Genomic DNA, 139,998 nt, shown 5'->3' with positions numbered 1-139,998 from the left:
GAAAAGTTTAATTATTTTTTATATTTTGTTTAAAAGTTTGGTAAAATTGTAATAATTAGGAAATGATTAAATGAAAATATTAAAAATTTTAAAATTCAAAATTGAGAAATGTTTATATTTATAAATGGTGTTTGGATACTGAAATGTGATGAATTGAGACTTCCTCAACATTCAAATGAAGCCTAATTCTAGGTTAAAGGGTAGGCAGATAAAATAGATGTTTTATTATTATTATTATTATTATTATTATTATTAGGGTGAGTTTCTCAAACATTATTAAATATTATAATATTCATTATATATATATAACTCTATTTAGTCTTAAAATTCAGATAGTAACTCTGAAAACTTTTTAAAGGATATGTTTGATAATGATAAAATTATCATGTATTGTCAAATAATTTCTTCAAATAAATTGAAAATTAAACTATGAAAAGTTTTTTATTTTTCATGAAATTTTCAAATTTAAATCTTGAAATTTTACATGACAATATGAAGATTCATATCAAATTTCTTATTTCGAGAATGATATATGGGATACACTTTTGTCGTTACTGTTGGCAAATAATACTTGTGGAAGAATGATAATCGTGCATGGTAATTTAATTAGTTTGGTTATCACTAACAACAATATATTTTGCAAGTTGGTACATGAGCATATATATATATATATATATATATTGCTTATTGTAAAAATATATTAATCATAAAAATTAAAATTAAAAGAAAAAACAAATGTTTTTAACGCTAGTTTATTTAGTATGGTAGTAAGTAAATTTGTAAATATAATTTTCTATTTTTTATTCTTCTAAAAGAAGTCCTCTCTTAAGATTTAAGAATTCCCTTATGGCATAACCGATATGAATGCTCACCCAAAGGTTATGATGCCGACATATTATAGAACAAACCATTAATCAAATGCAACTTATGATATGGAAATCTTCCTTTTGATTTACCTAAATTCGTCGCTTCTTGATCATCTTTCTAAAGGGACTCAACCTTTTTTGCTTTATTAGGCAGATAATTTGACGAGACTCCTCCATCTTCTATTTCTTTGAGTGCTATGTAACAAAATCTCTCTCTCTCTCTCTCCTATGCCTATTTTGTTTCTAAAGATGAGATGAGTTGAGATAAAAATTGAAAATTGAATAAAATATTATTAGAATATATTTTTTTAATATTATTTTTATTTTGAGATTTGAAAAAATTGAATTGTTTATTTTATTTTGTGTGAAAATTTGAGAAAGTTGTAATATTTAGATGAGATGAGATGGGATGAGTTGATAAGTTTTGTGAAAACAAACGAGGCCTGTTTAGATATAGAAATGATTTCATCTCATCTTATCATTACAACTTTCCTAAATTCTCACACAAAATATAATGGAAAAGTCTTCTTGCAAGCAAGTTCGCGCACCAAATCTAGCACCGATGCTGACATGTAGGGCATCCATTTAATGAAACGATGCGAATTGAAGACGGAAATGATTTTCGTAAGATAGATGACCTTTTTCTTCTTTGAAATTTTTCTTCTTTTATTTTTATTTTTAATTAAAAAAATCATGTCAACATAGGTATGCAGTTTGATGCACCAAACCGCTTGTACCTAGCAAGACTCAAATATAATAAACAATTCAATTTTTACAAATCTCAAAACAATAATTGGAAAAGCAGAAAAGAGGAGGGCTAATTCATGAGGTGCCAGTGGCCAAAGGTCATATGAGGGTCTCCCACATTTTCTTTACATATGATAGTCTCATTTTCTGTAAGGCAAATGCTATTGAGTGGGGTAGTCTCTTTGGATTACTTAAAGTATATGAAGATGCTTCTAGTCAAAGACTCAACATTGAGAAAACCTCTATCATATTCAACAAGAACACTTCAAGGATGACTCAATCATATATCCTCTATAGTGCTGGCATGAAATCAACTATGCCTTATGAAAACTCTCTTGGGTTACCATCAGTTGTTGGCAAAGCAAAACATAAGGCTTTCAAGGGTATATTAGATAAAATTCGACTAAGATTGAGTAGTCATTCAGTGAAATTTTTATCCCAAGTAGGAAGAGAGATCTTTATCAATGTAGTTATCCAAGCCCTATCTACTTATACTATGAGTGCCTTTAAGCTTCCTAATTCACTCTTGAAAGACATTAATAGTGTTATACAAAATTTTTGGTGGGGACAACAGCAAAAGGAAAACAAAATTCACTGGGTTTCTTGGAGCAGAATGGGAAAGGCTAAAGATGCAGGTGGTATGGGTTTTAGGGATCTTGAATGCTTCAACAAAGCTATGCTTTCTAAGCAATGTTGGACATTAATTCAGAATCCTCACTCTCTAGCAGCCAAGGTGTTGAAAGCAAAATATTTCAAACATTTTGATTTCCAATCAGCAAAGTTGGGAGCTAATCCTTCTTCTTTTATTTGGAGGAGTTTCATTGCAGTAAGACCAACTATATTTGAGGGGTCAGTTTGGAGAGTAGGCACAAGTAAAGACATTCACATTTGGTAAGATGAACGGTTGAATGTTTCCCATCACAACAAGATTCTTAGTACTGTCAAAGTCTTGGACAGAAAGCCCAAAGTAGCAAAACTAATTGACACTAGGGGTGTAATCGGTCCGGTCCGATCTGGTTTTTCGATTTTTTTAAAATGTAAGTTTCACAATTTGTTATTAAAAATGTTTATTAAAAAAAAATTGATTTAAAAAAAAATCTGTTTTATACTTTTATTAAAAAAATATGTTTTAACTTTTACTAAAAAAATCTATTAGATTATATAATAGTATTAATATTAGACTATTAGTATAGCTAAATAATATATTAGACTATTGGTATAGTTATAAGTTATATATTAGTGTTAGTTATAAACTATATATTTAATATTAGTATTAGTCATAAACTTTTAGTAAATGTAGTATTAATTATAAGTATAACTATAGTCATTAGTCTATATTAAACTATTAGTATTAGTTATAAATTTTTAGTGATTTAGTATTAACATTTTATGTAATAATTTATAAATTATAATCAGAAATTATTTCATATATGAATATATATAATTATATATAAAAATTTCACATAAAAATTTATAATTATACATAATATATAAAACTTATATATATAATATATTAATAAATATATAATATTTTGTATAAAACTTATATATATAATAATACAAATATTATTTTTTTATATATATTTTTATCAACCGGTCTGGTCCGGGCCGAAAAATATTAAAATCGAAACCGGCCGGTTTTCACATTCCAAGAACTGGTCCTGGACCGGACCGGTTCAAAACAGGTCCTACACTGGACCGGTTCAAAACCGGTAAAATCGGTTCGGTCCGGACCGGTTTTCCAGTTTGAATTTACACCCTTAATTGACACAGACACTAAAACTTGGAAGAGAGATCTTGTGCAGCAGATTTTTAATAGTGTTAAGCAATCCTACAAACCCTAATTAGCTTTTTGAGTAGCAAGGACAGATTAATTTGGAAGGGCACTCATAATGGTTGTTTTTCTGTGTAAAGTGCTTATCATATGGTGAATGAGAGGGAATTTACAGATCAAGGTCAATCATCTTCCTGTGGTCAGTTTAAAAGGGTCTGGCGTCAGATTTGGCACTCCAATGTACCCCTAGGTGAAAAAGTCTTTATGTGGTGAGCTTGTCTTGAAGCACTTCCCACTCAATCTAGTTTATCCAAGAGGAAAACTGTTGAACATCCTTTATGCCCCATTTGCAATTTGGAAGAGGAAATTGTAGTTCATGTTCTTTGGGGGTGTGGAGCTGCAAGGGATGCTTGGAGTCAGTGCTCAAAAAAGCTTTAAAAGTATTATCTGCCTCAACTTTCGATGCTGCAACTTGTTGAAGCCATTACTATCTCTATGGATCATTGTGTGTTACAAGAGTTCATGGTAGTTGTTGCTAAAAGAATCTGGTGGAGAAGAAACAACTTTATCTCTAACAAAGAATTTACTCATCTTAATTCTTTGGTTAAGGAGGCCAAGCTTACACTAGAGTTGATTAGAGAGGAAGAGCAGATAACAGACTATAGAGTCAATCTTGTGTGCACATCAACAGAGGCCTGGTCACCTCCTCCTTCCAACTGATATAAAATCAACTAGGATGGGGCTATAGACAAAATTAAAGGTTTGATTGGCATTAGTATATGCATTAGGGATTGTGAGGGACTGATTGTTGCTACTTTGAGGATTAATAAACAAATGTTCCCTAATCCATTGCTAGTTGAGTCTTATGGTGCATTGCAGGCAATTAAATTTGGTCTTGAACTAGGCCTTGGGCAGGTGGTCATCGAAGGGGACTCACTGCAGGTTATTAATGATCTAAAGGCCACTGCAAAGGTTTGGTCCAGTGCAAGCATGTTTGTGAGTAAGGCTAGAGACTTAGTCAATTGTTTTGTTTAGTGTGAAATTTCTTATGTCAGGAGAAACGGTAATATAGTACACTTGTTAGCAAAAAATGTTATTTTCATTTCAGATTTCATTGTAACTATGGAGGAGGGAGGCTCTTCCATGTGTTTCTTCTTTGATTTAATGAAGTGTGAATTTTTTTTTTTTCGCATAACCTAATACTTTTGCACACTTATATTTAATAATTAAAATTTTCATCTTTGAACCTCATGTATATATCCATACATCTTGACAATAACCTACAATTACTTGTATTTTCAAGGCTTTTTAATGTTGATAGGGACGAGTTATTGGTGCGGAGGAATTAGTAGGAATTGAGGGAAGTTGTGGGAGGTAGGTCAACACGAGTGGTGGTACCATTGGTAGAGTCACTCATTAAGTAGTATATTAAAATGTGCTGCTCTTTTAACTATGATCAGGTTTCCAAAAATGAAAATCGAATTAGACATTAATAACTAATTATTTAAATTAGAGTAATACTACATACAATCGTGGCGTGCACAACAGCCGTGCAGTCGCTTTTAGTGTTTTGATTTTAGAAGATAAATGCACTAGATTATAAGGTATGGTAATTATATTATTTTGTGCAATCACAAATTTAATACAAAATACTAATTTATCTCCTATTTGTAATTTTTTTTCTCTTCAATTAAATAAAGCAAATACATATTTGTATCCTTTTAATTTTCCATCCATTTTACTAATTACTAGCATGAAAAATGAATGTATATAGTTTTCTCTTATTTTCATATGAAAAATAATGAATCACATTTAAAACATGCGAAATGATATTTGTTGTTCTAAGATATGCAAGTCTCGCATACTTCTGTTAAAAAAAAGTATATAAATATATTACCTGTATGAAAAAAAAAAAAAAATTAATGGTAGGTCTCACTTTTTTCAAAACGAATAGCTTGTAAATATTATAACTGTATCTAGCATTATTTTTAAAATATAATTCAATTAAGACACATAATACTAAATCTATTGGAATCGCTCTAAATTGGGTAGATCAATTTGAATCTAACCAATTTGAATTGGTTAATTAGTTTCTAACTAGATCGATTTAAATTGATGTAAAATTATAAATCAATCGACTCCCATAATTTTCTAGAGCCATGCCTTCCACCAATATAAGTACTAAAATATAAATGAAAGCTTGACTCACAAGCACCTGCCTAGCTACTTGATCTACCGAGAACCTAACTTTGCTGCGCATTTATTTACGAAAAGATCAAAACGTCCATAAATTGTCATGCTTAAAGAGAATACAGATTATAAATTTTAATTTATGAATATTAAATAGAAGAGTGCCTATTTTTTTTCATTTCCCACTTGGTTTCTAGGTACTTGGAAGGACATATCGCAAACAAGCTACTTATCTACTAAGGCAAGAACCAAATCGATATTTAAAAAAAAAATAATAATGCTACAAAAATTAATATTAAATAATATAGATTCTACTAAAGAAATAACACAAATTTTTTATTTGATAAAAAATTTTACTATATATCAGTCACTATTCACCCTCACATCCCATACCTGATAGTTTTTTTTCATAGAATGTAAGATGTTTTTATAGGGCGTGGAGTGTGGGGTAGTGAATAATAATTGATGAGAAGAATTATTCCTTGATAAAAAAAAAACATGGAGAAGCATAGTGTAGAGAGAGAAAAAAAATTCATAATTTAAGATTATAATTTATTTATTTTTTTAGCCCAATTTCTTAGATTCCTCCCCCCATTTTGTTCCGTTGGAATAAAAAGACACAGCAATAGTAGCAGCTTTTAGGCTACTTTATGCACCCTTTCTAACATATATTATGTAAAGATCATAATGTCATAATTTGCATCAATTGTGTACAGTTTCCAATTTGTGGGCTATGGTATGGTATGATTCTTTAGCCAACCTTTCCCCAAATCCAAAAACAGGGAAAAGAGAAAAATACAAAAGTAAGTCAAAAATGAAGAACTTTACTCATCACGAAGAAAAGAGACATGCACTGCTTTTCTTCACCACCTTTTTTTTTTCTTTCTATTTGGGTAACTTTTTAGTTTTCACTTTGCTATCTCCACTTTTGGAGTTTGAAATAGATATATCTTTTTTTAGTTTGAAACATCGTGCAAAGAGAGATTCATAAATTTTATAATATTGATTGAATATTAAATTTATAAATTTTTCTTTTTTAATTTGAAACTTTGGCTATAATTATTGAAAAAACAAACAAAAACAAATTCGGGGCGACATACGGTAGCATGCAGTGGGCTAGCTGATGTAGCCAGTCAACTTTATTTTGTTATGCCAAACAAGTAACTTGAATTTCCTCGAATCACGGATTCTTCGAGGCTAAGCTTCAATAATAGTACAAAACTCTTATGACAATAATATTACATGCAGTCGTAGAATACGTAACTATCGTATAATTATTTTAAAAAAGTGTAAGATTTTAAAAATCACAACTTATCTCAAAAGTTTAAACTAATATGAAGAGATATATTTTATTATTTATTTTATATCTTAACACTTCTCTCATGTGTGAGTCAGACTCTCATTCAATGTATGACCTAATATGTGAAATTTTTAATTAAATGAGATAGAGTGTAGAGTCAAGATTCGAACTCAGGATTTCTATTCCAATAACATGTAAAAATCACTACTTATACCAAAAACTTAAATTAATGAGAATAGATATATTTTATTATTTATTTTATATCTTAACAGAAGTTCACTTACTCATTTACTCATTTTTTCAACTACTAGAAAATTATATAGCACTTATACATTTCATGACTGTAAATATTATTTCTCCAACCATATATATCATATTCACTGGACACTTGTATTTTTCTAAGATTTTTTAAATATATTTTTTAAATTTGTTTATATGCTCTTTACCATTTCTTTAAATCTCAAATTTCTGGTTTCATCTTTAATTTGCTAACTCAGAAGTGATAAATGCTGATATGACAAAAAAGTTTTTGATGAGATTAGAACAAATCTACTCTTAAAGGATATTCATGTGTCATGTTTGTTTAATTATTGCACTAAAAAATACTAATTAAATTTATGATAATTAAAAAACTAAAAATACAATCTATATAGAAAAATCTTAAATTTCACTTAATAAACATAAATGTGGACCGTGAAATTCTTTTTATTTTATTTTATTTATAATTATAATGTAAATTTGATAAGCCATTTAAATGACGTTAATTCATAATATTTTGTTTTTGTTTTTCAAAAAAAAAAAAAACAATTCTTAGAAGACGTTGGATTTGAAATTATTTCCGTGAATGCAAAGGAAAACGGAACGTAGCGGCCTAGCGGGTACAACCGCTCAGAAAAGAGCCATCCCCCACGTAACCAACGCCACCATCTCCCTATACGCACCATTTCCACTCCTACTTTCTTTGCTTTTACTGCTCTCTCTCTCTCTCTCTCTCTCTCTCTCTCTACTTTCCTTCGTATACAGTTTTTCAGATCACCAACTAGGCAACTATAAACATCTCTCTCTGTGCAACTCCAATTTCGATTTCAAAGTGAAGAACTATCGCAACACGTCGGATTCGTCTCTTTCTGGTGTGAACTTTGAACTTCGATCCCCGTTTAAAGAAACGAAATCGGTGTGTTTTCTGTATGCATTCTCTGCACAACAAGCACAATTTTCCTCTGTATTAAGTGTATTCGAGTGTTTAGTGGTTGTTCAGGCGGTTTTTTTTTTTTTTTTTGTTTTTGTTTTTTAGGACTTTGGCCTACCATCACTTTGGCCTACCTCGAAAGTTAGGGTTTTGGGACGTATGGGTTTGGATAATTTGGATGAGTTCTATTTTTTTTTCTTTTTTTTTAAGAGTTAGAAAGAGTTTCGACATTAATGGTGTGTTTGTACTTTACATGAGACGCCGAGAACCAGAATGGCCGTGTATTAAGCAGTGCGACTGCAATATCTGTACCGGATTTATGTGTTTTAATGAAATGCGGCATTTTAATTCATTTTGGGATGTCCAAACAGGCCGCAATCAGTGGTTTGTAGACCTTTAATTACATGCCGAGTATAATTAGTTGGCTGTTTAGGTTATAGACCCGTACCTACAAAAAAAAGGTTATAGACCTGTAACTATATGATGGGTGCACCTTCTAGAAAAAGGCTGCTCCCCTTGTATGTTTTATCATATGGCGAAATCAGTATCATCAGGCTATTCTTTTTGATAAGTCATCAGGCTATTCCCTCTTCTTAAGCGTTTGATACTGCATTCAATCCATTTTAAAAGACTAATTGGCTTGTTTTCTGCTGATTTATAGTCATGGCTACGGAACTTTTGGAGATCCAGCCCCAAGTACTTAAATTTACTTGTAAGTAAATAGGATAAATGTATTTTATTTATTTATTTATTTTTTCTGTTGGATTTAAACATATTTCATGTCTCAAATATTGTTGATGATCATCATTTAAACATGTTAAAGGATTGATATCGTATGAGCTGTATACTAAGGTTGTATGGTTTAAGGTATTAGCTTCCACGGCATCCTTGTAGTTGTTACTACTGCATATAGTTTGTGTCATTTAGATTTCATACTTCTGCAAGTTAATGAACAGAGAATAAACTGATATTATGTTTGCATAAAACTTCATTACTCCTTGAAAGTCAATAGTAATTTTTAGTTGCAAGTACGGTGAACATTGCCTCAGATTAGCATGTGGAGTTGGGTTTGTTCTGTCAAATTTCCGAGATCAATCCATATTTTTTTGTTCACACCTTGTCATGCTGTCCTTGTTACGAAAAGAGATATCCTTCATATTTTAATATATCACCTCCACTTTCCTACCATTGCTAGCTCATTGTCAGTGTGGATTTATCTGAAAGGGTGTGATACTGACAAAGCTCTCTCTCTCTCTCTTGTGAGGAAAAGTTCAAAGTTCATGCTCAATTCAACTTGGGAATAACTCCAATCAGTATGTTGCTTTCAAGGTGCCATGACCAGATGCGGCTCATGCAGTATTATTTATCTTTTCAGAATATAGTCATAATTTTTTTATCGACAAAAATCAGCCCCAGTTTTTAATGTGCTATTTATAATCCTTGTGAAAAGAATCCAAGAAATGAAAGTTCATTTCGATGGAAGTGATTGATGGATAGTTATTAAACTAACATAATTTGTTGGCAGGTGAAAACTACTTCTCCAAAGAAGTATTGTGTGCGACCGAATACTGGTATTATTAAGCCCAAAGCAACATATGATTTCACAGGTACACTCGTTTCCTTGTGTTCTTAGATACTGCATTCTGCGGGTTTTTGCTGCTGATATCTTTGGCTGATGTTCTCAGTTAATGTATAGATAGTTATGTATTATTATGTTATATGTATGAAATAGAAAATCACTTTATGGATGTTAGTGGAAAGTTAGTTTGAATAAAGAAGCAGACAATCCAACTGAAAGATACCAATCTGAAACTAGAAAAATAAAATTTAAAATAAGCTTCTGAAAAGGTTGTTATCAGTGTATGAATAACATTTTCTTGTGTCATACCTTAAAATATCTGCTACCATTTACAGTAGATTTTTCACTCTTCACATCTTGGTCAATGCAGTTACTATGCAAGCTCAGCGTGTCGCTCCACCTGATATGCAATGCAAAGACAAGTTCCTGATTCAAAGTACAGTTGTCCCCTTTGGGACAACTGAGGAGGATCTTACCTCTGACATGGTAAAATTTAAGGTTTCCATTTAATTAGGTTCGCTCAGTTTTATTAACTAATTTCTTCTTTTGACAGTTTTCAAAAGATAGTAGCAAATATATTGAGGAGAAGAAACTAAGGGTGATCCTGATTAGTCCACCTCCTTCTCCAGTACTTTTACCATGTAATGGAGCCTTGAAGCAAGATCCTTCTAGTGAAACTCTGGTGCAAAGACTGCTCAGTGGAGTTGAAAACATTCCTCCGCCTCGAAAGGTAATGCATATTATATTGTCAGTTTAAGCTACTTATAAAAAAAAATATTGTCAGTTTAAGCTATCTTGAAGAAGCTTTCTCTTTTGTTTTACTCTCTCTTCTCTCTCTCTCTGTGCAATTCATCATTATCATGTTACAGGGAATCTTTTATAGAGCTGTTACTTGTGTACAGTGTCCTATGGCTCGTATCCATGCCAGCCTTTTTGCACTTTTTCATCTGTGTCTGTAGAAAACAATTATTTTGGAAGGATAGAGTATTTGATGTGATCCCTAGCTTATAATGGAAATAATTATAGAATTCTGCCTATACCGATGATGATTTTCACAAACCATTTCTCATGTAATTGTGCCAGGTTGCTGAGGATGCCAAGTTGATTGAAACTGCTGAGGAATTGGATGAGTTAAGAGAAGCCAAATGTGTGGACTCAAGACCTTCTGACGATGTGGAGGGGTTGAAATCAGTGAAGAATGTTGTTGAGTTGAATATTGCCGAGGATTTTGAGGATATGAAATCAAAGCTAAATACTATGGATTCAAAACTCAGAGAGGTCAGTTTCCCATGCTATACATTTAGGTGCCGTTTGAATAGTGAGTTGAGTTGAGATGAGATGAGATGGTTTTAGATGAGTTGAATAAAATATTGTTAGAATATTTTTTTTAATATTATTATTGTTTTGAGATTTGAAAAAGTTGAATTGTTTATTATATTTTGTGTGAGAATTTGGAAAAGTTATAATGATGAGATGAGATGAGATGAGTTTAGATCACTTCTCAATCCAAATAGGACCTTAACTTCTTAGTAGGGAACCTCAAAGACATACTATGCTTGTACTTGTTTTGTAGTCCATGTGTTTGGGCTAGAAATTTTTCTTTTTTTTTTAGTGGAGGGGAGGGATGCATGAAGGGTGGAAAGGTGTATCATGTGTCAATTTGAATCTTATTTTAGGTAGCAAGAAGACCCTCCATTATATGGCCCAATACCAAATTGAGTTCCTCAATTTTTTGTATGGCAGGAAGTTCCAACTTCATTATATTATTTTTAAAATCCACTTTTCTTGAATTTTCTCATTGAAGCACCTCAAGAAGAAGGAAGTAGTTAAGATTTTTGGAACTATTTGCAGGCTGAACTTACAATCACAAAGCTGACAGAAGAGAGGAATATGACCACTGTAGAGAAGGATACGCTTAAGGATGAATTGGTGAGTAATTCACTTGAGTAGATTTAATCACTTTTGCTGTAAGTTATGCATCAATTTCTCTGCCGCCACTTCATTTTTTGAGCCTACGAAAAATGGGTGAGACAAGCAGATGAGCGAATTGAAACAAATAGCAATGGTCCTAGGTTCAAGTGACAACTCTTTCATACATAGATTAAATGAATGGAAAGGTAAATAGAAGAGGAAAAAAATGGATGGTTGATTGTTGATACCACTGAAAACGCTGGTTGATTATACAATTACAGAGCATTCCCTATTTAGAGACAGCAATCTTTAATTTGAGCTTTTGTCCATTTTTGGCAAAGGTTACTTATAAAAGTTCAATTTTTTGAAAAGCATCTTAGTGCTATAATTATTTTTAACTACGAGAGTTTAACTTCTTGAAGTTTCATCTAAAACTTCCCTCCTTGATGATTTAAGTAAACTACAATCTCTTTAGTGCAATCTTCTTTTTCATACTAATCTGATTGATGAGCAATTGATGTTGTGATGCTCGCAAGATGCATATAATCTCGTCTTAGTATTTAAATTGTGGCACTACTATTGAAAATCTGAAATGACAAATAGTTTGGCACTATGTTATTTAACATGTTGAAGTTTATACATCCCAATCCTTTGTTTTTTATCTTGTCGATGACCGTGCTTTCTTTGCCCCTCCAATATTCAGCACGACTCCCATAAATGAATCTCCTACATATTTTTTTTTTTTTGTCAAAACTAATAAATAGCATTATTTTCAGGATTTGTCATGAAATTATTGACATTCAATACGTGTATGAATAATTAAGAAACACCCACATGCCACAAAAATGAATTATGCACTACTTATACAATCATAAAACGTGCAAGCCCCATGCACTCCATTTGAAAAAAAGTGAATTTTTTCTTATGAGTTCCAGATTTGCCCACTTTTTTCAAAGGGAGCGTGTGAGGCTTATATACACTATGACTGTAACTTTCATTACTGTTTATTTCACTTTTATCATCATTGTAATTAAACTTCACTTACTCCACAATCTGAGTCTTGCTGCTTTTCATGTCATTGCTAACTAACTGTAATATGTCATTTCTCTTTTACCATTGTAATATTAAACTGAAAGATTTATTCTAGTTGCCGTCTTTGTCATAATTAGAAGTTTAAAGACTTATTCTAGTTGCTATCGTTGTCATAATTAAAGTTTATTTTCCCCCGAGTCTAAGCGACTTCACATTGGCTTTTTGGCTCTGCAGGAAGTGTTGAGGAAGAACAATGTGAGAAGAATTCAGATGGGCTTCCCCTTATTTTACGTGTGTATGGTTGCTCTTATCAGTGTGGCAGTCGGATACCTTATTCATCCATAAGAGAGAGCACTTTTGTGGCCCTATCACCGAGCATTTTAGAACAATAGATGATCTGAGTTTTTTTTTTTTTTTAATTGTTTTGGTTTATTATTAGAATGGTCTAACACCGCAAATACCCCCTTTTTTTTTGTACGTGATATGTGATATAGTAACTTCTATTAATTGTGCATATAGAAATAACCAATTCGTTTGGTGTTTACCAAAAAGAAGCCCATGTAATGGCATAATGAGGGTTGATTTTTGCCACAGTGAATGTTGGTCATCTACTTTTGTGGGATATTTCTGGAGTGTTGGTGTTAGAACTTAATGTAAGTTTATTAACCTGAATAGATCTGAATTTGCAATTTCTTCTGCAGTGCCAACTTTTTATTATTATTATTTTTAATGAATTGTTAGACAGAAAAAACTTAAATGTTAAATTTCTATCGACAAGAGGACTAATGTCTTGATGGTATCCTTTTTCTCATTCTGGACATGGCTATTGATCCACAGTCTAGCTACAACAGGGGGGAACGCCCCTCCTTCTCCTTCCCCTTCCCCTTTCTCTCTGTTGTCTGATTTAAATTGATTCATGATGTTACTTTGTAATATCTGACTAGAATTTGTCCCAAGGAAGTACCTGTATCCACCTTCTTCCTCTTGTTCACATACGACTTCAATTCCATGGTTTGCTCACCAACCTGTTTGCTACTTTGAGACTCCTCTTTCAAATTCATATTACTTCACTTTAGAAATAACTTTTTAATTGACCCAAAAACCATTCTTTTGATGATGCGTGTTCCTGAGTTCCGTTGCATACAGTCATTTTTACGTATTTTTTACACAATTCATTAATATAATTGGCTAAATCAATTATTTTATATTAAAAAAAAGTAATGCAGTCAATCACTTTAATAGAGTACGTAAAGAGTATGTAAAAATGACTGCACATAATTTTTGTTTAAATATACAAATCTAATCGTAAATTTCTATTTAAACTTCTTTTACAACTCAAATCCTATCATGCCAACCGTACGAAAGGTGTTTTGCACACAACTCTTCTTCACATAGCTTGAGGAAGTGGTTCATTTTGTTTCTATATTCAGTTTAGATTTCGTTTGCAATCGTATTGGCGATATCTGATTTCGACATGCCGCTTGTGAGGATTACACTTAGGGATTCTTTTCTTCCTTAATCTAGACAAGGGGAAGGGGTTTGATTGTCAAAACTTGCCTCGTTTGTTTTTACAAATGAGATGAGTTAGGATTAAAGTTAAAAAGTTAAAAAAAATATTGTTAGAAGATATTTTTTTAATATTATTTTTATTTTAAAATTTAAAAAAGTTTAATTACTTATTTTATTTTATGTAAAAATTTGAAAAAATTATAATAATTAGATGAGATGAATTGATATGAACTGAAAAAACAAACGGCGCCTTAGAATACAATCATAAATATTATCTGTAAATCAAATTAAACAATAAGTCAAAAACTTGCAGAGCTACATATCGTCAAGGCCACAATCTCTCTCTCTCTCTTTTTAAGCAAATCAAGGACACAAAATCATTGACAACCAATGTTGACTTGAAAATTTGAATCACCTCACGAAAATAAAATTACTAGCAGCCCAGGCTGTATGAAAACGCTGTTACCACCCACTGTAAAAATCTCTTTTAGTATTAATAAATCACACAAAGCCCCCTTTAATGCCCCCTGCCTTTCTTTTTATTATTTTTCTTTTTTGCCTGTATTTCATGCCATGCCTACGAGTTTCAGAAATTAGTGCTTTTAGTATCTTTCAGCTGGATATCCTTCTCAATGCCATTGAACATCTTCTTGTTCAGTTGGTGAGCCGGGAACAAAAGGTACAAAACCCCTCCCACCAAAGACAGGCCGCATGAAGGCATTATCGAACTTCCGCCAATAATGGTGGACTGTGTGAGAAGGGCTCAGAAGCATCCGTAGGCTGGTTGGGCGTGGCACATGCTGGCTGCCCTTGTCAGTCTCTGAATCATGTTCATTGCTTAGAAGTGGCAAAGTGAAGGATTTAGGAGAAGACGGCTCGGATGCAATCATGCTGGTGTTCTGTTTTGATTGAGGAAGCAAGATCCTCACAAGTGGTTTAGTCATCAACCCAAACACCTGCACAGATCAATTGATAGGAGATTAGTAAAAACTGATTCTGCGTGCGTGTGAGAAGAAAATAAATCTATAATGCACTTCAGTTTTCCATGGATTTCCCCAGAATACAAGTACAACTACATTGTCAAAGTTAGACCATAGAGTCAACAAAAAGTTTTTTCCTGTGCTATATCAGTGTTCAGTCCAAGCTGTTAAAATAAGATCTATTGCTGGGAAAAACAAAAGTAAGTTTTGATTCTGATCAAACCAAGTGTGTCTTGCTCACTCTATAAATAATTCTTGTCATGAAGAGCATGAGCAAGATAATGTCCGAGAAGCCCAGTCCAAACCTCAAAAGTGTTTGTTTAATAGAATATGAGAGTTCTAACTTAAAAGACTCTTGGACTTGTGAACTACCAAATGGCAGTCAGACGGTCTGGGCATGATTTAAAGTCTGGATACGTGGGCTTGATTGCAGTTTTCCCACTGGTTTCTCTAGAGAAATGAGGTGATGTCTTACCACTGTGCTGAAAAGAACAACTGTAATAGTACTGGTGATCATAAGTGCATTCCCATGCAATTGAGTATGGCCTGACCTGGTAAACTGCATACAAAAAAAAAAAGAGCCCATTGTCATCTTTATCATAAACTGATTCATAATTGTAGTTCCTTGTCTACAATCCAGACATCCACGAAGTATGAAGGAAGAGCATAAAATCCTCCCCATTATTCTACCATTGAGACAAGGCAAAGACCGGGAACTACAGGAGCAGCATAAACTGAAGTTGGTGACTGTTATTGTTTTCTAGGAGAAGCTCATCACCCAGTAGATTACATCTAATGCAATGCCACTTCCCATATAAAATGGAGAATGTTGATCTTTTACCTGATTGTAAGCAAGTGCCATAGAAACAGCTCCACGCATAAGACCAGCCCACCAAATTGTAACCTGCAAAACAAAGATTCATCATCCATGGAGACATGCAATACATCAATTTCTCTAAAAGCATTGAGACTGTAAGAGCATGGTTGTGAAAATCTCATACTTGTTGATTGAAGTTGATTTTTTCATGAGGAGAATTCTTAGCCAGATTCGATAAGAAGGATAACGGGAAAACAAAGGCCGCTCTTCCAGCCAAAACCAGTCCCATCAGAATTGAGCTCACCCCAACTGATTTTCCAGGGCTGAGGGGAAACATAAACAAAAACAAAGCAAAGTTACCCCCACACAAAACAAAAGTTAAACACTCTTGTGACATTCCACTTATATTCTACAACCAAGGAAAAGGTGTTTCATGGCACTAATTGCCTTCATACGTATTAAAATTTTACCTATCACTTATAAATCTCCACTTCTCAATATCCAAGGCATCCATGCCAACGTAAAGGAATAGAAAGATCTCAGCACCAAATGACAATGTGGCAAAAGCATGCCTGCAATGATCGACAAAGAGTACTGAAACATCAGTAACAGCACATAAGGTCGGATTTTCCTAAATGAAAACAGAATGAAAAAGAATGTGCCAGCTGCTCATGATAGTATTTTTTAAAAACTAACATACTTTGTAGTCACTCTTGAACTTTCAGTCACATTATGCCATGTGTAGTGAGACATGACAATTCCACAAAAGAATACAGTGAGAATAGCACTTAAATAAAATAGCTGCAAGACAAAAAAAAAAAAGAAAAGAGTTTTGGGGTTAGACTGTTAGATTCCTTCTTACGAGAAAAAGAGAGAGAGAGAGAGAGAGAGAGAGAGAGAGAGAAGCAATTATAGGTTTAAGTGGTGGAAAATCTTACTTCAGCTAGCATATATGAAAGGTAAGCCATAAGTATCAGAAGAGCAACTTCACGATCTGTAGAGTGCCTGTTTGTGTTATTAGAAAACAAAAAACATATGAAAGCACGACCTAGAAATGCTAGGAATACTCCCCCATCACATTTATTATAACAGCAGACCAGGTGACACTTCCAGCTCTGATTAAAGAATAATTAGGTATTTCCAATATATGACATTACCAACCTGCCAAAATAGAGCCTTTTAATCATATATGCACTAAGCAGTCCAGTCTGCAAGAGATCAACAAAAGTTTATTAAATAATATATAATCACAAGCAAGCACATGCAACAAGAGAGAGACTTACAAAAACTCCGAGCAAGGTGCTTGTGATAAATAGATACAAAAAGTTTCCAACAAACTGCAAAGCAATGCTTGAGCTAAAGTGAGACAGGTCAAAGCTCTGGATTGCATTGAAGAGCACCACTGATGTTGCATCATTTACTACGCTTTCCCCAAAGACTAGGCTGTATAGCAAAGGTGTCTCATCCTGATTAAGCACCTGCACAAAAGGAATGGATTGTTTTGAAGCATCTTTTTTGTGAATTGTGATAGGACCACAGCTTCATTGCCATTTGTACCTGCAAGGTGCAAACAGAATCGGTTGCAGAAAATATCGCTCCAATTGCTGCAATCAAGGGAATGAATAAGTAAACAGGAAGGAAATTGTCCCCAATATAAAGCAGAATGAAGAATGATATATATACACAAAGTGTAATAATGATTGTACCAAGAAAATCTCCTATCTTGAGGGAACCGATATTCATTTTCTGGAAGAAGTGTATAGCACCTAGGTCAAGGAAAAAGGGACATGAATATACAGTATAAACCCAATTAAAATCTAGCACTTATCAACCGAAATTAGTATATACATTCTTCATCTTCTTCATCATTAGAAATACAAGTGATGACGCAGGCGTAGTCTTTGCTTTTGTTAATTGAACTCCAATTTTGTGAATGGTAACAACTGCATTGTGAGTGGTCACTTGATGACCCCACAAAAGAATGTTTCCATCGGCTGTGACTTCCATAACTTCAAAACAAGTTTGATTGTCTCCATTCAATTGGTCTTTATTCTAGTGTATTAAAAAATGAGCTAGATAACTGAACATGGAACAAACGTTTCATATCATCTGCATGACTGGAATCCCATCCCACTCCCAGGATATGCATACAGCGGGCATACGCTTGGATCAAGATAGATATCTCCCAACTATGAGCGTAATCACAGTCATTATGGGGCAAATTTAATGACAGCATGCACATTTGATTGAAACAATTATTTTCACTGCATGGGCAGTCCCGCCCTAGTAAGCTTTTGTGATGGAATATCCCAGTAATATGATATATCCATGAACCTAAGCTAAGACAATTAAGGATATCGTGTTCTTGAGGATACCTAATGATATGATGGCGAAGGAAATCAGAGTACCAATTGCACCAAACAGCATTATGGTCATGAAATTGCGGAAAAATTGTTTCTTCTTCACTTGGAACCTGATTAGGGAAAGGAAGAAAAAGATCAATCACAAGAATGGGTCTATGTATCCAAACAATTGAGAAGATTTTCTATTATGTGTTCTTCTTTCTTCAATGCTTTTCTTGCGAAGTTAACAGTGTAGCCTACATCTAGGAAGCATTCCACAATTACGACCTTTATGAAACTGAGGAAAGCATAACTCCTAGTGTCACATCAAGAATCAATGCAAATCCTAACCCTTAATTATACTGGCTGCAAAATTCTATATATTAACAAGAAACTAGAAATGACACTGATCAAACAGCAAAAACCCAGCATCAATAACAATGATGTGTTCCAATGTAAACGACCTTATAGAAAATGCAAAATATGACCAAAAATACCAAACTCACCCGGCATTGAAAATAATCGGCGGAAGAAGATAAATAAAGAAAAGATCTTCACTAAATACTAATAAATGCGAGCTTTTTCCTCCTGTGGTGAGCAGTATAACAATTCCGGTACACAAACCCTGCCACCAAAGTCAATTCTCTTATCCACACATTACATACATCCACACATTACATACAAACATATATGCGTAATGTTTACACATGAACTTACAATAGCGAGTGCAGTAATGGATTCGTTCATCCAACGGTTCTCCTCCAGCAAGTGGCCCACGACGATACAAGCGCAAATAAGGGCGACAAAAAGGTTCATCGAGACCACTGAGGAGTGATCAGAGGTCGTCACCATCCCCAATCTCGTGACGAAAGCGCCTGCGTCCACTGCCATAACAGCAGCAGCAGTAGCAATGGTAGAAGCTATTAAGTGTTCCAACTAATTATGAGAGTTTTGGAGAGGGGGAAGAAGAAGAGCGACGAAGAAAACGAAAGTATTCTCTGTTTAAAATGAATTCCAGTTCAAAAGCTTAGACTTCGGATCTCTTAGCCGGCAGTTCAGAAGCTAACTGCTTTCAAATTCCCAGCAAAGTATACCTAATGAAACGAGATATCAGGAACTAAATAAATAAATTCTCTTCTCCTTTTCTGCGGTCTGTCACTAACCAAACAGAGTTTTTTCAGCTCGCGAAAAAGGAAGAAAGCTGGGAACTTTAGGAGCTGAGACTCGCTCAGTCGCTACTGTCTGGAGCTTTTTGTGTCAAGAACACCGAATATGCTGGCTTAGACAAATGGAAGAAAATCGATCAATCCTCTGGGTTTTAGGAAACAAAAATGCTGGTTTAAAAGCACATCTGGGTTGAAATGAGAAGCCGCGGAAGTTATTTATATAACAATTTTGAGCTTGAAGGTGTATTGACCGTTTGACTGACGGCATTGAGTGTGATGATGGGAGATCGAACGGCTATAATTATCTAGGATTATAGAATTCAATGTAGGAGATATTTGCAGTATGCTGACTTGTAGAGATGTTTTTAATAGAATATAAAGATATTTTTTATAAAATATAAAATATTTTTTATAAAATATGAGGATATTTTTTTATAAAATGTGAAATATGAGATGATAAATAATAATTATGAGAATAATTTTTCTTTAAAATAAACGGAAGGCGCGAGGCTTTTGAGAGTGTGTGGAAAGGAAATGAAGAGGTCGTCCGGTATCATTTTGTCGTCTACAGAAGTATACATTTGTGGGAACTTTTTGGCTTTAATTTAAAAAAAAATAAAATAAAATTGGCAAACTAAAAAAAATAGTCAGATTATAAATTAAAATTAATGAAAGCTGTAGTCATTTCAGACAAATTCAATACTACGCTCACCAACAAAGACATTATCTTAATTTTATTGATTAGTTTTTAATTATGATAGAGGAAAAGTTATATATTACATACAAAAATTGAGTAACATATTGTATAGTTATTACTGATTATTTTTTTCAGATGAGTGCAGTGAAATGATATCTATTAAGATGGGACTAATATTTGTCAAATAAAATTTCTATAGAAATTTTACAAAAGTAAACTCATAAATTGACGTGATTTTGTGTTATATATAAGATTTATCTTATAAAAAAATTAACTTTACAATCTGATACATCATTTTAAATTACGTCAAATTATGAATTTATTTTTATGAAATTTTTTTTATAATTAAAATATTTATTTTTGTCAAAGTCTAAACATGAACCCATGATTTATGTTTGTAAGTTATTCATCAAGGAAAAAAACCTTATAGCTGGTAACCATGCATGGTGCGCAGTTTTGGCCATCTCAAGCGGCCATCTTTTTTTCTCTCTCCCTTTAGTCGTCAAAGGAAAATATAGTAATGCACGAGGGGAACATCTTTCAACTGGAGTTCCATTTAAAACAGTGCAATTCAATGATCTGTCTGCATATACTTATCACTGCCCATACAATCACAGGCACGTGGGGGCACAAAGTTGGCAACGACTGTAGTTGAAGTTGCCATGTCATTGGCCCAATAAGAGTACATTGGGGGCATCCCAAATAGAAAATGTTGCCCTATAAGAGTTGAGAAAAAAAAAAAAAAAAAAAAGCAAATAGAGATAATGATATTTAAGTCTGATTTGAATGTTGAAATGAATTGAATTGAATTATAAATAACAATATTGTATAATTTTGTTTATTTTTATAACTCTTATTAACTTATATTATCTAATTATTATAATTTTATCAAATTTTTATATAAAATAAATTAGACAATTTAATATTTTTAAATTATAAATAAAAATAATATTAAAAAATATTTTATTTAATTTTTAACTCATTTCTTCTATAAAAATAAATAAATAAATATTAATTTAGTTTAATAATCAAACACAGACTAGGTCTCGTTTGTATTCGTAACTCATCTCAACTCATCTTATCTCATCATTACAACTTTCTCAAATTTCTACACAAAATATAATAAACAATTCAAATTTTTTAAATTTTAAAATAATTTTTTCAAATTTCTACATAAAATATAATAAATAATTTAATTTTTATTCTATTATTCACAAATCATCTCAATCCACTTTAACTCATCTCTAAATCCAGACCACTTTTAGAGCATTGGTAATAGACTAGCCAAATGCCAATATAAGTCTAAACTTTAGCTAGATGTGAGAAAAAGCCTCTACATTGAACTAGCCAATGGTCCAAAGCTTAAGACTTGATGAATAGTAAATCTTAAGTCTTCTCCAAATATGGCTAACTATTATTCACAATGGAAAGTAATATTTAATTATTTCATCACTTCTCTCTCTCTTTGAATGGTAAAACATGCATGGCATGCACATTATTTCTACTGATTGACAGAGTAGACACATTATTTCTACAAAGTATGAAAATCTAAAAAATATATAAATTGTATTTGTAAAAAAAAAAAAATTTAAAAAAAGCAAAAAATATAATATTATATTATTATTTTAACTTTATAATGACTAGTCTAATGTAGACTCACCTAGTCAAAAATTAATATATATTATAGTTAAAAATTAAGATTCTAACTAAATTTTAGACTTGATAATGACTAGACCATTACTAATACTCTTAATGCTATCTCCTAGTGGTTGTCAAATCGTTGCCCTCCGTTATATACAAAAGCAGCCCGTGAAGAGTAATGCTACATACAGTCGTGGAATGCGCAAACGCCGTGCAGTCGCTTTGAAAAAGAGTGGGGTCCACTATTAAAAAATTAATTTCTTTTCAGGTGGGTCCCTTATTTATTCACTTTTTTCAAAACGACTGCACGGCGACTGTACGCTCACGACTGCAAGTATCATTTCTCATGTAGATATACATTCGCGTGGGAATGAATAACTTTTTTTTTATATGGGTCGTTAGTGCTGTGCAAAGCTGACTAAGAATATTATGGCAAATTGCTGTTGCACGTAATTATCAGCAACAGAGAATATTGCGAACTACTGTTTTTTATTTTGGGAACAGAGTTAGTGGTATGCTATAATACATCATCTTACACATTGATGATCAGTTGATCGAATGAAATTTGATTTTTCAACCTTTTATGCTTGATTATTAATTGTTGCCTTTAAATTGCTTTGAGAGACATGCTAGCTACTACGTAAGTGTTAAATCAGTACTATTTCTGTCTGTTCTATAAGTTTAAACTAATGAAAATAAATAAATCTCAATATGAGTTAAACGGATTGAAATGTAAAGTCAGTACTCGAATTCAAATATTTTAATTTGATATCATATTGAATAACCACTTGTCTCCACTTTATATTATATAAAAAAAACTTTAAAAAATAGAGAAATTGCTAGTTATATAGCCTCGTTTTGATAGTCAAGTGAGTTGAGATGATTTGTGAATAACAACGAAGTTATCTGAGTTAAAATATTTTATCGAGTTAGGAAATAAAAGAGAAAAAGTTGAAGAAAAATATTATAAAATTAAAATATTATTAGAATATAATTTTTTTAATATAATTTTTATTTTAAGATTTAAAAAAATTGAATTATTTTTTATATTTTGTTTAGAAGTTTGAAAAAGTCATAATAATTAAATAATAATTAGATGAAAAAGTTTAAGATTTAAATTTAAAAAATATTTATATTTATAATATTAAAATATTAAAATAGCTAATAGAATTTTTGATTAATTACATTTATTTTATAAAGTTGTCCATTTTTTGGTCTACCGACTCTCGTGTGGAGAGAGAGGCATGTAGACGACTCCGAATAGCCGTTGAAAGATGATTTTTGTCTTCCATTTTCCAAATATCTAGGCGCAATGGGTCCCTTGGTCTGAGGCTTTGAAATATCAATTTATTTGGCCGCATCAAGTTAATGACATACAGGCTTACCTCATCGCCTGGAGGCTAACGTGCCATTCCATGCTTTATGCTTATAAAAGAAGATGGTATCAAATTTTTATTCGAATTTAAAGATTTTAGTTTTATAATATTTATTATAAAATTTACTTTACGCATTTATTTTTCTCCCAAATAAGATTGAGCTTTGCTGTTTTAGTAGGATTGAAATATATGAATTTATCTATTTTCATTCACATAAATTTAAAAAATAAAATAAAGGTCATTAATTCGAATCACAAATTTAGGCCCGTTTGGAACTTGGATTGAAAGTTCAATATAATTTTACGCTGAGTTTAACATCCAAACACTCAACTATCAAATTACTAAACTTATCTCAACTCAAAACTTCTTTATACGTGAGACTCATAACTTTTTTCAATTCATCACATTTTTACTAGGCTTGCACACCGAACTGTCTAAGCCAGGTTTGGGTCCGGTTCGGCCCATCTCGACCCACCCCACAAGGAAGATCAAACCATCTTGACCTGACCTGTAAAATTCAGGTCAGTTCGAAACCCGTTCTTTTCTCATTTGTTCCGCCATACACATTGGAAGGCAAAAAGACTCATTCTAGACCTTCAGGTTGTTTCTAACCCATTATGGATCTCATGCCCTAGCTTTAGCGAGAGGAAGAAAAAGATGGATCCTGCTATAGTCGTTGTTGATTAACCTTTTGGTTTGTAATGCCTTCAGTACAAGATAAATAGATGAATCCAGGTTCTTTGATCTTTGGGGATCACAACTTTTATGTTATAGAAAAAAGTAAAGCATACCCAGAACAAGATCAAAGTGGTCCCAAAAAACACAGAGACGAATTGAAAACTAGCCACAAAGTAAGTAAAGGAAAAGAAAAAAAAAAGGCCATTTCTTGAACAGAAAGAGGCATGGCGTCACGAACAAAAAAACTAACTAGTGTTTGAATTCTTTAGCAGAGAGACAGAGAGATCAGAAAGAGAGAGGCTTTTCTTAGCTTTCGAGTAGGCTACTGGTTAGGGAACATGAGAGAAGGAATGTAGGTTTGGTTAGAGGTTGAGGAAGAGAAGTGAATGAAGCTGTTCCAAACTCCAAAAACCATCACTGTCTGAAAAAAAAAGCCGTTCTTTATTCTCCTTTTGCTCCAACCAACCCCGATGGACGAACTTGCCCTCTTACATCTCCAATCTCTCCCTTGAATCGCTTCTACCAGTTCGGAGATTCAAAGTCTAAACTGAAAAAATAATAAAAGCTACGAAAGAAATAAGAGTAAGTAGAAAAAGAAGACGACCTGCAGGATATGAGTTTTGGTGGGTGGTGGTATAGCAGCGAAGAAGAAGAAGAGGAAGAACGGTGGCTAGGGTTTTGGAGAAAGAAAAATGTTATGGTCGGGTGATCGGTTTCGATCGTATTAAAGCCCGACTTGTTATTTAATCCAATCAACCCGATTTTGTTCCGGCGGGCCCACTCGGGTCTTTCTATTGGATTGGATCTAGCCCCCTTTTGCACATGCTTACTCTTTACACACGAGACTTACAACTTTTTTCAATTTTTCATAAATACATCTAAACTTATTTTAACATTTAAATACATCTAAATTTATCTTAGGTGGACTCTACAAAACTGACTCTACCATCTCAACTCACTATTATTCATAAAGAACTTAACTTATCTCAATTCAACTCAACATTCTAACATGACTTTAATTACACGATTCAGAGCATAAAGAGTATGCATACAGTCCCAATTAACTTACTACAAAGCACTCAAACAAATCAACTTGACCATATGTACGTAAAAGTCAGCAATAGTCGAGCAAAAGTAGAATCTTGAGGCGTCTATCTTAATATATATTGTACGTGGAAATAAGGGGACCCTTTCTCATGACCACCCCAACCCATTGCTGAAAGCAAGCAATGAATTGGTTTCCATCACTCTGGATGGATGGCTGTTGGTGGAATTATAAGGGCCCGTTCTTACTCTATTTTTATTTACAAAAGTACTCTTTGTTTATGTGAAATATATGTTTAACGTGTAGAAATGGTACGGACTGTTGGTGGCTTTGCAGTACAAAGAAGGAGCACTCCTTGGTGCTTATGTTTTTTGGCCCAGCAAACCCATGATTACTCACCTGCTTAATCCCGACAACTTTTCTTTCTAATTTTATGCATATTTACAGGATCGTATGATGATGAATCCAAGGGTCCATATGATCAGAAAATCTCATGCCACGTGGCTAACTGGGTCGGTGGGGTCCTCCATTTTTTTTTTTTTTACCACTGTTCGCATCTTTTTGAGTAGAACAAGTCCGGTCCCACCCATAGGACAGTAGTAGTAATAGTAACATGCTGGGTGCCTGCCTAGGTTAAACCGTGCTGACCCCTTTCTCAATTGATTTTGTTTTTTGAGCCCCTCGCGTGGATCTTTCCGTGATGATAGTGTCGATTACGGCTTCAGCTTTGGTATGTTTCGTGTCTGGTTGCGTTGTCGCGAGCAGACGGTTGCACAGAGGTTCTGTTGTAGCCTTTTCAAAGTTAAATGACTAATGTCTGATAATTGATATCACAAATAATCCGACCAAAAATCTATGAGGAATACGTGCAAAACAAAAAGATATCAATTATCTTGTTAGTTCAAAAACAAAAATACTATCTTATAAAATGAATGATTATTAAGAGTAATGCTATATACAATTTTATAATATTCATATTACGTATAATACATACCTTTTTCAAAAAAAGTAAAATTTATTATTAAAAAATATATTTTTTATATAAATTTTAAATTTATCTATTTTTTAAAAAAAATATACGAGACTTGTACATGCTAAGATGACAAACTGATGTGTGCATAATAAATTATTAAATTGCAATGGCCGACGGTTAAAGACAATATGTAATTTATGTTAAATTTTCTTCAATTATATCTATTCATGTTGATATATATTCTAAAATGTTTGATATGCATGTTGCCTAAATGGACACTTACTTATTCAAATGCGGACTGAAAATGACGAAATTTAGAATAAAAAACAACATTTTTCTATATTTAATACATGATTTTTAACTTTCATTTTTTCTTTTTTGAAAAATAATGTTTTCTTGGCGAGGATCAAATTATCAATCATAGCAAGCAAAAAGGTTAATGTTGATGTCGTGTTTCACGGGCCTGGGCAACTTCACAACTCCGGTATTCGAGCGTTTATCTGCACAGTAACTACGGGGGGAGGGGGGACCTCAGGGTTTGTTGATCCTCCGATATTTAAGTCAGTATGATGAAGAAGATGATGAAACAAAAGTAAAATAATAACGCGTAACGATAGTGATAGATTTTTTTGATTTTTTTATTTGTTGCTAGTTGGCCCTTATTTATAGTTATCGACCAGGCCCCCACCATAGTGGGGTGTTGCATAGCAGGGGATAATACGCTCCGCGCAATTGATTCACCAAGCAGCCTTTATGTCGTCATCTTGCCGAGCAGCGAAGGTCTCAAGCTTACTGTACACTGCTCAGGTCTTGGGTCACATTGAATGCAGCACACCCTCTGCTCTGGGCCGCATTGAATGCATCATGGTCTTCGTTCTGGGCCGCATTGAATGCAGCGAGACCTCTGTTCTGGGTTGCATTAAATGCGGCGTGGCCTCTATTCTGGATCGCATTAAATGCGGCATGCTTTTCGTCCTGTGTCCCTTCCATCTGGTGACATACGTCATGTCGTTCCCTCCCCAGTCTTTATCAGTATCTTCTGTCCCATTAGCATAGCCCGACCCGAGCCTCCTAGCTGCGTCCTGATCTGGGCCTTTACCTCACCGGCCTAGACTATTTGATACGATTGGGCCTAATTCTCGGCCCGACTCCTCCCACATACCCTTACTGCAACTCGGGCCCAATATAAAGGATTTTCTCCCTTCACAGTTAATAGCAATATCAATGTTCATCTTAAACTTTGTTCTCCCCAATCATAGCAAGTAATATGACCCAAGTGAGCTGATTTATTAATAAAATTTGCAACTTACTGTTGTTTCCTAACAAAAGAAAGCTTTTGTCCTCATGCTTTGTCCTTGAATGGTAAATAGGATTGGCAGCCAAATAGGTAGCTTTAATATTGTCACACCATAATATTGGAGCTTGAGAAAGAGGCAAATCGAGTTCACATATGAGAGTTTGAAGCCAAATAAGTTTTGCTACAAATGAAGCTACTAATTTATACTCGGCTTCTGTATTTGGTCGTGCCACTGTCCGTTGCTTCTTTGAGCTCCATGAAATTAGATATTTACCTAGGAAGATAAAAAAAAATCCACCAGTGGATCTACAATCATTGGGGCATCTAGCCCAATCGACGTCTGAGTAAACTTGCAACTGGAAAGATGACTTGGATGAGAAGAAGAGACCATGATTGATGGTAGTTTTTAGATAGCACATAATTCTCTTTACTGCATGAATTGGCACACCGTATTAACCGCGAATGAGATATCTGGCCTGGTTAGAGACAGATAATGTAATCCACCAACAATGCTTCACAAGAGTGTAACATCCTTAAAACCAGGTGAGTCAAAGTTTGATAATTTTATGGAAGCTGCCATAGGTGAATTCATCGGCTTGGCATGCAACATTTTGCTGCTAATAAGCAAGTCTTTGATATAATTTCTTTGAGACAACAGTAAGCCATCACACAAAGTAGTTAATTTTCAAACCAAGAAAATAGGACAAGGGGCCCAAGTTCTTAACAGGAAAGGCAGTGCTCAAGTCACAAATGAGCGTGTCAATGGCAGATGCAGCAGAAGAAGTGATTATGAAATCATTGACATAAAACTAAGAGATATATTCGAATATCACCATGGCTGAGAATGAATAGAGATGGATCGACTTGAGAGGCTTTAAAGCCATAGTCAAGAAGCCAAGAACTTAACTGGGTAAAACCATGCCCGCGGTGCCTGCTTGAGGCCGTAAATGGCTTATGCTGTTTACAAACATAATTTGGATGCAGTGGATTGATGAAGCATTAAGGTTGTTGCATGTATACCTTATCAGTTAAAGTTCCATAGAGGAAAGCATTTTGTATGTAGATCTGGCGCAGAGGCCACCCACAAGCAACAACTATGGACAAGATCAATCGAATTGTGGGGGACTTTACTACTGGACTGAATGTCTCGTGAAAATCGATTTTAGGCTGTTGATGGTAGCCTTTGGCTACCAGTCGAGCCTTCTGACATTCAATAAAGCCGTCGGCATGGAGTTTGGTTCGATAGACCCACTTGCATCCAAGAACATTAGAGGAAGGATTAGGAGGTACTAAGGTCCAGGTTTTGTTTTAAATCAAGGCATTGCACTCCTGGGTCATGGCTTCATGCCATTCCAACAGTTTGAAGGCTATCGAGTATAGGAGGAGCAATGTATGTGTTTTGAGGAGAAGAAATTGTCATAGGGGAAGAACTGAGAATGGGGGATCGAGAAGAAGAAGAAGAAGAAGAAGAAGAGGGATTTAGGGAAGAAAGGGGCAATGGGCCTGGGCCAAGGATTGACAGTGGGAGAATAGGTAATTGAGCCATAGGTGAGGGTTACGCAAGAGAATAAGAGATGGGCCGTGATTTCGAATATGGAAAAGGTTCCTCATGAAAAATAATGTCCCATGAGATATAAAGTCTGAGTTTTGAGATCCAAGCATTTATATCCTTTATGTGTGGAGCTATAGCCCAGAAAGATACAAGGAGTTGAACGGTAATTGAGTTTGTGTTTGATGTAGGGACGCAAATCAAGCCAACACTCACATCCAAATACCTCTAAAAAATGATAGTATGAGACACAATGATAAACATTAAAAAAGGGAGATCTATTTTTGAGAGTTGGGGAATGCAATAGATTAATAAAGTAAACTGCCGTCTCAAAGGCTTCGACCCAAAAAGTAATGGGAGAGAGGCATGAGCCAAAAGGGTGAGCCTAGTTCCAACGATATGTCTATATTTTCTTTCAACAAGCCCATTTTGTTGATGGGTATGTGGACATGAAAAACAGTGACAGATACCAAGTTTTTGGCACAACAGAGTGAGGGGTTTAAATTCACTACCTCCATCGATTTGTAGGGTGATATGTTTAGTATTGAAATAGTCTTTCAATATAAGGTAAAAAAAGTAGAAAAAAATGTTGAGAACATCAGATTTAAATTTCAAAGGCAAGAACCAAGTAAACCGTATAAAAGAAATATAGTACTTGTATTCATTACAAGAAACATAAGGGGCTGAGCCCTAGAAGTTAGCACAAATTAATTCTAAGGGCTTAGTAGAAGAGGCCTGACTATTGGGGAAGGGGAGTTGATGGCTGTGGGAGAAACCTTCAAACATTTGTTGTGCAAGATGAGATAAACAAGAGAGAGGGAGGGATGACCCAGTGGACGATGCCATTGAGCAATGGAGGTTCTCTCGCCTAGATAAGCAGATGGTGATGAGGAAGAGGTCAACGCAGAGGGGAAAACATAGAGGCCGTCATAGTTGGGTCTGGTGAGGAGGAGCTTCCTGTTCGAGGTGTCCTTCACAGAAAAGTGAGAGGCATGAAACTCAAAATAACAAGAGTTGTCACTGCAGAATTTAGAAATAGAGACCAAACTTTTGGTGATTAAAGGAACATGGAGTAATTTTCGAAGAAGAAAGGAAGAAGTGGAAGAAAGAGACGAGTCACCAATGTTTTGTATGGGAAATCTCAAACCATCACCCACTCAGATCTGTTCACCACCATTGTACGACTTTAAGGAGAGGTTTAAATTGGTTAAGTCATGGGTGATGTGGTTTGTTGCAGCAGAATCTGGGTACCATGTGGCATCGGAGAAGGTGCTTGGACTTGTAAAATTTGCAGAGAAAGAGTGGGGAGCCTCATACTGATTAGAGTGGTCAAACCAATGGTGACATTGTAAGGCTACATGGCCAGATTTGTGACACTTGGCATGTTGGACGTTGATTGTTAAAGTGTTGCGGATTTGTAGGTGTAGCGATGGAGGAATGTCTGCCACCACGAGCAAAGTAGTTTGAACTTCCTCTATCATTGCGGCCATTTTGACCACCACAAGTGAAGCTTCTACCACGTTGATCACGACCATTAATAGTAGTAAAATGAACTGTAGGCTCAAGGGAGGAGGTAGTACTCCTTGGATTGTGTGAAATTCGACTTTCATGAACAAGCAACCAATTGATAAAACTCATGAGAAGAAATGGGCTCAGCCCGTGTAGTGACAGATGTATTAAATGGTTTATATGCAGAGCCAAGGCCAGTAAGAAGATAAATGACAAACTCTTGATCGGGTAAGGGATTACCAGTTGCAACTAGGATATCTGCAAGAGAACGTACCTTCCCAAAATAGTCTGTAATTGTTTGATCTCCTCGTGTGAGGTTAGCAAGTTGAAATCTGACCTGAAACTGTTTTGCTTGTGAATGAGAGGCAAACAAGGAAGCCAGTGAAATCTATAGTTCACGAGAGGTGTTGGCAGAGAGGACATGGCCAATTACAGATTCAAAGAGGGAGGAAAATAAAATGCTAAGGACCAGTTGATCTGTACGTTTTCAAGAAGAAAAATATGGGTTGGGTTGTGGGATAGAATTTGATTGAGTGGGTAGAAATTTAGGTAGGATAGGAGAGGGTTCCATCGACATATTAATAGAGGTCTTGGCCTCGAAGGTAAGCACTAATTTGTACTTTCCATAATGGATAATTCTTGTAGTAAGTTTAGTAGTAACAATATGAGAAAAGGAAGAGACAATAGAGGGATTTGGGGAAGGGAGGGAGGGAGATGCAAATGCCATGGATCAGAGGGATTGTGAGTCGCAATGCTCTGATACCATATTAGATAAGCATATTGCATATGGTTACTCTTGAGTGGTACTCTCCTGTGCAACAGTACCCTTTATGCTAATTGCAGGTTCCCGTATTCAGCCTACCCGATCCATCTTATTTTTCTCTTGGGAACCAATATATTAAAAAAATCTTATTTTTCTCTCTCCACCCTCGTATTTCTTTTAGCCATCTCTCTCTCTGACCTGATGAAACCTTCTCTTCTTCTTCACTTAATATTTGTTTTATCACACCTTTGTATTGATTGATAAATATATAATGCAACGTAATACATCAATTATAACTTTTTTATTATAAAATGCAAGCATATTATTATATAAAATCACTGATAAATTTTTTAATAATTTCTTATATTATAAAATAACAAATAGATAAACTATTTTATGGAAGTGAAAAAGTTAATCATGTTGATATAAAATCGCAAACATATATAATTAATCAGATAAGTGTTAATGTAATACGTTATATTTATAGTAAAATTTTATAATCTGACATTAATTTGTAAGTTTAGTTTTCTAAAATCTTATGTGCAGATTAATCATTTCTCAATTAACAAAACGAAGATTTAAGTTTTGGCATTAATAATTTGTCAGCTCTCAAATTCCCTATGAAAGTACGAATGATTATCGATTTCTTCAGCGGCGACAATTGAAAAACTTCAAATGCGACATAATTCGCCTTACCATACCTTTTGCGTCAGAATTTTTCTATAAGAAGCCTTAAATTTGGTTACGTAGAACATGATAATCGAAATGAACCACATGTCTAAAAAATTTTGTTGTATAAGATCACTTGTAATGAAGCAGCCAAATATAAAATTTAGCTGATGTTTAGTCAATCAGCTCAATATATATTAGATATCAAACTAGTTAAATAAATAGTATTTTTATGAGAATCGCTAGAGCTAAAAAGAGACCTATAAAAATAAATTCATAAGTTTATATAATTTTATATGATATGTTAGATTTATTTTATAATAAAAATAATTTTATTATTTAATTTATCACGTTAAGCCATATTAATTTATTAATTTATTTTTCTGTCTGTGGCTGCCAGTGAATCTGGATGACCATCTATTTGTCGGTCCTTATTTTATTGCATACTCTTTGGCGCCTATTGTTTTGCAAGCAAGTTTATAAAGACCAAACTCAATAAGTAGAGCCATTTTATTAGATACCCAAAACTAGACTCTCTCTCTACCATCGACCCAAAAGAAAAAAAAAATGACTTTTAAAAAAAAAAAAAATTATATTGAAGTGAATAAAATTGTAGAAATTCTTTTCGTGTTTGTAATGAAATAATATAACCGTTAAAAAAAATGTCTATTAAAAAAATAAGACCGTTGAAAGAGTGTGATTGTTGGAAGAATATAATCGTTGGAAAGTTATATATCTATTGGAAAAATATGAACATTTGAAAAATATATTTGTCAAAAAATCATGTCATATTTTAATATCTCAATTACTATTAGAATTAAAAAGTATAAATAAAGATTAAAAATAAATGTTTTAATAAAATAGAGATAGAAGTCAATAAATTTTTATTTGATGTCTGTAAAAAGTTGCTAGCTAAATGAAAAAAATTAAAAAAACAAAACTCTATTATGGTGTGTGGAGTACAATTAGAAAATAATAATGCTATATGTACTTATAATTTACTTACAAAATTCATATTGTCAATTTTCTTTTGAAATTCAAATTTTATAATTTTCAACATATCAATAATTGACACGTGAAAAAATAAATTTTTTAAAATAGAATTAGCATTTGTCATTAGAAAATGAATTATCTAACCAAAATTTGGCCGAAGTTTAGCTTTCCTTGATCTTCCTACCAATGCTCTAAACTACGATGTAATTATCCACAATTAGAAAAGAGTAATGTTAGATACAGTCTTGGATAAGTAAGTCTATGACATTCATTTTAAAAAAGAAGGATCAATTATTAAAAAAATATTATTTTTTATATATTTCATATTTATTATTATTTTTTGAAAAAATATGTGAGATCCGTAGACTCACTACATATATCATTTTTCATTAAAAAATAAAAAGTCACTTTTATAGCTTTCCCCCGCTCTTTCTTCTGCGATGAGGGGAGAGAGAGAGAGAGAGAATAATATAGATTTCCTAGAAAATTGTCAAGTTCAAATTAGAAGAAAGAAATGGATTAGTCAAGGAAATCCACAGACTCCAATGCTCACTGATTGCAACTATATTGGTACTTTTCTCATTAACATGAAAGACTAAAATACAACTGAAAATAACAAAATGATTGGATTACAAGGACTCAACCCATAAAAATAGCATAATTGTGCTGATATTTAGCTAACAACCCAACCTGAAGACCTATTCTTAAGCCAAAATACTTGGTTGTGAACCAACAAATTAAGAACAAGTCTTAACCTGATGCTCACATACATTTGTTGGACCCAAATAACCCATACTCGATTGGACTCTACTGGACTACATAACAATCAACCAATAATAGGGCTTTTTGTGCAGACCATGACCTAGCCGATGTGCATATGACCTAACCCCCCCCCAAAAAAAAAGACCTTGCCCACAAGGTTTGGAAACTCGTTGGCTAAGGTAGAATATTCCACCCAAGATGCTTCCTCCTCCCATAGCCCATTCCATTTCACCAATACTCCGGTCGAATAACCCCATCCTTGTCTGTTGGTGGAAGAGTAACAACTAGCTGGTGTCTTTCCCTCTAGCTTCTCCTTTAAGCAAGACACGTGAAACACAGAATGTATCTTTTCCTCAAGAGGGAACTCAAGCCGATAACCAACAGTATCGATTGTCTCTAACACTCGATATGGACCATAAAACTTGGGAGATAATTTCAAGTTCCTTCTTTGCACCACCAAGATTGCTGCTTGTACAGTTGTAATATAAGGTAAACCCAATCTCCAATATTGAAGCTTCTTTCAGTCCTCTTAAGATCTGCTAATTTCTTCATTTTGTCTTGTGCCAACTGCAGATTTGCATGAAGGATGTAGATGATTTAGTCTCTGGTCTTCAATGTATTTTCTACTTCTTGGAGTTGTGTGGTTCCTGGCATATAAGAAATTAGTTTTAGGGGCAGGTAGCCATAGATAGATTCAAAATGGGATAATTTGATAAAGGCATGAATGTTAGTGTTGTACTATCACTTAGCCAACGAACATCATTTAACCTATCCTTTTGGCTTGTCTCCCGAGAAACACCTGAGATATTGCTCAACTATCTTGTTGACAATCTCTGTTAGGCCATCTGTTTGAGGATGGTAAGTTGATGAAAATTTCAAAGTAGTTCCCTGTAGCTTAAAGAGTTGCTTCCAAAATGTACTTGTAAAAGTAGGATCTCTGTCAGAAACAATAGAATTAGGCAGCCCATGTAATTTAAAAATATTGGCTAGGAACACCTGAGCAATCTTGGAGGCCGAGTACGGATGAGAAATAGGAATGAAGTGAGCATACTCAGACAACTGATCCACTACCACCATAATAACACTATAGCTTTCAAAGTTGGGTAATCCTTCAATGAAATCAAGGGAAATGTCAGTCCATACCTTGGTAGGAATTGGCAATGGTTTCAGCAATCCAACCGGGTGGATATTCTTAGACTTGTTTTGCTGACATATATCACATTCCTTGATAAACCTTCTGACCTCCTTTCTCATTCCTTCCTCATAAAACTCAGATTTAGTTCTGTGAAGAGTCTTGTGAAATCCTGAGTGTCCTCCTTGTGGGCTACTATGTAGCAAATGAAGAATCTTCTCTCAACTCCCTCGAGGTTGGAATGTACAATCTTCCCTTGTAAAATAATAATCCATCCCTCTATTTATAATTTTAGGACTCAAGACTTCCTTGTTCCAACTTTTTAATAATCTATTGCAATTTAGGATCTGTAGCATAACTAGTTTTGAGTTGATTCAACCAAGTATTAGTTGGTGTAGTGATAATAGATAGCTTTCCTTCCTTCCGATCTTCCATTTTTCGGGACAAGGCATCAATAACCTTGTTCTCCTTCCCTTGTTTGTATTCTACCACAAACTCATATCTCAAAAGTTTGGTAATCCATTTTTGCTGAAAAGGAGTGCCCAATTTTTGTTCCAGCAAGTACTTGAGACTCTACTGGTCCGTCTGTATCTTAAAGTTGTGTCCTAAAAGATAAGACCTTCATTTTTTTACCGCTAAGACTAATGCCATCAACTCCTTCTCGTAGGTAGATAGCTGCAAGGCTTTTCCATGAATTGCTTAACTCATATATGCTAATGGCCTATCATGTTGCATCAATACAACTCCAACACCAATACCAGAAGCATCACATTGGATAGTAAAAGGAATAGAAAAATCTAGTAAAGCTAAGATATGAGGGCTAGTTACTTCATATTTAAGATCTTAAAAGGCCCCTTTTGCAAACACGGTCCATTGGAAGGAATTCTTTTTTAAAAGGGCTGTTAAAGGGGCTGCTATAAGTCCATATCTCTTAAATAAATTTTTTGTAATATTCAGTTAAAACTAGGAATCCTCTAAGGGATTTAAGGCTGGTAGGAAATGGCAAGTTAAGCATTGCTTCAATTTTGGTAGGATATCTTTTGAGATTAGGTGACCAAGGTATTCAATTTCAGCACATCCAAAACAACACTTAGATTTTTTTGTAAAAAGCTGGTGTTGTTTTAAAATGTCCAAAATAGTCTGTAGATGATGAACATAGTCCAAAAGGTTTTTGTTATAGACAAGAATGTCATAAAAAATACAAATATAAACTTCCGTAAATAAGGTTTAAAGATGTCATTCATAAGACTTTGGAAGGTTGCCGGGGCATTACCAAAAATTCATAATGGCCTTCGTGGGTATGGAAGGCTGTTTTAGGTATAATCTCTGGGTGGACCCTAATTTGGTGATATCATGACCTTAAATCCATCTTACTAAAGATGGTTGATCCATGAAGTTCATCAAGAAGTTCGTCAACTATAGATATAGGAAATTTAATCTTAATGGTTTCTTTCTTAAGGGCCCTATAGTCAACACAAAACCTCCAACTTCCATCATGTTTTCTCACTAATAAGATTGGGGATGAGAATGGACTTTGGCTAGGTTTAACAACACCAGATTGTAACATTTCATGGACTAGTTTTTCAATTTCAAAATTTTGAAAGTAAATGTATTTATAAGGTCCTACACAAACTGGTTTTGCACCTGACTGTATAACACAATATGTTGGTCATGATTTCGAATAGGGGCAAACCCTTGGGCTCTAAAAACACTTCTGGATATTGGTTAAGATGATCATAAATTACAGGCTAACAAAAGTTTTAATGGACAGTAAACTGGAATTTTCAGAATCAATAAACTGAATAACTAGTCCTCTTTTATTTTGTCTAGAAACTTTACCCATTTTTTCTCCTTCTGCTAATGAGATACCGGTTGATGACATACCTTGCAATCTTCCGGGTTTATCTAAAACTGAGCACTCCATTTGAAGTCTTGAGAAATCCCAAAGGATAGGTCCCAAGGTTCGAAGCCATTGAACACCCAAAAAAATATCACATCCTCCTAGGGTTAAAATGTAAAAATCAATGGTATAGAGATTACCCTGCATATGTAGAGGCATTGCAGCACAACTCCCTTCACTACGAACTGCCTGTCCATTAGCCACTTTGACAGAGAGCCATTCAGTTGGATTAGATGGTAGGTAAGCCTTTTGAATAACCAATGGGTCCATGAAATAGTGTGTACTTCCCGTATCAACCAAAATTACTATTGCCCATCCACAAATGTGCCCTAAAAATCACATTGTTTTTGGGTTTGGTGATCCCAATAATGCATGGATGGATATTCCGGGTTCTAACTCCACTATAGGTGTTTCCTCCTTAGACTTGCTCGCATTCCCTTCTGCAACTTCAGATTTGGGCACCTCATTATCACTTGATTCATCACACTCCATAATAAACAATCGGGCTGATTTGCACTTATGCCCCGAGGCCCATTTGTCATCACAATTATAATAAAGCCCCTTATCTCGTCGCTCCTTCATTTGGCTAGGTGATAATCTTTGGACCAGAACAATGACCCTTTTCTAGTGGGCTTAGAGGCCCAATAGCCAAAAAAGTAGGAATTGATCCTAGCCTTGTAGTTCATCTTAGAGCAGCCACATTCTCTTCTTGCATTTTTGCTAATCCAAAAGCAACATGTAAATTTGGAGGATTAAGCATATGTACCATAAACCGAATATCTTCCCGTAACCCATTTAGGAAACAACTGAGTTTGTAAGACTCAGCCAATCCTTTAAGTTGGTTTGAAAGAGCCTCATATTGGCTCTTATAATCCTCCACTATTGAAGCTTGCTTTAGCCGAATAAGAGCTTCCATGGGGTCTACATAAGGTGATGATCCAAACCTTGTCTAAAGTGCCCGTGCAAATCCTTTTCAACTACTAATTCCCCTTGCAGCTTCAATGTTCTGGAACCAAACCAAGGTCTTCCCTTCCATATGGAAGGATGCCAATAGGACTCTGTGATGTGGATTCGTTTGATGGTAATTGAAGAATTGATTAGCTCGATAGACCCACCCATTAGGATCTTCTCCATCAAATTTTGGAAAATCCAACAGCATTGCGCGAGTCTAAATGCCGTCATTATCTTCAAAAAGAGGGTTAGTCATCTGTCGGTTAGACCCAATGTCTTAATCTAGACCAATGTCTCCACATTCGAGGCAACTACTTTTAATTGATGGGCTAACCCCTTAACCATTTGTTGCAAAGAATTATAATTTTGCTGATATGACTCTTGATTTTGTTTGACATCTGTTAAAGACTCTGCAAGCTGGGAATATCTAGTACCTATACCCTTAGCCATTGGAACAACCTGTCTCTTATACCAATTGTCAAGTTCAAATTAGAAGAAAGAAATGGATTAGTTCGAGGAAATCCACAACCTCCAATGCTTATTGATTGCAACTGTTTTGATACTTTTCTCATTAACATGTAAGACTGAAATACAATTGGACATAACAAAATGACCGGATTACAAAGACTCAACCCATAAAAATAGCATAACTATGCTAATATTCAGCTAACAACCCAACCTGAAAACCTATTTCTTAAGCCAAAATACTTGGTTGTGAACCAACAAATTAAGAACAAGTCTTACCTGATGCTCACATACATTTATTGGACCCAAATAACCCATACTCGACTGGACTCTGGACTCTACTGGACTGCATAACAATCAACCAACAACTGGGCCTTTTGTCTAGACCATGACCTAACCCATGTGCACATGACAAAAACCCAAAAGAAATTCTCTGTCCGTGCCCTAGGGTTTTCGTTCCAAATGTTGCCACGCACCTCGTTCACATCCAGTTCTACGGACATCACACGGAGATTGACGTCTTCTTGCATATTTATTCGAATTCTTGGAATCTTCATGCCTCTTTACTCAATTTGGGGGTTTTGATCGGTTTTCTTTGTGGAGATTTATTTTGCAAGGATTGAGGCGAGATTCTTCGGTTTGATTTGGTTTTGTTTCTAAACTTTCTGACATTATGTTAATTACGTAGAACTTGATACATTGAGTAGGCAAGATTCTACAAGTATGTTGCTTTGGAATTTGATGAGATACTTGGGTTTTTCCCTCTTTGTTGGTTGATTGAGTAATTTAGCGTGCCCCAGATGTAGTATTAATTGCATGGGCCTGAACATTTTGTTTCTTCTAGATTATACCGTCAATGTTAGTATCTGAACTTTCCTTTTCTTTCTCTCCCCCTCCTCCTCTCTCAATTCTTGACTTCAGAGTATTTTCTAAATTCACAGTATTTGACAATAACCATTGCAGCCTAATCCTATTAGATATTCCAGTTCCTCTTGCTACAAAAATATTCTACTCACAGAGAAGTTATTGTCACCAATCGGCACTTACTCATTTGTACTACGAGGCATTAACGAAGGAACTTGTTATGTGCTGCGTTTGTGGGCTAGTATCCGAAGTTCTAGGGTGTTAGTTAGTGGTGTGGGTTTCTTAATGGAGCTGGTGGTATGGGTCTTGGCCATTGTGCCTGGGTTTAGTTGTAAGTTATTTTATTTGTATTTAGTAGTGGCTTGTGTCTAATTATTCTAGAATAGGACTTAGTGACGGCCACGTTAGACGTGTGAGTTTTGTGTTGAGTGGGTTAGTAATTTGCTTTAGTCCAGTAGCAGTTATTTGAAGTTATTTATAAATATTGTACCTATTCATCAATGAAAGTAAACAAATTCTATCCATAAAGTTGCTGAATATTTGGAGGTCGTTGGCTCCTCGAATTGCCAAAATTCCTTATTTTATATTTATTGTTACCATGCTCATAACAATTGGTCTCAGAGCCACGTTCCTCCGACATGACTAAAGGGACTCACAATGCACAACTCCCAGAAGATGTGGCTAATCTTAAAGGGGAGTCTAACCATCTAAAGGATGAACAAGTTCGCCAATGACAATTGATGGAAAACGTATTGCAACAACTCATCAATCTCGTAGCTAGTTATGATCAATTAGCTGTTACAGTGGGAAATGCTAACTCCAGAGAAGGTTCTTCTAGGGGTGGAGGCAGTAATGTGAAGCTCAATGGCAACACTCTATTTGAAGGACATGGAGGAATTTAGGCTCATACCTTACGATTGGATTTTCCTAGATTTGATTGAGCTGAGCCCATCGAGTGGATCCTCAAGGCCTAATAGTTTTTTGCCTATTGTAATACCTCTGATGATCACCGGCTGCAAATTGCATCATTCCATATAGAAGGAAAATCACTTTCTTGGTATTGTTGGCTCATGGATTCAAGTCCAATCCACACTTGGGAGGAGTTTGTTTATGCCCTCAAAATTCGCTTTAGGCCCTTGACTTACGAAGATCCAAGTGGAGCTTTTACTAAGCTCTGACAAATGTCCAGTGTTGAAGAATATCAAACCCAATTCGAGCTCTTATCTAATTAAATTAGTGGACCCACCGAAGAGTTTCGCATCAGTACCTTTCTTGGTGGCTTACGTGATGATTTGAGAGTGTTGTTGTCACCATGTTCAAGCCTACAATCCTTTCGGCAGCCTTTGGGTTAGCCAGTTTTCAAGAAGAAGAAGTCCTACAAAGAACTCCCACCACTCCCTACCTAGCCCACCACCACAACCCAACTTGCCCAGCCTTCCTGCCCCAGCTCCCTTATTAAGCTACCTACCCCTCCACCACACCCAGAACCAAGAAATCAACCAAACCTCACCACCAAAAACCAAAACAAAAGGCCCACCTTACCTGTCAAACAGATTTCCCCAGCTCAGATGTAGGAGATAAGAAATAAAGGTCTTTGCTATTACTGTGATGAAAAGTTTCAACCTAGACATCAATGTAATAGGCCAAGAGTTTATTTGCTAGAAGGAATTGAGGAGGACGCATCTTAGGAGGACATGGGTGGCAATGCTACTTGGGAAGATTTGGATGAGTTTCTGAGGAAATTTTCCAGATCTTGAGGGCAAGGTCTTTTGAAGGGGAGGAGTGTGTTATGTGCTGCGTTCGTGGGCTAGTATCCGAAGTTCTAGGGTGTCAGTTAATGGTGTGGGTTTCTTAGTGGAGCTGGTGGTATGGGTCTTGGCCATTGTGCCTGGGTTTAGTTGTAAGTTATTTTAATTTTTTTTAGTCGTGGCTTGTGTCCAATTATTCTAGAATAGGACTTAGTCATGGCCACGCTAGATGTATGGATTTTGTGGTGAGTGGGTCAGTAATTGCTTTAGTCTAATAGCAGTTATTTGAAGTTGTTTATAAATATTGTCCGTATTCATCAATGAAAGCAAGCATATTCTATCCATAAAGTTGCAGAATATTTGGAGGTCTCTGGCTCCTGGAATTGTCAAAATTCCTTGTTTTATATTTATTTTTACTATGCCCATGACAGAACTTTGCAGTGATATTGTGGTTACTGAAATATTACTGGAAAATATGGTTTCATTGCAAGTCTTAACTCCAAGGGACTCTTCAGTTTTATCAATGGAGGGAATGCTCAACAGGAAGGTTTGCCTATTTTATTTCTTAATTTTCAAGGCTGATTGCATTCACATGGGCTTGTTGTGAAGTTGTGTTTTCTTTTATTAATCATCTAGGAATATATGAAAGATACATCATTTAAAATCTTGAGTATTTAATGCGTCCTTAGGTATGCTTTTTCTGTTGTTGAAACTTACATTGCATAGGTTTTATATCTTGCTTCCATATGTCTAATACCTGTAAGTGAACGCTTATTTTAGTAAGAGTGTTTGCCTTAACCCTTTTAGAATTTCCACAAAATAATTTAATTTTTAGTTTTTTATGGTAGCAGTTGTATGTAGCAGTTTTATGAAAAGGTAAAAAAAAAAAAAAAACAAACAAACTTGTGAAAATGAACGTTAGTAGTGATAGACTCAGGGAATTCCCTTCATTTTTTATTTTTAGAACTAAATGTTATCAACACTTCAAGGGCGTCAAATTGAAAGCAACCTTTAGCCATGCTAGGAGATTTTGTTTGTATTTTCTTTTCTGTCATTAAATTTTACGGTGGATTTGGACAGAAATTTGGACTCATCTTTCTAGTTTCTATAATTTTTGTAACGTCCCAATGGAAGGCCCAAATCGAATGGCCTATACTCCAAAAGGACTAGTCAATAATATAATTAGAGTTTCATTAGAACATTAAAAAGAGCAAGAACTTCTCATTCCCGAACAATGTGGGATCCTATACACCACCTACACTTATTCTTATCATATATGGTATCACAATCTAACCCCCTTAAATTGCCGACATCCTCGTCAGGCCAATTCATTGTAGGTGGCACAAATTTCACATTTCTGATTGGGATAAGCTTTGTCATTTGAAAGACCCCAATGGAAGACTCAAACCACATTACCTATAATCCAAAAGGACTAGTCAATGATACAATTAGAACACTATTGAAACCTTAAAAAGAGCAAGAACTTTTTATTCCCAAGCAATGTGAGATCCTATACATCACCTACCCTTATTTTTATCATATGGGATATCACAATCTATCCCCCTTAAATTGCCGACATCCTCGTCGGGCCAATCAGTCGTAGGTGACATAAGTTCCACATTTCTAGTTGGGATATATTTTGATACCATTTGTAACGCTCCAATGAAAGGCTTAAATCGCATTACCTATACTCCAAAAAGACTAGTCATTTTATATGGGGTATTCTTATCCACAGTTTTATTTGGTGGGTCTTTTGTAGTGTGTGAAGATCATCTATGTGAAATCTTTAAGATATATTGCACAACGAAGGTTTTTGGTATGATGTTAGTTACATTTATAAGTGAAGGTTTAAACAAAAAATCATTGGATCCAGAAATGGAAACCATTATCTTAACCATAAAGTCGTGATATCCAAAACAATAGGAAGACCCAATGCAAGACATGATGGGCTGCAGCTTAGAGCAATCTCCTCGCCCTGTTAGAATAGGAAGGATGGTTGGGTTTAAGACCTAGTACGTGCATGCTAACTAAAATTGGAAAAGGAAAAAAAGTCTTTTGCCAATATGCAACAATAATTTGGATATAACTATTTAGTCTTACCAATCCCTTCCCCATGTGGTGATGGACATTTAGTGCGGCCTGGGCTTTGACAAGGACGTCAGAGAAATGAGTGGGGTAGATTGTAATATCTCAGAAGTCCCACATTGAGTGGGGGATGTTTGGAATGAGGTGTCGAGGAGATTAGACTTGTCTTGGGTTATGTTGGAGATAGTGGTGGAAATGCTGGCCAGCTAGGCAAATCTAAGAGACATGCAATAGATTAAAGTTGTCTAAAAGATGATCCCTATATGCATTATGTGGTATTTATGGCAGGAGCATAATGACAGGATATTTGAGGACAAGGAGAGATCGCTGGAAGAACTGAATGATTTATTCTTTAGAACACTTTATACTTGGGCATTGCTGTTGACTTCAATGACATGGACCTTCATAATTTTCTTGTCTATAATGCACCTACATAGTGAAGGGCATGCTCTTGTTTTTTTGTTTAGATTTCTGTATATAGCTCTGCCTATTCTTTGATCAACAAAATTTGTTTACTTATAAAATTAAAAAAAAAAAGAAAAAAAAAGAAGCTTTGATATGGTGTAATATTCCATGCAAATATTTCATTTATATATATGATACTATGCTGCGTGGCTAGTTGAACCTCTTCATGCAATTTGGCCACGAGGAGTTTTTGAATATATTTATTTTGTCAAGTAAACTTCTTGAACATGCTGCTACAGATTTCATGATTTGAGTATGGAGAGCAACTGAATTGAAACCATTACTATTCCTTGAAAAGCAGAGACATATATACACCTTGTCTTCTATACGAAGTCTGATCAAATTCTTGCACAAAGTTCAGAACTATGCCTGGATAAAATTGGAGGTTTTCTTTCACCCATTAACTTCTCAAATCAGTTCCCTGTTGATAATGTTCTGAAGCCTGAGGCTGCTCATGTTGGATTGATAAGAGCCAAATATCTTTCAAAGCCTTTGTCTTTTGGAGGCGATTCAGGTAGTCCAAGGCTTACTACAGTTTCATTCATGAAATTCTTTCTTGATTACCTGCTAATTCTGAGTATTAGCTAAGCTGACTAATTAGAAAGTTGGGGGAAGTTTGGATCCTAATCCTAACTATAAGCTAAGCCCAAAAGCTAATAGAGTTAGGGCCCCTTGTATTTGGGAATGAGTTCACTTCATTTGGCTGTAACTGTTCTAACCATTAAGTCCCTTCTACAACATCACCACTGACAATATTTATTTCACAAAGCTAGTGCGATGGCATCTATATGGTCCATTTTCCACTTGTTTTCTCTTTCTATATGATTTATGGTGTAAACTACAACGAAGCTAGGACATAAATTGTATGAGTCGTGTCATGTCTTTGGTTTTGTAGGAAAACCAGTGGAGACCATTCAGAAGCCAAATGGAGTGTTCCTGTTTTATAGGAATCCTGGTGGGGGTTTTGCTAGGCCAAGGTGTAATCATAGCAATACACGAGGATAGGTATTAAAATCCCATTTTGAAATCGATAAAGCAAATTATTCAAATTGCAAAAAAGGGGGCACTAATATTTGGGAAAAAATCAGCCTTTTATAGTGCAGCAACGAGCACATTACCTTCCACGTGAGTTGGATTTTTAGTTTCTCTGTTATATAACTATTTTATATGGTGTTGGATCTAATGGGGTCTCATAATTGACGAGACCTCATAAAGGAAGAGCATGTCCTTGTCCGGATTTCAAGATCCTTCCCACTTCCCAACAATGGTTGACAAACCTGTACTTCCAGAAACGAGGCACTGGACGCGAGCTTCAAATTAAAATATTTTCCTCGTCTGGTTAAGTTGTTGTGCTGGTAAGCCATTTAAAGCTGCAGATTAATGATGATCAAAAATTGGTTATGTGAGGGGAGTAGGGTCAGGCCCGGGTTCAAGGATAAGGCTTGTGTTGGGCCGAATAGGCCCAATAAGAGAAGCAACCGAGCATAATATACTGAGAATAGGATGGGAGGTAGGGCAGGACATTCTGACACCACTACTGGCCGATAGTCTGACACCACTACTAACATCTCCTGTCCTTAACCCTATTGTCCAGACGGCATAGAAGGATGGACGTGCCTGACCAGAATCATGCCAAACTCAATAGAACGGGGACGGGCACACCATGATAGGAGTCAAGCTGTGTTTAATGCATCTCAGGGGTTGACACGCCACATCATGATCCCTAGGGTGTCAGCGACAGTCGTAATTAGGTCTGTAGGGCAGTAAGAAGTTGGCAGGGACATCTGATCCCAGTATAGAGCCGCACACTCGCTACCCCCATCTCGAGATTCACTCTGGCCAGGTATAAATACCCATTCCCTCAGCCAAGGGAGGGGTTCCGACTCTTGAATACGAAAACTCTCATCTTCCTTGATTGATTATTTTCCTCTTTCTCTCCTTCAATAAAACTAACTTAAGCATCGAAGGTACCACGGCCCCTGAGCTTCTCATTCTCTATCTCATCAGGAATCAGGTTCGAGCTCAACTGCGTGGAGTTGTCTGGGCTGCGAAACACGACATCAACAGGTTCTCTTCATCCCTATAAAGATCCTTTGTTTTTTTCATGTGAAAAAGTTCACTTGAAAGATCTTTATGTTTGTATAATGTCATTGATGATGGCAGCGTTTGAAGGATAGTTGAGTTGAAGGCTATGAAAATATGTCCTTTTTTGTTTGTGGCTTTTCTAAAGGTTTGGTGGTAGTGCGGGACTTGGTGCTCCAATTCCATGAGATATCAAGTTGGAATCTTGATGAGGCGGGACCTGGTTGGTTGCTATTTCGCATTAATGCAAAATGAAGTGGCATAAGGCTATGCGTGACAGCAACAGAGGAGGGGGGGCAGCTTCTTGTCTTTGTGCTAGAGCCTAGGGGGATCTGTGAATTTCTCGACTCTCAAAATTAAAGCAGGATGGATACAGCGGACTGGCACATATTTCCGACTTGATTGATTTATTTTATCTTGCATTAAAATGTTTACATCTAGGTCCGGAGAATGACAAGGAGACGGAAAGATTCATGGCAGGCAGAGTTAGGGCACAAAGAGCAAGCTAATATGCTGCCTCACATCTCACTCAAATGTTCTGCTGTTGATATTATTCTATCTGATTTACGTTCTGCTTAGCCTTTACTTCACATCAACCTGTGTTCTGACACTGATGACTCGTCTTTTTTTATAAAACCTTAAATACCCTCTAACTATTATGGATGCAAACTAACCATCCAGCCAATAAATTGTAAGGCTATCATGTCCTTCCACTTAATTAAGGAATACTATTTGGTCTCTATTTATTTCACTTGAAATGGACGCATTTTAGCATAAAACATAGTTGCTTTGGTCATTGCACTTACTAATCTAATCCTTCTTAGAGATAAATTGGTCAACATAACTGAGGTTTGTATATTAAATGAATGGTGTCTATTTCAAGTGAAATTGAGATATTTAGAGGGTGAGTGAATCAAATCAAAATTTTTATTCTTTGATTACCTCATAAACCAGACGTGATGGATTTAAATAAATAAATAAATTGAAAAACAGATTGGGGAATGAGATGATATGAAAAATATGTTAAGAGTAGTGAAATTATTTGAATAAGATGTTTTATTGAATTTTGGAAAATGAGAGAGAAAAAGTTCAATAAAAATATTATAAAGTTTAAATATAATTTTTTTATATTATTTTTCTGTAAAAATTTAAAAAAATTGAATTGTTTTTTAAGTTTGGTTGAGAAGTTTGGAAAAGTTGTAATGATTTGGTAAATGATTAAAATGAAAAAGTTGAAGATTTGAAATTGAAAAGTGTTTGTATTTAAGTGATATTTTGAAATGAAATTATGAAAAATTTTGAAATGAGATGAGATGGTTTGTATTCTCAAACGACGCCTTAATTTGAAGTTATAGTGTTAGTAATGGTTTGTCTTTTTAATTGATGGGGGCAAATTGATATCAAAACTTGAAAATGAAATTCCACTTAAAATGTAACTGACGGACCCAAGGAAACAAGATTCTCTCCATTTATAGTGAAATATGGAAAGAGAGAATCCCATTCCTCGACCGAAAACAAAATAAAGGTTACTGACTATACACAAAAAAGTTGTCTACCTTTAGCTAAGCCAAATAACTTCCGGGACAAGAGAAGTTTCTTCTGGTGATTATAAATAAGGCAGGTATCCATCTCTTCCATGAAAAAGAAAGTCATTTTTCTTATATCCACTTGCATTTTTCATAGCAAAATGAAAAAATGGGTGGAGATGAATGGTGTGGTATTGTTATCTTTCCTTTACCCGGAAGAATCATAGAGGCAGATCCTCTGTTCTTCAAGTTGGGCTTCTATGCTTGTTTTTCATCATTTGTAATTGTGCTCTGGGGAACATTGAAATCTCTCTCTCTCTCTCTCTCTCTCTCTCATATGAAGAAGTATAACTTAAAGGCGTGTAAGTTGGAGTGCTGCCCACATGGACAAACCCCTCATGTGCCGTAATGTAACGTATGACCATATGTTACATGCTTAAGAGTTAAAGTGGGAAACGACCACTTTATTGGCTTAAAGACTGGCTTTTAAGGCCAACTATATGAGATGCACATAGAGGGCTATATATAGCCCCTCCTCAAATGGTTCTCAGGTTATTCCAAAAAGAGTACAAAATCTTTTTTTTTTGTTTGTTCTCTCTTGTAAAAGAATTTAGGCTACGAATTTGTTCAGTGTTACTCTACTTCATTCTACGTAGTATATTTCACCACCAAGAAGAGACGTTTGAGGCTTGATGGATTATTTGTTTAGACTGGATAAACTTGTGGAGCAACTCAATAAGCTGTGCTTGAGTTATTCCGCTGAGTTCTCTAACATTGGTATCAGAGCATATTTTTAGTTGTTCCCAGTTTACCAAAAACCATTTTTTCAGCATATTTTTTTTTTTTGATCTGCAATGGTGCCATTTGTATTGTTTTATTTTTTTTGGCCGAACCGCTTCTGTGTGCACCCAGTGATACATGCTTAGATATATGCTTAGATACATGCTGTTTTTTTATTTTTATTCCATAATGTTATATTACATGTGATCTTTTATTTAATATTTTAGATTAAATGTGATTATATGAACATGTAGATATATGATTATTTTATCAACTATGTATGTTAGGCTTGATGTTAGAATGCACAGCGGAAAAGTAACTCAAGCTCAGCTTATAAAATTGCTCCACAAGTTTTTCCAGATTGATAAATTCCAAGCGTTTCCTCTTAGTAGCGAAAGTGTACTACGTAGTATGAAACTAGAGTAACACTTATAAAATCCACAGCCTAAATATTTTTTCAAGAGAGAACAAAAAGAGAAAGAGTCTTTTTCGTATTTCAGATGGTGCCAAAAAAACACAATTGAGGAGGACTATATAGTCCTCCTCTGCATGGCTGGCCTTAAAGGCCAGCCTTCAATTCTGATAAAAACCAGTAACGTATGGTTTTAAGCCATGCATTACAAGTAGCCATTGGAGGGGGTCAGCCCCACGTGGGCACCCCTCCATCTAACATCTCTCACTCGCACACAGTGGGCATGACCCCAAGTCAGCATCTCTCTAATGTTCTCAATCTTGTTCATACAAATAAATAGACCGTGCGACCACCAAGCACATCTGTAGAAAGGAGGGAGTACATACACTAAATCTCTTTCAGAGAAGACCAGCATAATAACATCCCTAAAGTGTCTGGTCATATCCTAGACTTATTCGATCGCATCAAGATCAAGCATTTTCGAACCTTCTTGAGTTTAAAAAACTCAGAACAATACTTGACTACCTCCAAATATTTCAATGTGTTCACAACTTTTAGCCGCTACCAAGATGTAGCGTCATTTGTATGACGTCAGCAAACACTATCGAAGATACGATATCAAATAGTCTTCCCTTTACACTCATATCACTTAATTTTGGTCGAACTGCTTTCCCAACAATGCCTCTTTAGACCGTATCAATCATGGTCATAGACAGCATGCCAAAGTAGCAAACATCACAACCTCCATCTCGTGACATAGTCAAAAGTAAAGGACATTTAAAAAAAAAAAAATGAGACTCACACAATGAGAAAGAGGGAAAAATTTTACTCACTTACTCATATGGTCGTATAAGCACATATAATATGAAACACATGCTACAGTGGATTTCTCTTTCTTAAAGAGCATATGTCTAGATCAACACCGTACAGATCTTAGTCTAGCCGCTTCTTAAGCGTCTAACCCGAATTCCTCTATTTGCACGTCTCCAAGGCGTCAAAGAGGAACTCACATCTGGCTTACTACAGGCTACATGGATGGTGGGGTAACCCATGCATAGTCCTATCAATGGACTTCATCTTAGCTCCCACTTGTGTCAACCAACTTATCCCTTTGGACAAGTACCTAGGGATACAATGTCTCATCTCTACTCGCTACTTAAGCGCTAGAGGCGATCGCTCGTGTGAGTGAGCCGATCTAAGCCTGTTGACATATCTTGTGTATGTGTATTAAAAACAATACGATAAAGACAAGAACTGAATCATATTGTATTAATATCCCAAAGGAAATGTTACATCTTTATGTCATTTGAAACACAAATTACATTTATAGTCTACGCAGTCCTAGATTCCTAACATGAGCCTCGAAGACATCTCTTGCTATAGGCTTCGTTAAGGGATCAGCAACCATGCGACTCGTAGAAAGATGTTTCAGAACCACTTCCTTTTGCGCTATCATGTCCCTGATGTAGTGATATCTAATATCTATGTGTTTGGTTCTTCCATGATACTTTGAGTCATTTGCATATGCGAGAGCTACCATGCTATCGCAGAATATTGTCACCGGATCTGATGTATCCGTGCTTGAGGAACCTCCGTAACCAAACAGCTTCTTGAACGGCTGCAGAACAAGCTATGTATTCTGCCTCTATGATGGATAAAGCTATACAGGGTTGTTTCTTGCTGCTCCATGTAATGGCGCCTTGGTTGAGCAGAAAGAAATAACAAGTGATTGATTTGCGCTCATCTAGGTCGATGCCCCAATCGGCATCACTGTAACCTCTTAGCTGCAAATCTGAACCCTGATAGCACAACACATAGTCCGCAGTTCCCTTGAGATATCGCATAATCCTTTTGACCGCTTTCCAGTGAGCTAGTCCGGGGTTAGATTGGAATCTACTCACTAAGCCAACTGCATAACATATGTCAGGCCGAGTACACATCATTGCATACATAAGACTAGCCACAACATTAGCATAAGGGACACGAGCCATCTTTTCTTTTTCTTTTTGAGTCTTAGGACACATCACTTTAGACAAGTTCTCGCTCCTTGCAACAGGGGTGTCAATGGGTTTACATCCATTCATTAGGAAGCGCTCGAGGATTTTGTTTATGTAAGTCTGTTGAGACAAACACAAAAGTCTCTTTGAGGGATCTCTGTAGATTTTAACTCCTAGAATGTATTCTACCTCACCCATATCCTTCATATCAAAATTGAAGGATAACCACTCTTTTGTGGCGACTATCAACCCTTTATTATTTCCAGCTAGTAGTATGTCGTCAACATATAGTGACAACATAATGAAACTCTTCTTAGACCTTTTGACATAAACACAATGATCCTCTGTGATCATCATAAACCCATTCGAGAGAATGGCTCGATGGAATCTGAGGTACCATTGTTTAGATGATTGCTTTAGGTCATATATAGATCGTTTGAGCTTGCACACTTTGCGCTCTTGACCTTTGACCACAAAACCTGTTGGTTGATTCATATAGATCTCATCATCTAGTTCTCCATTGAGAAATGCTATCTTAACGTCCATCTGATAGAGTTCCAAATCCATGTTTGCTACTATGGTTAGAATCAGGCGAATTGAGGCAAACCTCACCATTGGTGAAAAAGTCTCCTCATAGTCTATACCTTCCTGTTGGGTATATCCTTTCGCCACTAAGCGAGCTTTGTACTTATCTATTGATCCATCCGACTTGCGTTTGACCTTAAGAACCCATTTGTTCCCAATAGTCTTACGCCCTATTGCTAGAACAACCAGATCCCAGACCTGGTTAGTCTTCATAGACTCAATCTCATCATTAAGAGCTTTCATCCACTCATCTTTAGTAGAAGATGAGAGAGCCTCATAAATTGTCCTAGGCTCGTCATCATCATGCGAAACTACCATAAAAGCTTCCCCTTCAATCTCAAAACGACGACGGGGAATACTTTCACGTTTGCTTCTACGCGGCTGAGGTTGTTATGATTGATTGACAAGTAATGTGCTCCCACTCGGATTCAAATAATTTGTAAGAGTTTGAAGAATTTCTTCCTCATTCTCAACTAAATTCCTTGGAGCACTTTCCTCTTGTTCCACAATCTCATGAAGTTCTAAACTCCTATCAACCTCACCTCTACTTAGAAACTCATCTTCAATGAAATCCACATCTCGTGACTCAATCTCAGTCACACTTCCATCATATTGTTCACCTATTAATACATACCCTTTAGAGTGTTCTGAGTACCTTATAAATATACACTTCTTCCCTCTAGGGCCTAACTTCCCATACTTATGAGAAAGATTGTGAACAAAACCCGTTGAACCCCATGGCCGCAAGTTACTCAAATTGGGTTTCTCGCCGGTCCATAGTTCATATAGGGTGGAAGTTACTGATTTGGAGGGCACTCGGTTAAGAATGTAGGCAGCAGTCAAAAGTGCATCCCCCCAAAAAGAAATTGGTAGATTTGCTTGCGCCATCATTGACCTAACCATCTCAAGCAGTGTTCGATTTCTCCTTTCCGCCACGCCATTTTGCTGTGGCGTACTCAGCATCGTCAACTGTCTTTTGATTCCTTTTTCATCACAGAGCCTTTTAAATTGCTCAGAGAGATATTCTCGTTCTCGGTCAGTTCTTAGAGCTTTTAAACTCTTGTCTAACTGATTCCCAACCATTCTTAGATATCGCCTAAAGCATTCCAATGCTTCAGACTTATGGGAGATTAAGTAGACATGACCGTAACGTGAAAAATCATCTATAAATGTGATGAAGTAGACACCTCCGTGTCTTGCCCTCACACTCATTGGACCACAGATGTTTGAGTGGACTAATTGCAGTGGAAAAGATGCCCTTGTGGCTTTTTCAAACGATTTTCTCTTAACTTTTCTCATTAGACAATGTTCACATGTGGGCAAGATGACCTTAGCGACATTGCCTATTAGGCCTTCTCTAGCTAACCTAGCCATTCTATCTTACCCTATATGGCCAAGCCTAGCATGCCATTTATATGAATCCAAATTATCAGATGTAGAAAGAAAAGTAATAGACTCATTTATATTTGAAAAAAAGTATTGCCATAAAACACATGGCCCAAATGAAAAGAAACATAATTGTTTTCAAATACAATTCGAAAACCAAGTCTTAATAGAGTGACTACAGAAAGTAAGTTTCGTCCGATCTCGGGAGCGTATAGCACATTGTGGAGGAAAAGAGTGCGGCCACCCCGCAAGTCAAACTTGTAGGTACCAAGTCTCAGTACCTCCACGCTAGCTCCATTCCCCACCTTGATATCACGGCTCCCAGCTAGAATTCGGCGATACTCCACAAATCCGACTCTATCTCGCGCTATGTGTTCGGTCGCTCCTGAATCAACTGTCCACACAGGATAGGAGTGAGCAACCATCACATGGCTAGTTACAAAAACAATGCGAGAAAAGTCAGAGTATACCTTCTTCGGCTCAGTGCAGTCACGAGCGAAGTGGCCATTCTTTCCACAGTTGAAGCACTCTAATTTCGACTTGTTCTTCCCGTGCTTGCCCCTCTTGCTACGCTGAGAAGTTCCTGACACCTTCTTAATTTGTCCAGCAGCTACCCCATTCTTGGACTTCTTGCGCTTAGGCCTTAATGCCTTACGCAAACCAGAATTAGCCACATAGGCCGTATGATTGGGCTTGGCAGCCTCTAGGCGCTCAGCCTCCAATTCCAAGTGACGCGAGACATCATCAAAGTCTTTTATATTCTCGTTATGTGTCAGGTTCTGGCTCATATTCTCCCAAGAATTCGGCAGTGATCTTATCACTGCCTGGACTTGCTGTTCATTAGTCAGGTTGTTTCCTGCCGACTTAAGTTCGCGGATCATGGTTGACATAGCCCTAAGATGCTGCTTCATCTTGTGGTCAGAGCGCATCTTATAGGAGTCAAACCTTATGGTTAATCCACGCAACCTAGTGGCTGAAGTTCCACCAAACTTCAACTTCAAAGCCTCCCACATGCTTTGGGCAGTGTCATAGATCTCGAACTCATACATTAGATCATTGTGCATGCTGCTTAACATTATTATGCGCGCGCACCGACTTTTCTTAACCCATTGAGTATAGGCTAGTTGATCTATCTTGTGTTGTTCCGAGATCCCTTCCCCGGGCTCAGTAAGGGAGTGAGATAAGGCCTCCAAGACCTCTTGCTCATCTAAGACATTTTGGATCTTGCGATGCCAAATGTCGTAGTTCTCCCCATCCAATTTCTCCCATTTGTCTAAATCGGCAACTATACTCTTGGATGCCATTTCACTACAATACGCAAAGAAGGGATATTACACACACACCTAAGAAATCTGCCGCATCCATCCAAGTTAGAAAAAAAATAATTTAGACATGTCGCAAGATCGAAAAATCGCTAGGCTTCAAAATTATCTCTTGCGCCACAATATCCAATTATTAAATTTCTAACCTAATTCCCGCGCAAATTTAAAAAAAATATGGGAGAATTAATCATAAATCTCAACCATACTCCCACTATCTTAAGTAGTCATCTAGTCCTAGTCACATGTAAAGACATAACTTACTAAAATCGCAGTAACATTTTGGGCCAGTCTACAAGGACAGCTACTCCAACCACAGTAACCTGTTGGGCTAGTTTACAAAAATGGTTCATATAAGACCATTACAGTCCATTTTTCTTGTTCCACCAGTGCATTTACAGTTCTTACTGGGGTCACTGTGATCTTTTGGCTATACAGTGCATTTACAGTTTTTATTGGGGTCACTGTAATTTTTTTTCAGTCTATCATTTACACTGACAATTCTAACTAAGACTACTTAGTGGGAATTTTTCTATTTTATCAATAAAGACTAATGTATAAACATTCAAGCCTAACATTCATAGATGATAAAATAATCACATCTCCACATGTTTAATTCACATATACATGTAATCACATTTAATACAACAAATTAAATAAAAGACCACATGTAAAATAACATAATGGAATAAAAAAAAAATTAGCATGAATATAACTATATATTCACATGTGATCATATTTAATCTAAAATATTAAATAAAAAATCACATGTAATATAACAATATATCTTAGCATATATTAAGTCATGCAAAAAAAAAAAGTTTTTTTAATAGAAACAAAATAAATGTATAATAAATACATTAAAAAAAACCCCACCTAAACCAAAGGTAAGTCGTAATCCAGTGGTGCCTGCAGCCTTTGACTGGTGGTCCTAGGTTTGAGTCCCAGTGACGCCAATTTCATCCCCTCCTTTTTATTTTCTGTTAAAAAATAGGCTTAAACAAGGTTGGGCTTTGAAAAAAAATGGCCCAGATTTTTTTTTTTTTTTTTACTGCAGAAAGCCCATCCCATTTTTATTAGTTTTTAAAAAAAAATTGTGTGGGCCGTGAGGCCTAGGCCCATGGAAGTCAGATGACCATTAGGTCATCTTCTTCCTCCATTCGGCTACTGTTCATGTGAAGAGTAGCCGTTCCACAGCAGCAGCAGAGATGCCGCTAGAGCCTCCCACGCTGCACCGCAAGTGCCGGAAAAGGTCGGTCCAAGCAGCTGGGTGCTGCCGACCACCTCGCTGGTTTGCGCTGCACCTCCGTGGTGCGCGCAACACCTCGCTGGTGCGCGTAGCACCTCCGTGGTGCGCGCTGCACCTTGCGGGGGTGCATCAGCACCACTGCGTTGGTGCTCGCAACACCACCTGGTGCGTGGGATTTTTTTTTTTTAACAAAAAAAAAGGGAGGATAAAAAAGACACCATATAAATCTCAATCATATGCGAGAAAAAATTATAAACTGGATGCAATTCAAAAAATAGCTCTGATACCAATATTAGAATGCACAACGGAAAATTACCTCAAGCTTAGCTTATAAAATTGCTCTACAAGTTTTTCCAGATTGAGAAATTCCAAGCGTTTCCTCTTAGTGGCAAAAGTGTACTACGTAGTATGAAACTAGAATAACACTTAAAAAATCCACACTCTAAATATTTTATCAAGAGAGAACAAAAAGAGAAAGAGTCTTTTTCGTATTTCAGATGGTGCCAAAAAATACAATTGAGGAGGACTATATATAGTCCTCCTATGCACGGCTGGCCTTCAATTCTGATAAAAACCAGTAAGCCATGCGTTACATGCGTTACAAGTAAAGCCATGCGTTACAAGCAGCCGTTGGAGGGGGTCAGCCCCACGTGGGCGCCCCTCCATCTAACAGATTGAATGTTTAGAGATTAGCTTTCATTTTTTTTGTGATAAAATAGAAAATTCCAGTTAAGTAGTCTTAGTTATGATTGTCAGTATGAATGATAGGCTGAAATAATTGTAGTGACCACAGTAAAAACTATAAATGCATTATATAGCCAAATACTACGGTGGCCCCAGTAAGAACTGTAAATGTATTGATGGAACAAGAAAAATGAATTGTAATGGTCTTAAAAGAACCATATTTGTAGACTGGCCCAACAAGTTGTTGTAGATTGAGTAGCTATCCTTGTAGACTAGCCCAACAGGTTACTATAGTCTGAGTAGTTGTCCTTGTAGACTGGCTCAAACGGTTATTGCGGTTTTAGTAGGTTCTGTCTTTACATGTGACTAGGGTTAGATGACTACTTAAGATAGTGGGAGTATGGTTGAGATTCATGTGGATTTGATCTTCCATATAATTTTTTAAATTTGTACAAAAATTGGGTTAGAAATTAATATTTAGACATTGTGGCTCAAGAGATGATTATGACGTCTAGCGAATTTTTGATTTTGTGACAAGTTTGTATTATTTTTTCTTCTAATTTAGATGGATGCGGCATATTTCTTAAGTGTGTGTGTAATATATATTTTTTTGCGCATTTTGTAGTGAAATAACGTCCAAGAATATAATTGCCGATTTAAAATAGGGGGAGAAATTGGATGGGGATAATTATGACATTTGGCATCACAAGATTCAATATGTCTTAGATGAGCAGGAGGTCTTAGAGGTCTTAACTCACTCCCTTAATGAGCCCAAGCAAGGGGACTCGGACCAACACCAAGGAGATCATGAAGCCTATATTGAATGGGCTAAGAAGAACTGTTTTGCACGCATTATCACATTAAGCAGCATACACAATGATCTCATGTGTGAGTTCAAAACCTATGATACTACCCAGAATATGTGGCAAGTACTGAAGATGAAGTTTGGGGGAACTTCAGGCACGAGGTTGCGTGTATTGACTATGAAGTTTGATTCTTATAAGATGCTCTCTGACCGCAGGATGAAGCAACATCTTAGAACAATGTCGACCATGATCTGCGAACTCAAGACAGCAGGAAACAACCTAATTGATGAGCAACAAGTCCAGGCAATGATACGCTCACTACCAAATGGGAGACAATGAGCCAGAATCTGACACACAATAAGAACTTCAATGACTTTCATGATGTCTCACGTCACTTCGAGCTTGGGGCTGAGCGCCTAGAGGTTGCTAAGCCCAAACATTCGGCCTATATGGCTGAATCTGGTTCACGCAAGGCATCTAGGCCTAAGCGCAAGAAGTTCAAGATAGGAGTAGGATTTGGACAAGTGAAGAAAGTGTCAGAAACTTCTCAGCGCAGTAAGAAAGGCAAGTGCGAGAAGAATAAGTCAAAGATAGAGTGTTTCAACTGCGGAAAAAAATAACACTTCGCTCGTGATTGCACTGAGCGGAAGAAGGTACACTCTGACTATTCTTGCATTATTTTTGTAACTAGCCATGTGATGGTTGGTCATATATATCCTATGTAAACTGTTGATTCAGGAGCAACCGAGCACATAGCGTGAGATCGGGTCAGTTTTGTGGAATATCGTCGGATTCCAGCTAGGAGTCGTGATATCAAGGTGGAGAATGGAGCTAGCATGGAGGTCTTGGACTTGCGGGGTGGCCACACTCTTTTTCTCCATGATGTACTGTACTCTCCTGAGATCCGACGAAATTTATTTTTTGTAATTACTTTATTAAGATTTGATTTTCGTATTGTATTTGAAAACAATGATGTTTCCTTATATTTGGGCAATGTTTTTTGAGTTTTTTTACACACAGTCGAGTTTGCAGAGTCGGTGTGTAAGCGGCTGACATGGCTGGGTCCCACGTCAGATAGGATAGACAAAAAAAATTCACAAACCCAATTCTCATTTCCATCTGTCCCACATTTTTGCATTCTACCTACCGTTCACGGCTTCACATTTCTCGCTCAGATTGCGTCGCATCTCCCCCTCTCTCTTGTTGCTCAGATCCCATCTCCCCCAGCTACACTTGATCAATTTCTTTATAGTGCTACTCGATTCCTAAAAAAAATAATAATAAACAACATAGTCGTAGATGTTGTGAAAAGCGAGTACAACATACACCTTTCTCTCTCTCTCATTTGTCTTCAACAACAAGGGTGAACGTCATTTTCCTTCCTTCCACATGGTATCTTTGCTCCAGTTTTAGCCTTTTGATGCTCTCTAAAAGTTGAACAAAAAAACCTATTTCTTAAAATTTCAAATTTTTTTCTTATTGGCGTAAAATTCTCTATGTTTTGTTTTTCTTTTCTTTTTGCAAATTGACATGGCTTCCATTGTTGCGAACTTGCCTCCACAATTATTGGTATATGGTAAAAAAATCTGTAGAAACTCCCAGTTTCTTTCATTAGAGGTGACGTCTGCAGGGACTTTTGATCTATAGTTTGCAAAGAAGTGAAACGCAGCCTTTTAAATAAAACACGTGGACATCCCACGTCACCAACTCCGTGCCGGTTGCACATTGCAGATTACAAATAGGGTTTTCCACGATGTACTATACGTTCCCGAGATTCGACGAAATTTACTTTCTATAGTTACTTTATTAAGATTTGATTTTTGGATTGTATTTGAAAATAATGACGTTTCCTTATATTTGGGCAATGTTTTTTATGGTTGTGCTTTTCTATCAGAAGGTTTTATGATAATGGATTTGGATTATTTAAGTATGAATGAGTCTATTGCTTTTATTTCTACATCTAATAATTTGGATTCATATAAATGGCATGCTAGGCTTGACCACGTAAGGCAAGAAATAATGACTAGGTTAGCTAAAGAATGCCTAATAGGCAATCTCGCTAAGGTCACGTTGCCCACATGTGAACATTGTCTTATGGGAAAGCTAAAAGAAAATCGTTTGGAAAAGCAACTAGGGTATTTTTTTTCATTGCAATTATTAGTCCACTCAGACATCTGTGGTTTAATGAGTGTGAGGGCAAGACACGTAGGTGTCTACTTCGTCACATTTATAGATATTTTTCATGTTATAATCATGTCTATTTAATCTCCCATAAGTCTGAAGTATTGGAGTGCTGTAGGCGATAACTTAGAATGGTTGAGAATCAGTTATACAAGAGCTCAAAAGCTTTGAGAACTGACTGCGGACATGAATATCTCTCTGGGCAATTTAAAAGGCTCTATGATGAAAAATGAATTAAAAGACAGTTGACGATGCCAAGTACCCCACAGCAAAATGGCGTGACGGAAAGGAGAAATTGATCATTACATGAGATGGTTAGATTAATGATAGCACAAGCAAACCTACCAATTTCATTTTGGGGGAATGCACTTTTGACTGCTGCCTATATTCTTAACCAAGTGCCCTCCAAATCAGTATCTTTCACCCCATATGAACTATGGACCAGCAAGAAACCCAATTTGAGTAACTTGCGGCCATGGGGTTCAACGAGTTTTGTTTATGATGTTTCTCATAAATATGGAAAGTTAGGCCCTAGAGGAAAGAATTGTATTCTTATAAAGTACTCAGGGAACTCAAAACGGTATGTGCTAATAGGTGAACAATCTGTGGAACTATTATTGAGATTGAGTCACGAAATGTGGATTTCATAGAAAATTAGTTTCCAAGTAAGGGTGAGGTTGATAGGAGTTTGGAACTCCATGATATTATAGGTCAAGAGGAAAGTGCTCCAAGAGGTTTAGTTGAGAATGAGGAAGAAATTCCTCAAACTCTTACAAATTGTGTGAGTGACTTGTCTCCGAGTGGGAGCACACTACTTGTAAATTAACCACAACAACCACAGCCGGGTAGAAGCACGCGTGAAAGTATTATCCGCCGTCATTTTGAGGTTGACGGAAAAGCTTTCATGGTAGCTCTACAAGATGATGATGAGCCTACGACGATTCATGAGACTCTCTCGTCTTCTACTAACGATGAGTGGATGAAAGCACTAACTGATGAGATAGAGTCTATGACGACTAACCAAGTCTGGGATCTGGTAGATCTACCATCAAGGCACAAGGCTATTGGGAACAAATGGGTTCTAAATGTGAAGCGCAAGTTGGATGGATCAATAGAAAGGTACAAAACTCGCTTAGTGGCGAAAGGATATACCCAACTTGAGGGTATAGACTATGAGGAAACTTTTTCACTAGTCGTGAGGTTTGTTTCAATTCGCTTGATTCTAGTCATAATAACGTATATGGATTTGGAAGTCTATCAGATGGACGTTAAGACAACATTTCTCAATGGAAAACTAGATGAGAAAATCTATATGTATCAACCTACGGGCTTCGTGGTCAAAGGTCAAAAGCACAAGGCGTGCAAGCTCAAACGATCTATATTTGGCCAAAAACAATCATCTAGACAATGGTATCTTAGATTCCATTAAGCCATTCTCTCAAATGGGTTGACGATGATCACGGAGAACCATTGTGTCTATGTTAAAAGGTCCAAGAAGAGCTTCATTATGTTATCATTGTATGTTGACGACATATTATTGGCTGGAAATGACAAATGGCTGATAGTCGTCACAAAAGAGTGGTTATCCTTCAATTTTGAGATGAAGGATATGGGTGAGGCAAAATACATTTTGGTAGTTAAGAGATTGATCAAAGAAACTTATGTGTTTGTCCCAACAGACTTACATAAAGAAAGTTCTCGAGCGGTTCCAAATGATTGAATGTAAACTCATTGACACCCCTATAGTTAGAGGCGAGAGCTTGTCCAAAGATTTGTGTCCTAAGACTCAGAGAAATAGAAAAGATGACTCGTGTTCCTTATGCTAATGCTGTGGGCAGCCTGATGTACACAATGATATGTATTCGGCCAGACATATGCTATACAGTTGGTTTGGTGAGTAGATTCCAATCTAACCTTGGACTGGCTCATTGGAAAGCAGTCAAGAGAATTCTGAGATATCTCTAGGGAACTGCGGACTATGTGTTATGCTATCAAGGTTTGGATTTGAAGCTGAGAGGTTACAGCGATGCTGATTGGGGAAGTGACCTAGATGAGAGCAAATCAACCACTAGGTATGTCTTTCTGCTGAAAAATGGTGCCACTAGATGGAGCAATAAGAAACAGCCTTTGTGGCACCCCCAGCCCCCGCTTGGGATTGGATGGTGACTAAAACGCTGGGACATACAACATAAGGCTACATACCCCTCCTCGTACATGAAAGATAAGACGCAATGCACCTAGGTATACTAGTAGTATGCAATAAATCGCAACAGAATATGTCATTTAAATGTTGTACCAGAATAAACTAATATTCCAACTACTTCATTCATAGCTTTAAATCACACTTCTTAGCAATAGAGTATCAAGCTCTTTGTTTACACTTAACATAACAAGTATTGTCTAAAAAGGCCTTAACAAAAAAATCATTAAAGCATCTTTCTAATCTTAGTTATCTCTAAGTCGATCATAACTAGATCCGTTCTTTCCTTCGGGTTGAGTTCATCATTTGCCTTCACCATCATCATGACTCGCTACTCTGGTCTTGCTAAAGGTTCTACCATTCGGGGTTGGGAATGGTAGTGGAAACTGCTACAGTGTAAACTTGCAACATACAATAGTTAACACAAGCATACAAGAGGTATATCATGAAATGCATGCATGGACATGTATTTGACATATGACTTGACTAGAACTTGACTTATGCACTTGACCATTTTCAAAAGACTTGTAATAGAGACTTTAACATTTTCAGAAAACTTCTTTGACTTTCTTTTTCATGTTGATCTTAATCAGAACTTGCCTTATCAGAATATATCACAAGATTTTCATCGAGTGATCCTTATCATATTACGAGATTTTTATTGAGTGATCCATAACTTATGAGCTCTTATTCTTGTTCAGAGGGTGGACACAATACGGTTCCCCTTAGCACTGCGTGTTCCTGTTAGTTACCGCAATATCAACGGTCCGTGCACCGTGATGAATACATCATAAACAGAGATTTTATATTAACTCGACCTTACTTTGTTGGGTTACATGCTTTATGCACCCACTAGCGTTAAGCGCTTTTTCACTCCGGCATTCTTTGAAAATAATTCATTCGAGGCTCGTCGACGGCACTTTGTCAACCCAGGGTTTACCACTCTATTCTTAAGCACTCTAAAGTGGACATAAGAGTTCCACTAGGACATTCCCCCGTTCTAACACTTGGGGTTGTGATAAAAATTTTAACTCCTTTCTTTGAAAATACTTTTTGGAAACATTTTTCTCAAATGCATGTTACATGAGACTTAATACATACACACTTACACTTTGACATATGACATATGAAATGTCGTGCTTGAAATAACCAAGCATAGCATGTTCAATTCATGGCATGATAACGTAGATTACATGGACTATCAAAACACATACTTGGAACTATGAAAAAGTGCCTTGGCTGAAACATGTAAGTGCAAAAACATGAAGAATCATCACTCAAACATGCTTCAAATTCAAACATATTGCTTAGTAATCAAAACATAATGAAACAAAAAATAAAATCATGATATTTGGGTAAGATCCGAAACTTCTAAGACATGGTATAGCCGAATCATCAAGTTTCAAAAATTAACAACAATGTTTTCCTTAGAACTGAAACATGCTAAGGATATTCTTACCATATTTCAACTTAAACCAAATCATACCATTCAAGTAATATTCATATTCCAAGATCACATAAGCATATTCAAGCAAACAAACTATAAATAGGAAACAAAGCAAACATAACAATGCAAGGATTTACACAAATATATACAAGTATTAACCAAGAGAGCAAGTTGAGTGTATACTTACAAAAATTCACGTAAGGAAATACTAGCAAGTTGTAAATCTGTATGTGCTTCATTATAAAGTGTCTAAAAATCCTATTTCGTGTTCTTGAGTGTGTGAGGATTTCTAGGGTATCATTTGATCATAAACCATTCGGCCTTTAGGATTTTTAGGTCAAAAACCCATTCATTCCACTCATTTTATAAAACAAAGCTTGAAATGAGATAATGACACTTGTGGTGATCGAAAACATGGAGAATATACATCCCCCACTATTCGGCTTCAAGGATTCTTTGAAAGCCCTAAAATCTTTTTCCATAAAAATGAGTAGAAGTGTGTGTATTTCACCATTCTCGAAATCATATGAGATTTGGATCTCATTTTGATTTGAGAAGGTGACTTGTGTGTATAAGACTGGAGAGAAAACCGATCCTTACCTTGTCTATTCTTGATAGTGGCAAAATCCTCTCTTGTAAAGGAATCCTCCATGTTTGGTTGGAAAAAAAAGTGCGAGAAAGTGTAAGAATCTTCAAGTGAAGGTGTGAGAAGAATGTGGAGAAGATGAGAACACATGCAAAACTCGAAAAATGTCCAACAAGAAAGTCTTGGGCGTGTGGCTCTCTTCTCTTTTTATAGAACTTTTCTCAGTCCCTCATTGGTTGCTTGAAGTCCATTGCATGTAAGACAAGTGACCTTTCCCTCTGACTTCTTCTCTTTAGCCGAAAATGACCCTTGGTGTTCCCCACCTTTGGATTGCATTGGGAAGGTAAAAGGCTTGTAGGTGGCGTGTGGGTCCTTCCCCTAGCCGAATCCTCCTCTTCCATCTATGCCCCTTCCAATTCTCAACTAAGTGCATTGTACATTAAGGTAAAAAGGTAAAACAACTCCAAGTATTTTCCTTTTCCCAAGAGAAAATTTTTGCATTAGTGACACATGTCATAGGCGTGTCCCTCATTTGCTATTGACTTCAATGGCATGGACCTTCATGATCTTCTTGTCTATAATGCAACTACATAGTGAAGGGCATGCTCTTGTTTTTTTGTTTAGATTTATGTATATGGCTTTGCCTATTCTTTGATCAATAAAATTTGTTTACTTATCAAAAAAAGAGAATGCTTTGATATGGTGTAATATTCCATATAAATATTTCATTTATATATATGATACTATGCTGCTTGGCTAGTTGAACCTTTTCATGCAATTTGGCCACGAGGAGTTTTGATTTAAGTGCATGCGGTATTTTTATTTTGTTAAGTAAACTTCTTGAACATGTTGCTACAGATTTCATGATTTGAGTATGGAGAGCAACTGAATTGAAACCATTACTATTCATTGAAAAGCAGAGACATATACACACCTTGTCTTCTATACAAAGTCTGATCAAATTCTTGCACAAAGTTCAGAACTATGCCTGGATAAAATTGGAGGTTTTCTTTCACCCATTAACTTCTCAAATTAGTTCCCTATTGATAATGTTCTGAAGCCTGAGGCTGCTCATGTTGGATTGATAAGAACCAAATATCTTTCAAAGCCTTTGTCTTTTGGAGGTGATTCAGGTAGTCCAAGGCTTACTACAGTTATGAAATTCTTTCTTGATTGCCTGCTAATTCTGAGTATTAGCTAAGCTGACAAATTAGAATGTTGGGGGGAAGTTTGGATCCGAATCCTACCTATAGGCTAAGCCAAAAGCTAATAGAGTTAGGGCCCCTTGTATTTGGGAATGAGTTCACTTCATTTTGGCCGAACTGTTCTAACCGCTATGTCGCTTCTACAACATCACCACTGACAATATTTATTTCACAAAGCTAGTGCAATGGCATCTATATGGTGCATTTTCCACTTGTTTTCTCTTTCTATATGATTTATGGTGTAAACTACTACGAAGCTAGGACTTAAATTGTATGTGTCATGTCATGTCTTTGGTTTTGTAGGAAAACCACTAGGGACCATTCAGCAGCCAAATTGAAGTGTTCCTGTTTTATAGGAATCCTGGTGTGGGTTTTGCTAGGCGAAGGTGTAATTATAGCAATACACGAGGATAGGAATTAGAATCCCATTTTGATATCGATAAAGCAAATGATTCAAATTGCATATTCTATACTACTGCATTAGAAAAATTCTTCTCATCAATCATTATTCATTATCCCACACCCCACACCCTATAAAAAAAAAGTTGTAGGTGTGGAGTATAAAAGTGAATAGTGGCTGATGTATAGAATTCCTAATTGCATTATAACCTCATACCAATGTTTATAATCAATGAGGAATTTTTTATTTCTATTTATCACCTCATTTGGATTGGAGTAGTAAGATGGTTTCCACTCCTTTGGTGTTTGCAAGTTCAATTGCTAATAGCACATGTATCGCATGTTTTGATCATGTAGTCCTTTTTTGTTTCTAGATACAAAAAAGGGGAGGCACTAATATTTGGGAAAAAATCAGCCTTTTATAGTGCAGCAGCAAGCACATTACCTTCCATGTGAGTTAGATTTTTGCTTTATCTGTTATAACTATTTTATATGGTATTGGATCTAATGGGGTCTCATAATTGACGAGACCTCATAAAGGAAGAGCATGTCCTTGTCCCGATTTCAAGATCCTTCCAACTTCCCAACCACAGTTGACAAACCTGTACTTCCAGAAACGAGGCACTGGATGTGAGCTTCAAAATAAAATATTTTCCTCGTCTGGTAAGTTGTTGTGCGGGTAAGCCATTTAAAGCTGTAGATTAATGATGGTCGAAAATTGGATCTGTGAGGGGAGGAGTGCCGGGCCCGGGTTCAAGGATAAGGCTTGGGCTAGGCCAAGTCGGCCCAAGAAGAGAAGCAACCTGGCATAATACACTGATAATAGGACGGGAGATAGGGCAGAATAGTCTGACATCACTACTGACCGACAGTCAGGGACATCCCCTGTCCCTGACCCTATTGTCCAAACGGCACAGAAGGATCGATGGACGTGCCTGACCAGAATCATGCCGCATTTCATGGAACGGGGACGGGCACACCATGATAGGAGTCACACTGTATTTAATGCATCTCGAGGGTCGACACGCCACAACATGCCCCCTGGGGTGTCAGCGACAACCGTAATCAGGCCTGGCAGGTCTGCAGGGCAGTAAGGAGTTGGCAGGGACACCTGATTCCAATACGGAGCCACACACCCGCTACCCCCACCTCGGGATTCACCCTTGCCAGGTATAAATACCCATTGCCTCAGCCAAGGGAGGGGTTCCGACTAATGTTTTGAATACCGTACTGGTCAAGGCACTGGAATGAAATATTTTGGTACCGGTACCTTTTCGGGATAGTCGATATATGAATAAATTATATATATATATATATATAAAGATTATAAATAGCCTAGTCTAAATTGGGGGTCAAAAAATAAGCTTGTAGTTTGAAAAAAAAAAATTAAAGGCCGAAATATCGACCGGTACAAGCCGGTACAAGCTGAAATATAATCTGGTATGGCCGATACCGGCCGGTATTTGGGCCGGTACGAAACGCATATGATATCTGTACCGGCCACTGGGCCGGTACATAAACTTTTGGCCATACCGGCCAGTACGGTATGAAATTAAAAACACTGGTTCTGACTCTTGAATACAAAAACTCTCATCTTCCTTGATTGATTATTTTCCTCTTTGTTTTTTTCATGTGAAAAAGTTCACTTGAAAGATCTTTATGTTTGTATAATGTCATTGATGATGGCAGCGTTTCAAGGATAGTTGAGTTGAAGGCTATGAAAATACGTCCTTTTTTGTTTGTGGCTTTTCTAAAGGTTTGGTGGTAGTGCGGGACTTGGTGCTCCAATTCAATGAGATATCAAGTTGGAATCTTGATGAGGCGGGACCTGGTTGGTTGACATTTCGCATTTATGCAGCAGAATGAAATGGCATAAGACTATGCGTGACAGCAACGGAGGAGGGGGGGGCAGCTTCTTGTCTTTGTGCTAGGGGGGTCTGTGAATTTCTCGACTCTCAAAATTAAAGCAGGATGGATACAGCGGACTAGCACCTATTTCCAACTTGATTGATTTATTTTATCTTGCATTAAAATGTTTACACCTAGGTCCCGAGAATGACAAGGAGACAGGGAAAGGTTCATGGCAGGCAGAGTTAGGGCACAAAGAGCAAGCTAATATGCTGCCTCACATCTCACTCAAATGTTCTGCTGTTGATATTATTCTATCTGATTTACATTCTGCTTAGCCTCTACTTCACATCAACCCGAGTTCTGACACTGATGACTTGTCTTTTTTTATAAAACCTTAAATACCCTCTAACTATTATGGATGCACACTAACCATCCAGCCAATAAATTGTAAGGCTATTATGTCCTTCCACGTAATTAGGGAATACCATTTGGTCTCTATTTATTTCACTTGAAATGGACGCATTTTAGCATAAAACATAATTGCTTTGTTCGTTCATTGCACTTACTAATCTAATCCTTCTTAGAGATAAATTGGTCAAAATAACTGACGTTTTTGTATTAAATGAATAGTGTCTATTTAAAGTGAAATTGAGATATTTAGAGGGTGAGTGAATCAAATCAAAATTTTTATTCTTTGATTACCTCGTAAACCAGATGTGATGGATTTTAAAAAAAAAATAAATTGAAAAACAGATTGGGAAATGAGATGATATAAAAAAATATGTTAATAGTAGTGAAATTATTTGAATAAGATATTTTATTAGATTTTAGGAAATGAGTGAGAAAAAATTTAATAAAATATTATAAAGTTAAAATATAATTTTTTTTCTATTATTTTTGTGTTGAAACTTGAAATAATTAAATTATTCTTTGTGTTTTGTTTATAAATTTGAAAAAATCGTAATTATTAGATAAATACTTAAATGAAAAAGTAAAAAATTTGAAATTGAAAAATATTTTTGTTTGAGTGATGTTTTGGAATAAAATTATAAAACAATTTGAGATGGGATGAGATGATTTGTGTTTGTTCCCAAACAAAGCCTTAATTTGAAGTTTTAGTGTTAGTAATGGTTTGTCTTTTCAATCGATGGGGGCAAATAAATATCAAAACTTGAAAATGAAGTTCCACTTAAAATATAACCGACGGATCCAAGGAAACAAGATTCTATCCATTTATAGTGAAATATGGAAAAAGAGAATCCCATTCCTCGACCGAAAACAAAATAAAGGTCACTGACTACACACAAAAAGGTTGTCTTCCTTTTAGCTAAGCCAAATAACTCATAGGAGTTGGTTTTTCTGTTTTACTATTGGTTTTAGAAAAAATTGCATTTCCATCTTACATGAGATATAAAATAAATGAATTTGAGGTTCAAGTTTCACAGAATATTTTGATGAAGGGGGCTTTTAGTGTATTCTTTGTCCTTTTTTTTTTTTTTTTTTTCTTTTAATCTTGTCACATCCCTACTAGATGCTTCAATTGAGAGTGGATACTTAGTGGCGGAACCATAAATTTTTCGCCCCCTGCAAAGTTAAAACTATAATAAAATATTTTTTGTTCTATTTCTAGGTTAAAATAATCTATAAAATCAAAATAATTTTGTAGAGGGGCCACGATAACCTTTTTTAGAGAGGGGGCCAAAATTAATATATATATATTTTTTTTTTCAAACTTTGGGCCCCCCTTGGCCCAGCCCCACCCCTTCATAGGTCTGCCGTTGTGGATACTTAAAACAATATCTCTCTTGTTATATTATAACACCCACATTGGTATCTATCTTTCTCCAATTTGTTAGTCTTTGAGCAATTTTTTTTTTTTGGAGGGGGGCGAGGGGAAAGAGACGTTCCTTCTGGTGATTATAAATAAGGCTGGTATCTATCTCTTCCATGAAAAAGAAAGTCACTTTCCTTATAATTGGTATCCACTTGCGTTTTTCAGAGCAAAATGACAAAATAGGTGGAGATGAATGGTGTGGTATTGTTAATTTGTTATCTTTCCTTTACCCGGAAGAATCATAGAGGCAGATCCTCTGTTCTTCAAGTTGGGCTTCTATGCTTGTTTTTCATCATTTGTAATTATGTTGTGGGGAACGTTGAAATTTCTCTCTCTCTCTCTCTCTCTCTCTCTCTCTCACTCATATGAAGAAGTATAACCTAAAGACGTGTAAGTTGGAGGGCTACCCACATGGACAAACCCCTCATGTGCCATAATGTAACGTATGACCATGCGTTACATGCTTAAGAGTTAAAGTGGCAAACGACCACTTTATTGGCTTAAAAATTGGCTTTTAAGGCCAATCGTATGAGATGCACATGGAGGGCTATATATAGCCCCCCTAAAATGGTTCTCAGATTATACCAAAAAGAGTACAAAATCCTTTTTTTTTTTTTTTTTTTTTGTTCTCTCTTGAAAAAACATTTAGGTTATGGAATGTTGAGTATTACTCTACTTCATTCTACGTAGTATACTTCACCACCAAGAGGAGACGCTTGAGGCTTGATGGATTATTTGTTCAGACTAGATAAACTTCTAGAGCAACTCAATAAACTATGCTTGAGTTATTCCGCTAGTTCTCTAACATTGGTATCAGAGCATATTTTTAGTTGTTCCCAGTTTTCCAAAAACCATTTTTTCCGCATATTTGTTTTTTGGATCTGCGATGGTGCCATTTCTATTGTTTTATTTTTTTTGGCTGAACTGCTTCTGTGTGCACCCAGATGCAACGCGCACCTCAATAGTACTACGTGTGCCATAGTGGTGCAATGCGCACCAAAGAGGTGGTGTGACGCCACCTAGTTTTTGGACAGAGCCGTGTCTCGGTGAGTGAGGATATGGCTACGGCTGAGGTTGCAGATGCTTGTGGCGGTGGCAGCTGCCTTGCTACAAAGAGGCATTGTTCACGTGAACAGTGCCCTAGCTAAAGGAAGAAGATGACTTAGTCATCTGGGCTTGGGTCATTTGGCCCATTCTATTTTTCTTAACTCATATGGGTTTGGGTCATTCGGCCCATTCTGATTAAAAAGAAAAGATGGGATATTTTCGTGGCCCAACACTAAAGAAGCCCACATTTTTTTTAACACAAAATAAGATATCAAATGACACACTTGGATTTTGAACGCAGGACTACCTAATAAAACCAAAGAACTGAGCACACCACTAAGCTGCAAGTTTCTTTTGGTTTAAGTGGGGATTATAATTGTATCTTTTATACATTTTTTTTTTATAAATAATAAAAAAACATTTTGTTTTGCATGATTTATATGCTTAGATACATGCTTTTTTTTTATATATTTCATAATGTTATATTATATGTGATCTTTTATTTAATTTTTTTTATATTAAATGTGATTACATGTGTATGTGAATTGAACATATGGATATATGCTTAGATACATGCTTTTTTTTTTATCCATAATGTTATTTTACATGTAATCTTTTATTTAATATTTTAGATTAAATGTGATTACATGAACAGTTGAATATATGATTATTTTATCAACTATGTATGTTAAGCTTGAATGTTTAGACATTAGCCTTCATTTTTTTGAGTGATAAAATAGAAAATTTTTGCTAAGTAGTCTTAGTTAGGATTGTCAGTATGAATGATAGATTGAAAGAATTGCAGTGACTCCAATAAAAACTATAAATGCACTGTATAGTCAAAAGACTACAGTGGCCCCAGTAAGAACTGTAAATGCAATGATGGAATAAGAAAAATGGACGGTAATGGTCTTAAAAGAACCATCTTTGTAGACTGGCCCAACAGGTTGTTGTAGACTGAGTAGCTATCCTTGTAGACTAGCCCAACATGTTGTTGTAGTTTGAGTAGTTGTCCTTGTAGACTGACCTAAAAGGTTACTGCGGTTTTAGTAGGTTTTGTCTTTACATGTGACTAGGGTTAGATGACTACTTAAGATAGTGGAAGTATGGTTGAGATTCATGCAGATTTGATCTCCCATATAATTTTTTAAATTTGTGCAAAAATTAGGTTAGAAATTAATAATTAGACATTGTGGCGCAATAAATGATTGTGAAGCCTAGCGAATTTTCGATTTTGTGACGTGTTTGTATTATTTTTTTTCTAGCTTGGATGGACCGGCAGGTTTCTTCAGTGTGTGTAATATCCATTTTTTGCGCATTTTGTAGTGAAATTACATCCAATAATATAATTGCCGATTTAAACAATGGGAGAAATTGGATGGAAATAATTATGAAATTTAGCATCGCAAAATTTAATATCTTAGATGAGCAGGAGGTCTTGGAGGCCTTAACTCACTCCCTTAATGAGCCCGAGCAAAGGGACTCAGACCAACACCAAAGAGATCACGAAGCCTCTATTGAATGGGCTAAGAAGAACCATTTTGCACGCATTATCATATTAAGAAGCATGCACAATGATCTCATGTGTGAGTTTGAAATCTATGACACTACCCAAAATATGTGGCAAGCACTAAAGATGAAGTTTGGGGGAACTTCAACCATGAGGTTGCACGAATTGACTATGAAGTTTGATTCCTATAAGATGCTCTTTGACCACACGATGAAACAGCATTTTAGGGCAATGTCGACCATGATTCATGAACTCAAGACGGCAGGAAACAACCTGATTGATGAGCAACAAGTCCTCACAACCAAATGGGAGACAATGAGCCAGAATCTGACGCACAATAATAACTTCAAGAACTTTGATGATGTCTCACGTTACTTCAAGCTTGAGGCTGAGTGCCTAGAGGCTATTACGCCCAAACATTCGGCCTATATGACTGAATCTATTCACGCAAAGCATCTAGGCATAAGCGCAAGAAGTCCAAGATATGAATAGCTGCTGGACAAGTGAAGAAAGTGTCAGGAATTTCTCAGCGCAGTAAGAGAGGCAAGTGTGGGAAGAGCAAGTCAAAGATAGAGTATTTTAACTGTGGAAAGAAATGCCACTTCGTTCGTGACTGCACTGAGCCGAATAAGGTATACTCTGACTATTCTCACATTATTTTTGTAACTAGTCATATGATGATTGCTTATATCCAATGTAGACTATTGATTCAAGAGCGACCGAGCACATAGCGTGACATGAGGGCAAATGGTAGACTATTTGACATCATATTTTCGATAGCGTTTGCCGACATTGAACTATGACGCTACACATTGGTAGCGACTAAGGTTGTGAACACATCGAAATGATTTGGAGGTAGTCAAGCATTGTTCTGAACTCAAGAGTGTTCGAAAATGGTTGATCTGATGCGATGGAATGAGTCTAGGACATGATAATACACTTTAGGGATATTGCTATGTTAGTCTTCTCTAGGAGAGATTTGGTATAGTACTCCCACTTTTTTTTTTTGCAGGTGTGCTTGGTGGTCACACAACCTATTTGCTTGTATGAACAAGATTGAAAATGTTATAAAGATGCAAGCATGGGGTCATGCCCACTGTATGCGAGTGGGAGATGTAAGTTGGAGAGGCGCCCACATGAGCAAACCCTTCCTGTCCTGTAACGGCATGATCATGTGTTACATGCTTAAGAGTTAAAGTGGCAAACGACCACTTTATTGGCTTAAATGCTGGCTTTTAAGGCCAGCCGTATGAGATGCACATGGAGGGCTATATATACTCCCCCTCAAATGGTTCTCAGATTATTCCAAAAAGAGTACAAAATCTCTCTCTTTTTGTTCTCTTTTGTAAAAGTATTTAGGCTGTGGATTTATTGATTATTACACTAATTCATTCTATGTAGTATACTTCACTACCAAGAGGAGATGTTTGAGGCTTGCTGAATTATCTATTCAGACTGGATAAACTTGTGAAGCAACTCAATAAGTTGTGCTTGAGGTATTCCGCTGAGTTCTCTAACAACGTGACAGTCCTAACATGAGCCCTCCACGATCATAAGAAAGAATCCATAATTTAAGCATGTTGTTTATGGGATGAAGATCTTCTGGTCAAATACTTTCTGCAATTTGAATAGATATAAATACAATGTATGGACTTATATTTAAGAGAAATGATACTTGCAGTCGTGAGCGTGCAGTCGCTTTGAAAAAAGTGAATAAATAAGAGACCCACCTGAAAATAAATTAATTTTTTAATAGTGGACCCCACTCTTTTTCAAAGCGACTGTACGGCGTTTGCGCATTCCACGACTGTATGTAGCATTACTCTATATTTAATATTTAAGTTCATACTATTCAATGTCAGTATTTATTATTGAGTTTCACTAATATGAAATAGAGTGTAAAAGGTCTTTAAATAATTTTAAAAAAAAACTGTTTATTTTGACGATAAATATAGAATAAAACATTACAAAAAGGTAAGATGGTTCCCTTGAATTAAATTGTTTGTGGTCTTTTATATCTCCCACACACAAGTCCATGACACAAGGAATAGGGAACCTTCTTTGGATTTTATTCTGTCTGACCAAAATTTTGTATTAAAGCAAGTTGATTAAGGATTTCTTTCCTATTTTGATTTCAAATTCATCAGCTTATTCACGTTTATTCTTTGTGAAAATTATTCAGCAGCCCATGTGGATTTAATTAGATAAATGGAGACACGACTTCATTACCCCTTCTTTGCACTAAGGTAAAGCTGCCATATTCTTGTAACGTGCCATTTAAGATTAAAAATAAAATAAAACAAAACAAAACAAATCCTCATTTTTTCAGTTGTATGACCGAATCCCCTCGTGTCTACCCACTTATATACGTACCATGTTGGTGTTGTTGCATGCACTGTGTAAAAGCAATTTTAGTTGTTTATTAGTCTCCATTTGAATAGTAAGATGAGATGAAAGTTGAATAATATATTATTAAATTATTATTTTTAATATTATTATTATTTTAAAATTTAAAAAAATTGAAATATTTTTTATTTTTTATATATAAATTTGATAAAATTATAATGATGAGATGAGATAAATCTTCTGTATCTAAAGTAGGCTTATTGTTCATTCACCTGTCTCATAAACAATCAATTACTTATGGTTCATTCACCTGTCTCATAAACAATCAATCATCTAGAAGATGACTGACTTAAGCATCTTCAATGGTATAATCATTCTTATTGAAGATGTGAACCAGAGAGCTTCTTGCAATCAAGGCCTTTATAAATTATGATTTTGTAGTTTTGTTTGCCTTTTGTTTTATCATTTTTTATTTATTTCTTTCTTGTGATAACAATTCTGCTAGATGCTAATCCGGAGGATATAAAAAATAAAGGGACAAAAAAAAAAAAAAACTGCAGGAGCTTCCAATATCTTGCTCTCAATATAAATTCAAAACTATATATATGATTAATCTTGATTTTCAGTTCAGCGTTAATTGAAATATTTATTTGAACAAGATTTTATAATTTAGATCAGCATATTTTTGCATAGTACTGTGTTTTGAACATTTGTTTGAATAAAAATAAAAATAAAAATAAAAATAAATCCAGCTTGACCTGAATAATATAACCTAACTTTTGGAAAAATAAATAATCTACCTACCTTCTTCTTGTTGACGGAGTCCGAGTTAATTATAAAATTAATAGAAAGATTATTTTTATATATTAATTTTGTCATTTAATGATTTTTTGATATACTAAAAAATTTAAAATACGTCACATCAATTAATACGACCGAAAATAACAAATAAATGTTTATTAAAAAACAACTAATTCTATTTCTAAAGAGAATATATTTCGTTACGATGTGGTATAAAACCAAAAAACAAGCCCATGTTATCTTGTTTTTTTAAAGAAAGAAAAATGCTAACAAGAAAAACTGAATTCTCTATTTATTGATATAATGAAAATTATAAAATTTGAATTACAAAAGAGAATCGACAAATTGAGTCTTATATGTAAAATTATAAATACACGTAACACTATAACTATAATAGAGAAATTCTATATGGAAGTAATACACCACACACCTCTACCTAATCAACATGTGATCTAATCAACATGTAATTTATTATTTTTATCATTTTATTTTAATACTCAAGAATTATTCTACTTGAAAGCCGGTGTGCAAAACATACTATGTTTTATTGACATTACAAGACTTGATTTGCAAGATATTTAAATTTTAAATTTTTCTAGTAAATCAAGTATTGCCATGTCGATCAAATGGAGGGTATGCTTTGCACATTGACTTATAAATATAATATTTCAATACGTTAATATATGTGTGTTTAAAATATAAACATAAAAATGATAAATTACATATTGATTATGTGAATGTGTATGGTATAAGGTTTTATTATAATATTTCTCATTTGAGTAGTAACCTATTTAAAAATGAGAAATGTTACAAGAAATCCTAATCCCACGTGCATCCATCTAATTAAAATGTGATTTATCATTTTTATCATTTTATTTTAATGTTTAAATATATGTGCATTTAAATAGAATTATAAAAATGATAAATTAGGAGAAAGGGTGTAGTATAAGACTTGTAGCATTTGGCAAAAAATTGAAAAATCTACCACCGACCATGAGGTGACCTGGTCACCAAATCGAAACGCATTGGGTGGCAAGAACCATTCTGTAGTGGCCGGACCACCGGCCACCTAATGGGCCAGCCCCTTGCATTTCACTTTTTTTTTTTAAGAAAATTTATTGTTTTTACAATTTTTTAAAAGAATTTAATTGTGTATTTTTTATTTTTAAATAAATAAATAAATAAAACGAATGTCTTCTGAACCTCGGTCAAAAGAAACAAAGTTTTGAGAGGGAAAACGTCGAATAGATTGCGTTCCAGTTACGGCTACAATGCGGGCCGCGGTTATACACTGAACCCAATTGCCCATCCTGCGGCCTGCCCTGGGTTTCTTTATGCTACTCGTCATTTCATATTATATATTTTATATATTTTAAAATTATTATTTATTATTTTATTCTTATTAAATTAATTAAATTATTCGTATTTATTAGTTATTTACTACATATTTATTATAGAAAAAATAAATAAATAAATTAAAATAAATATGATATATAGTATATAATGTATGAGAACGAGAAGTAAAATTATTCTTTTTTAATAACCTCTCCTTCGTGAGGTAGGCCCCATCATTTTTGGGGATATATTTAAAGGAGTAGATATTATTGGGGAGATATTTTATTTTTATTTTTTTCTAGGCGGGTAGACATCGTTAAGGTGGGTCCACATCCCTAAGCAACAAAGTCCTACCTTCTTTGCAAAGCCAAAAAGTATGACTGTTTTAAAATAAAATAAAAATTATTATCCGTCATTATTTATTATTTTATATATTATATTTTATAAAAAATATTTTTATATTTTGTTAAAAACATCTTTACACTTTATGAAAAAATTATAAATATAGAGTGTGAAAATAAATAATAACTGATGTATAATAAATATTTTTTAAAAATAAAAAAACTCTCTTAATATTTTTCAAACGGGACATATTTTAAAAATAAAAAATTTCATTTATAATTATTTTATTTTTATTTTCTCAATATTTTATGATGTATTAAATGATTAGTCTACAAAATAAATAATATCTAATAGGCTGCGTTTGGTTTGTAAACTACTCTCAACTCATCATTACAACTTTTTCAAATCCCAACACAAAATATAATAAACAATTCAACTTTTTCAAATCTCAAAATAATAATAATATTAAAAAATAATATTTTATTAATATTTTATCATCTCAACTCAACTCAACTCAACTCACTTCAACATCCAAACTCACCCTAATATCATATAATAAGATGATTGAAGGATGATAATAAAAAATGATATGGGTGACATTATTCTTTAAAAATTATACTCTAATATCTAATATAGGAGTAATTATTATGTAGTCTTTTTAAAAGTACGTGATATTCTTGTGTAGTTTTTGGAAATGCTACAAAAATACCCAATAAGTTTTGTTATATACATGGAGATAAAGGCTGCAAAATGAACATTCATGGAAGTTCTTGTAGTGGTGTTTGGTTAAGTCCTACCCGCAATCAATTTGGGGAAGAATTTGGAGTGTGAATTAAGAAGAGATGCCGTGGACCGGCAATTCTTATCATCTAACCATTACTCCTCTTTGTAATGAAATGATGCTTGAATAAACCGTTGCAATGCTATAATTTTCCCTTATAGATAAGTATATTTATATTGTTAAAGCAAAGAACAATTATGGAACTCGTGGCCCATAAGCTCTAACCTCACCTAACATGGCTATCTAAACATTTGAACATTTAGCCACCCTATCTGCCTTAGGTCAATGAGACTAGAGAGAGAGAGAGAGAGAGAGAGAGAGAGATTACAAAAATATTAGGTGTGTATTTTGGCTGAGAAATTAGTAAGCATTTAGAATAATTATGCAAAAAGGGAGGAAAAAAAAACACCATTTTTAATTCTCTGTTTTTTTTTTTTTTTTTTTTTTTGGGGGTTGTGGGCGCGGAGGGGGAGGGGGAGGGGTGGATGTGGGTGGGTACGACAAGAAAAAACACGCTTCCAATGCTTTTAGATTTCAACTACCATATGTTTATTTGTGTGGAATTTAAGGTAATCTATAATTATATAGTGTAAGAAAAATAAGGTAATAAATTCCAAAGAGTTGGCCCAAGTGGTGAAAGTCTTATCTTGGGATATCATTTCATTTAAGGTCCAAGATTCAACACCTCATAGATGCAAATAATCTTTTGGAGTCATACCTTCCGGTGAAAAGCCAGCAATTTAACCAATTTCGTGTAGAAAAACTTTCGAGTGTAGAGTACAGGACCAAAATTTATTCTGCATTAGTGAGTCTGAATAATCCTGCCTTGGAGAGGTTTCTAACATAAATAAAAAAAAATAAAAAAATAAAAACAAAACAAATAAAACAAGCACCCAAAGTTGGTATAATTTTCATTTTCATTTTCATTTCTTAGGTCTGTCTTAAATGGCTAACCATGATGGGTATAGAAAATTAAGTATGGTTCACAACACACTAAGGTGCCTACATGATAAGGTTATAATTCTTTACCAATCATATAATAAAGCCTACATTATGATATGGGCAACAATAAATTGAGTTGCTAGGATTAATTATTTTATTATTTGGGCAGATAAATCACAATTTATTTTGGATTTCATGACTTGGAGTTTCCTCTTGTAGGTTTCGTATTCTCCCAAAATCACAAAAAAAGAAGTCACACTCAATTCAGCGGATTTGATACATCACCAAAATTATCTCTAATTATATAGTCTTCACAATACAAACCACATATTTTTTTTTTTTTTATTTTAAGATTAATTACCATCCTCATTTTAAATTCCAAAATCACAAACTTTTCTACCTCAATCTTTCACGTTCCTAACAACCAAAACTCTTAACTCACACCCAAAATTATTGCATTTTAACATTTATACTCCACATTTTTTTAACTTCTCTAGTCGAAAATAAAAGATAATAAAAAAAACATTGGAGTTTATAATAATTTTTTGTAACTAAGTAAATTTATGTTGACAAAAAGAGAGTTGTAGATGATTTATTCAAAAAATCTAAGATTTTTCCATTTGAGATTAAATTAAAATAAAAGTGCTACTACCACAAAATAATTTTAAAAAAATAAATTTACAAGTTGACGTGGTTTTATGTGATATATTAAATCTACTTTATAATAAAAGTAACTTTACAATCTGATCTATCACATCTAATCATGTTAATTTATGAATTTATTTTTATGAAATTTCTTTAATACTTAAAAATTGTGACGACTTAAGAAGTCATGTAAAACATAAGTTTTACTTATTTGTTTACATAGATGAGATGAGATAGGATGAGATGACATTTAAAATTTGAATAAAATATTATTAGAATATAATTTTTTAATACTATTTTTATTTTGAGATTTAAAAAAAATTAAATTATTTATTATATTTTATGTAAAATTTTAAGAAAATTATAATAATTAAGGCTCTATTTAGATATAGAAACGATTTGGTTTCGTCTTATCTCATCTTATCATTATAATTTTTTTAAATTTTTATATAAAATATAATAAATAATTTAATTTTTTTAAATATTAAAATAATAATATTAAAAAATAATATTTTAATAATTTTTAATTTTTATTTAAAATCAACTCATTTCATTTTACTATGATGCATTTAGACATAGTGAAAACTTATTATATACGCAAAATGAAATTTGGTACTCTTGTTTTGTTTTGGATTTGCCGAGTCTCTCTGGATCACTGAACACTAGGGAGGCCTAAGAACACGTCACCATCAGCCAACTCTATATTCCCTCGTGCCCCTCTCCAAAAGCAACCCGTTCCTACCCCAAAACACACACACTCCCTATCTCGCTCGCTCTCAATTTTTTCTCTCTCGAATTTTCTCAAGACTTTCTGCACAAAACCTTGTCGATTAACCTCGTAATTTCCTCGTGTCTGTTTTTATATGCATGTTTTTTATATATCTTGGTGGAGGAAACAATGAGCTAATTCTGGAACTCGGGTTGGGTTTTTGGATCTGAAATTTGTAGAATGATAAGAGCTGCTGGGAACTGATTCCGTACCTCGATGACTATTATACGGAGCATAATACAGGACATGAGGTCGCGCTCGGGACGTGTGGTTCAGGACCGGTTTTCTACCGGCTCGGCGTCGGCTGTCGAGGTCAGCGACGGTCTGAGCCAGAGCTGCTGGGCCAACATGCCGCAGGAGCTTCTCAGGGAGGTGCTGGTCAGGATCGAGGCCGCCGAGAACGCGTGGCCCCAACGGAAGAGCGTCGTTGCGTGCGCCGGCGTGTGCCGCAGCTGGCGGGAAATCACTAAGGAGATCGTTAAGATTCCGGAAAATTCTGGAATTCTGACTTTCCCGATCTCGGTCAAGCAGGTAGTGGAAATATGTTTTTCTGAATTTGAATTGGAAGCTAAGAGTTGGACTATTTCGTTGGTTTCCGAATTCTAAAATTATGTCTTATAAAAGCAAATTTCATGGCCCGGAAAGAGAAAATGAAAATGTGACGCCATGATTGGGTTTTAATTGAAACAATTTGGAAGCAATTAAATTTAAACAAAAAAAAAAACACGAGCTAATTGTTTTTATTTGCTGTAAGTTTATACATTTTTCTTGTTTTACGATTTGGTACAAGTTTGGGTTGTCACTTCTGGATTTGGGTGCATGTTCTCGTATATAGGTGTTGTGCTTGTCAAGTTCACATTTTTACACATTAGAATTGGAAGGCAAGTCTAGAAGTCTGATGGTGAATTCGTGACTTTAATATTCTGTAATTCTTCGCCTAACGATTTGATTTTGTAGTTTGTTACATATATTTATTTTTCTTTTCGGGTTAGCGACTGCATATCTATGCACTACTGCCTCTAATTTGTGGATATTCGCTAATATAACGTGGGGAAAATTACTTATAAAAAAATGTGGCGGAATTATATTTTTTTTCCTGTTTGCTTGGAGCCTCGAAGGAGGGAAATTAGCGTGTTCAGGATTAGTTCCAGAAGGAAGCTTAAACCATTTGGTCCATTAGACTTGGTAATGCACTGGACCATCTCAAAATTATGCAATTTTCTCAATCATTGCAAGATTGGAAATTACTTAAAAACTTACTTCAAAAGGTGTTGCAGACTCTTTAGAGGGGACCACTTTCAGCTTCCATCGTTGCAGCTCCACTGTGATGATTAGCTTTAACTTTTCTTCAGACTCTCTCTCTCTCTCTCTCTCTCTCTCTCTGAGTCCCAGAAAAATATCTTGTTCCACTTTGCATTTTTCTAATCAACTGACTTGGAGTTGCCATGTAGTATAGATTGGATCTAGTGACAGTAAAATGCTAAATATCATGCAAATATTGTTGTTTGTCGTAGTCATTTTATTATTTGGACCTCTGATTTGGGTGCTTTTGAATTTGGAATTTCATGATCCTTATTGTATAGTTTCTTTAGGTCTTCACTGCTGCTAAAGTTTTTGTGGTCCTTGTTTGCAGCCTGGTTCAAGGGATTCTCTCCTCCAATGCTTTATTAAACGGAACCGGTCCACCCAGACATATCATCTTTTCCTCAGTTTGACTAATGGTCAGCATCTGATATCTTGAATCACGATTTCATTGCATTTCACTGCTCCAGCAATGATCTAATGCTGTTTAATTTGTTTGTGTTCTTATTTACAGCTAATTGCTTGGTTTTGTTCTTTCAAACCGTTTGTTAATTTTGGAGGAAAATGGAACTATCTTTTTCTGGGGTTTCCTTTATGAATGATATGTTTTGCTTGTCTGGTCCCCATTGCAGCCCTTCATGATGATGGAAAATTCCTTCTTGCTGCACGCAAGTTTAGACGTCCCACCTGTGCAGGTTATATCATCTCTGTAGATGCTGGTGATATGTCAAAGGGGAGTGGCACCTATATTGGGAAACTGAGGTGTGTGTAGAGGCAAATGATGTAACTAGGTGTTCATTTATTTCACTGGCTCATATATAATTTTCTTTTGTCTGTGACCAGATCAAATTTTTTGGGAACAAGGTTCACTATCTTTGATGGGCAACCTCCTCATGCAGGAGCCAAGATAACAAAAAGTCGCTCCAGTAGGCTATTAAATTCAAAACAAATTTCACCAAGGATCCCTGCTGGAAACTATCCCGTTGCTCACATCTCATATGAACTTAATGTATTGGGTTCCAGGTAAGAGTAATCTTCTTCAGCTACTTGTAGTAATTTTGTGTGCAGATGAAAATAGATAATTAGGGCCTGTTTAAGGTTGCGTTAGGAGTCTTAAAAAGTGCTTAAATAGCCTGAAAGGCTCTTTAATGGAAACATTAGGTTGTTTGAGTGTTACATATTAAAGTACTTTTTAATCTCAAATAAGCTAAAAAGTACTTTTGAGGAAAAGCATCAAGATCATGCTTTTCCTTAAACACGCTTTTCTGGATAATCTAGAATGTAGTTCAAATTTTAAAAAGATTTTCAATGGGCGAAAATACCCATACAACTTTCATATAATTACAACTTTTAAACTTTTAAGGATATGGTCATAATTTTTAAAAAATCAAATGATTGTCATTTCTACTTGATAAAACACTTTTTTAATTTGTTTCCAAACAAATGTAACGTGTTTGAAAGTTAAAGTGCTTTAAACATAAGGTTACCAAACAATAAATAAATTTTTAACAGTAGAACTTATTGCTTAAGTTATAAGTTATAAGCTATAAGCCTTAAAGCTATAAGCTATGCCACCGCAGTCCCAAACATGCAATTAATAGATGTTATAGCTTTATCTATTTTTCACCAAAGTTGGTAGATTTTCCTGTGTGTTTTCCCCAATTCTTGAAATTGCTAACTTTCATTGACAGACTTGCATATGCTTATAGATTTTATATAACATAAGAAGCAGGGGTCCTAGGAGAATGCAATGTATTATGGATGCCATTCCCGTCTCTGCAATTGGACCTGGAGGATCAGCTCCCACGCAGACTGAGTTTTCTGTTAGCAACATAGATTTCTTTCCATCACTACCTTTTTTCCGATCAAAATCACATCGCATGGACAATTCCTTATCTGGACCTTTGGCCAGTCAGAAAGATGGATTGCTTGTCTTAAAAAACAAAGCTCCCAGGTGGCATGAGCAGCTCCAATGTTGGTGTTTGAACTTTCATGGGCGAGTGACAGTAGCTTCAGTGAAAAACTTTCAATTGGTGGCTTCTCCAGAAAATGGTCCAGCTGGGCCTGAACATGAGAAGATCATCCTCCAGTTTGGGAAAGTGGGGAAGGACCTGTTTACCATGGATTACCGGTATCCTATCTCAGCATTCCAGGCATTTGCAATCTGTCTCAGCAGCTTTGACACAAAGATTGCTTGTGAATAGCACGTTTGAACAGGTTTGTATTTATTTTTTTGAAAGCTGAATTTCATGAATTGGAATGGGCTGAAATTTTAAAGTATTAGAACGCATCATGGCAACTCTGCCATGCTCCACCTTTTATTTTCCCGAAACACGGACATTTTTTTTTATAAGTACAAAACACAGATATAAGATAAGTGCTTGGATTTTCTAGTGGAAGAAACTTCAGTATAATCTGGTGTTTGATCATGGATGGATTAGAGTGCACCATTGCAGGACATGAAGGTTTGGGCATGTTTTGGCAATAAGACGATATGAGAATTCTGTGAATAATAGTGAAATAGTTTGAGTTAAGATGTTTTATTGGGTTTTGGAAAATGATAGAGAAAAAGTTGAATAAAAATATTATAAAGTTAAAATATTGTTAGAATATAATTTTTTAATATAATTTTTGTTTTGATATTTGAAAAAGTTATATTGTTTTTTGTGTTTTGTTTGGAAGTTTAGGAAAGTTGTAATAATTAGATAATGATTAGATGAAAAAGTTAAATATTTAAAATTGAAAAGTGTTTGTGTTTGAGTGATGTTTGGGAATGAAATTTTGAGAAATTTTGAGATCAGATGAGATCATCTCACTTCCCAAAGAAGCCCTTAGTCTTCCAAAAATCCGAGCCCTCTTGAACTACCAAAATCCTATCTTAATGAAACATTAATCCATCCAGTTACTGCCATTCCACCATCACCAATACTATAAAAGATTATCACCAGGACAGCCTCCACTTGCTGTATACTATGCTACCACTTCCCCCGTCTTTAACAATTTATGGCATTCACCTATACACCACACTGCCTCTATCTCCGCTTCTCTTGTGGATATTTATTATCTAATGCATTCCTCGAGTATTCTTGGTCACATTAATTTTGTTTGCTTTTGTTAAACTAACACCATTTTGCTCCTTAAGGCCTTGTATGCGCTTTTGTGTATAACAGTGATAAAGTTACGATATATGCTACTTTTATCTGACTGTAGAAGTTGACAGTTTTATGGAAGAATCAAATTAACCAGGTTTCCCTTTGTCCAGGAGAAGCATAGCTGAAGGTCGCATGGCAGGCTGTAATAAAATAAACGTGTTTGGAGAAGGTAATTGCAAATCGTATCACAACTTTCACCTCTAGAGAAAAGAGACTGATTTCGAGGTTTTAAGTTTATTGTCTCGGATGTGGACTCTGGTCAAGTTGGGGAAGGGAGATATGAGATGAAAAGGTAGTCTTGAACTTTGGAAGTTATTCACCCTCCAGGCTTGTATATTTTCTTCTGTTTGTGTACATAGTTTTTCTATACAATTTGCCTTTGCTTGTGGTTGTGTTGTTGCTATTTAATTCTATGTTTCTGAATTGCACATACTAAAATGCAAAAATACTGCGGATATTTTAGGGTTTGGGCATTATTGAAGTGCATCATTCACCCATGCACTTTCAATTTTTATTTTTCCTGTTTTGCTGGGGTTATGCTTTTGCAAATCAACGTAAGCTACTGGCTTCCAGGCCGATACTGTTGTACCAACACCCATAATCTATTTTTTAACATCCCAAGAATGAAACTTGCAAAGGTTTCTTCCCGTAAGTAAGTTGTATGCATTTTATAGTAAAAGGTTTCTTCCAGTTGAGTACTATTTTTGAGGTCTCCTGGTCCTAGGCCTTAAGAGTCTAGGGCCAGTTTAGATTCTAAACTCATCTCAACTTATTTTACTTAATTATTACAATTTTTTTAAATTTCAAATCTTAAAATAATAATAATATTAAAAAATAATATTCTAATAATATTTTATTCAATTTTCATATCAGTTTAACATCTAAACACAGTCTAAATAGTTGAAATCATGTGCCACATCATCATCTCACCAGCATAAGAAGAAATGAATTTGAAGATGCCAGTATTTTTTTTTTTCCCTTTTCAGGAACTCTGGGAACGTCATATGATATAAACTGAAAGTTTAAGGAGCATTTGTTTCTCTATATGCATATGTAAAATCACATTTTTTGGATATTGATTTTATATATCAAGAAAAATTTCACATTAAAGTATGCATCTTTGAGTCAAATAATAAAAAATTATTATTATTTGATTATTATTTATTTTTTCCTAATTTTTTTTTTATATTTTACAATTAGCACCACTTCAAATTTACCCACTACAATTTTTTTCTTAAAGTTCTATCCGTTGGTGGGGAGAGAGAGAAGGGAAAAGAGAAAAAAGTAATAAAATAAAATTTAGAGAGTGACGGTGCATCTTCTAATTTGTAAAAATAATATTCATAATTATGTAAATTTTTAGATATGCATAATTCAATAGAGCCTAATTTAAAATCATATTATATAAATATGCAGATGCGCATAAACAGATATCATCCGCACATGTCCATAGCTATGCAAATATTATCTCCTTTTTTTTTTTTGTCTAGGGTAAAAAATAAAAAATAAAAAAAGATAGATGAGAGGGTATAATAAAAGTTAATGGGTTGGTCCAAAGCCATGCCGTATTATACAAGATAAAGCTAATTCAGAACCCCCCCTCATTAAATAATGAGTAATTTCAGAACTTCAAAGTTCAAATCAAACCCTATACCTATTTAAGAAATATCAGGGGTTAGTGATCTGTAAGTGAACAAGACGCTTAATATGTGTGAGAGCAGGCTTGAGAGAAACTGGGACACTTTCCTGATAAAAGCATTGGTTCCTTTCAGAAAGAGCAAAGCAAGCAATTATACAGTATTCTATTCCAGTAAACCAGGATGGATGCGCTTAGCTAATTCTCCTGTATGCTCTTTCGAATGCAACCTCTTCTGTAACCCTCCAAAGGAAGATCCAAGCCACTTTGATTATATCGTAAAAGGTTAAAAATACAAATGAAATCCCATTGTAACATTATAAAGAGTAAAAATTTTACATTCTTAATATGAAATCCCATACACCACCTATCCCCTTATTATTTATCGTAATGAGATATGACATTTTTTTCATACAATTCATATAATACATACGTTGATCAATATATATACAGCAATATGTCTAACTCTGACTAAACCGCTTGCATGTGAACGCTTGCTTCTGAACTTACATTCAGAGAGCCGGCAGCTTCTTCCTCTTCTTCGGGGAGATCATCGGAATGCAATTCTGGTTGGTTAAGACTCCTGACGAACCCTGTGAATGAAGGAAAGTGCTCTGGGGAGAAAAAATAAGCTCCCATTCTCTGATAACTGAACAAGTCCACAATATTCTCACCCAACAAATTCTTCTTGATCTGCTCAAATCCTCCAGGAGCCATGGAAGCAGAAGAATTTTGTCCACAAACCTCGACCCCGTGCTTTCTGCAAGCTTTCTTAATATCTGCAAGTAAAAACTCAGGGCTTGAGAGAGACTCATGAGACTGGTGCTCGTCCGAGAGGTCCATTCCAGGCAAAATCATTTTGCATGAATTACGCGCAAACATCTCTGCAACAACTTCATAACCATCTCTTGTGGTTGTGTTATAGTACCCTGCTGTCAGCTCAGAAGGATGGGATCTGGTTTTGTACCAAGAGTGCATCAGGGGGATTTTCCCACATACTGTGGCTGCAGATTCACTGAAAGTTGAGGCGGCAAGGGAGAGGAGGCGATTTCCATGAGAAATGAGCTGGTTTGAGTACCAGGAAAGGAAGAAGTCACCATATGGAGAATCCCATGATCCACCATTGTCCCTGAAGAAGTTGTTTGAATTGGGTGACTGGTCATAAGTGGGGACATCGTGGGGACCACCAAGTCCCCATAAAGAATTTCCCGTTGCTTCAGCATGTTGTTTCAGAATGCCAAGCATGTTTTTATCATAACACTGGAATTCCCCAACTCCTGGGATTTGATTACTTTTGGTTAGCATGTGGTGTGAAGGATATCGAAGCTCACCATCTGGTCCTAGACCCATAGAGATGCCCTGGAAAATAGCAACATAGAACCATTGTCAGTATCAGTATCCATGTTAATTAAAACTAGTACAGTTGCTGCTATATTATAGAACTTTGGAACCAAACTTCTCACCGTGAGAGTGGAACCCATGAAAGGTGAAAAAGAAGACTTGAAGCTCTCACAAAACTCATGGTAGACTTGGATCGGAGTGCTACCATCAAGCACTGGAAGATCATCAACAGCTAGCGATAGGCACTCTTTGTAATGCTGTCCTGCCCCATCAGTGAAGAAAATATTGGGGTCGGATTCACCAATTCGGGATACCCACTTGGGGAGAGGAATTTTTGGTTGTTTGGAAGCGTGGAAGCAAAGCGACACGTGAAGCTTGAGACCTGCATCCTGAACCATCTTGGCAAGAGCAAGATAGCCTGACCACTCATACTTTCTCATGGCTTCTTTCTCTACTATTCCCCACCAAACTGGAAGCTCTACGCCTTCCACTCCCAAAAGCTTTAGAGCCTTTAGGCCAGCTGCAATTGCCCTAGCATGGTTTACTGTATTGCAGTCGGAAACGGCATCCAAGGGCAGCCCAACAAACAATCTTACACCATCACGCTGTAATGGAATCAAGATAACAAGGTCATGTTCAAATTAGCATCAATTAACTAAATAAATAAATAAGACCCTCAAATAAAAAGAGCAGGAAATCTCTAAAGCTTAAGAAATCATTTCAGAAGGATTAAAGTAAATCAATTGTCCCTTTTATAAAAATTGTGAAGTGGTTAAACTCATCCTTTGCAATTAATTACTTTGGACTTTTTTACTCAAGTGATAGCTCTCTAGAGTGAGTAGAACTGTGTTCTTTCTCTTCCTCCTGCAACCAGGGTGTTTTATCCTATTGCAATACATCCGGTATCCTTGGGTGCGCCCATTGCACTTTAAACAATCTCATGTGAATATAAGTAAAATAGCAATTAATAGATTGTGAATAGTAATAAAAAGTCTGAAAATATCTGAAAATAGTTTTGTTTACAAATAAATCTTAAAAGTCCCAGTATTCTGGGATCTGTATATTTTCCATTTACTTCAAGAAAATAATAGTTCGAAATATTGCAAAAACAAAAAACAACTTCGACCAAAACTCGGAGAGCCCATCCAATTATATGTCTTTCCCTATTACACTTCACCTATCTCTTTGCAACAAAACTGAGATTTATAATTTGCCATTTGATTATAATCACTGGTTCATGCAGTTTTGCAACAGCAACAAGGAAAATCACGGAAAAACAAAAAGAAAAAACCTTGCGTTTAATTAATAATTTTTTATTTTTATAGCAACAGATAAGAGTTCTAAGAAAGAAAAATAGAGATATAAATAAGAAGGAAAAAAAATTCAGGGAATGAATTGTGACGCAACTAGTAGGTCAGGCTTACTCCGACTTTCTACAATTCCATTCTCAACAACCAAACGTATCAGGCCGGGAAAACCACTCACCGATTTGGACATTCTGGAAGGACCCGAGACTTTCTCAGATCGTACCGCTTCAGATTGAACAGCCCTCAAAGTGAATCGAATCCCAGCCTTTCTCCACATCGTGCTCGGACTGAAACAGACCCTGCTTTTAGCAGAAAACGCCTTGCTAACACCTTTTGGATCAAAACACCCAAGTTCCCGGTAAGCCAACTCGGTTTTCCTAATCTTCGCCTGAGAGCTACAGATCACCGAAGCCTCCATATCCGATAACCCGAGGAACCACAAAAAAGAGACAAAAAATTGCGACTTTTCAGTTCACGAATCGCAGTTCCGAACTCAGAAATCTTAAACAGTTTGAAATTTTGAGAATCAGATAAGGAAAAAATAAAAAAACTATCTCAGATATCTCAGAGAGGGGAAAATGTGAAGTTTTTTGTGTTTGGGAAGTTCGTGGAAAAGAGGAAGATGATAATATCATAATATATAGGGGTGGGAAGTGGAGGAGGGAAAAGTGCTAGAAAGGTCTGCCACGTGTCGTTCTGTGGAGATGCCAAAGTTAAGCCGCGTAAAATTACTGGGATTTATTTATTTATTCTTCGCGTAGACTTTTTATGACTGTTTGGTTGGTTGACGTGGAAAGTCAGAAGTCCACGTCACGCATTTGAATTTGCTCGCTATTTTCCTATTTGTTTAGTATTTTAATGATGGAGGTTTGGATTGGTATGAAACGTGGCGATGGTACAGAGGGTGGTGCGTGCCTGCTGAGTCAGGTCCAGGGCAGACTGCTGGCCTGTGTTCCCTCTTTTGTTTGGTCTCTCTCTCAGATACTGTGGGCGTTGATTGCCGACGACAGCATTGCACCACCCTGTCCTGCCGAAAGTTTTGTGGATAAGAAAGTTTCCATGTTTGAAAATCCTACCAGAATGAAAATCCATTTTATTTTTTGGATAATATTTTATAGTTTATAACGGATATAGTAGTGGATATATGTAATTAATCATCTTTTATTATTATTATTTTTTATTAATTAGCAAGAGAAATATAATTAATCTAAATTTTATATTTTCTATAATTAATCTTCTTTGTTCTAAATTTTATATTTTCTATTTCTACTTTTTGATGTAGTATATTAAAAAAATAATAACAATTTATACAAATCTTAAATAGATAAATTTTATACAATTCATTGAAAAAATAAAATGCACTTTTCGAAACATTTCTTGAGGACATTTTTTCAGTGGCTTTAGTGCCACTTTATATATATATTTATATATATATAAGTTTGATGGTTTTAATTTTCACGTACGTTTCGGAATTTATTATGCAAAATTTAGTGCGGAAGCTGTTTTCTTCTTGTATTATCAAATACCAATTTAAAATGTTATCGAGAATGGATGATTACAAAATAACAATAATAGAAATTCATTAATTATATAGCGAGTAATGCTACTCATCATCCTAACTTCTATCATCTTTTCATCATCCTGTGATATGTCATTAGATGATTAGAGATTATTTATTATATTTCACTTATAAACTTACATTATGGAATGATGAGAGGATGATAGAAGTTAAGATGATGAATAAGATTTTCATTATATAGCACACAATTAATTAATCATGGAGGATGAATGGTAAGGCAAGCACGCACGCGGACTCGCCTGGAATCGGGCGGGCAAGACATGAGACTTTGGATGAATATTACAATTAAGTGATCTCTTCATTTTATGTATGATTAATAAATATTAAATAATTTAATTATATATATGGTTATCTCTTGAATAAAAATTATATAATTAACTTATAGAACTACTATATAAAATAATGTTAAGATAAGTTAGCATTCGACATCACTTATCTCTTCCAACAGACTTGAGGAGAATGAGTTTACGAGCTAAGTGCTTATTAGGATAGAATTGTAGTTGGCTTCATCTTGTGTTCATATGTATGATTATCCTTATCTCCTATATTTAAGGAGATTGTATATATCAGTTTGTTTCTTGTAAGCCTATAAATACCATACACAAAGGCAGGATAATTTATCATTGCCTGCCATCTATTTCATTGTTTATTTTTAATAATATTATATATAATATTTAAATATATATATACACATTCAATCAATTTCAATTTAAAAAAATCATACTCTAAAACCGACCAATAAGACTATCGATCCGATCGATTTTTACATCCCTAATAGAGATCGGATGATGAGCCAAAAAAACCACCCTCCATTTGGTTGGTCACAACATGATCAGGGCCAGGTCTGGGACGGGGTGAAAAATGACCACCCAGCCTAGGTGGGGCCGGGGTAGCCACCCCTTATACATGGAATGGATGATGACAGAGCATGTGGTGTTGAAGTAAACAACGCGGCATGATAATGCATGTGACTGATTGGTAGGGTATGGTTTCATACGATCTAGGAAATTAATGGCATGCATTGCACCTCTTATCTATAAGTTTTTCCTTTTTTTTTAATGCCCATGTTTGAATTTTATCATTTCCAGCTTATACAAGAAAGGAATTATATATGATAATAGGTAAAGTGTTTTGTTTCTTTTTTTAAAAAAAAAATCAAAATCTCATTCTTTATGACAGCTGATTGCATGCCGACCCAATCCAAAAGGAAAGCGTATTCATGACGTGAAAACCCAAAACCCAAAGCTGCTCGATCAACAGAAAAGCTAGCTAACATGATGATGCAAGAACCGATAAGAAATTGCGTGATCTGCCTTAGCAGCTTGCTTCGACGCTTCCCATGGCGGCCTGCATGCAAATACAAACTACTACATTCAATTCTCTGATTTTTGCTTGTACGCAGCAGCATCGATCTAACTGTACTGTTTCATTTCAAATCATGTATTAGATTATTATAATGAGCTCAATCCACCGATATTAAGGTTTAGTTTGGATTAAGAAATATTCTCAACTTATCTTATCATTATAATTTTTATAAATGATCATATAAAATATAATAAATAATTTAATTTTTTTAAATCTTAAAATAATAATAATATTAAAAAATAATATTCTAATAATCAATATTTTGAATATCCTACCGGACGTCGTACTGGTCAAGGTACTGAAACGAAATATTTCAGTATCATTACCGTTTTGTATATTGTTTCAGGATAATCGATATATGAATAAATTATATATATAAATATATCTAAAAAAATTATATTCTAAAATAATAGTCTATATATGAATAAATTATATATAAATACATATATATATAAATTATAAATAATCTAGTCTGAATTGGGGGTCAAAAATAAGCTTGTAACTTGAAAAAAAAATAAAGACCGAAATATAGGCCGGCACAAGTCAAAATATAGGCCGGTACGGCTGGTATTTAGACCGTTACGAAACATATATGTTATCAGTACCGGCCCAGTGGCCGGTATGTCAAATACTGGCCGTACCGGAACGATACCAGATTAAAAACACTGTTAATAATATTTTAGGGTTGAAAGTATTTCTCAATTTAAACTTAGCCTAAGCCGACCATCAACCTTGGTGATTTTAATTTTTCGTAGTTGAAATGAGTAATATGGTCATGAAGTCAATAACTTAATTGGGATGGAAATCTAACATATATTCTCCTCTCTTTTTCTTTTTCTTTTTCTTATAATTATTGCATACTTTTTTTTTCCTTCACTCAATCAGCGAAAGAAGATATATATATATATATGTAAAAAAATTTAAAAAAAAAAAAGGAGAATAATGAAGCCCTCAAGGGCTTGTGGATCATATGGACCACATAAACTATATATATAGCATTTTCAATATTTAGTTTATTTTTCGTTTTAATAGCATTTCCAATCCATCGGACAATAATCGACTTGATGCCTACATGATTAAGGGCAATGAAATGGTAGTTTAATGAAAGATGATGAGCATGAAGCTGCATTATTATGACCAAGGTTGGCAAACTTTGAATGGATCTGAGTCATGAATTATTTGTGCTTCGATCCTCATATGAAAAAGACAAGTAAATTATTTATGCCATGATCATGACTGCATTTGATAACGACCTCATGTATCAGTATCATCATATATATGGTCCCCTCTGAAGCATCCTATGATCATCTCATTTATCTTTTGTTTTAATTTTCTTCCCCAGAAAATGCCGCCTTTACAGTACTGTGCACGTTTTTTTCCCTCATATGTCATTGTAAAGACTTGATTTTTGTAGAAAATATAATAAAATAGAAAAGGAGATATGGGGAAAAAGAATTTGAGGGTTACATTTTTTGTATTCTCAATTGTTATTGAAGACATAATATCTATTCTTATTTATAGGTGAATGGGCACTACAACAAAAATTAAGGCCTTTTTCTCGCTATAAATTTTGTTCGAAATAGTCAAAATTATTGTCAGAAATGATTTTTTCCCGCTATTTCAAATTGTAGCAGACTCCCTAGAAATAATTGGCAATAGATACTCAATAGTCGCGAATTTAAATGCTGATCAAAATACTATTATTTCTGGCATATGATAGTCTTTGAAAATATAGAGTTTTCGTGGGAAATATGTCACACACGAGTAGATCTTTCACACGAGAAAAATTTATTGTGGCGAATGATGTTGTCGGAAATGTCTATTTTAGACAATAAATATGGCAAGAAATGTTTTTTTCCCGCATGAAAAAAATATTTCATGCAATTTGTAGTCACCAGAAATAGTCTTTTACGAAATTTTAAAAAAAAAAATACTAGCAAAATAGTATCATAGGCTCACAACTTTATACCTAAAATACATAAAGAATGTGAACAATATATTACAAAAATAGAAAATATTGGAATACAAATAACAACTTCTAGGTATAGTTTTAAAAGAAAGGGGAAAAAAAATCGCAAGTACTAATTAACATGGAAAAATGCAGGGAAGTGTGCGTTGAATTACAAATAGCATAGGACTTAAAAATAGCATAGGACTTAAAAATAAGAGAAAATATACTTACAATCGTGAATTGCGTAACCGTCGCGTAATCACTTTAAAAAAAATGAATAAAACATGGGACCCACATGAAAAAATTAATTTTTTAATAGTGGACCCCACTCTTTTTCAAAACGATTTCACGGCGGTTACGCACTTCACGGTTGTATGTAGAATTACTCTAAAAATAAAGCTGAACCAAATGAAGCCAAAGGATAGTTTGGAACTCCCGAAGCTCCAAATACCTATTGCAGACGTGGTAGTTCCAACAATCATACAAATGCATTTGTGAGACGAACTCTTCAACTAGAATCTTAGGAAAAACAAAAAAGACAACAATATGGCAAACAAGTGACCAAGCTAAAATGTCCATAGGGAGATCCTTCATATCACACTGATCATAATTTTCTTCTAAGCTCCACTAGTTTTATACAACATGTTAGTTTTATACAATATAGTTGTTTTAGACCATTACTTAGTATTTGTCAAATAATCCACCTGGAGTGCTTTGTTAATGAGTGCTGTCTAATTCTCAGAAGAGAAAATATATTTGCAGCTATGAATTGTATAATCGTCGTATAATTACTTTGAAAAAATTAAATAAAATATGAGATTTACATGAAAAAAATTAAATTTTTAATAATAGATCTCACTCTTTTTCAAAATAATTACGTGATGTTTACGTACTTCATAATTCATAATTAAAGAATCAATCAATGCAAAATCACAAAGACGTCTTCCACAAATCACAAGCCTTCAGGACTCTTGTGCAGATAACTCCTACAAAACGTCTTCCAACTACATACCTTTAGTAATAGCGCCATACCAATAACAAAGAAGAAAAGTCAAAACTCACCATCTGAAGCCTTTTTATCTTCCCAATCCTATTTTGCAAACTCACAAATAAGACAATAATTATAGACCACATCTAAATGTTAAGGAAAAAATTATAAGTACATTGGCTTTGGAGAAGCGCCAATTGATAGAAAAGTAATTAAAATTACACTTTGGTCCCACGTTCCTCCTACTCCCAAAAAGAACACGTTTCAATTCTATAGTAATATTATACATCACACTCTCCTTTTATATTGATCATATTAGATAATATATGGTACATTTATCACCATTAAATGATAAAAAAAACATACAATAAATGATAATTTAATGGTGATAAATATGTCACATCATACTTAGTGTGATGATAATATAGTGTATAGAATTTTCCTTCTTATTTACTTCAGATAAGACCCACTCTATGTGTGTGTATATATATATAGCATAAGAAAAATTCTATACACTATAAATGATCATTTATTGTATATTTTTTTATCATTTAATGATGATAAATGTATCATATATTATTTAGTATGATCAAAATAAAATGAGAGTGTGATGTATAGCATTACTAAAACAAGAAAGATGAGCTAACAGAAGACAACAATTCAAATATAGAAGCGTGACAACAGGATATGCAGCATTGAGCTTTAGTCAAGATGATGGCCATTAAGAAGCCACAATATACATATTCCATAACCGGTGTCAGTCTTTGTTCTTTCCCTTCAACTGGTGTCATGTTCGTGTCGAGATGAAACATGCATATTCAGGATTACGAATCATGTACTGCATTTTTATGTAACACATCAGCAAGTTTTTTTCACAAGTACTAATTTAGCTAATGACTTACAATTAAATCAATGATACTAATTGACTTACAAAATTAATAAACTAAATATGGTAAAATTAATCATATTACAATTCATATGCTAGCCTATTATGAATATATTCTATTATGATAATATTTTAACATCTCCTCAAACTAATCAAGATGATGATCTTGAGTTTAGAAATAAAATCACGTTGCCGGCCAGGTAGATGAGATTTGGGGATCTAATTGATGTCCCGATAGAAGAAGTCTCTATGGCATTTGTGGCATAGAGACTTCTGGAGGACAGTGATTGATGATGAAAATTGATGATGAAAACTAATGTACGAAATTGATGATGAAAATGAGGACAGTGATTCATTAAGCACATAGAAAGGTTCTGGAGGACGTGTAGTGAATTAAAAATAAGAATTTGAATATGAAACTTATCATGAACGAATAAAAAAAAAATCGCAAGAGACACTGAAAAATCGATAGCTCTTATGCCAAAATGTCAATGACAACTTGTACAGTTGATTGGTAGTCTGATATGAGAAAAACCAGATTGAAAAAGAGACGTAATTGTTAACAAATAGATGAAGCACGAACACAAACAACAGAAAATTAGAAAACAAGATAGAGAAGAGACCGGAGGGAAATAGTATTTAAGAGCTAAATCTTTGTTATTCTCAATTATTATTGAATACATAATATTTGTCTTTATTTTTAGTGAATAAAGCTAGAGAAAGAATGGAGATACAATAATCAACTACAATAATTGATACTAATTAATTTACACAATAATCCATATATGGTAGAAAATAAATCATATTACAATACATATGATATGCCTACAACTATTTTCCATGCTGGGTAATTATATGTCTACAACTAATTTTTTACAACTATTTTACAATTTATTTTAAATTAATCAATGTAATTATGCCACTTCATTAAAAAAGTAATTACAATTTTACATAGAGTACCCTTCATCTTAAATAGAGCTGTAAAATAGTTGTAAACTAATTGTAAATTTATCATTTTCCATAAAAAAATATTATGAATATATTCTGTCATTAGTTTAGTAATAAAATTTATGAATTATGTGACTTGATTTGAACCTAGTTTTATCTTTATTTTTTAATGTATATGGGATGCCATTAAAAAAAAAGAATAAATAAAAAAGTAAATGGATTAATGCCATTGAAAATGGTCGGGCCAAGTATGAGATGAACCAGGTTGGGTTGCATATTTCCAATATACTTTGATTCGACTCACATGCCCGTGTATGGTCTTTTACGCTTCGTTTGTTTTCACCAGTACTTTCAATTTATTTTATTTAATTATTACAATTTATTCAAATTCATATATAAAATAAAATAAATAATTTAATTTTTCTAAATCTCAAAATAAAAATAATATTAAAAAAATATATTCTAATAATATTTTATTCAACTTTTTACTTTAATCTCAATTCATCTTATCTACGAAAGCAAATAGTCGACTCTCCTCTCGCCTGTGAGAGAATTAAAAAACTTGATTTGCAGCTGATCATGTGAAGGACGGACATCTTTTAATGTAACTGATCGTGATGTATGTCTTTGTATGTTCAGTGCATGGATATATTGTTGGATCGGTCATTTATTACACAGTTTCTAACAATTTTAAGTAAAGTTTGCAACGACATGGCAAAGAAGAAGCTTTCAACAATACTTAGTTATATATTGTGGTGTTATTATTTGTGAGTTCGATGCAAAAAGAGGATTCGGAAGATATCAACTACGGATCAGATACAAAGAACAGATCTAGCAGAAACTTTGGTGGGAAATGACTTATTTGAACAAACGCAATAGATTTCTTTGCTCGAAATCGTCATAGATGTCTGGAATGGAAAAAGATGGATACTCTCAATAATATGTGAAATTACAACATTAAGGTGGCGGCGGCGGTCCAGGTGGCCCTCCAGGAGGTCCGGGAGGGCCAGGTGGAGGAAACGGGTCAAAAAATGGGTCAAGAGGCGGAGGGCTACTTAGGGGTAAAGGAGGAGGCCCAGGAGGAGGTGCCCACAAAGGGCCAGGAGGCGGTGGTGGTCCAGGTGGCCCAGGAGGAGGAGGAGGTGGTGGTCCAGGTGGGGGAGGTGTCCAAGCAGGCCCAGGAGGAGGTGGTGGTGGTGGTCCAGGTGGGGGAGGTGTCCAAGAAGGCACAGGAGGAGGTGGGGGTGGTGGGCTAGCAGGAGGCTCAGGTGGACCACCAATGCAGTCTTGGAGCAACCAGCAGCAACATATCCAGTAGAAGCTGCCGAACAAAAGTAATCACTTGTTAGTTCTTAAATTAAACATTTTTTAAAAGAAAACAATGCTACTCTTTCCCGTTGGGCTTCTCTAGAATTTTCTTTTGGAAAATGTTGTTTTACCCACCAATTCTTACCACTCTACTTGCCTCCTCCGAAAAAAAAATTTATTTTATTTTTTATTTTTATTTAATAATTAAAAAATTAATTTTAAGTGTATTGATATATTTTTTTATTTTTAAAAATATTTAAATATATTAACAAAATGTGAATAGAAAAATAAAAAAAAAATGCAAAAGCAACTAATGGTAACAATGAGCCGTGCAGCACTCTTTTTTTTACTAATTGATATTTTTTAATAATATTATATATATTTTTTTTAAATAAAATGTTAAAAAAATGCATGAAAAATATAGATGAAATGTACTGGCAGAACCTCTCACCAGTGGTTGTAGAGCCACCCAAGAAGAAAAAAAAAAAAAAAGGGTTGAAACTTCACTTTTTTGGATGAAAACTCGAGTTCACTTTTTTTCTCTCTCTCTCTCTCTAAAAAAACATATGTTCATAATTTCCTTTAAGATGGGAAAGCATAATAAGAGTGATATAAAGCAATCCACGGTTCAGCCAACTTGGAGAAAAGCTAAAACTGATCAAAACTTATAAAAAGTCGGCCCTATTTATGTCCCCCCAACACATATGCACTCTTGATGGTGAAGGAATTATAATATGGAATAATAGAATTGTCACATACCAAGAAGATATGGTGCTGCATAATCCACTGAACAAGCCACCAGAAAAGCCCGGTGGTCCAGGCCATGGAGCCGGTGGGCCGGGAGGTCCAGGTCCAGGTCCAGGAGGAGCCCAGCCAGGCGGAGGCCCACCAGGACGCGGTGGTCTCATTCAGGCGCAGTACTGCTACTGTCACCGTAGAAACTTGCAGCAAAACCAAGTTATGAGAGTAAAGAGATAAAGTTTGCTCGGGTGTGTGTGTTAAGGTTGGAGATAGCTAGCAAGCAATCAGTGGGAAAGCAAGAAACAAAGAATAGAAGATAGGGAGTTAGTTGGGGTTGTGAAGATGCAGTTCGGCCTTTGTACACGTATATATAGAAAGAGGCTCGCTCTCAGATTAATGTACGTTTTCGATATGCTACATATACATGTATATATAGATTTTGCGACAGCCAGAAATATGTAACGTGAGACGTAAAGCAATTATAGGAAGTTGTTGTTAGCTTCACATTAACCTGCCTGTCAAACCCAGCAGCTGTTCCTCTTCCACCTACCTTTCTTTGACAAGTATAAAATAGATATGCAAGAATTAGGAGATCAACAGATACATGGCCACTAATATTTCTAGAGGAGTACTTGCATGCACGCATTCATGTGAAAACTCGTGGGAAGACTCTTGAACAGCCACATCTTTGAATGCTAAGTAGAGCTCGATTCTCTGTTGCCATTTAGAAAGTTTGTTGCTCTAGAACAATGGCTGCAGCATGAATAACTGGTAGCAGTTTAGGTCCTTTTGAGGATCTCTAATTCATTGAGCTTCACGTATCTGTTCTCGTAACACTCTACTTCTTTCATACAGAAAAGAAGTCAGGAACAGAAGAATTATAAGGTAAAAAAGAGGCAAAGAAAAGGAAAAAGATGGTATTTATATACTGTTGTTGTTATTTTTAACAGTAAAAGAGGGTTAGGAATGGGAGTATTGCTTTTAGAATTGGAAGTGGAATGGGCCAATTGAGTGCTTTAATTTGCTTTTAGGCAATTGTCTGCGTGCAATGTTCGAGGAAAACACTCAATTACCAAATGCATTATTATTAAGTGGATGATTGGATTTAGAGATTGATTTCGTGCTGGTGAAGCAAGCATTAGAGAAGATTTTGTCATGGGTAATTAAGTACTCGGAATATTTGACAATGTTCATATATCAGCATTATTCAATGGGGTAGATTGGTAGTCGTCACCGAACGCTCTCCCCCCCGCCCCCCGAAAATCGCATGAACGGGTTCAGCATACGTATGGACACCCATGACTTATTTTGTTTAATTGTTCTTTATTTTGGAGACATTGGTGGATTATAAACTGCCATTCTTTTCTTTCTTACCTCTAAATCCACAAGCTGTGCCGCTTGGAAACCATTTTTTTTCTTTCTTTTTTTTTTTTTTTGGGGGGGGGGGGGCTTGTCTGAGCAAGAGCATACAGTGTACGATAAATAGGAGTTCTAGAATAGTGCAATCTCTTAAATCATGGGTGGGCAAACATTTGAACACTCGAGTCCAAGCTCACTTCTATCAATAGACCCCAACACTGGGAATAAGGATTGACTAAAATATTCGTTATATGAACAGCCCGAAAGCAAGATAATATAACTATATGAAAGTACTTCACTAAGAAGAAACCAAGATATACAGAAATCAAACACCACTAGGTAGGGTTTATTATAATTTCAATAGTTCGACTGACCTAATAGAGTATTTCAACTCGAGAGAAATAATATTAAAAAAAAATATACAATATTGAGAAGACTCGCAATACAAAAATAGAACAAGAAATGTGAAAACTGAATTACAAGATGTGTAATACCTCTCTTTTTAATTTAATTGGCTTTCCCGGCTCGAATATACGAAGACTGAGAGTGAGCAGCATTTGCAGCCTCATGAATTAAGATTATATGACATGACTGTTTCTCTTTGATCCGAGCAGAACCCTTTTTATCTTTTCTTTGATGATTTTGACTGTGCATCACCAGATGTATGTTTCTTTCTCCTTGGAGCACCACCAGCAGCAGATTCCACCAATGGCCCAGACCAAGTTTGGATAGATGGTTTTGAATATGAGAAGTGTGTAGAACTGAATGGAACCTCAGGAGGATCAAAACCTGGATCCATATGATGTGCAGAACCCAAAGGATAGCCAAGCGTTCCATCTTGGTGTGGAGGAGGAAACTTCTCACTCTTGCTCTTCGCATTTGCATGTGTTATTAGCCGCCTCCTCTGGAATTATAAGTAGCATAAAAAATTAAAAATACAGTTATCATAACTAATCAATTGGAAATAGACTCCACTGGCTTTGTTTTAAGAGATACAGTACGAGCCTGAAGAGGACTAAAATCTGCAGGAATGTGAAGCATTTATAACTTATGGATTCTGCATTGTGAGGAGAGGGAGAGAGACGGCACCATTTATGAAAGTCTCAAATCAGCAAAGAAAAAGCAAAGGTGTTCTAATCTATATCCTATAACTTAGCATACAGTGCTCTCTATAATTAGATAATTAATCGCTTGACTCAGATACTAGAATGTTAGTTCACTATATCTTGGCCCCAGCAAAAAGGTATGACCTGCTATCCATTATTAGTAGTTCATACTAGTCAATTGCTACATAAGTCCATGCGTGTCAAGCCTAAGACATATATGAGTTTCCCAAGGTTTCAAGCATTATCTATGTCATTTCTCAACAATTCCACACATTCCTTCCATCAATACTTCAAACAACAACACAGCTTGGCGCACCAACTTATTCCTCATGATACAAAAGTCAGTTGTTCCTTTTTATTTCTCTTATGCTAAGGTAATTGTATGGCATTATTCACAAATTGGCGCCGGTTAACCATTTACTAGCAAACAGGCTCTTTTGTTTCTAGGGAATTTGCATGCTTGAAAGTGCTTTCCCTGCGAAAGCAGAGGGAGAGAAAAGTAAGACATCAGAATTATAGATAGAATTATACCATGGAGATCCACAGGCATCTCCACTCACATGGATCTACCTAATCAGCCAATAATGGAAGAGTTTGAATGTTCCTAGCCTTTCAAGGTAACACTTTCTCGTCCAAACAACTTAATCCATTAAATTTCACAGAAAGTTATTGACAAAAAATTATCCTGTCTGTCCAAATGACCGGAGCCTCGGCAACTTTGTGCTGTTAACTTGATGCAAAACATAAGCTAGAAATTTTTTTTTTTCCTGAAAGGAGCAACTTATCTGACATACATCAAGATTGGCTTGAAGCTCAGCATTTGCTTCTGGTGCAGGAATTGCCCTTACAGCTCGATCACGTTGGCGAGATCTTTTCACACCATCAGCGTTAGCTTTCCCAGCAGTTCTCAATCTATGGACCATGGTCATGAAGCTCATTTAAGGTTAGAATTGGAGAGTCCTTTACTCTTTTTTTTGCTTTTTTTTTTTTTGGGGGGGGGTGGAAGAAAAATAAAATAAGCCATTAATAAGATATTTAGACAATAACAGAAACGCTTGTCTTTGCAAAGAAGAGCAGGATGAAGATGAAGATGAAGAAAAAGAATTTTCAAATGATCTAGAAATTAACTCATATAAGAAATGCCTAACAAACTGGACTATGACAAAAAGAAAATAGTAAAAGAGCAAAAAGAAAATAGTTCATCAGATGAAAAAGTCCCTATGACAAAAGTGCAATAGTGCTGCAGACATATTATGAGGCACCGGATTTGAGTAATTTTTTTGTTTTAATAGGTAATCAAGAAGCACCGGATTTGAGTAATATATGGAAATTGTTAAAAAATTTACTTTGTCAAATTCCCTACACAAATTAATTGACAATTTTTCAGATTGTCTTTTTTAAGGTAAAAGGAAGGAATAATCAAACACAAGTCGAGTTTAATGGAACCTGATCTGAGCTATATTTCAGATTGTTAGATAGAGCTTTATAAAGAACCCTCGCAACATTATACAAGCCTAAAAAGCCATGCACTAAATTCAACCACTACCAAACTCGATTAGATGAACAAAAAGATATCAAAATTAATTGCAGCAATCTACCTTCTAGCTTCCTCGTCCCGTAGCTTAGCATCCATCTCCTTGCTTGGAGGATATTTGGGAAGGCTAGATGGCTCGCATGCAAAAGGTTTAGATGTGAAGAACTGCCCAAAAAAAAAAAGTAAAATCACATGTACACATCAAATACTCTTCTATAAAATTAAAAAAAAAATATATATATATATATATATATATGGTTTCAGCTAATGAATATGCCATTTAGGCATGTGTAAAAGCATAAGCTTAAAGAAATCTACATGAAACCAAGCATGGACACTAGTCACACTACAAATTTAAAGCTCAATACAAGCTTGAACTAATCCCTTTTATTCTCTTTTTATAGATAACTATCAAATTCTTGGCTAGCCTTGGGTCTGCTCATTTGCATCCAGCCATTGATCCATAACCTAAGTGAAAATGGAGTCTTTTAAACACTGCTTGATGAAAAAAAAATTGTGTTTAAAATGAGAGAGAAAAAGGCACTCATATCTCCAGGCTCCAGCAGTAGTAACAAAGCTCCTGTCTAGAAAAGTCAAAGACTAAATACATCCAGATCGCTTAAGACCAGAGTAAACAATACAAATCAAATCTTGATGTCATGGAAATTAGATTGCATTCAATTAGCCAAAATAGTTTACAGAACCTTGCTTTCGTCTATCCAATACCAAAGTTTATCAGTCTTCATTGGAACTGTTTTGTAATTCATAGTATATCTCGGTTCTCCTTATAAACAATATAGGGAGTGCAGAGCTCTTAGCTATCAATACAAAGTTAACAATTGAAACAAACCTAGACAGAAGATGGCTAACCTTAAAAAAGATGTCTAAAGAAACTTAACAATGAAGAAAATTGGATGCTTCACCCAGATATTCTTAATCAAACCAGCCATACAAAGAGGCAAATTAAGAAGATTAAATATAGTAGTTGAATAAAAAATCTCACTTCACTCCTCAATGCAGCAGTGGCCGTCTGACGTTCAGCTGGGTCAATTGCAAGGAGGGTCTCGATTAGTGGCAACGATGATGGTGGAAAATCTTTGAAAGTCTCTGTGATGCATCGCTTGTATGATTGTTGGGGCTTAAATATGGTTGCATGTGGCAACTTTGACTTTTTCCAATACTCTTCAGATGGAGAACCACAGAGCTTAAATATCTTATGAAGCTGCTCCACCTAATTAACGTAAAAGATAAAATTCATCAGCAATGGCGGCAACAGAAGTGTTGGGTACACAACAACTTCAAGTAACACAGAATGCAATAGATCTCCAGTACCTCAAAATATCAATTAGCCCATAAAGAGCATCATAAATATATTGAAGAAAGCAATAAATTAATTTATAGAACGCATTCAAACACAGAGTAGATACCTCTGTGCGACCAGGCATGATAGGCTTCCCTGCCAACAACTCAGCTAAAATGCAACCAGCACTCCAGAGGTCCACACCTACACCATAATCAGTAGCACCGAGAAGAAGTTCCGGAGGACGATACCATAAAGTAACCACCCTACTGGTCATAGGCTGCTTGTGATTAGGATCGAAGAACGAAGCCAATCCAAAATCAGCAATCTTAAGAACTCCTTCATTGTCAAGTAAAAGATTTGACCCCTTTATATCACGATGCAGCACATTACGGTTGTGACAGTGTTCAAGCCCAGATAATAATTGGTGCATATAACATTTGACCTGCCACGTCCATAATATATACGAGATACGAGATAAGAAACAACAGGGCCTCTTCAGGATTACTGGCCCATAGACTAAAAGTTACCCAAGGCATATATCTCTCTTCAACTAAACTAATAAAAAAGTGGAAAATAAGACTGCCAATACCTGAGATTCTGTGAACTTGATTACAGGGCTTGCAGCAAGGCCAGCCAAATCATGCTCCATATATTCAAATACAAGGTATAAACTACAGGACATCCTCGAAGTCACCAGACCTTCCAATTTTACAACATTGGGATGATCTAAACGGCGCAGGATGAGAATCTCTCTGGCCATGAACTTTACGCTCTCAGGCTCCAAATTGTCAAATCGAACCTTCTTCAATGCAACAATCTTTCCCGTCAAAGCATCCCTGGCTTTGTAGACATTACTGTATGTACCTTGCCCAATCTAATCACGATGGATAGAAGTATGAATTAAAAGACTGAGACATCCATAACCTTATTGCTTGAAGAGAATAAAAAGGTAGCCAAATTGATTATATTGGCATTAAATTTATTCCAGTTAATAATTTTGTTTCCTTATCTTTCCCCCCACATTTTTCTCAAATACCAAACATAAATAAAACTACTTCAACTTTCATCAAAATAAAGAAAGTCGCACAAATACTAAAACTGGAACTTGAGCAGTTGAAATCAAAAGGATTACCTTATCGAGCTTCTCAAAGGTGTCGGCTCGCCGGGGCGTCCAGCCATTGATGGCTTCGCCGGCGACCGCGGAGAGCCAAGAGGGCCAGCCGGCGGCCACCTGTTCTCCATACACGTGCTTCGGCGGATTACTCAACCGCGGATTCGGCCTCGGCCTCGAAGACCTTCTCCGAGGCCGCGCACTCCTCTCCTCCTCCTCCTCCCCCTCCTCATTCTCCTTCCGATTCCCGCCGTTGTGAGCCTCCCCAACCTCAGCTCTCTCAGCCCTAACCTTTTCCTGCTTCCTCTCCTTCTGTGCCTCACTCAGCTTCGCCGATACTTCTCTCCCAAACACACACCCCATCCCACTCTCTCATCGACTCATCCTCTCACCACATTTCCCGCAACTTTCTCTGCATCCAAACACAACCTCCCCAATCAACGAATCACACACACAGAAACACGCCGAAACCCTAATGGGATAAAAAAGGGAGTGCTGGATTGATTACAGAATGTGCATACGCTAATTGAAGAGGGCGAAGCTTTTTGGAGACAAAAGTGAGGGAGAGCAATGATTTGGAGTTGCCCACAAACTGTGGCACAGTCGTTAAATAAATTAATTAAAATCGACCCCTCTATGATCCATACACACACAACAGCAACAAGCAAACACTCGAAAAAGGAAAAGCACAGAGAAACAGTAACAAAAAAAAAAATCTTATTTTATGTGTGTGTGTGTGTGTTTTTAGAGTGAGGATTTTGGGAGTGAGTTTTCAGTTGGACTTCCACAGCTCAGATTCAAAGATTTGTGTACTAGAAAAAAAGAAGGAATATTTATGGATCACTCTCTCTCTTGGGTCTTTGAGCTTTTTGACTACCCTGACCGAAGCCATACATACAGCCTGGACTGTGAGGCTCAATTTGTCTTTCTCAATTTCGGTACTGTCCTTTTTCTTCTCTAAAATTCTTTTTATTCTATATAATAAAATAAAATTAATTAATTTTAAATAAATTAAATAAAATATTATTATTATTTTATAATTTAAAAATAACATTATTTATTATATTTTATATATAAATTTTAAAAAATTATAATAATAAAATAAAATAAAACAAGATAATTTCTGTATCCAAATCATTTGACCTAAATTTTTTTTAGTTTCGATGGCATATCTCTAAATATATATATATATATATATATATATATATATGGTTGAGTGGACCTTTTTGTAGGGAAAGCTTGTGGTGTGTCCCATAGGATACCAATAACTGGTGGCCACGTCAACCAAAAGAAAAGGGATGACTTTTATTACCTTTCAATTTGAAATATCGCTTGTAATTTATCATCTCATTAAGATAAAATCATCGATAAAATTCACAAATAAATATGCAACGTGGTACGATATTAGTAATTAAAAATATTTAATTTTGGTATACTGAAAATTATCAATTTTTTTTTCTTTTTGTGATTTGTCAATAATAAACTGGTATCCAATGTCCTCTCAAGTTTTTGCTTGAATTTAAATGTCTAAAATGAGAAAGGGAGTAATGCATAAAGTAAATTCTACATTATTTATTGCTGTCAATTTAAATATTTCAAACAAAATAGTATTAAATTAACAATAAATTATAAGCGGTGCTACTATGCCGTCTCTTTTGTTCGCTCTTTGTGCCGCCTAATGTAAATTATAATTTTTTTAATATTTTTTAAATATTTTTAAAAAATAAAAAAATATCAATACACTAATAATCATTTCCTTAATTATCAAGAAAAAAATTAAAAAATTAAAAATATAAGCGATCGAAAATAAAGAGGCATGGTAGTATTATTCATAAATTATATAAAATCACTTCACGTACTCACTCTATTACTCACACTATTGAAATATTTGCTTGAATTTGAGGTAGTCTTTTTTGAAAGAGGAGTTAGGTCTCGTTTGTTTTTATAAATGAGATCAATTAAAATTAAAGTTAAAAATTGAATAAAATATTATTAGAATATATATTTTTAATATTGTTCTTGTTTTAAGATTTGAGAAAATTAAATTATTTATTTTATTTTATATAAGAATTTAAAAAAATTATAATAATTAAATAAGATAAATTAAAATGAATTGTTAAAATAAACAAGACCTTATAATTTATATTGGGTGAGATTAATAACGGACTGAATTAGCATTTAACCATGTAATAAAGACTGAATTAGCTAGTGGAATAACGGACAAACACCTGGAAACAAAGGTTGTTAAGGTTGGTGAGCTAGCTAGCTTCTTTTGACCATGGACAAACACGTCATATTTGTCGATGATGTCAGTCGAGATCGAAGTAGCTTAGCTCGATGAAAACGATATGGAAAGGACAATTAGAAGCTCATCGAGCATTAGACCATTAATATTAGATTGGTCATCATATTTTTTAAATTTTAATTAATATGTAATTTTTTTATTTTTAATTAATTTTTTAAAATTTAAAGTCTATATTAAATTAATCATCACACTCTTTATAATAATAAAATTTTATTATTTTTTATTATTTTTAATTAATTTTTATTTTATTTTTTTAATCTTCAATAACCTCCAACAAATCATATTCATTTTTATTTTCACATTCCAACAATCTATAATATAATAATCTTATATGTATATAGATGGTAAAATCTCATATGAATAAAAATTTCATATCTATAATATAATAATCTCAAAAAATATTTTTAGGCTTACTATAGTTCTTTTTATATTTGAAAAGAATAATAAGTTTACTATAACTTATAGTTTGGATGAAAACAATTTAACTAATTCAATGTGGAGTAAATATAGATAATATTTGTTAAATTTAAAGATGAAAAAATATTTAGCTATGCCAATGCCAATGCTCTTAGTGCAGCAAAACTGAATAATTAGTATCTTAGAACACTCTCAATTGATCATTCATCCTATCTTCTAAAATACATATTCAAAATTTATTTTTTCTATTTTATATACTAATTTTTACAATATATCATATATCAACTTATCTATTTTTTCTTCATATCATTTAAATATTATACTTTTTAATCTTTTTTATTAATTTAAAATATTTTTTCTAACTATTCTCATATCTATTTTATATTTGCAATATTTTTTCATATAAAATGTCATGTAGTTATATTCTATTTTAAATTAATCCAAATTTATAAACTAAATCAAAATATAAATTAATTTAAAAAGTAAAAAGAAAATATTATATAATAAAATTAATCTAAATTAGAGGGTATTTTCTTTCATACTAGAGTATATACATATTTGATATTTTTGTACAACCTGTAGCAATTCTAATATATATATATATATATGATATTAAAATTAATGTTGCGTTGCTGAGGAGAGTAGTAGACAATGAAGTATATTTCATATGAAAATTAACGTTAAAGGTGCAGTACCGTACATATAAGTGCTTGGAAGATTGATATATGAGAGAGAAATGATTAAAAAATAATTTAATAATTGTGAATAGTTACCGCTAGATGTAACGGTAATACTGTAGTCAATTGTAAATTAGAAATGAAATAGATAATTAATTGGATGCAACTTTTAGACTATTTTCTTTAAATTATATAGAAATAGAAGTTTTACATGATCGGTTGGGAATGTTCTTAGCTCGTAGGGATGCCGTACGGAAAATGCTAACTTATCTCGTGGTTTTGCCTCTGTTTATATATTTTATTTTTTTATTTAATAATTATATAAGTAATTACTAGTAAATTGATGTATTTTTTAATGTTTAAGATTGTGTTTAGATGCTGAAGTGAGTTGAGTTGAGTTGAGATGATAAAATATTGTTAAAATATTATTTTTTAATATTATTATTATTTTGAGATTTGAAAAAATTGAATTGTTTATTATATTTTGTGTTAAAATTTAAAAAAGTTGTAATGATGAGTTGAGAGGAGTTAAGGAACCGAACGAAACCTAAAGACGTTCGAAGGAAAGAAAAAATTACACTAGTATGTACTGAACAGTAAAATACTAGGCGGCTGACTAGCACTATTTAAGACTATTGTGTGAGGTTGATGAGAATGCTTTAAAGCCAAAATATAAAAGAATAGAAATGTTATATACAATCATTTTTACGTATTATATATGCACTCTATTGATATGGACAGTTATTTTATATTAAAAAAAATAACGCAATCAATCATATTAGTGGAGTGCGTAAATAATACACAAAAGTAACTAAATATAAATTTTTTTATAAAATAAAATTAAAAACAAGGAATCCTAAAACAATTAACACCATATATTCACACGAGAGAATAGAACTATTACCTGATTGTACAACGTGGTTTCAATCTTCCATGAAATCTTCTAGTTTTGGCATGTTTCTATACTTTGGTTAATCCCTTTGGGAGGGGAGATGGTGAAGAAAATGGGACAAAAAACTCGTGAAAGTGCTCTACAATATCTTAAAATTTAATACCCAATTTATCATATATGATCCTAAAAAATAATCAAATTTGTAAATAAGATTTTATCTTAAAAAATATATATATATATATATATTTGAATCTTAGGTTCCATTTGAATTGAGAAGTAATCTCAACTCATTTCATTTAATTATTATAATTTTTTTAAATTTATACGTAAAATATAATAAATAATTCAATTTTTTTAAATTTTAAAATAATAATAATATTAAAAAATAATATTTTATTTAATTTATCTAAAATTATCACATCACATCAAATCTCATTTCATCTTATATTATTTTATTTCAACACTCTAAAGATTTAAAATACAGGAGTAGTTGATGTCCCACCTTGTCTAAAACATGTTGAAAGGTCTTATTTATTATGTTATAGGTGACGGTAGTTGGTGGAGGTTAGATCATGATTCATACCTAATGATAAGAACGGAAAAAAGAAAATGGGTGGCTCTACAGCGGGAGCTACCGTTAGTACGTTACTAGTATTTTATATATATAAATATATATATTAACAGTTTTAAATATTTTAAAAAATAAAAAATAATAATAATATTATTAAAAAATACTTTCATAATTATTAAAAAAATAAAAAAAATCCTGAAGTATTAGGTTTTTTCTATTACTTTACGCAACTGCTTAATAAAATATTATTTTTGTTAAAAAAAATTTGATTTTTACCTTTGATTTGACGTTAGATGAAAATGGAACTCTTCGCCATTACAACTTGCAAGGTCGACGTAAATTGCCGTAAGAAGGTCAATTCAATCTAAAAGCCACGTGTAGTACAACGATTGGTACATATAAATATCCGATCTCTATCTCATACAGAAATTTGTCTGCAGAAAGTTCGTAAGACGCGCTGGAGTACTTACCCGCTTTATCCCTCGGAAGTCGTGATATATGGGAACCATTACGTGTGCCACACCCTCCACCACCTCCACTACGACGACGGCTCAGACTCAGAGACTCGTTGCACATTCCTCAGAGCTTTCTTGTTTCCCTTTCTCATCAATCCCTTCCGTCTCGAAACGCTCGGCGTCGCTCCTCAAAAATCCAAATTCCATCAACAAACGCTGTTCCATGGCCACGCCTATTCAACTCAACGTTTCTTCCACCATTGGTCCCCCCCTCTCGAGCTCTCTCACTTACGCAGATTTTCATGCTTCTTTTGTAATTGGTTTAAGACAAGTATTTAATCGCATTACATGATTTATGATTCAACCGGTTGCTACCCTTACTTAGATCCCCTTAACCAAAGAGGGCGCACTAGAGTGAATTTTCCCTTCAATAACTGTGTTAGTCGTTAGAGAAGCCTTTTTTAATGTAGGTTGTTTGATTGATTGTGTGTTGAAGCTGCAGCAAACGAAGCAGTAGAGGCTGCTTCTTCTGGTTTGGTGGGCGAGAATGACCTGCTGATAGTCGGACCTGGTGTTCTGGGTCGCTTAGTCGCAGAAAAATGGCGGGAGGTATGATATAAGTACTATTTGGCCTCTTTAAGTCAGTGTTTATCTTTCTTTTGATTTGCTTTTTCTTTCAATCTGGTTTTGCAACATTTATCGGCATGTGAATTTGTATATATATGAAATGATATTTGCCATAGAGTACTCTATGGAAGCGTCGGTCATTCCTTAAAATGAGTAAATATGGAGCCAGAAAATTAATTTTTAAACAGTGGATCTTTCTTTTTCAAGAAGTGTTTGCGATACTTGCACAATTCATAACTGTATTTGGCATTAAAATAGATTATTTTGTATGGGATTGGGAGAGTATTTGGCAATTCTTTGTTATACATTTGGATATTAGTTCTAAAAGTTGGTAGAAGCTGCTTGCGATTGTTCCTAGGTACATTACATAGGTGCTCTGTGCTAAAAAAAAATGCTAAAGTTTTGGGGGTATTATATTTGAGCAGGAACATCCAGGTTGTCAAGTTTTTGGGCAAACGGTTTCCACTGATCACCATGATGAATTGATTAAGATGGGTATTGATCCATCTTTGAAGGGGACTACAGCGACACACAAGTTTCCGTATGTCATTTTCTGTGCTCCTCCTTACCGAACTTCAGACTATCCCGGTGATGTCAGGTAAGGTTTGAGAATTTCTGGGAAGCTTTGAGAATTATTACCTAAGAACATCTCAATTTAAACTAGCTTCCTGATATGACATGGATGTATTAGGATTTACCTTTTTCCCCAATTGTAATAGGATTTACTTGTAATAAAATGATTGCTTGTTAGGTGTTTATATCCGGCCAAAGAAAGGCCTATATATGGTCTATGGACCCATTGTGTTGATGATAATATCTTGTGAGAGTGTATATACGGTTTTGATGATGCATTTTTATGTAATACCGTAGTATATAATATCTTGCTCAAGAAAGGTCTATATATCCCTGTTTAATGCTCCTTCACAAGAATGGAGCTTACCTTCATCACCCAGCTAAATATCCTATTATAGGCTGTCTAAAAGGGCAGTAAAAGGTAATAGAACCACACTACAGTAAGAGGCTCTATAGGGGCAGCTAGTCTTGGTTCCATGAATCTCTACTTAGCCTAAGAGTTGACCCAATCATTCTCTCTGGTTTATAATTCATCCTACCATCTACTCATCTGAAGTTGTGTTTTTGCCTTACTGGTTTGGGTTGTGTGCTAAACAGGGTGGCTGCATTGAACTGGAATGGCGAAGGTTCTTTCTTATTTACATCAAGTTCTGCACCATATGATTGCAACGACAATGGACCATGTGATGAGGTGTTACATCTAACATAACACACGGTTCTGCTGGTAACATTTTTCTGTTGTTAGAATGATGAAAGGGTTTTTTGTTCTCTGCATTGACTTATGAGGTTGCCTTTCAGGAAACTATGATCAGCTTTCTTTTGTAATGTACTGAGTGCATTGTGCATGTTGCCTTCTGTGACTTATGTGAGTGTTGTCATGTTGTAATGTGTTGACATTCTTATTGTGCAGGACACACCGGTAGTACCTATTGGGAGGAGCCCTAGAACAGATGTCCTTCTAAAAGCAGAAAATGTAGTGCTGGAATTTGGTGGTTGTGTTCTTAGATTGGCAGGACTTTATATATCCTTGTTGATACTTGTCTTGTGAAAATTCCATTTAAATTTGTAGAAGAAATTTCGGTAATAAGTTGTCAATAGGATTAACTTAACTATGTACACAAAGCAGATAGAGGTGCACATGTTTATTGGTTAGAAAAAGGGACTGTTGAAGCTCGTCCAGATCACATCCTGAATCTTATACACTATGAGGTGGCAAATGTCTTCATTCTCTATTTATTATTCATGAATTATAGGCAGATTCCGTATCCTTTTCTTGTAATATGTATTTCAATCATTGAAGGCTTGATATTCTTATCAAAATATATATATATATATATATATTTTTTTTTTCTGTGAGTTTATCTTACCCTGCTTTCTGAATTTTGATTATGTTAAAAGAAAGAAGGAATCGCTTTTGAGTCCCATGATGCATTTGGTTTATCTTTGCATTGCTTCTGGCATTTCCTCTAGCTCTAGTATTCTATAATGAGTCTTATTGTCTTGGTGCCGGGATGACATTAAAATACTGGTATTATTCTGACCGGTGTACTTTCTTGACAGGATGCAGCTTCCCTTTCAGTTGCAATCTTAAAGAAGAATTTTCATGGCCGGATTTTTTTGGGTTGTGATAATCATCCTTTATCCAGGTATTTTATATTATTTTTTTACATTGCGAGTATATTTTAACTATGTGGCTCCTTGACGACTTAAATCCAAAATTTCAACTCGGTGATTTCAGCTTATAATCCTATCGTTTCCGTTTCCATGTAGCTAATGATATACTGCCAATAAGATTGTTCTTGCTTGTCACCATGGGGCTTTCTATACATGCCAACCGTGATTTTTTTTATTTTTTGGCAGGCAGGAAGTAATGGACTTGGTTGCTAAAAGTGGAAAATTCAGCAAAAAGTTCGAGGGCTTTACAGGTAAGCCCCCTGGCTCTCACCGAGACTTCAAACTAATCCTATTTTTTTTTTTTATTCCTTTAGTTTCAATATGAATCAATTGTTTGTGCTATTAAATTCTGAGACTCACCTTGGTTACATCTCTTGTTTTTGCAGGCACAAGTGATCCTCTGGGTAAGAGATTGAACAACTCGAAAACTCGTGAGGAAATAGGATGGAAGCCAAAATACTCAAGCTTCTCTGATTTCCTTGGAACATCCGAGTAATTGTTGCATCCATCCTCATTGTTGGGACTTCAAGACACTGAAAAAAGATCTGGCTTTAGGCACTGCATGCCCAGAGAACTTGGTCATGAAGCTTCTGGGCTGAAACCTGAATATCGATGTGCACAACTTACGAACGAGAGCGAGAGAAAGAGAGAAGGGAGAGAGAGAACTTCAGGGCATATTCAGATTGAGGCAAGTAGGATATCTCTTGCACATACAAGACGTTAGTTACAGGGGTTGTTTCAGTTTCTAACTGATGTTTATGTCGGTGTATATTGCTTACTATAACGGCTTTGCCATCTCTGGTCTCAGAAATCTTCTCTCTCGGAATTAAAAACATGCATCTGATCTTCCTAGTTGTCAACCTTGGATATTACTTGGAAATTCATGTTTTTTTCTTTTTTGTTTTAATGATTCAGCCAGTTATTAACCTTATACAAAGTGCAGTGCCCCGAGAACTCGAGAATCGACCATAAATTAAGCAGAAATCTAAAACCATGCAAGTATATTCTACAACATAAACTTTATAAACATGATGTGAATCGATTGTAGTTTTTAACCAAGTTTTAAAAAAATAAATAAATAAAATTGCCATGTTTATTGCTTGTTTGTTTTTTAAGATGAGTTGAGATTAAAATTAAAAAATTGAATAAAGTATTGTTAAAATATTTTTTTTAATATTATTTTTATTTTGAAATTTGAAAAAGTTGAATTGTTTATTTTATTTTATATTGAAAGTTAAAAAAATTGTAATGATTAGATGAGGTGAGATAAATATTTTTTGAAAACAAACAATTAAGTTTTTGTTTTAGCGAAATTCTACCATTTTTACTAACAGAATGGAAATTTATTGGGAATCATGTGGTTTCCTTGGTGTCTGATAAATGGCCATGTGATGTGCCGGCCTTGTTACGTACGGTCTTGTGCGCATGCCTAACTATCACGGTAGCTGTCGTCTTCATTGCCAATATACCGACGACCTTAGCATCATAGACTCATAGTCTCTCATGACATCATAAAGAGCATTCAAGATATTAATGTAAGAAAAAATATATTATTCGAAAAAATGTTTTAAGCGTCACCCTGCTTGTTCGGTCTGAAGTAGTTGACGTTAGTTAGGGAAAAGTGTAATAATAAATTATTACAACTGTTCAAATGAAGAAACTTTGAGAGAAACCGCGTATTCAAATCAGTAGACTCTATGGGAGCTTCCACCACCTAACGCAAAAGCAATTGTCCAAGTCAACTTCTCCCCTTCTTATATTGATCTTTGATCTCCGATCCCCTTGCAAGCAAATTAGTTGTGCTGTGGTGATCATGGGCAAGTCATGTTGCATGGAATCGGACGATGGTTTGGATCTCTCGGGCTTCCTCGTAGTGATTGTCCTTGTTCTGCTTCTCATGTTTGTATGCAGTACTCCGCCTAGACGACGGCCTGCCGTTGTTGCTCATGTCTATCAACGTTGCTGGTGACTGGATCCTCCTTCTTCTCCGATCATTAATGATACTGATCTTCTTCTTCTTCTTCTTCTTCCTCCTCTTTTTCTTGTTTTTTTTTTTGGGGTCAGGGTATCTTTGTTAGCAACCAATAATTAAGTGGTCATGAGAAGGAATTCTGTAGTACCTTTTGTCATTCTTTTCCATTCGAAGATCAAAATTGTCGGCGTGTAAGCTGTTGTTTAATTGAGAGGAATATGATTAATTGTGCCTGAATACTGTTGTTGCGTGTCCTGAAACCATGCTTGTTGTTCAATCCAATACCGCGAGTTCATAACGTTGTGATTATCGTCGTTATTTTTGTTACTGGAATTTATAGTTTCAAAGCATTCCGATTTTTTTAGCTACAACTTTAATTGTTTTATATATCTTTTGTTTTTGTGTTTGCTTTTATTTATTTAACGGAATTGTGAACTAGGTCGGAGGTGTTCCCCAAAGACGATATATTATATACTTAGGTTACGTCTGGACTTCGACTTGTAGGAGTCAACGGTCAGTCTTGTGAACTGACGTCAATAAAACCTTTTGAATATTCCGGCCCCTTGGTGCTACTACCGTTAGGCATAATTTATCCTTTTTTTTTAATATAAATCTTTTTTACATATATTTTTTTACACTTTTAAATATTTTTTAAAAAAATAAAAAAATCACAATATTATTAAAAATATTTTCTTAATCAGTAAGTAAAAATAAAAATAAAAAATTCTAGCGATAAGACTGAACAGTAAGAACCAGTGATAAGAGTATTATTTTCCTTAATTTTAGGGTGGCACTACAGCGCTGATTCCCACTAGTTATTTTGGTATTTTTTTATTTTTTTTAAATATATTTTTTTAATACTTTTAAATATTTTAAAAAAAAAATTCACAATATTATTAAAAAAATATTTATTTAATCATGAAGTAAAAAATAAAAAAATAAAAAAATGCCAGCGGGAGCCTAGGAGTTGTGAGACTAGTATTATCCTTCGAATATTCCCCCGCGAATAGATGGGACTAGGGATGATAAGTAGTGTTCTCGGGTCGTGTTCGTGTCGTGTCAAGACATGCACATTATATTATATAAGTCAACACAAACACGACCCGTTAAGCTAAACGTGTCAGAATTTCAAACCTTAACATAGCCCATTAAAATAACGAGTTAATACAACACAACATGATATGTTTTGACCTGTTATTAATTAACTATAAAATAGATCGACACGACCCATTTCAACCTGTTTCATGCTTATGGGTTGAACTGATCAGAATAATCCATTTGACTCAATTAACATAATTTTACATAAAAATTAAAGTCACAATATCTCTAAAAAATATAAAAATAATTCCTAATGACCAATATCAATATTTTTCATATTTTAACATATAAACCAATATTATAAATTACAATCTAAGTAATAAAAATACTAAACCAAATTAAAATCTAATAGTACAATCCAAACAATAAAAACACCAAAATCAAAATCCCAACGATCGATACCAAATATTATTATAAATCTAAAGTTACAATCCAAACAATACAAACATAAACGTATTGTAATAATATTAAAGTTACAATCTCAATAATAATAAATACAAATCTACACATCTGATTGGTTTATAAAAGTGGAGTGTCCTCCTTTCTCCAGAAAGAGCCACTTTCATGATCGTTCAATAGAATTAAAGAAAGATATCCGACTCAATTATTTACTCTCTGCAAAACAAACTTGAAAGAAAAGTTTGATCATAGTGTTGGGGCATATTAGAGAAGGTAATCTAGCAAAACATTATTTCCAAGTGCTTATGCAAAATGAGAGGAGATAGACAAAGGAAAGCAATAAAAAGAACTTGGAGTAATAGAAATTTATTTACTTTTTATTTAGTTAAAGAGTAACAGAAATTTTATCAAAATGTTCTGCTAATTTTATTTAGTTAAAGAGTAACACAGCAAATTGAAAGTAGAGTCCAAGACATGAACTCAATGAAACAAGATGTATTGTCAAACAAAAGTAAAAATAATGGGTTTCTTGAAGATCCCATGAAGGGAAAACTTGGAGATCCAAAAGTCCTAAATTATCTAATTATTTTCCACATTTTCTTAGTTGCTAAACGAAGCACCACCACTAAAAAAGAAACAAAAAAAATTTCTTCTCCATGATAACATTAAAATTTCAAGAGAAGGAAAAAATACAGTAAAAGAATATTCCGATGTTAGCTATAAAACGTCACCGGAAAAACCACACATTCAAAACTTTTTTTGATGGGCATCCGCAAACCACCACAGAAAGCTTGATTTATCATAAGAAAAAGCTTGACTGGCGAAGAAGTTCAAAATAAGCTAAGAGGCCATAAGGAGAGAGAGAGAGAGAGAGAGAGATTGGGAGAAGATCATAGACTGAGCGATAGAGGCTTCATCACTTGAGAGATTGAGATGTCTTCCACTTGAGAGAAAGGGAGATCGAGAGAGACAATAAGACCAACGATGACGATCATGAGAGGCTTGTTTAAGGGTGACCGGCGATCAACGACAATGAGATGAGAGAGAGGGAGAACGGGAGAGATGGGAGAGCTTGAGAGTGAGGGGGCGGCGTGAATGGTGAGTGTTAATTTCGTGCCATGTTTGTGTTGGGTTCATATATTACCACCCCTAGATGAGACTGGCATGAGGTAAAAAACACTACACACTATCAGAGATGAGATATTGTCCTGACTTTTCATGCAACTATATATATTTTAAAGAATTTTTTATTCATCATCTCTAGACATCACATATTTTTATTTTTATTTATTCTTTATAAACTAATTAAATTATTCTACTTATCATCTATACACCACACATTTAGTAAGAGAATAAAATAAAAAATAAGTGTGGTGTGTGGAGATGATGAGTAGAATTTTCTATTTTAAAATGGAAAATGCTAGGCGAACCGAGAGACTCGACCGGGAATGCGACCGATGCCATGTGTCATTTTTTGAATGGCTCATACAAAATATTTAAATATAAAAAACAACACAGATTTGTCTCTTCTCTTCCCCTTCGCACACCTCCCGCTCGGCTGAAACTGCAAAACCGAAGCAATCTCAGAGCTCCGACAAAAATTGAGCGACAAAGTTTCATTTTAAAATGTCTGTGAATATGATATGCTTTTCTCTCTTACTCTGTATGTTTCTCTGTCTAAGTGCCTGAAGTGGTGGCCAGAGTGGAGGTTTGAAACCCAAATGGAAAAATACAGAGTTGTTAGCACAAAGCCCATGCCCGAAACTAGCTGGATCAATCTCTTAATTGAACAAGATTGTCGGGTGAAAGTAATTTTCATTTTCTTATTCTATGCCACCATATCAGCATTTCATTTTCTTATTATCTTTCTGGGGATTGCTAGCTAGTTGTGCTTTAGAATGTATTTACCAAAGTTCAGATATCTGCTGCCTCATTCTTCATATCTTTGCTGCCATTAAATAGGTTTTAATGAGCCTGAGAATGTATGACTGCAGGAAAACAAAACAACACAAAAAACTTGGAAACAATTTTGACAAAGAACTCCAGAAAGCAAAATTTAGGAAAAATAAAACAAAATTTAAAAATTTAAAAAATTATAAATAAGTGTAGTATGTGAAGATAATGAGTATCAAAGCTATTAAAATAAGAAAAATTCTATTTCTAAGCCTCATACACCACACACCATCTTTTTTATGATTTCTTTAATTTTATTTTCTTACCAAATGTGTGGTATATGGATTATGAGTAGAATAATTCAATTATTTTAAGAATAATAAAACCAAAAAAAACTTTAAAAAAATTTTAAAAAATAAAAAAATTTTGGTGTGTGGTGTATGGGCTTATGAATAGCAATACTCTTAAAATAAACATGTTTTTCAGTTTTTGTAAAGAAAAAATCTATTCATCATCTCTATATAATACCATACATCATACATATTTTTTTTTCTCACTAAATATATGGTATATAGATGATAAGTAGAATAAGTCAATTAATTTAAAAAGAATAAAATAAAAAATAAAAAAATAAAAGTATAATGTATAATGTATGAAAATGATAACAGCAAAGCTCGTTTGTAAAATGATGCCACAAGTTTTTCCCATGATCTGCTCAACCTACGTACCTGAGCTAAAAAAATGTAGCTTTGGTTCTGTTTATCCTCCAACTCGTTACTCACTCTTCATGCTCTGCCAAAGATTCAAAGCTTCTCAACGCGTTTCTCAATCAAATCCACGTATGCCTTATAACTTATGTTATATAATCTCTAAAATTATCCAAATCCTTTGAATGCAGCACCCAAAGACTCGACCCCATTTCAAGTTCAACTGTCCCAGTCGTTGAAACTGCCCCATCTTCCTTCAGAAACAAAAACCCAACATCTTGGTGCCGGGTTCAACTGGGTATCAGTCGGTAAGGTATTTTTTCTCTTGTTTTTTTTTTCCCCACTTCATTGTCCCCACTCCTATATACATCCTTAAGACATTGTTTCCCCATTCATATTCTTTACGTTGCCGACATCCATTGTTTCACCGTCGAAGTTGGTATTTTTACTTTTTTGTTAATAACCAATGGGAAGACAGCATTCACATTGGTCCAAGAATCACGAACAATACCAAAAATACAGCATCAAGAGCAAGATGAAAAACGTAGCATCAAAATCAAGATCAAAATCAAAATGAAAAACAAAGTATCAAAATCAAGAGAGCAAGCTCTTCTATGTTTTTTTTTTTTTTTTTTTCATGTTTCTGGTATAGGCCACCAACTGCTGAAAATGGAGAGACCGGAGTTTGAGAGATTGAGAGAGAGAGGGGGGAGGGAAACGAAAATAGAGAGAGAAGAGTTTGAGAGTTTGAAAGGAGAGAGAGAGAGGGAGAGAGAGAGAACAGGGAGGGAAACTTGGTGTGTGTGGAACAATGAAAAGAATAAAAAGAATTAACAGCACACGTGAGTTTGTAGAAATTTTTGTGTGTAATTATTTTGTGTCTATAATAATTTTCGTATTTTTTTATTAAACACAATCTTAAAACAATTAGAAGGGAGATAATGTGTGTTTTCCTGATGTGACCCATTTGGACTCTTTGACAGTCATGAATCAACTGCATACTGTCGCCTGAGATCTTAGAAATCTGCATAAACTTTTGGCCATTTATGGTGTTTCTAACGCTCAAGTTTGGATGTTTTAGGTTGAGTTGGGATGTTGAAGTGAATTGAATTGAGTTGAGTTGAGTTGAGATGATAAAATATTATTAGAATATTATTTTTTAATATTATTATTATTTTAGGATTTAAAAAAGTTAAATTATTTATTATATTTTATATTAAAATTTAAAAAAATTATAATGATGAGTTGATAATTCAAATGAAGCCTTAAAAATACGTTAAAACAAAAAAAAAAAAAAAAAAGCCTGCAAATGGTACCCAATGATGAGGGCAAATAAAATAATTTATGTTTTACGTTACATACTTTATCAAAGCCACGGAGTCTGTAGAGTCCCAAACCGAATAAGTATATTGAGAGCGAAGTTGAGGCGATCTATAATAGGAGAAGCAAGCAACGAGAATAAACATACCTTTCTCGGCCTTTTGGCTAAGATCAAGTGTAGTATCTGTTCTTATCAGTTTAATATCTGATACGTGGTCCAATGGATCACACGATATTAAATTAATTTTTTTAGGGGGAAGGCCCGCTACAGCAGCTTGCTGCTGGGGCCTTTGAGCGTCGCCCAAGCGTTGCACTACTGCATGGGCCTGGCGCACCCCACCCAATCCCAGTTCAAAACGTTTTCGCCAATATTCAGTGTTTGCTTTAAATTTTATTAGATTCGGAAGAAAGGCACAAGGTAAGAGAAGCAGCATTGACGCCGCAGATTTCAATCCCATATCGAAATGATACAAATTCTATTACACGTCATGAACAGAGACACCACATCGAAGATTAAGATAAAATTTCAACGCTTGCTTCTATTCTCGTGTATTGTCTGTGCACGAAATCTGAGATATGGGTTTGGCCTTTAGAGAGGGGGAGTAGTTGGTCGACTGTGAAGGGTTGATGGGTTTGTGTGAGGTTGAGGGGATTTGAGTGTTTGGGTCTATGTTTGTTGAAAAAAAATATTTACAATCGTGAATTGTGTAACTACCGTGTAATCATTTTGAAAAAAGTAAATAAAATATGGGATCCACATGAAAAAAAAATGAGTTTTTTAATAGTGGACTCCACTATTTTTCAAAGTGATTACGTGGCGTTTACGCACTTCACGGTTGTATATAGAATTACTCTTACTTGTCAATTGGCCAGAGTTTTCTTTTTTCTTTGTTTTTCTCATTCTTACCCACTGAGTTGAGTATTTGGAGAAGGAGCGGTGAGTCATGGGTTTACGTGTGTCAGTCGGTTAGACTATAATATTTGAGGTATTATTGGATATTTGTGGGCTTGGGGAAATAATTTTCAGATTTAAGGTGTAGACATTTGTGGACTATAAGATATTATTCTATTTGTATTTAAGGCTTTAGAATCCGGCAAGCTTTTAGGAATATGTTCTTGGAAATTTGAGGTGTTAGATTTTACAGGTTTTATGAGTTGATTTCATGACAATTGAAGTTTTAAATTCTATAGGCTCATTTTGTAGATTTTACAAAATGTTTTGATAAGATTGAAGGTCTAGATTTTAGAGGAAGGTTTAGATTCTGGAGGTATATTGTTATTACGTTTGCGTTTACATTTTTATATAGATACTTTTATAATTTTGAAGTAGTATATATATATATATATATATATATATTTGTTTTATGATTACAACTAGTTGCATATATTTATATGAACTCTATATTTTGAAATATTTATTAAAAATCTAAGTTCTCAGGATGCCACCTCGTTGTCAGGTACGAAAAATTTCGGAGCTAAACGCAACTGATGAAGAAGAAGAAGCAAATACGAGTGCTTCTAAAGTACTTCGAGCACTAGCACGGCAGTTAATAAAGGAGCTCACGCAGAATCCCCTCGGTCGCAACTGCAATGATAATGAAGGAGATTGTATCGTGGAATAGTTCAATCGGATGCACCCTTCTTCATTTGATGGGAAAGGCGAGCCAACCCTAGTAGAGGATTGAGTTCAGGATATCGAGGAGATACTTTAGGTCTTAAATTGCACAGATAAAGAGAAGATGTCGTATGCCACCTTCAAGCTGACCGGTGAGGCGAAGCGATGGTGGATTTCAGAGAGAACCATTAGATAAGTTGATGGGAGGGAAGTAGTTAGCTGGCCCTACTTCAAGTAGATCTTCTTTGATCATTTCTTCCCAGGATCGGTCAGAGACGCAAGAGCCAGGGAGTTTGCCAATTTAGTGCAGGGAACCATGACTGTATACCAGTACGCTGCCAAATTTGTTGAGCTGTCATGTTTTGCTTCATATCTGATCCCCGATGAGGAGAGGAAGACTCGAAAGTTCGAAGAAGAGCTGAAAAACAAGATATATGAACGAGTGGTGGTCTTTCAGATCCAAAGTTTCTCAAAGTTGGTAGCTAAGGCCACAATACTTGTGCAGAGCCTCATGAGAAGTGCAGAACTTCAAGATGAGAGTAAGAGAACTATCCTACAAGGATCTTCCTCTAATATGAATCAAGGGTCATGGAAGAAGAGAAACAAAGGGAGTAACTCTGATCAGAAGCAAACACAGGGAAATCAACCAAATGACCTCTGTAAGTTTTGTAATTGTGCACACATAGGAGAGTGCATAAGGGAGGTGGGGTCATGTTTTCGATGCAGTAAGACCGGGCACTTCATTAGGGAATGCCCACTACTATTGGGAGACAACAAGAAGCCCAACCCACCTCCAGGTCCCCAACAGACGATACCTGAAAATAATCAGCGTAGAATGGGACTGGCTCAAGTGTTTGCATTGACACCTGGAGATGCTGATGACGACAACGATGCGATCACATGTACTCTGCTCCTTTTTTACTTGAAAACAATTGTTTTAGTTTAGTTGGAATTAATCATTCTTACATTTTAATAGAATTTCACTAAATGTTATAGCTTAGAATATTAAAGTTGGGTTGAAGAGAATGTGCATGATTTCCCAAAAGATGACATAGACCACATAGGAATCTAAAAGGGTGTGTAGTCTATAATTACAAGCCTGGTAAGAATTGTGCAAATAGGCGTTGAAAGGGATTAGACCCAATAATTCATATCCATGAGACTCTAGCCTTAAGTGTTTGGTTGGTCAATATGTATAATGGAAGCATGAATTTTGAAAATTTGATAGTTTGAAAGTAGACTTTATGAGAAGTCACGAATTAGTGAACTTAGCTCACTTAGGACTTAACCTTGGAGCATTTTATCAAATTATTATTAGGAGGTTGAAATGTTATGTTGAGAGTTCTTTTTATAATCATATGTGAAGTTTAGTTAAAAAAAATAGAGGAATTATTAGACTTGTAAGTCCATTGTTGAGGTTCATACTTTTAGCTTTGAACATGGGGTCGTGTAGGGAAATTAGCACTAGGATTTTGGAAAGTCAGGATTTTGAAATATTAGGTTTGACGTAATAATCAAAAGTTTAAAATAGGCATGAATTATGAGGGATAAGTATTTTAGGTTTTACTTTAAATGCAACAAATTTATAGGACAAATGTTTTTCTAAGGTGAGAGGATGTAAAACTCGAGCCTAGCACCAAGCTCGCATTCTAAAAGTTTTTGGATTTATACGTATGAAAAACTCACTTGAGATTAACAATTAATTTTTGGGATAGACTATGGGTTTGAAATTTTATTCTCGTAAGAAGTGGATTCTTATTGGGCCTTATAATTAGATTAAAATCATTTGATATTTTATGGGGAATTTGGAGTATATAAATATATTATGAGAGATAGTTTTAGGTTATAAGGGTTAATTTTCCGGACCTCTGGAACTGTGGCGTTACATGTTTATTGATATTTTGATGTGTGTTTCTCTTCGGGTTTTTTATTTCAATGCATGTTTGTTTTCGGAAGTTTTTCTTTATTTGTATATTTTTTTTATATGTGTCTCTCTTTATTTTTTTTCTTGATACATGTTTGTTTTGTGATTTCTTTTCCCTTTATGTTTTTCTCTCCATTCCTTTTCTTGGTGCATGTTTCTTTTTTGAAATTTTTTAACTCTTTTGTCTCGGTCAATTTTGAAATATGAGTTTTATGTTTTTCCATGCCAGTGTGTTGTTGTCTTCTTATTTTTTCCTTTTAACTGATCCCATTTATTGGTTTGTTTTTTTCAGGAAATCTGGAGATTCTAGTTTGCAATTTAGTTGATTTGAGGTTTGTATATGGCTTTTAGTTTTTCACCCAATTTGTATATGTTGGGAAATATTCTGAAAATGTTTTGTAAACTAGAGAATATGTAAAATAACAAGAACAAGTTTGAAAGAGAGAACTTGGTGTTGAGACACGTTGTGATAGACGCTTTTTATAGAGTAAATTTCGTTGCCTCTAAATTTAAACATGCACTAGGTTTCTTGACAGTCTAGTCCCAAGATACAACAACGTCGGTTCCCGTTAATCTCTTCATAGGTGCACACAAAAGGAGATTCTCGAACCCGATATAAAATAGCCAAAACCCAAAAAAAGAAAGATAAAAAGAAGGAGGAAGTGTTTCTCTAATTTTTGTAGAGAATTTGGAGTTAATGAATTTGTGAGTAGGGTTCCCTATTTATAGAGAATGAAAGAGCACTTGTGAAAAGTCACAACTAGAATAAAATGACACTTATGAAAAGTCATAATTTATTTAAATGGAAGGGTACATGTAAAAAGAGATTTGTGAAAAGTCACAACTTATTTAAATGAAAAAGGTACATGTGAAAAGTTACATCACATAAATGAAATGATACTTGTGAAAAGTCACAACTTAAATGAAGAAGCATTTTTGAGAAATCACAACTTCTCAAATATTAAAGAATACATTAAAAATGTTTATAATTCACCAAAGGACACAACTCTTTGTTTAGTTGGGAAGCAGTTAAGACTCATATCTCCAAGAGGCATACATTGATTCAAGTATCAAGACACATTTTCATTTAAATCTAGATTACCGAACTGATATATTGAACAATGGTAATGGTTCATATTATTTTTATTTTACATCAAATATTTTAATCATTTATAAGATGAAAAACCAATAGTATATTGTTTTCATTTTTTTTGAGTATATTTTGTCAAATTTGTATATTTTGTTATTAATAGATTAATAGATGTTCTTTTGTTTTTTACTCTAAGAATAGTTAGTATGTTTGTATTATATATTTGGTCCCGTTTGTATGGTATTTGGTTTGATATTTTCTTTTGGTTCATTTTTTTACTCTTTTAGATTTTTCTTTGTTCATCAAAACTCAAGGGTTTTATTAAAAATAGAAACAGGCGTCTCATTCTGTTGGTATGGTATTGGGTTTTATATTTTTTTGGGTTCATTTTTGTAGGGTTTTAGTTTTTTTATCTTTTCTTTAGAACGGAAGGATTTTATAAAAAATATAGACATGTTTCTCATTACGTAAAAACTAATTGGACTTAACCAAATCTAACTGAATCTGGTTTTGGTTGATGAATTTTTTGTTATATTTATTTTTTTGTTTGTCATCTATACCTGTTTTTTAAAATTTAAAGCTTTTTTTTTGGGAAATTTATATTTTTAGCATGTTGAGTTTTTTTTTTTTTTTTGGATTTGTATATTTTGGGTTTTTATCATTTCTACTTGTATTTTTATAAGGTTTAAGAGACTTAAGGAAGTGTTTGCAAAAAAGAAATAAAATGGAATTAAGAGAACATTTTTATTTATTTATCTTTCAGAAAAAATATTTGACTTCCACTTTTATTTTTTTTGCATGTTATGATGTTTTGGTGATTTTTTTTCCCTTTATTTATTTTGACCTGATGGTTTGCTCCTTGCAGGAAATATGAAGTATTTTATTTGAGAAATGATGCTATTTTGAGGTTTGTATGTCTTTAAGTTGTCTTTTCAAGTTTGTATATTTTGGTCAGTACTTTTTGGTTTGGAGTTCAGGTTGCTTTGGACTATATATATATATATATATATATATATTTATATCTTTCGGTTTGTATATTTTGGTTGGTATTTATTTGAGCAAGTGGGTTCAAAATTTATATTTTTAGAATGGTGATTACCTTTCTTTCATGTGTATTTATTGTTAGATTTGTATATTTTGTTATTAATAGGTTAATAAATGTTCTTCCGTTTTTGGGCTTTTAGTTTTTTTTTTAATCAAATCTCATAGACTCAACCGCATTTCAGGTTCAACTGTCCCAGCCGTTGAATCCGCCCTATCTTCCTTCAGAAACAAAAACCCAAAATATATTAACTTCTTGGTGGTGGGTTCATCTGGGTATATTGAAAAATTATAACTTGAATTATTCTTGTTGGATAATAGTTGCAGTTGATCCAGCTGATATGAATGCAATAACAACAACTGTCAAGAGAGCTCTTGCAACCTATGGCATCCCTGCCTTGAAAGAGATGATCCAGAGCTCCTTCATCATATTAGCTGTGGGCATTTCACCTCATTCAAGTGCCAATTCGTGAGCAAGAGCTACATGCCTGATGAATAACTCATTGCTGTTTTGCAATTTTGCTTTTGGAGGGTTACTGATGTTTTAAAGCCGCGTTTAAAAGAGTGACACAAAGCTAGCATGTACCGTAATGAACCAAAGACAGGAGGTTTTTGGTAGTTATTGCTTAATAAAAGTTTTAAGCAGCATGTAATAGACTAATTTTATTTAAAAATTAAATTATTAATTAATATATAAAATGTATTTACAAAATATTAAAAAAATTTATATAATATTATTAAAATTTATAATATTATATTACTATTTTAATTTTAAAATGACTAGTTCAATATAGATTAATCAAGCCAAAGTTTTTGACTATAGCAAAACTTGAAATTCTAGCAAAATTTTAAACTTATAATAACTATACCATTATCGATGCTACAAGGAGTTGGTTAGCAATTTGGTTTGGAATTTAAATTTATCTTAATTTATTTAAATTTATTATTATAATTATTTAAATTTTAATATAAAATATAATAAATAATTTAATTTATTTAAATATTAAAATAATAATAATATTAAAAAATAATATTTTATCAATTCTACTCAATTTAATATCTATCGCTTTAAGATAAAAGTAGGAATAGCAAGGAAGAGACTTTAAAGCAGTTGAAGGGAGCTGATGTGACCCGTTTGTATTCTTTGACAGTCATGAATCAACTGCAAACTGCGCCTGAGATCTTAGAAATCTGCATAAACTTGTGGCCATTTATGGTGTTTCTAATTCGTCCGCTCAAGTTTTGACGTTTTAAGGGTGAGTTTGGTTTCATCTCAATTTATTATTATAATTTTTTTAAATTTTAATATAAAATATAATAAATAATTTAATTTTTTTAAATTTTAAAATAATAATAATATTAAAAAATAATATTCTAATAATATTTTATCATTTCAATTCAACTCACTTCAACATTCAAACACAATCTAAAATACAAAAAAAAAAAAAAAAAAAAGCCTGCAAATGGTACCCAATGATGAGGGCAAATAAAATAATTTATGTTTTACGTTACATACTTTATCAAAGCCACGGAGTCTGCAGAGTCCCAAACCGAATAAGTATACCGAGAGCGAAGTTGAGGCGATCTATAAAAGGAGAAGCAAGCAACGAGAATAAGCATACCTTTCTCGGCCTTTTGGCTAAGATCAAGTGTAGTATCTGTTCTTATCAGTTTAATATCTGATACGTGGTCTAATGGGCCACACGATATTAAATTAATTTTTTTAGGGGTAAGGCCCGCCACAGCAGCTTGCTGCTGGGGCCTTTGAGCGTCGCCCAAGCGTTGCACTACTGCATGGGCCTGGCGCACCCCACCCAATCCCAGTTCGAAACGTTTTCGCCAATATTCATTGTTTGCTTTAAATTGGATTCCGAAGAAAGGCAAGGTAAGAGCAGCTGCATGGACGCCGCTCAAATCCAATATCGAAATGTTACAAATTCTACCAGACTGACAAAGACACATCGAAGATAAGATAAGATAAGATGTATGCACAGCCAATACACGAGAATAGAAGCAAGCGTTGAGATTTTACACAACACAAATTCCTGAAGCCACCAAATATGAGATATGGGTTTGGCCTTTAGAGAGGGGGAGTAGTTGTGGCCGACTGTGAAGGGAGAAAATCGAGAGCCAGCTGAGAAAGACGAGAACAACGAACGAGGAAACAGCAAGCGAGCCAGCTTTTCAAATTCTACCCTTTTCAAATTTTAAAACAAGAAAGATATTAATAAATTATTCTAATAATATTTTAATTTTATAATATTTTAATTTAAATTCTTTTCTATTTTCTTAAAATATTATAAAATAATTTTTAATTCAAATTATTTTATTACTGTTAATAGATTTTTTATTTTATTTCGTTCCCTAAACAAGGCAGTATGCTCCAATAGTATTGCCAGGTAGAAAACGTATCAAGTGATTGATGTCTCATTTGTATCTTGATTTGAGATAAAAGTTAAAAATTAAATAAAATATTATTAAAATATATTTTTTTAATATTATTTTTATTTTAAGACTTAAAAAAATTGAATTTTTTATTTATTTTATATGAGAATTTGAAATTTTTTTAGTGATTAAATGAGATTAGAATGTTACTGTATAATAAAATTTTTTCATCTAATCACTTAATCATTATAATTTTTCCAAATTTCTAAACAAAACACAAAATATAAAAAAACAATTCAACATTTTCAAATTTCAAAATAAAAATTATATTATAACAATATTTTAGTTTTATAATATTTTATTCAATTTTTTCTTTCTAGTTTTTTTAAAATCTCATAAAACATCTTAACTCAAATAATTTTATTATTATTCACAAATTTTTCATCTCATTTCAATCGTGTTTGTTTTTGGAAGTTTGTCTTTATTTGTATTTTTTTATCCGTATTTCTCTTTATTTCTTTTCTCGATACATGTTTGCTTTGTTACTTTTTTTCTCTGTGTTTCTCTCCGTTCCTTTTCTTAGTGCATGTTTCTTTTCTGAATTTTTTTAACTCTTCTGTCTCTGTCAATTTTGAAATATGAGTTTTATTTTTTTTCCATGCCATCACGTTGTTGTCTTCTTATTTTTTTTTCTTTTAATTGATCTGATTTATTGGTTTGTTTTTTTCAAAAAATTTGGAGTTTCTGGTTGACAGTTCAGTTGCTTTGAAGTTAGTATATGGCATTCAATTTTTCGCTCGATTTGTATATTGTTATTAATAAGTTGAGTATATATTGTCAGATTTGTATTTTTTTTTATTAATAAGTTAATAGATGTTCTTTTATTTTTTTATTATAAGAATAGTTTGTATGTTTGCATTATATATTTGGTCTCGTTTGTATGGTATTGGGTTTGATATTTTTTTTGGTTCAGATTTTTAGGCTTTTCGATTTTTCTCTTTTTCATCAAAACTCAAGGGCTTTTATTAAAAATAGATACATGCTTCTCGTTCAGCTTGTATGGTATTGGATTTTATATTTTTTTGGATTATTTTTTAGGATTTTAGTTTTTTATTTTTTCTTTTGAACTGAAAGATTTTTATTGAAAGAAAAATACTATGCATTAGCTACTATTTATTATTACACTCCATACTTATAGTTTTTTCATAGAGTGTGAAGTGTTTTTTTATATGGTGTGGGAGTTTTTTTTATAGGTGTGGGGTAGTGAATAGTGGATAATGATAAGAGTTTTTCTTTATAAAAAATAGGAAAAATTATTTACGTCAGCCTATTGTTAGCTGTAGCCGCAACACACCTAATGTGTTGAGTAAAAAAAAAAAAAACAACATGTAAGGTGTGCAGAGAGTGCGGCTAATGTATAGCCGGACTCAAAAAATAGAGACATGCTTCTCAATAAGTAAAAACCAATTTGACTGCAACCGAACATGACTGAATCGGTTTTATGTTTTTGGTCGATGAATTTATTGTTTTATTTATTTATTTATTTGTTTGTCATCTATATCTGTCTTTTAAAACATGAAACTTTTTTTTTGGGAAATTTATATTTTTAGCATGTTGAGTATTTTCTTTTGTATATATTGTTGGATTTGTATATTTTGGATTTATCATTGCTACTTGTATTTTTATAAGGTTTAAGGGATTTAAGGAAGTGTTTGCAAAAAAGAAACAAAATGACAAAAAATATACTTGAGAGAACATTTTTATGTTTTGAAGTTAAGCATAAGTAAAAAAAAGAATTTATGTTAAGCTTAACATTTTTATGACATAAAGCCTGCAAATGGTACCCAATGATGAGGGCAAATAAAATAATTTATGTTTTACGTTACGTACTTTATAATCAAAGGCTCAAAACCACGGAGTCTGCAGAGTCCCAAACCGAATAAGTATACTGAGAGCGAAGTTGAGGCGATCTATAAAAGGAGAAGCAAGCAACGAGAATAAGCATACCTTTCTCGGCCTTTTGGCTAAGATCAAGTGTAGTATCTGTTCTTATCAGTTTAATATCTGATACGTGGTCCAATGGGCCACACGATATTAAATTAATTTTTTTAGGGGGAAGGCCCGCCACAGCAGCTTGCTGCTGGGGCCTTTGAGCGTCGCCCAAGCGTTGCACTACTGCATGGGCCTGGCGCACCCCACCCAATCCCAGTTCAAAACGTTTTCGCCAATATTTAAGTGTTTGCTTTAAATTTAGATTCTGAAGAAAGGCACAAGGTAAGAGCCAGCAGCATCGGCACTGCACATTTCAATCCCATATCGAAATGATACAAATTCTATTAGACGTCATTAACAGAGACACCACATTGAAGATGAAGACATTCACAGACAATACACGAGAATAGCCAGCGAGCGTTGAGATTTTATACAACACAAATTTCTGAAGCCAAATCTGAGATATATAATGTGTTTGGCCTTTAGCGAGGGGTCGGAGTAGTTGGTCGACTGTGAAGGGAGAAAATGGAGAGCCAGCTGAGAAAGACGAGAACAACAGAAGCCAACAAGGAAACAGCAAGGGAGCCAGCGACATGATGGCAGAATGTATCGTAGGTGGAGCACACCTTGTTCCAGCCCACGTGTTTGTTGCCTTTCAACCCCACGTATGCAACCCCACCAGCGCTGCCAGTGGCTGAAGCTACCAGGCCCAATATCAGCTGCATCATCACATGATCATTTACAGTTTGTAAGTAGATGATTTGGTGATGCATGTTTGATGATATTTGCTCAGAATTCGTATTTGATACTATATTAACCTTAACATTTTTCTCTCCAATTACATCCGTCAACGGGACACATTTTAAATAATTTTAAATGACAACAACTTAAAATAAAATAATTACAATGTAAAATCAGTACTTGCCTCAAAAGTAATAAAAAATATAGAGTCAAGTTTTGAATTCAGGACCTCTTTATAATATCATATGGAGTCACCATTTGTCCCGAGAGTTTAAGCTAATGAAAATATATAGATTTAATTATTCATATCATATAATTAACACACTAAAATGGGTGGGCTACAAAAGTAAGTGTGACTGAAGATTGCCAAAATCTAAAATGAAAAACAGCATTTCTTGTGCAGAAATGACTACCTACTATTCTTACTTTGTGCACAGAATGAAAGAGAGAGCTTACCACATCCGTATATGCAAAATGGATCAGGAACTTTGGTGAAAAGATTTTCTTCAGGATAACAGAGGCCGATGCTAATATTGTAATGAGACTATAAAGGCCAGCAACGGACAGCGCCACTACAAAGTATCTGCATGCATGTACGGTCATATGTGAAATCAATATATATGAGAAATACTACTTTTGCGTCTGAAGTCTACCGCTTAAGTGTACCGCTTGCTATTTTTAATTTTTTTTATTTAATGATTAAGATAGTGATTTTAAATATATTCATGTATTTTTTTTTATTTTTTAAAAATATTTAAAAATATTAAAAAAATATATAAAAAAAAATAGAATTAAAGTTAAAAATAAACTAGCGGTACCAGTACTCTTGAGCAGTGCTACTCAGGCGGCAGAGTAGCACCGCTCGTGTGTATATATATATATATATATATTTCTGTACACTACTATATATTGTTTATATATAGAGAAACAATTATTTAGCTATAAGTTGACCAGCTAAAACAAGTAATTAGTTATTTAAAAATGTTCATTTTTCTAAGAGAGAGAAACCAACATTAATTTTTTTCCTTTTTAGGTGTATTTTTTTATAGTTATAATTTTTTTTTTCATTTTTTACATAATATTGGATTCTGTCGCTGTTTGTGATCATAAGCCAACTTGTAGAAAAAACAATTTTCTACAGTGTGATATAATAAGCCAATTACTTAATATAGAAAGATAATTAACTTCAGTACCCCCTAATAGAATTAATCCTTTTTTTTTTTTTCCTGGCTAATAATATTTTCCATCCATAAATTGACACTAATTAATTAGCTCAAACTCAGATCAGTACTGTAACTCAAACAAAAATTTAAAATTTCATCATGAGAACTGCTAAAAAAATATAATTATGCTTTTTTTTTTTAACATAATTATTATATCTAAATCTCTAAATTTGAATTCAACTCTAGTCTACTGCTAAAAAAATAAAAAGCTGCAACTCCAATAATACATGTGCTTATATATACGTGCTACTGCATATTCATGCAGTGAATTAGTGGCTGGTTAGCCACCACATGAACTCTCTCGCCCTTACCTTCCGATGACCATTTTTTTTTTTCTAAACCTTGCAAATAAGAAAAAATACCACAAGGTTTAGAAAAAAAAAAATATAGAAGATTAGAAACCATATCACAAAACTAACATATTTTTGGGGGGGGATGCAATTAACTAACATGAAAGCCGGCGTGTGATTAAACTTGGCCTTGCGATGCCCTAGCCCCGGAATCAGCTTCGTTTGCTCACTAGTGACCATGACGATGACAGCAGTCAAAGCCGCCGCAAATAGCAAGACCCTGAGAGCCACATCAAGAACAAAATAGTTTCCAGCTGGAACTTCTGGCTTGGGTGGTGGGATTTCTTTGCCATGTTCAGGGTGATCAGTAGGCTTATCGGTGGAAGCCATGGATAATATTGTTAATGGAGATCAGGTACTGTGGCAGCTTGCTTGCTAGCTAGCTAATATAGCATATACTGCTTTGAATAGCAGCAGCTTAATTAGTGTACAGGAGATGGCTAGGCTTTGGATAAGCGAAAGGTTGAGATCAACATATGTGTGCATATATACACATAAAGGGATGTTTTGGAACAACCCAAAATACATGTCTCATTATCAAGTTGGAGTTTCCCGAACGCCAAGTCAATTATTGGTGTGAATAGTATCTACCTATACGTTATTTTATATATATATATATATATATATTTAATTGTGATATGGAGATTTTGGCAGATTTGGTTAAAAAAGACAAGATACTGAAAGATAGTGCCACTTGGATATTTAACAATATTATATATAATTACCTCATCAATTAGCTCTTGCAAGTTGTCTGATTTGACATATTATATATGTGGCCAAATCATTGATATATGATCAACGTCCAAGACTGACTTTCTCGCCGTTCTTGATTTTCATAAATATTTTCCTGTGTATTTGCATGGAGGCGCCTGCTAGCTAGCTACCTCTAGCTACCAGATTTTACGACGGCCGGGGCTGAATTGTGAAGATCATATATATATATATATATATATATATATATATATATATAAACATCCCGATCGAACGTGCATGATTCATCATGAGATTGTAACTTTTGCAGATCGAACGGCTATATACTACCCTTTTTGTTTTAACAACATTAAGAAATAATTAACGACATGTTTGTACGCGTGTTGAAACCCCACCACTCGGAAATTTTGTTGTTCGATCATATATATATATATATAGTAAAATGCTTACTGCAGTCACCTTTTGCAGTTGCCGTGCAAACGGATCTGACGTCGCCAAATTAAAAATGCACCGTTTATCAATAAAAACGAAAACGCATCATTTTGGTTGTTTCAGAACCTTTACCCCCCAATCCGATGGCCTACAACTCCTCCATCCCGCAGCAGCATTGCCACCATCATGCACCTGCAGCAGTTCCACTCAAACAACCCACTGCTTTGCCTATCTCCGTCGACACCGCTTTTGTCTCTCATAGGTAACACGTTACCATTCAGTCTCATCCTAAATTTTCTGTTTGATTCTCAGGAAAATGGAAAAAAAAGGAGAAACTAAATTTGCAGATTTTAATTTCGTAAGACTTTTTAAAATTTTTGCTTGTTCTATCGTTTCTTGCTTTCACTTTTCTTAAATTCCGAATTTTTTTGGATAAATATTTATCTCACGGGAGCTGAAGCTGTAAAAGTCGGTAACTTTTACAGAGTGGAAAGTACTTGGCTTTGCCTATTATAACAAATAAAACTTCTTGATTTGGAGGCCCTCTCGTTGTTGTGGTACCGGCCGACAATGAAAGGTTGAAGGAACTAGAGTTTTTGGACTGGTGATTTGAAGGGACCAAAATCACGTTGGTGGGTTTTATCGGACGGCTTTGCATTCTGTTGTGGAGGAAGGCAAAACAAAGAAGAGATTTAGTAGGAAGACGGAATGGGTCTTTGTTTTCGGTGGGGCTAAGTGCAGTTTTTACTTCCATGTGAAAGAAATGATACCTAGTTTTTTTTTTTTTTTTTTTTTTAAATATCAGCCGACTGCACGGCGTTTACCTGCGGAGACTGTATATAGAAGAGCTGATATATATATATATATATATATATATATATGCGCAAGTGAAGTGTTTCAATCATGCATGCTTGTTTTCTATATATGAAACCAAAAGCTAATTAATTAAACCGATTAATCAAAATATCAAAACTATACTAGGCGTACAAGAAACATATATATAAAAGCTAGCTAGCTAGTGCGCATGTCGCTTTCTCTTCCTAATTTCGACTTAACCCATCAAACCTCAATAATTGGATCCATTTTATAGGTAGCTGTATCTATTCATGCCCATGTGATAGCCAACCTACTTCCCATTAGAACACTTACCTCGAGAAATAATCATGTCTTTCATTTTTAATTAAATGTGTCACGCCATACTCTATAATTAAAAATAATTAGTTTAAATCGAATAATAATAATAGGAAAGTCTCCTTATAAGTGAGTTTGCGTATCAAATCGCACATCAATACTGATATGTAAAATATCTATTTAATGAAACGGTGCGAATTGAAAATAAAAATGATTTTTATAAGATAAAAGATATTTTATTCTCTCAAATTTTTTTTTTAAAATTTTCTTTTCAATAAAAAAAATTATGTAAACGTTGATATCCGATTTGATATACCAAACCTCTTTCTACCTAGGCTGACAATAATATTGCTCGCATGAATATTGTCCGAAAGATTGATAAATTATTCAACATTTTCCACGTCATAATTATAACAGCGAGCTTATCCATTGGTAGTACTTGAGTGTATAGTCGTTATTAGTAGTTGAGCATATATATAAGACACACACACACACACACACATATATATATATATATATATATATATATATATATATATATATATATATATAGCCATCAATTATTGGGGTCATATTCAGCCATCATGACCATTCTAATTAAAAACTTATCAATCTATTTGATGGCTATTAATTAGGTGAACGGTACTGATCTCTCCTCTCTGCTGCTCATTAGGAAGGTTTACAAGAAATTGCAAAGTGGAATTTTACATTTGTCTGCGATGGGACGAAACGAGGGATTGTACAGCAAGAAATGCATGCAACCATAAATTCTTTGTTTATTTATTGTATTTTCCTTCTCCTTTCTTGCTGCTTGCTCATATTCAAATTCCTTCACTGGTGGATAAAAATCTCCTGGAGTCTTAACATTAGGAACATTAGCCTTAGTCCGGGATAGTGAGATGAAATGAGATGATTTTAAATAAAAGTTAAAAGTTAAAATAAAATATTATTTTTTAATATTATTATTATTTTAAAATTTAAAAAAATTAAATTATTTATTATATTTTATGTGAAAATTTAAAAAAATTATAATAATAAGATGAGATGAATTCATTTCTACATCCAAATGGGACCTTAGAGCAAAAGAATTAATACCGACACATGAAGTGATAATTTTCTAAGGATGGAAGGGGGTTTCAATTCTTTTGGGGGTGAACCCTACCACTTTGACATATCACAATGAAATTACAACGAGTTCGAAGCTTTAAAAGTCTGAAATGACTTGTATTCCTTTCGACGTGGCTGGTATCTCGCCCCATATCGGTCAGATTAGTAAACCCCGGGCAATATTAAGGTTGTGTTCGTAAGATGAAATCAACTCAATCTATCTCAAACTGATTATTAATGATATTTATTATTATTTTAATTTTTAATAAAAAATTAAAAAATTCATCTTAATTTATTTTATACATTTAAATACATATTTTAATTAGATCTATAAAATATTATTATTTACAGATTAACTCAAATCATCTGATCAGATGATCTCAATATTTACACGCAGCCTAAAGCTTAAGAGCACTTCTAGTTAAGTGCTTATAGAGTAATATCTTGCGTGATTAAAAATATATTGAAAAAAATCTGAAATATCCTCCCAATACACCTAAAGAATTAGCTAAAACATATGTACTTTCAAAAAATTGAGAGAGATTATGGATTTCTTTAGATATTTTGGTGATTAGTGTGATTGCAAATATGTTATATATGGTCTCTAAAAACAAATATATTTATATGTTTTTAATTGTCTAGAGATAAGTTGGTACGATGGATTGGTCACTCTAAAACCCCACAACACAGTTGCCTTTGCACGTTAATTATAAACCCATCATTAATTGCAGTCTGTCGGGGCCCTATGGCTCTTATAATTCCTTTTGGTACAAAACTAGCCAAGTCAAGGGTAAGACCTTATACCACCTTATACAGGTAGAGGCCGGATTTAACACCCCCATTAATTGTTTAATAGCTATTATTATTGTCTGCATTGCTCATAATCAAATTGTCGAGGCTTAACATTAATAAAATTGTTACACGCAATTATGAGATCAGGCCCATGTTTCTGATTTTGATTAAATCTACAAAGAGATCACTGCTACTCAAAAGTGGCCTCCCCTAACTTGTTTTAAGGTCTCGTTTAAATATTGAGGTGAAATAAAAAAAATATATAAATAATAATAAAATAATTTATAAATAGTAATGAAATAGTTTGACTTAAAATATTTTATGAGATTTTGAAAAAAGAGAGAAAGAAAAAGTTGAATAATTCTCACTCCAGCCTTCTTTTGATCATAGAACATGGCCTCATCAACATTTAACTTTAAGTAGCCTGCTGGTGGGGAATACCACTTTAAATCATATTTCTGTTGGACCCCTTGCATCTGCTTCAATGGATCAGACATACATCTCTTTGATAAAGCAGACCTAATCACCTATTGTGGATGCAAACAAACTTGATCATGCACCATCTTATTTCTTCTGAACCAGAATCCCCAAGCCATCAAAATAAACTCTGTCAGCTTCTCACTGGGACCATGTTCTTTTGAATAGCAGGAAAATATTGAACCCAGTAATCATAAATGGAAGGGCAAAACAGCAAGGCATGTGGCAAATCTTCTCACTGGTTTTTGCAGAAAATACATTGGCCATCCACATTGATTTGTTTTCTTCTTAGATTGTCATTTGTAGGTAGTCCCTCCTTACATGCTCTCCAAACAAAGATTTCAACTTTTTGTGGAATCCTTAGCCTTCAAAAAGTAGACGAAAAGGATTTTTGTAAACCAGCAGTCGAGGATTCTCCATTTATATGAGTTGTGCAGCTTTTAAAAAATCTATAAGCACTATTCACACTAAACTTACCACTTTTCTCATGATTCCAAATCCATTTATCAACCCCATTACTAAGACTTGGATTCAGCTTCAAGATCTCTTCAGCAATCTTTGGATTTAATAGAAGCTCTAACCTTGCTAACATACCACCATTTTGTATCATTGCCAATCAGACTTGCCACATTCCCATCAATTAATGCTGGCTCTCTAATATGCAGCATGCTCTTACTGTCAATCTCAGTTTCCAGGTTTTGAAAGCTTGGGATCCAAGAATCCTTCATAATATGTAAAGAAAGACCATCTCCTACACTCCACCTACCCCCTTTAATCAAAAGATTCTTTGCTTCTCAAATCACTCTCCAAGCATAAGAAGGGTTCATACTTAATGGAGCATCCAACAAGTTTCATGTTGGAAAGTATTTAGCCTTATAAATATTATGGAAAAGGCTATCTGTGACTTACAGCAGTCTTCAACCTTGCTTTGCCAATAATGCCATGTTAAACACTCTCAAATCCTTGAATCTCAGCCCTCCACAAAACTTTGATGCACACATTTTGGCCCAGCTGACCCAATGCACTTTCCTCTCTTCTTTCTTTTGACCCCACCAAAACCTGGCCATCATACTCTCTAGATCAGAACACAACTGTGTAGGGAGCTTAAAGCAGCTCATGGCATAAGATGAGATAGATAAAGCCACAGCCTTAATCAAAACTTCTCTCCCCTTGAGAAAACATGGTTTCCGTCCAACTTTGCAGCTTTGACCATACCTTATGTTTGATGTTAGAAAAAGCTTGGTTTTTTTATTTCCCAACCATAGGAGGCAAGGCCAGATATTTCTCATATTGTAGCACCTGACTAGAACCCCATAACGCCATGATATCCCTCTGTTTTCTTGCTATTACATTGCCGCTAAAAACCATTAAAGTTTTTTCCTTATTGATTTGCTGACCTAAGGCATATTCATATTGTTGTAGCAAACCCTGTAGTCTTCTGTTGGTCTCACTTTAGATGTACAAAAAATGACACTATCATCTGCAAAAAGTAGATGATTCAAACATGGTGCCCCTCTGCAGATTTGTATCCCAGTTATATACTTTGACCTTTCAGCTTCCTTCAATAAACTAACAAGGCCATTTGTGCACATCATAAATAAATAGGGAGAAAGGGGATCCCCTTGCCTCAATCCTCTTGTAGGCACAATATGACTAGTAGGTGCACCATTGATTAGGACTGAGACAGAAGCTGTCTGAATACACCTCATCAGCAAGTTATCAAACTTGAATGAAACCCCAACTTCTGCATCATAGATTCAAGAAAGCCCCACTCCACCCGATCATAGACTTTACTCATATCTAGTTTTAAAGACATAAAGCCTTTTTTGCCAACTCTTTTGTTTCTCAAATAATGGAGCACTTCATCAGCAACCAATACATTATCTGTAATTACCTACCGGGAACAAATGCACTCTGAGAATCTAAGATGACAGTTGGAAGTATTTTTTTGAGCCTATGAGCAATAACTTTAGACATTAATTTATAAATCACATTGTAAAGACTGATTGGTCTAAAATCATTCACTTTCACAGGGTTTTTTTTCCTTAGGCACCAGAGTAATGAAAGTATGATTTATGGATTGAGAGAATTCACCATTACTCTACCAATGGTAGGCCAATACTTTTGGAAGAAAACATGATACATGCCATTTGGACCAGGGGCTTTCCTGGGATGCATTTGTTTTAGAGCCTGCAAAACTTCTTCCTCAGTGTAAGTTTTGATAAGTTCCTCATTCATAGTGTCAGACACCTTCCTTTCCATTTTGTCAAGAATAACATAATGCCTCGAGAGCCAGGAGATGTAAAAAGAGACTCAAAATAATCAAGAATTAGCTTGTCACAATGTTCCCCTTCATACCAAACTCCATTTGCATCTTGTAGTTTCATAATACTATTCTTTTTTCTTCTTTGAGAGGTCTTAGCATGAAAAAACTTTGTGTTCTGGTCTCTCTCAGCTAACCACAAAGCTCATGACCTCTGCTTCCACATAATCTCTTCCCATTCCAACCACCTCTAGACCTCCTGTGTAACAGAGATGACAACTTCCTTTTCATAACCCATTGGTCCTTCTCTTGCACAATTTGTGATTTTTTCTTTGCCTCTTGTGATTTCACATGGACTCTACCAAACTTTGACTTATTCCACTGATCTAGTTTAAGGCTACAACCAAAAATCATATCCATAACTTCATTCAAGTTGCACTGGGAATTACCAAACCTCCACAAGTAAGTAACAATCTTCGAACCTTCATCCTCACCAAGCCACATGGCCTCAAATCTAAAGGGCTTCTTCCTTTTTTTTTGTCAGAGTAACACCCTCTAACTCCAACCATAGAGGAAGGTGTTTAGTAGGGGTGTACATGAACCGCCTAAACCGGTCAGGAACCGATTAGACTTGCCCTGGAGCAAGGAATTGGTCGACGGGTGGCAGAAATTGATGAAAACAAATATCGGCCTATTTGAACCCTTGGAAAATCGCTGAACCGGTCGGCCATATATATATATATATTTAAATATATGTATATAAAACGGTGTTGTTTCACTTAAATAAGTGAAACAACGTTGTTTTGCCCCTTGGAACTTAAAAAAAAAAGCATATGGAATTGCACCGCCATTTCAAAATGGATTTAATAAACCCCCTGACCCCTCTTCTTCTTCTTCTTCTTATTCTTCTTCTTCTTCTTCTTCCTCGTGTCTTCTTCCTTCCTCAGTCGCCATTTTGCCTGCAACTTTCTTCTGCTCTCTCATGGTAAACGTCGACGACATCTCTCCTCCGTCACAGAGATGCTGACGGCAGACCGAGGAATCGAATCGCGTAGCGTCGAGATCGATAATATCGATTTTCTCTCCACCAGTTGACCAGCTCTTTCCTCTCATGCCAGACATCGGTTCGGCGTCGGTTTGGCACTAAAATCATGCCGAACCCATCGGCTTTCAACGTTGGTGGTCAGAGTAGGCTGCTGATCCATGAATCACAGTGGCCCTTTCAAATGGCAAACACTAGGACTAGTTTGCAACAAATCTGTCCAACCTTTCACAAATAGTAGTAGAACCACCTCTTTTATTGCACTGGGTAAAATTAGGCCCTCTGAATCCCAAATTCTCTAAGCTCACAGTCTGCTAAAATATTTCTAAAATCAGCCATTTGTTGTTTAGGCCTGTCTCTACCACCCCACTTCTCACTTTGAGTAATGATCTCATTGAAATCCCCAAACATCAACCATGCCTCATCCACCCTTCTACCAAGCCTTCTGATCAAATTCCAAGTCTCACACCTTTTTGAAACTCTAGGATGGCCATATATACCCGTTAGGAACCACTGTTTTGTAATAAGCATATCATCCACAACCTTTTCATCAATGTGTGACTGTGAGTAGCTAAGATAGACAAATCAATATCTTTCTTCCAAAGAAGAGCAAACCCCCACTACGGCCAATACAATCCATTGCTCGACAATTATCAAACTTCAAAATAATTCTACAATTCTCCATTGCATGTACTTAAGTTTTATTTCATGCAGAAACAAAATGTCAGGATCTTCCCTCTTGATTAGATCACGAAGGGTTCTAATACCACGGGATTCCCAAGCCCCCGGGTATTCCACCTTAAGAGTTTCAGCTGGAAACCAGCCTCCACCGATGATAAAAGGTGATAGTTTGAGTTGCTAACATTCTCTCTCAACCTATTCTTCGGACGTTTGGAACTCCTCCCTTCCTCCTCTTCATTCTCAGGTACCCTCTTCATACCCACAACTAGTCCTGCATTAAGAGTCTGAGTATCAGCAGGTTGAGACTTCTTCTTCCACTTGCGAGGGCCTCCAGATAGTTTACAGGGAAACAAATTAGCGAGAGGGCCTTTTGATTCTTGGCCCATTCCAGCTTCCTTTGAGTTTGGAATCACTTCCTTCCTAATGACACTACTGCCCATAGTTTGACCTTCCTTCGTAGATAAACCCCGCTGATCCATCTTATTCAAATCTC

General features: G+C 34.7%; 8 protein-coding genes and 3 non-coding genes across 17 annotated transcripts; 6 read left to right on the top strand and 5 right to left on the bottom strand.

Annotated features, from left to right (window-relative positions):
• The first annotated feature begins 9,121 nt into the window (after positions 1-9,121).
• Positions 9,122-13,288, top strand: LOC108994976 (vesicle-associated protein 2-2-like). The gene is made up of 8 exons (XM_035691524.1): positions 9,122-9,128; positions 9,331-9,395; positions 9,592-9,673; positions 10,016-10,131; positions 10,199-10,375; positions 10,729-10,923; positions 11,497-11,574; positions 12,823-13,288. Exons 1-8 carry the CDS (start codon positions 9,122-9,124, stop codon positions 12,931-12,933), a joined length of 831 nt encoding a protein of 276 aa, XP_035547417.1. The 3' UTR covers positions 12,934-13,288.
• Positions 13,289-14,359: 1,071 nt separating this feature from the next.
• On the bottom strand, positions 14,360-19,567 carry LOC108994963 (sodium/hydrogen exchanger 2-like). Of its 3 annotated transcripts, XM_035691758.1 has the most exons (15): positions 19,400-19,567; positions 18,954-19,330; positions 18,743-18,861; positions 18,270-18,367; positions 17,601-17,660; positions 17,452-17,498; positions 17,178-17,372; positions 17,056-17,102; positions 16,833-16,899; positions 16,595-16,695; positions 16,365-16,466; positions 16,079-16,217; positions 15,919-15,981; positions 15,553-15,636; positions 14,360-15,053 (listed from the first exon to the last, which is right to left on the bottom strand). In XM_035691758.1, the coding sequence occupies exons 2-15, from the start codon at positions 19,125-19,127 to the stop codon at positions 14,727-14,729; spliced, it is 1,623 nt and encodes a 540-aa protein (XP_035547651.1). In that variant the 5' UTR covers positions 19,128-19,330; positions 19,400-19,567; the 3' UTR covers positions 14,360-14,726. The 3 variants fall into 3 exon arrangements, with proteins under 3 accessions (XP_035547651.1, XP_018825948.1, XP_035547652.1); XM_018970403.2 differs by having other exon boundaries at positions 18,954-19,567; XM_035691759.1 differs by lacking the exon at positions 17,601-17,660 and having other exon boundaries at positions 18,954-19,567.
• Positions 19,568-77,923: 58,356 nt separating this feature from the next.
• Positions 77,924-82,973, top strand: LOC108995057 (tubby-like F-box protein 3). 4 transcript variants are annotated; one of them, XM_018970546.2, is made up of 7 exons: positions 77,924-78,080; positions 78,191-78,542; positions 79,645-79,732; positions 79,946-80,075; positions 80,157-80,336; positions 81,040-81,530; positions 82,576-82,973. In XM_018970546.2, exons 2-6 carry the CDS (start codon positions 78,228-78,230, stop codon positions 81,515-81,517), a joined length of 1,191 nt encoding a protein of 396 aa, XP_018826091.1. In that variant the 5' UTR covers positions 77,924-78,080; positions 78,191-78,227; the 3' UTR covers positions 81,518-81,530; positions 82,576-82,973. The 4 variants fall into 4 exon arrangements, with proteins under 4 accessions (XP_018826091.1, XP_018826090.1, XP_035548067.1 ...); XM_035692174.1 differs by having other exon boundaries at positions 77,927-78,080; positions 81,046-81,530; XM_018970545.2 differs by having other exon boundaries at positions 77,924-78,542.
• A 1,361-nt stretch (positions 82,974-84,334) lies between these two features.
• On the bottom strand, positions 84,335-87,361 carry LOC108995027 (inactive beta-amylase 9). Its single transcript, XM_018970482.2, has 3 exons — positions 86,928-87,361; positions 85,565-86,047; positions 84,335-85,460 (listed from the first exon to the last, which is right to left on the bottom strand). Exons 1-3 carry the CDS (start codon positions 87,165-87,167, stop codon positions 84,573-84,575), a joined length of 1,611 nt encoding a protein of 536 aa, XP_018826027.1. The 5' UTR covers positions 87,168-87,361; the 3' UTR covers positions 84,335-84,572.
• A 7,782-nt stretch (positions 87,362-95,143) lies between these two features.
• Positions 95,144-96,918, bottom strand: LOC108995028 (basic proline-rich protein-like). Its single transcript, XM_018970483.2, has 2 exons — positions 96,534-96,918; positions 95,144-95,787 (listed from the first exon to the last, which is right to left on the bottom strand). Exons 1-2 carry the CDS (start codon positions 96,680-96,682, stop codon positions 95,424-95,426), a joined length of 513 nt encoding a protein of 170 aa, XP_018826028.1. The 5' UTR covers positions 96,683-96,918; the 3' UTR covers positions 95,144-95,423.
• A 1,128-nt stretch (positions 96,919-98,046) lies between these two features.
• Positions 98,047-103,764, bottom strand: LOC108995060 (probable serine/threonine-protein kinase At1g54610). Its single transcript, XM_018970551.2, has 7 exons — positions 102,950-103,764; positions 102,407-102,691; positions 101,942-102,259; positions 101,518-101,745; positions 100,579-100,679; positions 99,775-99,892; positions 98,047-98,778 (listed from the first exon to the last, which is right to left on the bottom strand). Exons 1-7 carry the CDS (start codon positions 103,289-103,291, stop codon positions 98,497-98,499), a joined length of 1,674 nt encoding a protein of 557 aa, XP_018826096.1. The 5' UTR covers positions 103,292-103,764; the 3' UTR covers positions 98,047-98,496.
• Positions 103,765-108,239: 4,475 nt separating this feature from the next.
• Positions 108,240-111,979, top strand: LOC108995073. 2 transcript variants are annotated; one of them, XM_035691599.1, is made up of 9 exons: positions 108,240-108,508; positions 108,748-108,854; positions 109,298-109,470; positions 110,043-110,136; positions 110,356-110,466; positions 110,565-110,654; positions 111,006-111,091; positions 111,306-111,370; positions 111,506-111,979. In XM_035691599.1, the coding sequence occupies exons 1-9, from the start codon at positions 108,289-108,291 to the stop codon at positions 111,613-111,615; spliced, it is 1,056 nt and encodes a 351-aa protein (XP_035547492.1). In that variant the 5' UTR covers positions 108,240-108,288; the 3' UTR covers positions 111,616-111,979. The 2 variants fall into 2 exon arrangements, with proteins under 2 accessions (XP_035547492.1, XP_018826120.1); XM_018970575.1 differs by having other exon boundaries at positions 108,742-108,854; positions 110,356-110,464; positions 110,563-110,654.
• Positions 111,980-118,652: 6,673 nt separating this feature from the next.
• LOC118349091 lies at positions 118,653-118,848 on the top strand. The gene has a single exon (XR_004802084.1). It is a non-coding gene; the product is annotated as a U2 spliceosomal RNA (small nuclear RNA).
• Positions 118,849-125,796: 6,948 nt separating this feature from the next.
• LOC118349126 lies at positions 125,797-125,992 on the top strand. Its single transcript, XR_004802118.1, has one exon. It is a non-coding gene; the product is annotated as a U2 spliceosomal RNA (small nuclear RNA).
• Positions 125,993-128,566: 2,574 nt separating this feature from the next.
• Positions 128,567-128,762, top strand: LOC118349102. The gene has a single exon (XR_004802094.1). It is a non-coding gene; the product is annotated as a U2 spliceosomal RNA (small nuclear RNA).
• Positions 128,763-128,838: 76 nt separating this feature from the next.
• Positions 128,839-131,399, bottom strand: LOC108995080 (CASP-like protein 1D1). The gene is made up of 3 exons (XM_018970584.2): positions 130,970-131,399; positions 129,753-129,879; positions 128,839-129,274 (listed from the first exon to the last, which is right to left on the bottom strand). Exons 1-3 carry the CDS (start codon positions 131,197-131,199, stop codon positions 129,038-129,040), a joined length of 594 nt encoding a protein of 197 aa, XP_018826129.1. The 5' UTR covers positions 131,200-131,399; the 3' UTR covers positions 128,839-129,037.
• Positions 131,400-139,998: the final 8,599 nt, after the last annotated feature.

The sequence above is a fragment of the Juglans regia genome, chromosome 7 (genome assembly GCF_001411555.2).
Source record: "Juglans regia cultivar Chandler chromosome 7, Walnut 2.0, whole genome shotgun sequence".
Classification (NCBI taxonomy): Eukaryota; Viridiplantae; Streptophyta; class Magnoliopsida; order Fagales; family Juglandaceae; genus Juglans; species Juglans regia.
This window is presented reverse-complemented; position numbering and strand designations above follow the sequence as displayed.

Excerpts from the sequence above, each read along its gene's own strand:
- LOC108994976 (XM_035691524.1), top strand. Across the intron at positions 10,132-10,198 it reads AGGATCTTACCTCTGACATG|TTTTCAAAAGATAGTAGCAA; the intron begins GTAAAATTTAAG and ends TTCTTTTGACAG. Across the intron at positions 10,924-11,496 it reads TGGATTCAAAACTCAGAGAG|GCTGAACTTACAATCACAAA; the intron begins GTCAGTTTCCCA and ends AACTATTTGCAG.
- LOC108995080 (XM_018970584.2), bottom strand. The coding sequence starts at position 131,199 with ATGGCTTCCACCGATAAGCCTACTGATCACCCTGAACATGGCAAAGAA. Across the intron at positions 129,880-130,969 it reads AATCACACGCCGGCTTTCAT|ATACTTTGTAGTGGCGCTGT; the intron begins GTTAGTTAATTG and ends ACATGCATGCAG. Across the intron at positions 129,275-129,752 it reads ATTTTGCATATACGGATGTG|CTGATATTGGGCCTGGTAGC; the intron begins GTAAGCTCTCTC and ends GTGATGATGCAG.
- LOC108994963 (XM_018970403.2), bottom strand. The coding sequence starts at position 19,127 with ATGGCAGTGGACGCAGGCGCTTTCGTCACGAGATTGGGGATGGTGACG. Across the intron at positions 18,862-18,953 it reads CCATTACTGCACTCGCTATT|GGTTTGTGTACCGGAATTGT; the intron begins GTAAGTTCATGT and ends CTTTGGTGGCAG. Across the intron at positions 17,103-17,177 it reads GCACCTTGCTCGGAGTTTTT|ACTGGACTGCTTAGTGCATA; the intron begins GTAAGTCTCTCT and ends GATCTCTTGCAG.
- LOC108995028 (XM_018970483.2), bottom strand. The coding sequence starts at position 96,682 with ATGAGACCACCGCGTCCTGGTGGGCCTCCGCCTGGCTGGGCTCCTCCT. Across the intron at positions 95,788-96,533 it reads TGCAGCACCATATCTTCTTG|CTTCTACTGGATATGTTGCT; the intron begins GTATGTGACAAT and ends TTTGTTCGGCAG.
- LOC108995073 (XM_018970575.1), top strand. The coding sequence starts at position 108,289 with ATGGGAACCATTACGTGTGCCACACCCTCCACCACCTCCACTACGACG. Across the intron at positions 108,509-108,741 it reads CAACGTTTCTTCCACCATTG|CTGCAGCAAACGAAGCAGTA; the intron begins GTCCCCCCCTCT and ends TGTGTGTTGAAG. Across the intron at positions 110,137-110,355 it reads ACAATGGACCATGTGATGAG|GACACACCGGTAGTACCTAT; the intron begins GTGTTACATCTA and ends CTTATTGTGCAG.
- LOC108995057 (XM_018970546.2), top strand. The coding sequence starts at position 78,228 with ATGACTATTATACGGAGCATAATACAGGACATGAGGTCGCGCTCGGGA. Across the intron at positions 78,543-79,644 it reads TCCCGATCTCGGTCAAGCAG|CCTGGTTCAAGGGATTCTCT; the intron begins GTAGTGGAAATA and ends CCTTGTTTGCAG. Across the intron at positions 80,076-80,156 it reads ACCTATATTGGGAAACTGAG|ATCAAATTTTTTGGGAACAA; the intron begins GTGTGTGTAGAG and ends GTCTGTGACCAG.
- LOC108995027 (XM_018970482.2), bottom strand. The coding sequence starts at position 87,167 with ATGGAGGCTTCGGTGATCTGTAGCTCTCAGGCGAAGATTAGGAAAACC. Across the intron at positions 86,048-86,927 it reads CTTCCAGAATGTCCAAATCG|CGTGATGGTGTAAGATTGTT; the intron begins GTGAGTGGTTTT and ends ATTCCATTACAG. Across the intron at positions 85,461-85,564 it reads TCATGGGTTCCACTCTCACG|GGCATCTCTATGGGTCTAGG; the intron begins GTGAGAAGTTTG and ends GCTATTTTCCAG.
- LOC108995060 (XM_018970551.2), bottom strand. The coding sequence starts at position 103,291 with ATGGGGTGTGTGTTTGGGAGAGAAGTATCGGCGAAGCTGAGTGAGGCA. Across the intron at positions 101,746-101,941 it reads TCATGCCTGGTCGCACAGAG|GTGGAGCAGCTTCATAAGAT; the intron begins GTATCTACTCTG and ends TACGTTAATTAG. Across the intron at positions 100,680-101,517 it reads CTGCTGCATTGAGGAGTGAA|TTCTTCACATCTAAACCTTT; the intron begins GTGAGATTTTTT and ends TTTTTTGGGCAG.